The 144,179-nt window shown below is 33.6% G+C and overlaps 1 protein-coding gene and 1 long non-coding RNA gene across 9 annotated transcripts; one reads left to right on the plus strand and one right to left on the minus strand.

Annotated features, from left to right (window-relative positions):
• The first annotated feature begins 10,819 nt into the window (after positions 1–10,819).
• Positions 10,820–113,748, plus strand: LOC128221240 (hornerin-like). 8 transcript variants are annotated; one of them, XR_008258926.1, is made up of 24 exons: positions 21,573–21,638; positions 23,011–23,064; positions 40,577–40,707; positions 48,422–48,479; positions 48,791–48,836; positions 50,035–50,058; positions 53,969–53,992; positions 61,346–61,366; positions 68,246–68,269; positions 84,847–84,864; positions 91,185–91,283; positions 92,620–92,709; positions 93,013–93,075; positions 93,323–93,418; positions 94,796–94,837; positions 95,483–95,524; positions 102,902–102,946; positions 103,220–103,261; positions 103,435–103,473; positions 108,191–108,235; positions 108,603–108,653; positions 110,200–112,497; positions 112,759–112,860; positions 113,270–113,748. XR_008258926.1 is itself a non-coding variant. In XM_052929766.1 (23 exons), the coding sequence occupies exons 5-23, from the start codon at positions 48,811–48,813 to the stop codon at positions 113,358–113,360; spliced, it is 3,180 nt and encodes a 1,059-aa protein (XP_052785726.1). In that variant the 5' UTR covers positions 10,820–10,934; positions 23,011–23,064; positions 40,577–40,707; positions 48,422–48,479; positions 48,791–48,810; the 3' UTR covers positions 113,361–113,748. The 8 variants fall into 8 exon arrangements, 7 of the variants coding, with proteins under 7 accessions (XP_052785726.1, XP_052785727.1, XP_052785728.1 ...); XM_052929766.1 differs by lacking the exons at positions 21,573–21,638; positions 112,759–112,860 and adding an exon at positions 10,820–10,934; XM_052929765.1 differs by lacking the exon at positions 112,759–112,860.
• A 19,466-nt stretch (positions 113,749–133,214) lies between these two features.
• On the minus strand, positions 133,215–138,025 carry LOC128222231 (uncharacterized). Its single transcript, XR_008259101.1, has 4 exons — positions 137,981–138,025; positions 136,419–136,516; positions 136,090–136,166; positions 133,215–134,889 (listed from the first exon to the last, which is right to left on the minus strand). It is a non-coding gene; the product is annotated as an uncharacterized LOC128222231 (long non-coding RNA).
• Between the last annotated feature and the right edge of the window lie 6,154 nt (positions 138,026–144,179).

The raw sequence follows: 144,179 nt of genomic DNA on the forward strand, positions 1-144,179 counted from the left end.
CAGCATTACGTGAATGTCAAGTACATGTCTTCCTTATGTTAGCATGCCTTGCACTCGGTAGATATCTTCTATAACAAAAAATCAATATTCCCGAAGACTTTATCATCAGTGTGTTGTTAAGTGACAGGTAGACTTAGGCTAAGTGTTTGATTCAACTTTGGAAGTGTTCATATTACAGCACGCTCGATCTGTTTAATTTCAATCCGAGTTAATACCTAGCCATACAAAAGTTAAAATGGATGTTTTACATTGTTGAAATTCTAAATCAAGAGTTTAAAGCTAAAGTGATAATGTGTTCATGTGGGTGACAATATCATAGGTATTTAATAGAATGGTTTTGAAAGACGAGTAGTTTTGAATGACGGTATATTGAATAGGTGTATGGAGGCGACGATTAGTATCAGTATCGAATCTCGTCAATGTTTAACCCTATGTCTGATTTACGGTGCAGGGTTAATTGTTCATACAGTAGAACAATGTAACAACGACATTGTGAATACGGGCTTAATTGAGAAAATATTCTATATTGTCTTCAAATATAAATTATTGAAATGTGATATTGCCTATCGCGTAAACAGCTCAATGATCAATACTATTTCAGACGTGAGCCGTTCATAAATAATTCATTCCTGAATTTTTTTTTAGAAATGCAGGAATCCTTCATTTTATTCTACGTCATTTTCTTGTGAATCTTGTCTATGTTCGTTTTATTCTACGATATATTGATCTTGACACCATCCATTTTTCAAGTGCCTTTAGAGAGTGTTTGCTGATACAAATAATAATCCTTATTCATAATATGCTAACCTTCTTTCAGCCATGTTGGCTTCTTTTTCATCTTCGCAATCAGAAATCCAAAAGAAGAATGATGAATTGCTCGTGAATCGTTTTTTATCATAGTCTTATTCAGGCTGTCTGGAACGTGATTGGTCATTTAAGGTTGATTTTTATAACGCTTATAAGTGTGTGCGTTATATTTCAAATCTTATTTTGATTAGTCAAATTCTGCCGTAAAATGCTTAATGCCACAAGTGGATGTTATTAAGTGTATGGTCAGTTATCGAACATTAAGTCGTTATCATGGATAAGGTATTACCAAGTACTTAGTTATGTTGCAATGTGAACTACTAAACCCAAATGGGAACGTTCAAAATATGAAGAAAAAAAAACAAATAATATTATTAAATTTGATATTTTTACTTGATTAAGACCAAGAAATACACCCATAGACCGTTATCTACAATTTGCGTTAGAAATGTCACGCAAATGCATTTTTAACTCGCTTAATTATTTTAAGGACATATATAGTAATAAATTCATTTTTGTGAATAATAATATTTGTTCCGTCAATTTATATTAGGATTTATCGGGTCTTATCAAAGCCGTTTTTTGCGTTATGTCGTATATAAATTAACACATTTCGAAGCGTTTCGGTTGGGTGCTTTTCAACGCATGCAACATTTCTTACGGTGATAAGACAATAAAGCTTGTATATAAGGTTTCAGCAAAGTGCATCAATGATACAGATGAAAATTGACCAATGGAATTATCGGAAATGAAACGACCTTTACGGTTGCAAGTGATGTTTGAAAATAAGCCAACATTGATTGGCACATTTAATCGGTTAATTTAATTTGAATTGAGTCAAATTACTAATATTTAGAGATGCAAACGAATTTTCGAATATTCGATCAACGTTTGGTATTCGAATGTCAAAATCGGTATTCGAATATTCGAAAAAAAAGTGCAATAAAGAGAAAAAAGCCTTTTGCCTTCAACCCTGTTGTTGTTTATAAAGTTCGTTTGTCCTGTTTCTACAACGATGCCTGAGGTGTGAATGTGGTGACCAAACACTAAACACGCGTCATATGTCATTAAGAGACATATCGTCTCGTACTATAAAAAGTCACCCTAATGCAAAATAGCTGGCAAGGAATCAGCTTTAACACCAATGTGTTGTCTTGGCAGCAAATTAAGCTGTGCAACAAAGCGTGATGATATGAATGCCATGTGTTACAATAACGTTTTGACATATATGTGCTTTAAACTCTTTTCCATGATTCGATACAATGTTCTTTCTTACAAATGTAGATATATGTTATAGCGATTTAGAATATATTTTCTATATTGTTGTACAACAGATGAGTCAAATCCACATATGATTTCGTTTTATTATTTTATTACTTCCCGAGTTGGTTTGGGTTTTTCATAGTTATATGAAGTCATTTTAGAGGTCAATCTCAGAACGTGCCTGTTCGTCCTACGGAAAGACCCTCCATTTTGCGCAAAACTCTATTTGACTAGGAATCCATCTTATTTCACATTGTTTACATATATAATGGCAGCAAAATTGATATTATTCGATTTATTTTCTTCCTGAAAATAGAGAATTTCAAAGGCTCATTTGGGGAAATCAGGGTCCGCCGCGCATACTGGCTACGATATAGTAGTGTTAAAATGCTCCGGCTATTACTTTAGCGAGTAATAATAGTACCGGGGTAGTTTACTACATCTTCTAAAATATATATTTCGGTAATCGGATATTCGATCGAATGAATTAACGAATATTCGAAAATCAATTTTGCGCTTCGTTTGCATCCCTACTAATATAACATAACATTTTTCTCTTTTTAAATATGTTATAACCTATTTTTTTTTTGGCTAGTTAAACGAAGTCCGTTTTATAATTTCAAACCTGGATGCTTGTTCGAAACGCATCATCAGAAAAGAAAGTCACGCATACTTTGCGTTTTAAATTTAGCACGATAGAATGTAATTATTTGATTTTGAATTTGGTTTCTTGATAAGGCATACTTTAAATGTTGATAAAAATGTATACATATTTATGCTATATTTATGTTTTATTAATTGCATTTTCAAAAGAAATCTTGTTTCCATCAAATGTTCTCAAATTTCTGAGTTTGAACACGATTGTTATGGTATAACCCCATAATATCAGATGCATAAGTTGTGCAGCTGGATACCAGGGAATTTCACACAAATGGCATTGTAGAATCAGAATTGGTTGCGATATGTTTGCGTGATGAATATATGTTTGTTTGTACATAAATTGTCTTGCTAAAATAAATGAAAATTAGATACATACAACTATGTGGAGTTATACCTACTGGAACCATGCCCTTCTGTTACTTTAACCCAACACGTACTTTTCAAAAATTGAAGAAAATGTTATTTCTAATAAGTTGTTGTTAGACAAAGTATAACATTAAGTGACCGCTTGAATTATTTTCGATCATTAATTAAAATGTGTCCTACTGGGACTACTGCATGATACATTGCGGCTACTTTGCTTTTGTTTCTAGAAGCTTGAGCTTCTGGTCAGCTCACGTGTATATATTAGAATATGATTATGCCGCATGGAAGCTACATAGGAAATGCCGTGAACAATTTGTGGAAGAAACAGTTACACGTTATGAAGTAGGGGACATTATCCATGGATATGCAAAATAAGGCCGTTCATGAATATCCTTCAGCACATATATTAAAGAAGAACTAAAGCACATCATTTCGAAACCATGTGCTTGCTCCGTGCTATTAACAGGTCTTGCACAACAAAGCTAAGAGTGTTTTAAATGTAAAAATATGAGAAGGGATCCTTAGTCTTAAGATCTGGAAAAGTTTAAGTTATATAATTGTTTGCAAACAAATCACTTATTATGTATTTAATCACGAAACTACGATGATGAAAACGCGATAGTACGATTATCAAAACACGACAGTACGATGATGAAAACACGCCAGTTCGATGATGAAAACGCGAAATCACGATATTACGATGATGAAAAGACGAAAGTACGAGGGTGAAAACACGACAGTGTATCGCATTATCATCATCGTACTGTCGTATGATCGCGTTTTCGTTATCGTACTGTCGCGTTTATATCATCGTACTGTCGCGTTTTTACCATCGTAGTATCGTGATTTCGCGTTTTTATCATCGTACTATCGAGTATCGCGTTCAGATCAACACATTCACAGGCGATGGCAGTTATTAGAACACTTTTATGAGACACGTTGGCAGCTACAGCGTCAGCGTTGTCGCTACCCTTTAATGGTAATATATGACTGCTCGGTATCATCCATAGCATAAATATTGAGACACTGGCCAGAAGCAAGCATACTATCCGTGCATGTTTTGAATAAAAACGTGACCATGAAATCATTTTCAGTGGAGTTTCTGAGACAATTTTATAATTATCGTTTATAGTTATTGGAGATTATTGAAGATTCTCACTTAATTCCGTATTTGTTTAACCTATCAAAGTTAAACACTGGATTTGTTTTAAAAGTGCCTTTTAATTCAATATAATAAAATCCCTTTTTATACAGCACAATATGCATTTTAATTGAGATTTGTTTAAAATTCACGATTTTATTTAATCCCTACACGTGTTCTTTAACCACATTCTTAAGGAAATAACGATTTGTTTATACTTGTTAAAAAGTACCGTTTATGTTTATGTTATTTGATTGTGCATAAACATCAAATTTTTGTTTCGTATTAGCAATTTGTTTTTGATGAGTAATAAAGCATTTTCTTCTTATTTTGCACAAAAGCGTGAACTCTGTAACATCTGACTTTTTTAACTAGAGTAGCATCCCTTGACTTCAATACATACATGTACGTAAACTATTTATACGCACAGTTCAAATACATATTTCGACATTACAGATAGCGTTAAACTTAAAGTAAATTGAAACCGAAAAAATAAAAATAATAAAAAGTTAGGTATATAACAAATGGACTATTATTTAAGCACGTTGTTCTGGTGACCTTCATCATGTCTCGTACCAGTCACCACAAAAGCGCCTCATAACATCACCTTTACATTTAAGGATTAAAATTCGACATGTTGCATTTTATTGGGGTATGGTATGCAATGGGGCTGTTCAAAAGGACTCCACCAACTTCAATATTGCATACCATACCCCAATTAAACCCAACACGTCGAATTTTAATGCTTATATTTACATTTATTCAAATCTTCATTTTTGCTAAAATAAATAGATTATTCAAGAGCTTTTATTCTTTTTTCTTTCTCTCGTTGTTTTCGACGGTGGGTAAATTAGAACAGCTATCGTAACCTAATGTTATACAACAATGAATGCGCAGATAAAATAGTTCCTTATTTATATGTTTTTTTTCTATATTTTCAAGGTCAATATATATTATAAATACGTACTATAACTATAAATATACAACTTGAGTTATGAAAAATTAACATAAAAAGAAAAGAACAAAAATATCGCCACCTACAAAGTTCTCATTATATCTCGCGTGATTCGCGATACTAGCGTTTGTTAAACCACGAGTTTCAAATTTGAGAGAAATTCCAGTCAATTTACTTGTTGAGCGTTATTTTGAAGAATCAGTTGGTGTATGAATCATGTTGGAATACGGTGTTGGACAAATCAGCAAGTGCATTGTCATTTCTTTGGAAGTAAACATTTAATGAGGATGAAACGTCTCTGTGGAAACGACAGTGGCAGTGACAGTGGCTGTGGGTGGGGTAACGTGAACTTTCGCGGAAGGAAAGCCAGAAGACAGGAAAAGACCTAGTGTTGAACTGAGCTCTTTCTTCTAGACGTTGCTGGGTGTACTACAAAATGTTATTGTTTCATTTCCTCGATTTCATGTTATGTCTTTATTTTTTACCAAATGTCAATTCCAAAGTCCGAAATAAGTCGTCATCATTGTAATTTAATATTTCTTCAACTGTTCCATCCATCATGAAATCATCTACATTAAAATCAATCAAATTGTCGTTGCTTATTTTGTTTTAACTGCTTTACTGCAGATTACAGTTTTGCATGTTGTCAATAATTTTACTACAATTTCATTGAAAAAAATAATTCCATAGTAAATATGCCCCGCCCATTAGTATTATTGCACCCAATGACAGGACAGTAGTATCAAACAAACGCACGCGATTTCGATGGGAAATGCCATTGCAGTTTATATAGAAATAATGTGAAATTGATAAACAACAACCATCGTTAAAGAATGAAGCGTTACTGTAAATATACTTATATAATAAATGTTCTCAATCTATGACTGATAATGCCAGGTAGGGGTAACAGTCTTAATCAATACATGCTAATAACGTTTTATTTAAAAACATATTACATGAAGTAACACAATATACAAGAAATACACACAGACACATTTCAAAAAAAAATTCGGTTTAAATATAATAAAAAAAAATCACGAGTAATTTTATCAGAACTTTATGCACAAAAAGTGTGTATATTTAACATAGCGGGACTAGAATAATATATCTTCGATGACAGGCGTTCCTCGTTACCATGCATATTCGTTGTAGTTGTCAACATCGTTGGCAAACGGCGCTATATCACGCAGTCCTCTGAAATATACAGTTGTTCTATTTCAATACAGCGTATATATGTTGCTAAAGTTGCCCATGTGTATATTATGTGTGTTTGCCATGCCATTCAGGTTCACAATCTCGAACACACTTGAATTGTAATGTTTCGACTTTGTATGGCTGTAACGGATATAGATGTATTTCAAAGTTGTGTTTGCTCAATTTATTTGATTGTTTTTATGTATTTTATTCTTGTGGTAATGGACTGCATACATACTCACAGAATATTTTAATTCATGTTATTGCGTACGTAAATACTTGGCGAGGCCCAATCACAAACGTCACATTATGGATTCCTGTACCACTTCAAAGAACATATTTAATATATTTAAGACAATTTAAATTCATCTCGATAAAACAAGTGTCATTTATTCAACAGAATGAAAAATCAACAGAACTAGGACTCGAGACGTATTAAAGTAAATCTTATTGATATGAGCAGATTTTATTAACACGAAAGGATAGCAAAATGTACAATGTGGTTTTGTTAAGTGGCATTTAAGATAAAAAAGGATTACTATCGAAAATCGATCGTTTACGGCATTCTCGAAATATTTTTTTTTAGATGTACCCGTGTAAGTATCATTAGGTAAGATGGGATCCCGGAAATGAAATGTGTTTTAAGAAGTTTAATAAGTTTTCAACTCTATGCAGAATATGAAATAATGATTGCACCAAATGCCTTCATAACTTGTAATATCGTGCTTGTCAGCAAGCATCGAGTATTATAATACCCTAATCAGAATAAATTGATATAATTTTTACGCCGATAAATTAAAGTTGCCTTGAAGTCAAGATAATCGTATTACCCATGCAAAAACGTTTGATTGAAGTTCACAAATAACGCAATAATAAGTTAAGTATTTGATTTGTAATCATTTAAACTGGTTGAAATTTGTGTATATTTCTCTGCTTAAAATAATAAATATACTTATCAACAAAACAGCGACACTCGCATGGCACACCAGGAATACACAGAACGTACAAGTCGTATTTATCTAGGCTTGTATTGAAGGTAGCAATCACTAGGGTTCAGACTGTCACTTGGGCTGTATAGGATAACTGATTTCTGTGTGCAGTGAATACCTAGCGGTTTTGTGATATAGCTAGCATCACGTATCATACGAACATTCAGCACATATACCTAGTGATACCATCATAATGGTTTAGAGGCCATCTCCTCTGTTAGATGCTGAGACAAAGGGACCATGAAACGCTCCGGGCGTTAGCATTGATATTATTCATTAGTTGCAGCTTTGACGCAAAGTGATGACGGTAGATGCGGCTTGCTAAAGAAATTTCGATTTTTTGTAACTGGCACGAAGTTCTGCAACAAAGTCCTCCAATCACCAGCCATACGGCATAGATCCAGAAACAAACCCTTAACAAATTACGGGTTAGTCCGGGGTCCGGCTATAAGAGGTTTATGCCTTGTATGCTAAACATGAATAGCCTTGGGCACTTGTATTGGCATGAAGCACGTTTAGCGAAATACTAATGTAATCAAGCGAGTCCTAGTTAATGAAACAAGCAGCTTTTGGAGGAAAAAGTTGCTCTTTCGCCAGAAACGAGCCATCCGTTCAAGGTCCAGACGGTTTTCTGTACGCTAGAATGAGTTACAACTTATAAAATTTCTTAATATAACTGATGATCCGGATCTAGAGACAAGTTCGTAAACGATTATATTGAGCGGCTTGAAAGCTTTGCAAACAACAGGAGTTGCATAAACCCAATTGCCTGTAGACCTGAAATCACATTGCCGAGGTAAACATTAATGCTAATTTGCAAGAAAACACCAACAGAAACCAGCGTTTAAATAAGGCTGTGTTTATAGCAAAATCACCGATATGAGACATTCAAAACATTTCACTTAGTGTTGCAAGGTTTCCTGCTTACAGTATAAGAAAGATAACATTCGACGGTCCTTGATGAAAACCACTTACTTAACGGCGACAGTGGTGTACATGTAATGGGTGAGTGTCAATTTAAGATCAATATGAACATTAATAGTTAAGATAAGGGGAAATAATCGTGATTAGTTATTTACGCTTTGCTTGTATCGATTAATAACCCTTCCACAACTCATGCCTTTCTTGTATCTTATGTATTTTGGGCCACTGGCCTTTAATTACTGAATAAACTGTTGATTTGACTTTTGAATAGAAATCATATTGAATGGCGGTAAGATTGCTTATTGAGATTAATTTAGTTTATTTGTAAAAGAAGAAAAATATAATAGCTTATTCAAAATTTGATGTCTTTGTCAGTATATTCCAAGGCTTATTAAAAGTATTGATCAATGATATAAGTGTTTAAAACATCCAATTGATTGCGGCAATATTAGGAGTTGTTTAAATAGTCTATCATATTTGGTTTTAACCAATATTTAATTTATCATAACGATCAAGCTTTTCTACCGACTTTGTATTTGAATGCTTTATGATTTGAAAGAATATTATTCATATTCTTTCTTGCGGACTTGAATTTATTGATTTGAACGTGACAGATTATAACATTCCATTGTGAGAATGAACAATATCAATATTTCAATTCAGTTCGACATTACAAACAGTGTATATTCAAAATACGATACTCTACAAACTAGAAAAAAACAAAAATATAAATTAAGTCAAAAATAGATAGAAAATTAATTTATATTTGTTTCCCAAATATTGCATTCCACTGGTAATAAAACTGCATTATGGTTAATATACTCTCCCTACACATTAGTTTAGTATTTTTTCAAATGCATATTTTCTCAATTGCAATAATATTAAAGCTTCCAGAAAATTCCTAAGTGGCAAATTTACCCTCCTAGGTATTGGGAACAATATAACCCAACGGGTAAATGTTTAGCAAGTACACGATATTGTTAGAAGTTCTCTTAAAGAGATGAGGGTATTCAAAAGTGGCAGTTTATGGTTGGACTTCTACAAATTTATTGTTATAAGTTACCTAAAAAAAAAATAATCATTCATTTGTTTTATTTTTGTATCCCTTTTTCTTAAATAAGTCATTGTGTTTACTTCCGGCTCATTGATTTCTGGAATAACATCTGATATATGCATTTGAGGTTATTTACTGTTTGTAATGCTTCCAAAAGGAAATTCGTATTGTTTTATTTGAACATTGGAATTGAATGTTTGAGAATGACTGAAAATAACGAAAGGTCGGCGGGATGTATTAATCGATGCGGCTATTGCACGCAGTCTTTTTTCGACCCCGTTGCTCACTTGCCAAGAACGACAATACCAATACGAAGCCACCATCTACTCCAATGAAGTCAGCACAATTGGCATTTGTTCTAGGCAGCTACCAGTGACTTTGTCCATAAGGTGCTACGAGGAACAGCTGTGGTACAGGAAGATCAATAATTATGTTTAAATAAAAATGTGTTTACACTAGCCATCGCTATTTCCACCCTTATGACTATGGTTTCAGACGGTTGTAAGAACAAAATAAGTTAATGTATATTTTTAACAAACACAATAACTTTAAACAGCAATGACTCTTGACCCTTACTACACAGTTGTTGAAAAAAGAACCACTCGATTATTTTTTTCTGATTTAAATCCGCGGGGATTATTACTGATTGGTATAAAAGCTTTCAATAACGTAAACAATTCAGAGCTTTGTGCCAACCCCAGCTAATATTTTGGACACTGACCTATACTGAAATTCTGTTGCAAAGCAAGACATTGGTTCACAAATTTAGTTACACTATAAACACTTTAAACACTTAACAAAAAGCAGCAGTGTCTTCCAAATTCGTCAGACAACCTTGTTATAAATTCAAGTAATATTGTTTTCCGTTAATTTGCAAAATGTGTAAGACTTATCATTTTCAGGTTAATTGTTATTGCAAAGTCAAAATAATCTAAATGTTGATGAAGAGTGTGACTTCGCTGATGGTTCCCTACTCATGTAACATAGGGCATTTCTGAAATGGATATACTGCATATGAACAGATGTTTCCAGTGAATAGCCTGCTATAATGATTTTGAACTCCGTTTGAATTTTAATCATAACATCAAACGCATAACCTTACGGCTCATGCAAGTCTTAATATTATTACAGAAAAAAGAGTACTTTAAAAACCGAGCATATGACACTCAACATTCTCTCTCTACTTGTAAACCTCAAGCCGCCACTCCTTTAAATTTGGTGTCACTCATTATCTATACCGCAAGGCTTTTCAATGACTAATTGAGTCAGTAAAGTATTCATTCAGATATGACTACATTGACGATATGGAAATAATTGCTTAAACTTTTAATAGCGTTCAATCTTTACATTATCCATAAACTACTAAACATTTTCATTTTGACATTTCAATTCAAATACACCTTCTAATTATTTCACCACAAAGGAGTATGAACGAAACATGACACTTCCGTTACAAACGTGCGGTGCTCGGTGCCACGACAAAACTGCATTGTATTATAAAAAAGGAAATGTTTACGAATGACTTTTGAATTTGCATTAATGGGATATATTTCAAGTAACTAATCTCAACTACAGCTATTGGTATGTACTATATATATAGTTGATATGTTTAAATTTCGCTTGATGCTATTTTATGATTTAATTTTTGATTTGTAGTTTATAAAAGTTGAAATTTAAATCAAAGTGTATACAACTATTTCTTATATTTTTATAAAAGAAAGGAAGGGTTAACTGATTAAATCTTTTAAAGAAGCCTTAATTCTTTGCACATTGGATACACATCACTATGAAGAGTAAACAGGTGAAAATAAAGCGCATAACACAAACGTGTCTGACGCAAATCGATAGCGGTTATTTTAATGGGCATAACACAAACGTGTCAAAAGCAAATTGATAGCGGTTATTTTAATGGGCATAACACAAACGTGTCAAAACAAATTGATAGCGGACATTTTCATGGGCATAACACAAACGTGTCAAAGCAAATTGATAGCCGACATTTTCATGGGCATAACACAAACATGTCAAAAGCAAACTGACATCGGACATTTTAATGAGCATGTCATACAAGTGTCAAAAGCAAATTGATGGCGGGCAAATTAATGGGCATATCACAATCCTGTCGAAAGCAACTTGATAGCGGACATATGAGTTTTGAATATAACGAACGTGACAAAAGCAATTTGATAGCGGATATATTAATAGGCTACCACAAACGTGTCAACATCAAATTGATAGCGGATATTTAAATGGGCATAAGACAAACCTGTCTAAAACAAATTGATATCGGACATATAAATGGGATTATCGCAAACGTGTCAAAAGCGAATTGATAACGGACATATACATTTTATATATCACAAACGTGTCAAGAGCAACTTGATAGCGGACCAACTAATGGGCATATCACAAACATTTATAAAGCAAATTGATAGCGGACATATACATGGGCATAACACAAACATGTCAAAAGCAAATTAATAGCAGCCACATTCATGGGCATATCACAAACTAGTCAAAAGCAAATTGATAGCGAACGTATTCCTTTGGAATAACACTAACGTGTCAAAAGAAAATTGATAGCAGACATATTAGTAGGCATAATTATCAAAAACGTGTCAAAGCAAATTGATAGCGGACATGTTAATAGGCATATCACAAAAAAATCAAAAGCAAATTGATAGCGGACGTGTTAGTAGGCATATCACAAACGTGTCAAAAACAAATTGATAGCGGACAAATTTATGGGCATATCACAAAAATTTCAAAATCAAATTTATAGCGGACATACTGATTGGCATATCACAAACATGTCACAAGCAAAAAATGATAGCATATATATGAATTTGGATTATCACAAACGTGTCAAAAGCAATTTGAAAGCGGACATTACATTGGGCATAACACAAACGTGTCAAAAGCAACTTGATAGCGGACATATTAAAAGACATATCACAAACGTGATAAAAGCAAAGTGACAGCGGACATATTAACGGGTATATCACAAACATGTAACAAGCAAATTGATAGCGGACCTATTAATTTGAAATTTCACAAACGTGTCAAAAGCAACTTGATAGCGGACATAAAAATGGGCATATTACAAAAGTGTCAAAAGGAACTTGAAAGCGGACATATAATTGGGAATAACACAAACGTGTCAATAGCAACTTGATAGCGGACATATAATTAGGCATTATATAAACATATCAGAAGCAGCTTGATGACGAACATGTTAAAAGGGATAAAACAAACTTGGTTATAGCAAACTGATAGCGGGCAAAATAAAGGGCATAACACAAACGTGTCAAAAGCAAATTGATAGCGGACATATCAATTTGGAACATCACAAACGTGTCAAAAGCAAATTGATAGCGGACATATTCATAGGCATATCACAAATGTGTCAAAAGCGCATTGATAGCAGACATATGAATTTAGAATATCACAAACGTGTCAAAAGCAACTAGATAGCGGACATACTATTTGGCATATCACAAACGTGTCAAAAGCAACTTATTTTAATAGCGGGCATTTTACGAAGAGTAACACAACAGTGTCATAAGCATTTTGATAGCGAACATACTAATGGGCATAACACAAACGTGTCATAAGCAAACTGATAGTGAACATTTTAATAGGCATAACACAAACGTGTCATAAGCAAATTGATCGCGGGCGTTTCAATGGGCTTACCAAAAAACGTGTTAATAAATTAATAGCGTACACATTCATGGGTATAACACAAACGTTTCAAAAGCAGATCAAAAGCGGATATATTAATGGGCATAACACAAACCTATCAAAAACAAATTTATAGCAAACGTTTCAATGGGTATAACTAAAACGTTTCAAAATCAAATTGATAGCAGACATATAATTTGGCATAACAGAAACGTGTCAAAGTTAATTTGTAGTGGACATATACATAGGCATGACTTAACCGTGTCAAAGTAATTGTATAGTGAACATTTACATGGGCATTACATAACAGTGTCAAAAACATTTTAGCAGACATATTAATAGGCATAACAATTCAATTATATATTAAAGTTTATTAGCACAAACATGCAAGTTTATCGCATTTACATCTAGCAGTAACATTCACAAACATGAGAAATGAATGCTCATATAATGACATAGAGTATTTACTCTATTAACATATTGATTGATATTGCAAGAAAAATGCTAAATTATTAAAAAGGGCGGTCCTATTAAAAAAAAAAAACTAAAAACCATCTATAGCTGCAAGTACGGACCAGGTTCATACAACCTAGTGTATATTTTCACTGAACAAGCAAACAATAAGACCGTGGGCCTGGTATTGTATCTGAATATAATTTGGCTTTTTAAAATAGACACGACATTATCTTACAGTTCAAACATCTCTGTAAAGCTTAGTTCTTATCTAGTTCATACGAACACTTTTATCGATTATTCAATTTCAAAAAAGGGCAATTGTACTCGATCACAATATCATTAGAACTCTACAATTGAAATGGCAGTGGTTTTAAAACGTGCTAGATAATACGTATTTCGGCAAGAATATATGTCAATGTCTTGAACACTATTTGCATCTACCAAGGGTATAACTAGACACGTGTTTGAACCAGAGTGATGGACCTTGTTGTACATTTTTGTATGTTTCTCTTGAACCATGTTTGAATACCTTGAACTGTTGTTTGGTTAAATATTAACAAGGGTGAAGATGTTTACATTTATCAGATGTTTTTATTAATACCACTATGATGACGAAGTTGACACTAATTAATATATAATATCTATATTAGTAAAAGGTAATCCATGGCATGATGTTGGTCTCGCCTAACGACAGTTGTAGCCTGGAATTTGTTATTTATAACAATTGTACTTGTACATAAATGTATATTGCATTTTTTTATATGGCAGGGCTTAATTGGGAACTCGCCTCACGAGTTGTACAATGCAAGATATATGTCAACGTCGTCGTGTCCATGAAATATCTAGTTTGTACATTATCATATATTATAAAGATACGGCTGGTCATTAAACGGATATAAAACAAAAATAATGCAGTTGAAATTATAGCTTTTTGATATTATAATTTGTAATAATATGCCATACGCATATGCTGAAGGTTTAAACAAACAACATCAATTCTAATGCATTATAATTAAAGTGTTTTATGTGCAAATGACTTTCTTTTTAAATTTTTTTTCGACATACATGTTTTTCGCAATACATTCAATTTAATAGCCAGGGGGCGTGTCTGTTATGATTAAATATACGTTGGGTTAACCAAATTAAATAGTTTTATTTATCTCTACATATCTACAAAATAATGCGAATGTTTAAAGCTGATATTTTCATCAATATTTTTAATAAAATGCAGACAATCCTTTTTGTAAAATATCTTTGACGGTTATTAGAGTCATCAAATTACGAATTTACATTTTCAAATAGAGCTCTTCAAACAACCTTAATTTACGTAATTTGAAGCTTGCATACCGAGGCATTCAATATTGATCGTCAAGTGACACTCACCCATATCATGTTACCATTCTCTCTGTTTAAAAGATGCCCCCCTTTTATGAACATAGAATGTTAGCAATCTTATTCCAGTGCAGAAATATTACTTCAAAGGCTAGTACAAACTAAAAATTGTTAGCGCTTTATCAGCAGTTTATTATATTTATTAAATCTATCAATTATAACCAAATCATTACATTTCGATGAGTCAGATGAATAAGCGCAAGCTATCGACATTTAACAATATCGCTTATGGCTCGATAAAAGGGAATGCGTATTTAAAACATCTGATAAATTAACCAAAAATTCTGGTGTACACTATCAATGTTTGAGCCTAAAGTATACTTACCAATGACCAATACACCGTACAATCTCAATAAATAGACCACACATAAGTTAAAAGATTGATCTATTGATAATCGAATGTTCAGTGAAACAATATTTTACTGGAACACATGAATGTACTAGTGGCTAAAAGACCATATGTATTTAACCTGCAATTTGTCCTCATATTTAGCAATAACAAGACATTCAATTAAAAACATGAGCCCTATAGGAGCCAGCCTTAACGTTTAAACAATGAGGAATGAAGGTTTTGCAAACCTCACTATAAAAGTATTTGGTGATATTTTATTCAAACACTTGTCATCTTTTAGATGGATGAAATGTGTAAGAACTGCATATATGGGGGTTTGGTTTGATATAGTGCAAACTTTTTTAAAACATTTCTCAAACTCAATCTAAAAGGAAACTCATAATGTATCGCTTTTATTTCATGTTATAAATATTACATATATAGTTTTTGTTAAAACGCTTATATTTATAGTTCATAAATATATATGGATATCCTAGTTAAAACACTTGGCAATGATAAATTTTAAATCCATTGAACCCTTTCAAAATATAAGGATACATGTATTAAGCCCCGACCCTGCACCACAAGTTTTGAAACTTTACATTTAGTGTTTTCCTAACATTCATGTAAATATCATTGAGCACCTTGATACCGCAAATACAAGATCTCCGAGTATCGATTTACTTTTACGACCTTGCCTCTTTATAGGCAGATGTGTCATCAATTGGATATGCATATAAACGGCTGGTTAAAGTAAACACGAAAGCTGAGGTTTGTCCTTGAATTCAGTTCGCTTGCGGATCATTCATAATACTATAAAGTACTTATTTGTATGTAATGTATTGGATTTCGTTACGGTGAACAGTAGTATTCATGGAAAATACCTCAAATATATCAGAACTTTACATGAATGTAAATTAAACGCATTGATACCCCAAATACACAAATAACTAGAACCATTCCAACGAAATAAATTGACGAGTAGTGTTAGTAAACAAATGTACTGAACACTTTTCTGAATTTACAGCCAACAATTTGTACGTTGACCCAGTCAAAAGGGCAAGATCAAACACTTTTATGTAGTTAGACTCCAGACAGTATGCGATTGATTTGATGTATGATAATCGTGTAACCGTTGAAAGCTTTTGTTACTAAAACACTGCACAGTAGTGTAAAGAAAGACATTTATTCGGGGTTTGTATTATCAATACCTTAAATGACATTGATGAGATCATTGTGTGCATGTACATCAAATATGTCGAAGTTTATCGGTGTTGCAAAACAAATATGACACTCATTTTTATGAATCAATTGAAATAAACACAAATTGTCAACTGTTTAAGCATTTTAATCATATGTTTTGCATATATACAATCAGCAAGCAACACCATTTTAATCAATACTTATGTGAATAACTACTGAAACAAGCTCAGTAGCCAAAAGTTTAAACATAAACACCGTTTAATGACACAGGGTAAACGCCAACGACATAGAACACAAACACACAAAAAAATACAAACAAGAAACTTTGAAATACAGCACAAAACTACACAAACAGCACAGTGTATATATACTATATAAAAACTAGATATATTTATCAAGGATTGTTAGGTACCGCCTTAGAACGGTCAGTAAAATGTAAATTTACTGGGGGTTTTAACCGGTTTACGTGCACAAACTTCACTATTATCCCAACTATCCTGAATAAAGAAAAAAACGTACAGGTAATAAGGTACATCTTATCAAAGTATGCATTAACTTGAGGAAACTTAATAATAAGACAAATAAAAACAAACTAATAGGTAAACCCCAAGGACTAAGTAAACCATAATTTTATTTGTCATCAGCAATAAGAAAATAGCAGTATCGCCTACGTCTTTATGACAAGAATATTTTTACATCGGATTCCTCAATATTAATTTGATCTTTAGGTGCGAAATGATAGGCCTCAAAGAATACAGAAAGAGACAAGCAAAACACAACAAACATAAAAATACGTATTAACGAATGACCGCCGGCTTGCTTGTGTGTGTTTTTTTGCAATACGTGAAAATTAATAAGTTATAGGAATAACGATTTTAAGCCATAATTAACATATGTTAATATATGTAGTTCGTACACGAATATTTCCCCAAACCCCCTTGTTGTATGATTTCAAATATAATGTATAACTAGTTTCAATTAATGCAACTTGTAGGTATCACTCGATGCATCTTTCTCGTTGACTGACACTTAAATCACATAACGCCATCTTAATGCATCTTCGATCTGTATGAATTTAACTACCGCCACAATTGTCCGCGTGAAGAGTAGTCACTCGCACCCAGTGCCCAAACTCTGTCAGAGCGTAATCCACGAGCGAGATAACATCATCTAGCCTATGAATTCCACCTCCATCCTGCACTATAGTCTAGGATTTGTCGATTAGAAAATTGTACTGAATCGGAAGTGCGTCGTCCCGAAATCCGAATAAATGAACTTTCTATAAATACATTAACATATTGTTAAATAGTCAGAATTTTCTTTCGGAAAAAAAACTATTAAGAAGTAAGATAGTGTCACAAAAAAAACACGTGTGAAGGCACTTATTTTGGTGCAAAGGTCGAAGTCCTCCTAAACGAAAACATTTGACGTATAACTTAGAAGTGACAAAGTACAAAGGTCCCATCTGGCGACTGTGTTGTGGCAGGCATAAGTTCTGAGCAAAGATGAACGTGTAATGTGCATGCTGAAAGTCAGTTGAGCATGGCTGTTCGTCTAATTACAGCGACTGTTTTTATTGAAAATGCATCGAAGTACATTAGAAGGGCAAAAATAAGTAATGAAGGTAAACGGAGTTTTTATTTCAATATATTTCTTCTGATTCAGCAGCCAGCTTCTCGTCGTCTGTCGTGGCATCAGCAACTTCTTTCTGTGTCATCTCGCAAGTGACACACACGTCCTATTGGCTGATGAAATTAAAATGTGAATAACTTATGCAGCATGATATGCATAGTACTACATACCTTGATGTTTAGACACAGTTCATGCCACAATCTGCAGAACGTCCTATATTTAATACATCTTCAGGTTGCTTCAATGCACGACTTCTCATATAATTTATGCATTTTCGTCTTTGTGGTGGAGCTGTGGAGGAAAACTGGTGCGTCCTTGATTCTCCCTCTGGGTGCTGCATGCATGGGCATTCCTTCAACATCAACTGCAACATTCTTTGAAAATGATACATTTTCAATATCTTGAGAAGTTAACGCATGAATTTGCCTTAGTCTCCATGACAGCGGGGATAATTTCCATTCTCGTTGACATGTTTCAAGAGGGTTTTAAGATGTGTTGGGCCGATGCCATACACACACATGAATGTTTTCTTGCATACAAAATTACCCTCAAACTTATAGTCGTATCGCGTACGCTGACGAATACCATACTGGCTTCGTTTTATATCTAATTTAATCCGGTTTAATGCTCCCATTATTTATATGTCCTTTTCGTTCTTGGTATACTGCCTTATATTGTCAATATTGGCTTGGTTCAGTAGAGTCAGTGCACATAGCAGTACAATCGCATTCAGTCACTAATGTGTCGCATGATTCTACAATCGGTATGTCATCATCATGTTCCGAGATTATTTGTTCATTTACATTTTCTGATGCCGCTGGATTGTCATCATTTTCATCATCAGACGTCTTTGTAATGAAAGAGAGTATTCCTATTGGTGAGCTAAGCTTTATGTTTGCCAATAGCATACAAACTAAAATAATGTATTGCAACGTTATATATTGCGAATCAAAAAAATAAGATCCACACCTACACTTACTGCAAAATAATTGATTATTTAGTTAAATATTGTCCATTCTTACAATAAGAAATGATGATTTTGTTTAAAAAAATAAAATTGATCATAAAAAAATGCATTTCTGTTATTTAAACTTATTATTAAACAATAGTCATTAAGCGTCGATGAACAGTTAAGGATACCTCTAGGTAGTTCAATTTCTATTATATTGTTAAATTGTGTCCAAAGAATTCGTAATAGAATCGCTGTATAAGCTGAACAAAAAGGTTTCTAAAAATTTATTAAAAATATACGGACGTTTCTAAAATAGAACCGGGTACGCAAGGATACAAGTGTAGCGCTTATCCATCTGAACCATTTTCCCGCTAATTTATCTTCACTGCACTGTGGTATTGATTTCATCGATAAGCGCACATAACACTACCGTAAGGAGTTTACCGAACGCGTTTATTAAAAAAAATGTTGGTATTTTGTCCATTGTTTACTGAGAAATACACGATAATAATTCTACATGTTTACATTAATCATGATTTAAACAGTCAGTTTAATAATAAAATATTTTTTTTCTATGAACCATTAGCTTACCTTTCTGCAGTATTACTTCGAGTAAGCGACGTCAGTTTTCACTTGAAGACGATTGAAAGCAAAAGGAGAAAACAATCAATTTCAAATATATTTCATAAATGGGATTATACTTACTTCTTAATCGTCCGTCCATCTTCAAACTTCTGACACATCGGAATAACAAATATTATGCAGGTTTCGCCATAAAAATTGATTTTTTTCAAACCGTTACTATATTTTTATTTATGTATTTTCTTCCACATTTATTCGGAGTTTGTTTTCTCAGGCCGGAGATCAAATACTTTTGAATTGTACGTGTATCAAGAGCTTAGTGGAAGAAGATTGATCCGGGGTTTAAAATGGTTTAGGTTTATATACAACCTAAAACATTGCTGAATAAAGTAGAAGTAATTATATAAACTAACAAAGTTATTCTAAGTACTAATTAACCGGATACATACATCACCTGTATGCTAACCAAGGCAACTGGCACAGTGTGCCTCAGTGTGGCTACGAGACTGTATGTTAACCAAGGCAACTGGCACAGTGTGCCTCAGTGTGGCTACGAGCCGGTATGTTAACCAAGACAACGGCCTTGTTGCGCCTCAGTGTGGCTACGAGCCTGTATGTTAACCAAGGCAACTGCCATGTTGCGCCTCAGTGTGGCTACGAGCCTGTATGTTAACCAAGACAACGGCCTTGTTGCGCCTCAGTGTGGCTACGGACCTGCATGTTAACCAAGACAACGGCCTTGTTTAGCCTCAGTGTGGCTACGAGCCTGTATGTTAACCAAGACAACGACCTTGTTGTGCCTCAGTGTGGCTACGAGCCTATATGTTAATCAAGACAACGGCCTTGTTGCGCCTCAGTGTGGCTACGAGCCTGTATGTTAACCAAGGCAACTGGCACAGTGTGCCTCATTGTGGCTACGAGCCTTTATGTTAACCAAGACAACGGCCTTGTTGCGCCTCAGTGTGGCTACGAGCCTGTATGTTAACCAAGACAACGGCCTTGTTGCGCCTCAGTGTGGCTACGAGCCTGTATGTTAACCAAGGTAACTGCCCTGTTGCGCCTCAGTGTGGCTACGAGCCTGTATGTTAACCAAGACAACGGCCTTGTTGCGCCTCAGTGTGGCTACCGACATGCATGCTAACCAAGGCAACTGCCTCGGTGAGCCTCAGTTGGGCTACGGATCTACATGTTAATTAAAGCAGCAGTCTTGGTGAGCCTCAGTGGGGCTACTGACCTGCATGTTAATCAAGCCAACTGCCTCGGTGAGCCTAGGTGGGGCTACGGACCTGCATTTTAACTAAAGCAGCTGTCTCGGTGAGCCTCAGTGGGGCTGCGGACCTACATGTTAACTAAAGCAGCTGTCTCGGTGAGTCTCAGTGGGGCTACGGACCTGCATGTTAACTAAAGCAGCTGTCTCGGTGAGCCTCAGTGGGGCTACGGATCTGCATGCTAATCAAGCCAACTGCCTCGGTGAGCCTCAGTGGGGCAACGGACCTGCATGTTAACTAAAGCAGCTGTGTCGGTGAGCCTAGGTGGGGCTACGGACCTGCATGTAAATCAAGCCGACTGCCCCGGAGTGATGCTACGAATATTAATTGAACATAATAAAGTTTGAATTTCGAAAAGATTAGGAAGGAAACGGTTATTTCCCGATGACTAATAAATCATCGCGTGATTTTGCATCATGCGCGCAAACCAATGCGCATCAAATGACTATAATCTGTTTATGCTGACACGTTAATCATACTTAGAAGTAATCGAGAAATATGTCATTGATACAAACACTCATTGAGTACATTTATTTGTCTATTTAAATACATATTTAGTTCAAACACTTGCTTTGTTTTTTGTTAAACCTTTTAAAACTAATGACTTTTAACCTACGGAAGAGGACGGATCCATAATCACGTGATTTCAAGTCACGTACGAATACATACTAAAAGCCTCGCATTTAAACAGACACTTCTTTCGAAAGGCGGCCATTGAGCGACAGACTCTCAGCACGTTTAACATAATTTGTAATATTGGATCTGTAGTGTGATTCAAACAAACAGTGAGTATTTTCTATCATAGTGTTTTACAAAACTGTATACAAAACTTCCACATTTTAATGTTATAATATATACTATTGATGCAGTCCTGATAAACATATATATAGATATAACGCGTTTTATAATAATTATGTTTTTTTTTACGGAGGAACAATGAGTTAGATAATGTTTGCGTAATAAGTATTAAATGTATGTAATGTATAAACTATAATCATTTCTACAAGCCATTCACAATTTGCTGTATGATATGTAGAAATGTTTTAATAAAGTACATGCCTTTTAAGAATTGTCGGAATTAAATATATTTGTGGTGTAGTGTTATAAGGTTCTAACCTTCAGAAAATTAAAATATCAATTTTCTCCGTATTTGGTATTTGGTAAAGTCAATATTTTGGTGTTTTTTGGGGGGAATGTTTGAATATTGTATGTATTCTTCCTTATATATTAATATTGTAGTAGGCAATGATTTTTTTCTGATGTTTTGTAGATTTAAACAACTATCATATTTGGCGTTAAATGGCTCTGTATTAAAATATTACTTACTTTTTCATTCATTTTAATGACAACTTCTGACGTTTACAAGTCCGCAAATAAGTTGTAGAAAATGCAATAGTACTTTGTTGAGATCATATTGACTTACAATAAACAAATAAATGTAAATAACAGTTCCTTGCACAAATGCTCTTAGAACTCCTACATTAATAAATATGAGTAATAATAATATGCCTAACACTTCATACGATTTTATTATAAATCATAAAGTGTATTATTCGATTTTTCAGCATGTTTCATAGTAAAGCTTTTTGGTTATGGTGCATTACGACCCCTCTATCGCGAAATACTCGCCCCTGATTTTAATAAATAGTGATAATGTTATCAATTTTAATAAGTTGAAAGACCAGGTTTGATACATTTCTCTTATAAATGACATGACACTCTATATTATCAACACCTTTTGTTTTATTACACCATTTCATTGTGTAATCAACTATATCATCAATTTATAAGGAAATTAAATAATTATTATTATTATTATCATAATTATTATTTTTATAATTATTACTATTATTATTATTATTATTATTATTATTATTATTATTATTATTATTATTATTATTATTATTATTATTATTATTATTATTATTATGGCTAAACCAATTTAGCCAATTCTTACTTCCGTCGAAAAGGGTGGGAAAATATATATTATTTTAAATAAATAGAAAGCACAGTTAAATGATCACCAATTCATTGATTCTAAAGGCTGTAGCTTAAGCTTTTCAGTGAAAGAAAACATGTATCCCACTATGTTACACGTACATTTTCTATCAAATTTGAGGAATCTACTTTTAACATTGGTCTGTTTTTAATTTTCAGGAACTAAAGTTCGTTTACGACTGATTGGCTCTGCTCGTGAACAAGTTGCATTAGGTAAGAGTACACAATTTTAATTTTATAGTATTTTTGTGGTGCTGTTTCGTTGTTGTAGTTGTTGTTTTTGTTGTTGTTGTTGATGGTGTAGTTGTGGTTATTATGTTATGTTTAAAGTTTTGGCTACTGAGCTTGTGTCTGTAGTTTTTCACATACATATTTTGATGGTCTTAATATTTGAGCATTTACCAAATTGCAATACGTTGTTTATCCATGAAATTGCATCTTAATTATTCAAAATAAGAATAAGTTTACAAAACATTTAACATACACATATACCTGGCTATCAGCAAAATATCCGAACATATATCATATCAATATCTTAATCAGTACAAAATACAACTCTGACTATAATATATTTGCGTGCGTTTTCACATTGATTTAACAGATCACAGGATGTTTTAATAGTGTGTAAAAACAAACACAAGGTTCAAACAAGGGTCACATTAAATTGACAACATATCCATTCAGGTCATTAACGACTTAGGATTAATCTTAAAGGTGAAAGAGCCTTAATATTTTACCAGAAGTTGAAAACCGTAATAGTGTAATGTTGTGTTGAGTGTCAATCGACATCATTTTATTCCGATAGGATAATCGTCCAACAAAGACAGTTTTATTACCAGTCGTTTCTAATTCAGAAACAGTTGTAGGGAATCGTTGGTGACAAATAAGTCAAATCTCAAAATATTCCAAACTTACCAAAACTGTCAGCCATACGTGTCATGACGTGCCAATACAAGATAGGTAATAACACCATCCGGATTAAGTTTTCAAATCTGAAATAAGAGCAAGGTGATAATGAGATCATGGACTATTGTCATGTGGCTAGTGGATTAGTCCATTTATTATTAATAATGGTAATAAGATCATGGACTAGGGATGTCTCTATTGCCATGTGACAAGTGGATTTGTCCATTTATTAAGAATAGTGTTAATAAGATCATGTACTAGGGATGTCTATATTGCCATGTGACCAGTGGATTTGACCATTTATTTGGAATAGTGTTAATAAGATCATGGACTAGGGATGTCTAGACTGTCATGTGGCTAGTGGATGTATCCATTTATTCAGAAAAGTGTCAATAAGAGCATGGACTAGTAATGTCTATATTGTCATATGGCTAGTGGATGAATCCATTTATTCAGAATAGTGTTAATAAGATCATGGACTAGGAATGTCCCTATTGTCATATTGCCAGTGAATTTGTCCATTTATTTAGAATAGTGTTAATAAGATCATGGACTAGGAATGTCTATACTGTCATGTGGCTAGTGGATGTATCCATTTATTTAAAATAGTGTTAATAAGATCATGGACTTGGGATGTCTATACTGTCATGTGGCTGGTGGATTTATCCATTTATTATGAATAGTGTTAATAAGAGCATTGACTAGGGATGTCTATACTGTCATGTGGCTAGTGGATGTATCCATTTATTATGAATAGTGTTAATAAGATCATGGACTAGGAACGTCTATACTGTCATGTGGCTAGTGGATGTATCCATTTATTTAAAATAGTGTTAATAAGAGCATGGACTAGGGATGTCTATACTGTCATGTGGCTAGTGGATGTATCCATTTATTATGAATAGTGTTAATAAGAGCATGGACTAGGGATGTCTATACTGTCATGTGGCTAGTGGATTAATCCATTTATTATGAATAGTGGTAATAAGATCATGGACTAGGGATGTCTATACTGTCATGTGGCTAGTGGATTAATCCATTTACTATGAATAGTGTTAATAAGATCATGGACTAGGGATGTCTATACTGTCATGTGGCTAGTGGATTAATCCATTTATTATGAATAGTGTTATTATGATCATGGACTAGGGATGTCTATACTGTCATGTGGTTAGTGGATTAATCCATTTATTCAGAATAGTGTTAATAAGATCATGAACTAGGAATGTCTATACTGTCATGTGGCTAGTGGATGTATCCATTTATTTAAAATAGTGTTAATAAGAGCATGGACTAGGGATGACTATACTGTCATGTGGCTAGAGGATTAATCCATTTATTCAGAATAGTGTTAATATGATCATGGACTAGGGATGTCTATACTGTTATGTGGCTAGTGGATTAATCCATTTATTACTAATAATGGTAATAAGATCATGGACTAGGGATGGCTCTATTGCCATGTGACCAGTGGATTTGTTCATTTATTAAGAATAGTGTTGATAAGAGCATGGACTAGGGATGTCTATACTGTTATGTGGCTAGTGGATTAATCCATTTATTCAGAATAGTGTTAATAAGAGCATGGCCTAAGGATTTATATATTATCATGTGGCTAGTGAATTAATCCATTTATTCAGAATAGTGTTAATAAGATCATGGACTAGGGATGTCTATACTGTCATGTGGCTAGTTGACTAATCCATTTATTTAGAATAGTGTTAATAAGAGCATTGACTAGGGATGTCTATATTATCATGTGGCTAGTGGATTAATCCATTTATTCAGAATAGTGTTAATAAGAGCATGGACTAGGGATTTCATTGTGTCATGTGGCTAGTGGATGTATCCATTTATTCAGAATAGTGTTAATAAGATCATGGACAAGGAATGTCCCTATTGCCATACTGCCAGTGGATTTGTCCATTCATTATGAATTATGTTAATAAGATCATGGACTAGGAATGTCCCTATTGTCATATTGCCATTGGATTTGTCCATTTATTTAGAATAGTGTTAATAAGAGCATGGACTAGGAATAACCCTATTGTCATACTGCCAGTGGATTTGTCCATTTATTATGAAGAGTGTTAATAAGATCATGGACTAAGAATGTCCCTATTGTCATATTGCCAGTGGATTTGTCCATTTATTTAGAATAGTGTTAATGAGATCGTGAACTAGGGATGTCTCTATTGTCATGTGTCTAGTGGTTTTGTCCATTTATTATAAATGGTGTTAATGAGTTCATGGATAAGGGACATCTCAATTGTCGTATGTCTAGTGGAATTGTCAATTTATAATGAATGTTGTTAATAAGATCATTGACTAGGAATGTCTCTTTTGTCACATGTGTAGTGGATTTGTCCATTTATTATGAATGGTGGTCATAAGGTCATGCACTAGGAAAGTCTATATTTTCATATGTCTAGTGGTTTTGTCCATTTAAAATTAATGTTGAAAATAAGATCCTGGATTAGGAATTTCTTTATTGTCATTTGTCTGGTGGTTTTGTCCATTTATTATTGATAGTGTTAATACGTTCTTGGATTAGGGATGTCTTTTTTGTCATATGTTTAGTGGATTTGTCCATTTATTATGAATGGTGTAAATAAGATCACGGGCTAGGAATGTCCCTGTTTTTATATGTCTAATGGATTTGACCATTTACTATTAATGGTGAGATCAAGGACTACGGATATCTCAATTGGCATACGTCTAGCGGATTTGTCCATTCATTATGGATAGTGTTAATAAAATCATGGACTAGGGATGTCTATATTGTCTTATTTCTAGTGAATGTGCCCTTTTATTATGAATAGTGTTAATAAGGTCATGAACTAGGGATGTCTTTATTGTCGTATGTCTGGTTGATTTGTCCATTAATTTTAAATCGTGTTTATAAGTTCATGGTCTAGAAATGTCCCTATTGTCATATGTCTAGTGGATTTGCCCATTTATTATGAATGGTGTAAATATGATTATAGACTTTAAATTTCTTTAAAGTCATATTAATAGTGGATTTGTGCATTTAGTATGAATGGTGTTAATTAGATCACGGAATAGGAATGTCAATAGTGTGATATGTCTAGTGGATTTGTCCATTTATCATGAATGGTGTTAATACGATCATGGACTTGTGTTGTCTCTATTGTCTTATGTCTAGTGGATTTGTCCTTTTCTTATGAATGGTGTTAATAAGATCATGGACTTGTGTTGTCTCTATTGTCTTATGTCTAGTGGATTTGTCCATTTATGATAAATGATGTTTATAAGATCATAAGGTCTGAAGCACTAAAATTTACAACCAGCGAAGAGGTGAATGCATTTGTAAAATGTGCAAATAATGTTTAGTCCGTCATTGTATTCTTTCTTATCATCATTATAAAGTAAATTATATTTTAAGTGTACTTGAGATGCTGACAGAGCCTTACATTGACATATGTATAGGAGTGAATAATTCGACTGATATGTACTTTTTTTGTATAAATAAATACAATATTAGAATTAATTCATAAGTAAAACTCATGTGTGAAGCTTTTTGCATAGTCTTTAGATGAGCGAGTAGCCTGACTTCCCGAGATGTGGTACAGCAAGGTCAATATTTTCAAATAAAAAGTGATATTACCAGCCATTGGTATGTCCCTTCTAACGACTCAAGTTTCAGACAAAAGTAGGATAAGAATAAGTTAATTGATATATTTTAACAAACACAAAACCTAAAATTAACAGCATTGAATCTTGTCCCTAAAAAACACAGTTGTCCAAAAGAACCTCTCGATTAATACCTGGCTTACAGCTTTTGCACTGACACATATCTACATAGATACATACTGCACCTTTGGTATTAGGGCTGTAAATAGCTTTTGCGCAAAATCCAACTATTGATATGGGGACTGACCAATACTGAACTTTGGTTCCGAAGCATGACACTGGTTACAATTAAACTGTATAAAAACTAACACAAAAGTCAAGTCTGTTTCAAATTGATCAATCAATCTTTTTGTAGTTTTAAGTTTTATTGTTTTCCGCTTATTTGCAAACATTTTTATGACTTACCATCCTCAGGTTTATTGGAATGGCAACGTCAAAATAATTTAAAAGCTAATGAAGAATATGACATCGTTTATGGTACCCTACTCATGTAAAAACATGCATTTCTTAAATGGATATTCTGCTTCTGAACAGCTGTTTCTAGTAGATAGCCTTCTATGATGATTTTGAACTCCGTTTTTGTTTTAAAGATACCGTATCATAATATCAAAAGCATAATCTAACGGCTCATGCAAGTCATAAAGTTATTACAGAACAAAGAGGAACTTAAATACCGACCATATGAAACTCAACATTCTCTCTCTACTTGTAACCCGCAAGCCGCCTCTCCTTAAAATTTGGTCTCATGTATTATTCATACCGCGAAGCCTTTCAATGAACAATTGAGTCAGTAAAGTATTCATTCAGATATCATATTACTACATTGACGATATGGAATATAATTGCTAAAACTTTGAATAGTGTTTAAATCATTACATTATCCATAAAATACTAAACATTTTCATATTGACATTTCATTTCAAAGATATTTTCTTTTCATTTCACCACACTTGATCACGAACGTAAAACTTCCTTTACATACCTGCGGTGTACACCATGAATTAACCATTGCTAGGCTTGGTGCCGCGACAAATATGCAATTTATTTAAGAAAAATAAGACGTAATATGTTAACGAATACGTTTGTATTTATGGGATATAGCTCAAGCAACTAATCTCAACTAAAATATAAAGTTATTCAAGTATGAACTTTATCTATACTTGATATATTTGAATTTTGCGTTATGATCTTTTAAAGCAAAAGTAACTGAATTCGATTTTTATAATACTTGTGGTAAGATATTCTTCTAGAATCTGCTTTAAGTACGTCTTTGCACCATTCATATACATTTTTGCTAATGTACACTGTTAGAATGTAAATGCACTTTGTGTAGCCGTTCACTATTTAACCGCGTCCTATACACTAAGCCAAGTTAAAACAACCACGTCCAATGATACAAGTTTTATTGTAAGCAACTATCTATATCTAAATTGTAAAAAAAAAACGTTGTTCTATTAAACGCGAACAAGGCTGACTCTCTGATCTTAACCAGGTATACTATCAGAATCCTTACCAGAAGCAGACTACTCTCGAAATAAGGTTTTATACTCCCTAATTGACCCCAATTATAGTTGACCATTCAGAAGTATCTCTCAATTTACATACATTCCAATACATTTAATCTCACGTGACAATAACCACAGTATTTTACTGGCTGTTGCCACAGAAAAGAGCTTGCCCATCAATAGTTTCAGTGATGTCAGAATTACTAGTCCAAACCCCTTTAATATAATTCTAGTAAACAAGGTAATTAAAATTATTTCTGGACAGTACTTAAAATAACCATAAGCGGTTGACCTTAGCCGTAGCCGATTGACCTTCGATGGAACCAAGTGTCGTATGAGTTTAGCAAAAGGCAGATCCTTTGATAATTATTATTCAAGCCTTAAGGCCAGTCTTAACATATGCTAAAGTGATTGACTGTTCCATCTATTCTCAGAATATCGAATCGACACCTGCCGGTAACTGTAATAAAGCTTCAATGAAAATAAACGCTATGACATTTTGACCACTTAGTAGCTTAAGATTGGAATGATGACCTTAACAGCGATGAATTATTATTGACAGGGGCCTTTGTGTTAACGTTTTTTAACAATTATTTACCAAGCCCCTTGTGTACACAGGTATGAAACGACTGCTTTCAACTTAATACAACTTAACAGTCTAGTCCAGTATCACACTGGCGTCTGAAAACTCACCGTGTCTGAGATGAAGTTGTAAGTTCGATTGTTTATCCTAAAATTTTCAGTTTCAGACCAACTAATCAACTATTTGAATTGATATATATATATATACTTAAACTCTTGAAGAGAGACAGCGAGCAAAAGCCGCAACGATAAATAAATTGCATGCATCTTTCTGTTATTTCCGTCATCCTCAAACGTCCACATTTAGACGTTAACATTGTCGAGACTTAGCGATCATGAAATAAAAGAACTATATAAAACTAAGTTTAATTAAGTAGCCTAACAAACAACAATTAACCTACATTGCATTTGCTATCAACATTGGTTCGCAAAAACAGTAGCACTATAAACAATTTAAATACTATACAAAGTCAACAGTCTGTTTCAAATTCATCAGACAATCTTGTTATTGTTTCAAGTTATGTTGTTTTCCGTTTATTTGCAAAATAAAGAGTCGTTTTTTAAAGACTTTTCATCCACATGTTGTTTCATGGCAAAGTCAAAATAATCAGAATGTTAATGTTGAGTATATTTTTCGCTCCTGGCTATGCATTTGGTTCTCATGTAAGAAAAGGCATTTCCTTAATTGATAAAATGCTTCTGAACGGATGTTTCTAGTAAATATCCTTCAATAATGATTTTGATCTCCTTTTGTGTTTTTAAAACTGTCAAATCATAGTATCAAAAGCGTAATCGAACAGGGAATGCAAACCCTCAAAGTATTACAGAACAAATAGGGAACTTGAATACCGGCCATTAGAAACTCAACATTATCTCTCTACTCGTAAATCTCTAGCCGCCTCTTCTTATAATTTGGTCTCACTCATTATCCATACCGCAAGGTTTTTCAATTAATTGTGAAGTCAATAAGGTAATCATTCAAAACTCTTATGACTACATTTACAATATAGAAAATAATTGCTTACATTTTGAATAGTGTTTAATTAATTTCATTATCCATAAAATACCAAACATTTACATATTGACATTTCATTTCAAAGACACGTTCTTTTCAATTCACCAAAAAATGATTATGAACGTAACATAGCACTTCCTTTGACAATCGTGCGGTGTTCGCATTTCGAACACATAAATAAACCATTGCTGTGATCGGTGCCACGACAAATCTACATTGTACTTTAAGAAAAATAAAAAAATAGATGTTTACGAAAAACTCAAAGTTTGCATTAATGGGATATATCTCAAGCAACTTATCTCAACTACAGCTATTGATATGTACGATATATGCATTTGATGTATATATAATTTACTTTATCCTATCTAATGATAATTGTATGATGTTTGATTTGTAGTTTTTAAAAGTAAAATTTCAAATCAAAATGTACAAATATATTTGATATAAGGAACGAAATGGTTAACGATTTTTATCCGTAAAAAAGCCTTAATTATTAGCACATTTGATATACTTTACTATGAAGACTAAAACTGGTGAAAATCAAGCGCATAACACAGACGTGTCAGAAGCAAATCATAGAGAACATAGAACAGAATAGAACAGAAATTGTATTTGACTTAAGCATAACAAGCTCATCGTCACAACTATATGTATTGTAACAAAAAAACATGGCATGTGACAATTATAACATAGATTGTATTAATAAAGCAATCATAAATTTGATATAAATATTGTGAGAGTGTGTATAACAATTGCAATACTGTTATCGATATCGTGGTGTAATATGAGAAGGTTATGAATTCGGTGATTTATAGATCTATTTGTATTTCTCTCTCTATATATAAATTCTTTTCCACGTTGATTTATACTGACGCAAGGTTCATACTACGTGGTACTTACAACTTTGTGGCTAACTGTGTAAGGATATTAATATTACAAAACAAACAACAACAAAAAACAACACAAAAGAAACAAAAATATTTGTACATTTCGTATGTCCTAAGGATCTACAGATTTAAAATTGAACACTACATTTATAATACAATCAACATAACAAAGAGGGATAAAACATAGAAAATATTTACACAATATTAAGGAATCAAGTAATTTAAAAGACTTATCACAGTAAAGCGCTAACTTGGTTTGGTTATTACTTTGCATTAAAACAATATACTTCATCAAACTCGTATGAGTGTATTAATACTTTGGAATATATTGACGTCTACGGTTTAGCCTAGTCCCTAGAGGTATTTGTGTGCATTTTTTGTCCAGAGCGTTTCTTGGTATATTTGTGTCGGGGGATGTCTGAAGTTCATTTTTAGCGAGGGTGGACAGCTGGCATCCCCCAGGTTACCATGGTAACCAAGACAACAGCCAATATGGCCGCCGTTTTCTTAGCACATGACTAGTCTTACAATATTTATTATTATTATTTAACACAAACACATATTGACTTAAATGTTTGAAGTAACTAATGTACATATGCTAAACTTTCTATCACACTGACCATCAAGGTCAACAAAGGTCAAGGTCATTTCAAGGTCGTAATGTGAAAAAGTGCTATAAAATCAGTTATTTACCTCAAATTGTTTTTAATAATATACAAATTAATGAAATATTCCATTCAAAGTGAATAGTTCTGTAACATGTAAATAATTCCTATCATAATAATCCAAAAGAGAAACGCATAAGATATTCTGGTAAGATACACCAGACTATTACGTACCACCTCCCTATATCGACTTTTCTTAACAATTTCTAATTGATTTTTAATCAACAAACAATATTCATTTAAGTGTTTTTGGCAATTAAATGGTTTCGTTTGAAATGTATTCATTAGCACTTTAAATTCTTATAAATGAATGATCTGTGGCAATGTATCATGTATGAAGCATTTAACTTGAGAATAAATTACAGTTAAGGTCCTTTAAAGGTTATACACCACCTGTATTGGCATTAATAGTCTAGTAACAATCAGTGGATTTTGGTGATGACTGGAAACGAAAGTAAAACAAGCAATGGTATATGCCATAAATGTTTGGCAAAGTCTCAAGTATATGGAGCTGGTGTGTTTAATTGCAAACACGTGTTAAAGATCGAGAAATTCAAGATGGCGCCCAAGATGGCCGCCATAACTTGCAATTCTAGTTAAAACATTATATTGGAATGCGGCAGTAATTAATTAAATATACGGGTGAATATTCTCATCGATATATTATTTCTCCTATACTGAATTTCAAATTGACACGTACCATTGACCACTTCAAGGTCAAGGTCATTGCTTTCAAGGTTGAAGTATGAAAAATGCCTCAAATTTGAAAATAAGTTTCGTTTATTTTTTTTGTGGGAGAAATGTAAATTGTTCCCTCATTTTAAAAATATTTAAGGGTAAACTTTTCAGACTTAATACCAGTGAACAACATTATAAACCTAATCATTATTTACGTCTTGGTTTTGTTGTCCTAAAGCAAGGGAAAATTATGTCCCAGATGTTATTTTCTCGCGTTTTAGAAGATATTGTGTTGATTTTAATGGATAGTGTTAATTTAGGGCATACTTTAGAAGAAATATATTTGATATTAATGAAATTTGCAGATGACATTGTTATAATGGGGCATTCCCTCGAAACTTGTAAACATGTAAACAATGGTGATAAGAAATTCTGATAAAAGTAAGACTGTCGTGTTTAAAAGGTGCGGTCCTGAATACTGAACCCCATGTGTAGCTGCAAGTACGGACCAGGCTTATATAAACTAGTGTATATTTTCACTGAACAAGCAAACAATAAGACCTATCTGAATACAACTTGACACGAGATAATCTTACAGTTCAAACAATCCCTGAAGTACATACGAACGTTTCCAATTAAGGACAAAGACATTGTTATCGATGTTTCAATTTCATAAATAGGCAATTGTACTCGACACCATATCGTCATGAACTGAACAACTGAAATTGCAGTGTTTTATAGGTGCTAAATAATATGTCTTTAGGCAAGAACTCATGATAATGTCTGGAAAACTATTTGCATTTATACATTTTGCATGGTTATTGCGTTGGCGGGATGGGTGTCAGGTTCGCGCCAGGTTATAATTTTATCACCTTATCCACATCATTTTGTTTTAAAACCCAAGACCCTCACATGAACCTACGAAGATAATGTGTACGTGTAGCCGTCTTGACATTTTATATAAATCTACATACAAATAAAACCTATTGATAAAAGCGACCCGCAACAAATTCAATATGCTCGTTTGGTGTTATATTCTAGTCTCTATAGGGTCACAACTCGACACTTGTTTGAACCTGAGTAATGTACCTTGTTGTGTTCCAGTCTCTCTAAGGTCACAACTCGACACTTGTTTGAACCTAAGTTATATACCTTGTTGTGTACCAGTCTCTCTAGGGTCACAACTCGACCATTGTTTGAACCTTAGTTATGTACCTTGTTGTATTCCAGTCTCTCTAGGGTCACAACTCGACACTTGTTTGAACCTGAGTTATGTACCTTGTTGTGTTCCAGTCTCTCTTGGGTCACAACTCGACCATTGTTTGAACCTGAGTTATGGACCTTTTTGTGTTTCAGTCTCTCTAGGGGCATAATTGGACACTTGTTTGAACCTGAGCTAAGGACCTTGTGATATTTCAGTCTCTCTAGGGGCATAATTAAACATTTGTTTGAACCTGAGCTATGGACTTTGTTGTGTTCATGTCTCTCAAGGGGCGTAACTCGACAGTTGTTTTAACCTGAATTATGGACCTTGTTGTGTTCCAGTCTCTCAAGGGGAATAATTCGATACTTGTTTGAACCTGAGTTATATAACTGTGTTCCTGTCTCTCTAGGGGCATAGCTCGACACTTGTTTGAAGATGAGTTATGTACCTTGTTTTGTTCCTGTCTCTTTAGGGACATAAGTGGACACTTGCATGAACATGAGTTATGGACCTTGTTGTGTTCCAGTCTCTCTAGGGGCATAATTCGACACTTGTTTGAACCTGAGATATGGAAATATTGTTGTACATATGCCTATGTTTCTCTTGAAACATGTTTGAATACCTTGAACTGTTGTTTGGTAAAATATGAACAAGGGTACAGTTGTTGACATTTATCAGGTGTTTTTATTCATACTTCTATGATGACGAAGTTGACAATAAATCATACATCATTGCTGTAATGGTGAAAGAAAATCCATGGCTTGATTTTGGTTTCGCCTCACGAGAGTTGTTTCCTGAAATGTTTTATTTATAACAATTGTACTTGTTCATGAATGTATATTGCAATTGTATACATGAGTTTGACAATACGAGAAATATGTCATGGACTTTGGATATTTATTTAAAGAATATTTGTATATGAAAGCGTATTGATAGTTTAAACATGTCAGGGGTCTTTCACGGAGCGTTGTTTATAGATTATTGATTGTGCATGTGTCTTTATGTGAGTACCTTGTTAACAAGGAGACGTAGGTTTGTTCCCAAAAACTAAGATCTGCGCTAGCCTTATGCAGTTAACGTTACTGTGTCCCTGATAGTTCTAGTTTGTAGAGTATCATATATTATAAAACACTGCTGGTAGTCAAACGGATTTGAACATCAATTATGCATTTAAAAATATAGCTGTTTGATATTATCATTTGTAGTACGTTGTCATACGCATATGCTACAGTTTAAAAACAACAACATGAATGGCAATGCAATATATTTGTAATGTTTCATGTGCAAGTGACTTTCTTGTTTAACCTTCTTTTTCGACAAATTTCGCAATACACTAAATTGAATAGCCAGGGAGCTAGCGTGTCCGTAATGATTAAATGTACATTGGGTTTACCAAGTTTAACAGCATTACTGAACACTACATATCTAAAAAAACTATGTGAATGTTTAAAGATGACATCTTTGATCAATAATTTTAATATAATAGCATTCCGATGAATCAGCTGTATAGGCTCATTGACATTTAACATTATCGCTTATGGCTCTATAAAAGGGCATGCGTATTTAAAACATAAATTGACCAAATTTCCTGGTGTACAAAAACAATGTTTGAGCCTAAAGGACATTAAACAACATCCAATACACCGTACAACTACAACAAACATAATACACATGTAAAAGCATTATTGATCAATTACTTCTTGAATAACCGCCCTGGAATGATCAGTGAAACAACAGTTTTCTGGAAAACACAAGTGTATTGGGCGTTTAATGTTGATATGTACATAATCTACAACTTCTCCTTACAGTTATCAATAATTATTCATTCAATTAGAAACATAAGTCTTATCAGAGCCAGTTTTCACAATGATGTATGAAGTAAATGTACTTCATATATGCACTGATAAAGAAAGGATTAACAACCGGACACATGCATTACTTGCAAACGATTAAGTCCCATGTTTACATTTTATAGAAAAACCGCGAGTCTTGTTTTGTATCTGAACGTTAGAAATGAGAGGACAAATATATAATATCACACTATGTTGACACTGTCTCAGAATCAGTTACAAATACTGGCTGTCTAGTTAATAGCAACAGCTGTAATTTATATTCTGATCCCATATGTATGTGAAAAACTGCAGAACTTGCAATGCTCAGGTTAACAATTTGATTGCATATTTTTTTTTGCAAAAAGGAAACACAAAATGGTTATGTCAGTTATGAAATATACTTCATACGCTATAAGATTCAAAAAAAATATTTGGTGATCATTATTCATTTAAATTTAATCCTATATATGGATGAAATGTGTAAGAGCTTTATATAAATGGGCTTTTTGGATATTTCAGTTTCAATGAACCTTGTCAAATAATAAGGATACATGCATAAAGACCCCGTCCCAGCACCGCACATTTTGAAACTATATTGTTCGTGTTTTAATAACATCCATGTCGTATTAATTCTTAATTGAACAACTTTCTATACTATTACTGTTAATAGATCTGTCTGTTTGCAATCGAGACCTATATTGCTTATCTGTAAAAGGTCAATAACAAGTGTGCCATTATTATGGAACCCTGCAACGTAGGATATCGGCATATATCTAACAAAAAATGCTATTTTGTTTATGGTTTAATGAAAATAGTTAATACTTTGCTTATCAATGATAAGTATTCCTAATTGAGCCTTTTAATTTCAAATACATTGCATTTCTAAAATCCAAGAAAATTTACGGACATTATTTTTGTTTCATAAATTTAAGCGAGGAAAAATCTTCAAAAAGGGCAATTGTATTTACTGAGTTGTGCAATTCGCTCATGAAGTTGAAAGTCGTATACAAACGCGTGTAGAAGACGTCGGGACCCAGGAATAAACATAGAAATTTAGAACATTCAACATATGGGAATTATAAAATATATAGCGTAAAATCTAACTTCGAATTATGTCGGTTGTTTACATTCGTAGTTGAATCGGTCATGTGTTATAATTCCGTCGTGATTTTTTTTTACAAAAGAATATTTATGCCAATTTTGTTGGTATTTCTTGTTCTTAATCTAGTAAAAAATTATAATCTAATAATATTGATTGTTGTTGATTTGTTTTCTTCATATTTCGAACGTTTTGAATATGTTTCGATTTTGGTTTAATAATTTACTATTGTATCCAACTAAGCCCCTTGGTAATACCGTGATCGATGATAAAGAATTACTGTTAGGTAACTGCTCATACACAACAACAACAACAACAACAACAACAACAACTACAACAACAAATATCTTTATTACACTCAGGTCATACACACATGACACCATGAGGACAAAAAAGAAATATGTCTCTTATCATAGAAAAAGGGAGACTGTTATTTTAAATATCTTAACAGAATAAAAGGGTTAAAAGGGATATTCAATATAGGTCTGAACAACAAACATGACAGTATCTTTCAGCGTAGTCAACATTATCATTCATTTCTATTTCTATCGGAAATATGTGGTTTACTCCTACAGAGTTTCAGATTACGCGAAAGATTTAGAAAGTATTACCATAATAGCATCCGCTTGTATAATTAAGCCCTTTACACCAGAAGATGACAAATCAAACATTAAGTTTGAAATGAAACACACAGAGCATGATAAAAAAATCAAATTTAAATTGAACTGACCAAACACGTTCCATGAAGCCTGAAAAAGACTATGATAGAGAGTGAAAATAAAAGGATTCCTGCATTTCTGATCACACAGGAACAAATTATTTTGGTTAATGTCTGAAATAGTATTGAACGCTGGACGGTTTACACGATAGGTAATATCACATTTTAAAATAAAATGTGCTATCTATTTATGTTATAAATAATTATAGAATATTTTCTGAATTAAGACCGTAATCTCAATGACTTTGTTTTATTGTTTTACTATATAAACAATTAATCCTGGACCGTCAATCAGACAATTGGGCTAACACACTGACAAGATTCGATACTGATAATTATCGTCGCCTCAATACACCTATTCAAGATCGTGTCATTCAAAAACTAATCGTCTTTTAAACCAGAACTATTAAATATCTCTTTACATTTAGTCACCCACTTAAACACTTTATTACTTCTAGCTTTAAACTCCTATTATAGAATGTCAACAATGTAAAAGATTCATATAACTTTTAGATAGGCTGGATATTACCTCGGATTGAATCTACATCTGATCGAGCGTGTTGTTCTCTTACTTTTTAACTGATATGATTATGTTCACTTAACGAACTGAAATAAAACATTAGCCTGAATTTGCCTGTCAACATGACACTAAATTGAAACTAATTATGTTTGTAGTAATTACTGGTTGGGCGAATTTGATATCGCAAATACGGTGAAATAAAAGTTGATCACAATTTGTGATTATAGCCAAACAGCATATGGATAGTGTTATTGTACTAAACCTGGTTTGTTTGACCATTTGGTAACGGATTGAAAAGTGGACTGACTTCATATGTTGCAAAGCTATTCCAAACACCGTCATAAGTAATCCATACGTGTAATAAAACTCAATCACTTGATACATGCCAGAACATTATGTTAAATTTAATATTATAATATTGATTTTCAATTCGTTGACTTTCAACCCCGTTAATGAGTCGATTGAGATAAATAGAAGATCAAATTATTCGCGCATGCGCATGTCAAAATAAAAAAACACTGTCAATCATTGCATGTACCAATAATAAAGGCGCTCGCGCTAAATTTCAAATGAGTTTTCCGATCAGTGCTGGTTAAGTTTTTACACCGTATCTTGTTTAGCCCCTCCTAATGGTAAGGGGTCAACAGGCATAACACACAATATTGATTTGTGAAAATCTGACATAGTTTACATTTGTCCGAAATTCATAACTTGTCTAAGTACATGTTTTCTTATCGTGGTTAACGTCTTGTAAGCAAACTGTCATTTGGCTATCTTCTAATTAACATATTACAATATCACGGACACCGTATCGATTTTAGAGTCATTTTTAAATGACATAATACTCTTTGCTAGGCGCATTCTTCTTATACGTGTACATACATTCAATCAGATAAAGACCAAAGACCAGCATGATTGCTCAATATCAGTTACTTATACAATTAGAAAAAGAATTATGAAGTAATATGGTATGTCTGTTATTGACGCTTAATACCAAAGTCGTCTTATAAAAGAAAGTGGATAGCTTTGTTTAGGAGTTATTCAAAACTTTCTTTTATCTTAATAGCAATTCATACAAACAGGTAATGTTATGGTTTTCTTCTATATGTTGAACTAATTTATGTTATTGTTACAAAAATCAGTCTTATCATAGAGTGTATGAATAATTATGACCGAAACGGATTAATATATTTTGTTCTATATCCTGTGAATTTTTATCTTAAAAAAATGAATGACATATCGTCTGTGGCCAATGATCGGAATATAAAGTTTATTACAATAAATAGTAATTAATTCACAATAGTCATCGTCATCGTCATCATCATCATCATCATCCAACTGCTATTAAATGGAAAAAAGTGATATTGTTGATTTAAACGCCATTTAGTAACGCTTGAGTTTTCTTTCTATCTATGTTTTTAGCTAAAAAGCAATTAGTTAGAGAGAGCGTTTGAGCATTTTTTTCTGTAAATTGTAAACAAAAGGCATTTCTATAAGGCATTAATGATTTGTTATTTTGTATATTTGGAAAAAAATGTTTAATCACAACCTTCTATAAGATACTAAAGCTTGTTTGAAAACAATACAAACAGGGTCAAATAATTATACCAGGTGACGATATTAAGAAGAGCTGTTATGTAGTTTTTAAGGCCAAAGCTACTCGGTATATAAGTCAAGCGTAATGTCAGATTATCATTATTTTAGAAGCTATTTAGCTTTTTTGTTCCATTGAGGTTTACAATTATCTAATCGTATTCTTCCTTTGGTAGTCCAGATTGGGGTAATTGAGTATACAATTATTTTATACGATATTTTATAACACGGCACTGACAAGGGTGTCTTTTCAAATTTTCTTGCTAACACTCTGTATCACCCATTTACGAAGTTATTTAAACTATATATATTATTTTAGATAATAGAAAAGCAGACGTATTATTAAATAGTCATTTTATGGACATATTTATTGTGGAACAACAGTATGGAACTGACTGTAACTTTATAAGTATACAACGGAACTCTGCAAAAAACGTACTTTTGTTTGTATTCGAACATGCTGAATTGGATCCAATGCATTTTTTCTTGAAAAAATATTTTACGGCTGTTTGCTCTGTATGCCTTGATAACATTATTTCAGAGTAGACTGCCTATTGTTAATAGACGATTATGAACAGCGAGTAAATGGGGGAATGTCTTTATGTGTCCATTGATTATGAATGCCGTTAATCTGACGATTGATTGGGCACTATTGTTATACTGGGTTGTTAATGACAGGTGTATATAACGAATTGAATAGCTTGATATATTATACTGAAAGTGACTGAGCCTATAGTATAGTGGACTCCACGTAACTAAAGAAGTGAAATAATTGAACTTTAAGTTTCACGATTCCTCTGTTTGGATATAAAGTTACTTTTAATATAAAGGTCAGTATTCTTTTTTTACTATTTGTTTTTTTTTCAGTTGCTACAAGATCTTCGATATAGAAGATATTTTGTTCGTATCATGGAGATACAAATGATACCTATATAAGGAGCCGTACCATTGACTGCCTCTTGCTCTTGAAGATGACAGTGATATTTACACATAAAACGGTATCATTCTATATAAATGGATATATATGATGCTAGGAAACATATGTTTGACTAATGTACTCTCGTTCTTTGGAATAATTTTAACATCTTTAAATCTTGGTATCTCGTGAAAAACTCGCTTTACACAATATTATTGCCATGGAATATTTGATTCTGGATTTAAATAAACGCACACTAGATAATGTAAATAATCTTCGAAATATATTATATTATGCATATATTTTCAAATATATATGAATATTAACGTGTGTACTTAGCTAACCAAGCAGTACGCATTTCAGAAGAAGGGATCCCAATAACTTCTTTTGTTTAGTTTGGAAAACCATTGTGTTACTATTTTGAATAGCTGAGATGAAGTTACGGTTAATCATAGTATGCGTCATTGTTTTAAATTGCGAAAGTTTTGCAAGCGTATATGTAAAGCCACTCGATTTGCTTTAATTATTTATCAGTTGCCTTACACCTATGTGAACACTGTACGTTTGTTCATGTGCGAGATTAATTAAAAAATACAGTCTTTTTTATACCATTGCTATAATAGGGTTATTTTCATACATTTATTAGACATATCGTTTGGAGTAATTATTAAACTTTCCTTCTGTTTGGCAACCCAGCTGTAGAATGTTATCAGATTACTTTGACATATAAACAAATGCCTAATTAAAAACAAACCATATAACCGGTGTAAGTTTGTAATTATGTTGAAACATATATTTTTACTCTAAGATGCAGATTTGCCTATAAAACTTACGTCAACTGTGTCAAACTCTTATTTATAACGGAAATTAACACTTTATGAGATGGCAAAGCGACAACTATCGAATGTTTTTCTGTTTGTAATTTCGATTTTTCAGATAATAAATGTTTTGCCAGACAACGAGAGAGTCCCTTTAAAGGCTGGAATGTTTATATTTCATACACTTTTACACATATATGTTTTATGTTACTGATGTTTTATTATGTTGCAAAACAGTGTTAGCATTAATTTTATTATTTCCATGTTAGAGGATGACAAGGTCTGATATTAAAACATGTTTCACACTTAACGTAAAATTTCATCTATATAGGACCGACTCAAGCTAAAGTCACTACTTTTCCTTTGGTCATGCAATTTGCCGCCTGTAGGTCCTTGCCAACACGCATCTGGATCCTTATATTCGTTGATGCAGTTTGGCTTTATAACTGATTTGTAAGCACTTCACAGTAATTTGCTAATGAAACGAGGTATTTCGGAAAGGAAACTTAAAATTTACCGCCTATATTTCGTGTTTTAAACATAGCATGTATAGTTCTATAAAACGATGACATTTATAGATCATCAAACGATATTGATATCCTAGTTATAATTCATGACGATGAGATAATTTAGCTTTACTGAATCAAAAAATAGGGATACATGTATTAAGTCCACGACCATGCACAAAAAGTTTTGAAACTATATATCAGGTGTTTTAATAACATACATGCCGTCTAATTGAACGACAATTCGTAAACACTGTTGAACTTTATCAATATTATCGATTTCATTCTACGTCTAAGCTGTTTGTAGGTGTATGTGTCATTTATTAGAAATGCATTCATACGGCTGTTCAGAGTTAACTATGAAAAGTTGTATTTGACACAAATGCAATTAGTTTGTGGAGCAATAATTACTTGTTATTTACTTTTATGTAATGTACTGAATTTAATTACGGTGAATCTCAACTTCTTATAAAGAAATTTACAATTATATTATGTCATTTAATGTAAATGGGTACCTATAATACGCATTGTCCGAGTATTGACTTATGTTTACGGCTGTGCCTTTTCAAAGGCAGACATGTCATCAACTGGCAATTCAGACAGGCGGCTGATTGAAGAAATCTTGAAAAATATTTGTCATTTAATCAAAATTATTTTGCATGCGGAACATTCATTGTTAAGTATTTACTTTTATTTGGTTTGGTTTACCCTGTCACTTAATTATAACAATTATATTAGGACTTTAGATGAATGCAAATTGAAGTGATTGACCTACTCCCCCAATACCAAAGAAAATTCTGGTACCATTCCAACGAAAGATATAGACGAGTAGTGTACATTAAAGTTTTTTTTAAACTAAAATAATATTTACTGAACAGAAGCCAACAATTGTCACGATGCCACTGTTAAAAGGGCACATGTTTGAAAAATAACACTTTTATGTAGTTAGACTCCAGACAGTACGCGACTGATTAGATGTTAAAGAATCGTTTAATCGTTTAAAGTTGTTTTCTTTCTTTTGAACACTGCGTTATAGTGTGTAGAACGACATTTTGCTACTCTGTGTAAGGCTTGATATTAGGTCTTTAACTAATTAAAAGCCGTAATTTTGTTGTTATTTTTGCCATTTTCATCATTCATTTTTTGTTCGTAAAATCCTACAATCACACTGAATCTACGCAGACAATAGTTACGTGTATTCAAATCGATGTTTCAAAATACATGTCGGCTGGATACAGTTAATATATGGGCTTAAATACTTACAAATCTTTGTATATATGAATATCGTTTTATGTATTAAAAAAGGGATCAAAACAAAATCGAAAAAAAAAATCCTTGCAAAATGTCAAAATAAGGATTACAACTTATATCCCCACCGGAATGAGAGGACACACTTTGTGACGGGAGGAATTATACTTTCATGCTGGCATAGCTTGTCAACGATATTGTGGCGCATAAAAGTATAAGTCCCCCCGTCACAGAGAAATATTCCAACTTAGGGACTAGTTCATAAATTACAGAGCAATGCTTTCAATTGTGTTCACGTTGCATGATAAAATATGAAGTTTAGTTTGTTTTATAAAACTTTACACTTTAATTGATAATGAAACCTTAAATTATAATAGCCCTGCTTATCATTTTAAAAAATTGATTATTAATACCAACTCAATCATAACAACTCGGCCATCTCCGAGATAGATACAGGCCGAGGTGTTCCGATTGATATCAAATAGATGAAGGTTGCACGGTACTATTAAAATATCCTTTATGTTTGTTAACCTCCTACGCAGTAATCTCCCTTGGTGACAGCAAAAATGCCGAGTTTTGAAAAATTAACCTTAAGCTTTATTGTTTGTTTTGAAAATGTCATTCGAAAGAATGAACTCCAGATAATTCCCATTTGATGTATAGTATTTTTATCCCCGTTCTATATACTCATATGAGTAAAATGTGTTACAAAAACTGATACAAAATATAACGCAAGGAATTCACATAACATGCCGGTACAAATAAAAGGTGAATTTCATGCTATTGAAATCTATGTATTAGACCATTGACTCTATTTCATCCGAAGAAACGTATGTATGTTTATGTTATAATTTAGTTTTAACCGGAGGATTAGCTTAGGGAAAAAAACAGAATATCTATAATTCCGGGCTTAAACTATTGTAACAATATTATTAACCATAATGTCCTTCGAGCATATGTACACTAAACATAAAACAAAATATTATCATTGAAATAATAACCATTTTTGGTTATCTCCATGCACATTTTTCTTCTAATTACCTTGCGCCGACTTGATGCTATGCATCAACTGTTTTCTTGTTTTCATTTGTTTAGCATTTATATCATGTAATTTACATATTTATAATTTTTAAGCAACCGCCTTTTAAATGACATCATACTTGTATTTATAACCAGCAATAAAAACCCCAAACATAAGCAATATCGTCTACAGCTCAACGGGAGGTGCCTTAACAGCAGTTAGATAGTTATATCTGTTTATGTACTTAAACTATTTATAGTTGTTCCTAATTTATTTATAACAGCTTGGTTAATATATATTATGGTTATTTACATGTCTATATACAACATTTTGTATTAATCATGTTGATGACCTCAAATACATATTTGTGTGATGATGTGATGGGAGTAAAAAAACACACTGTGAAACTGCAATTTGATCTTTAAATGCACAATTAAAGGGCCTAAACGACACGGGATAAGCTAAACGAACGAGCATTCACAACAAACAGCCCACACAAAAAAGCACTTATACATAAATGATATGATGAATAGTTTTAAATTGTAAGTGAAACAGGAGTTCCGTGGAACAAGAGTTCACTGGGGTTTAATATTGTTTATGAATATAGACAACCCAAACCATTGATAAACAAAGAATAAAATTATTATGTAAACAAACAATGTAATATTAAGGTATTAGCCATGTACAACTCGGGTAACATCGACATATATCGCCACTCGCCGTAACAGATCGCGACGTATTCGGCTTGCACCGGATGTTGCTATTTATAGAAACAGAAGGTATATTCCCGCTTTACATAGGTCAATAATGAAACTTCTACATCGTAGTATTTGGACACTCGGTCATGTTTTTCACATGAATATACGTTTAAGATAAATATATTCTTAAAGTGCACGCTGACAGTTGATTACAATACATATAACAACTTGAGTCATTACAGTAGCACATGGATAATAAGTGAATTATACGCGTAAGAGACGATTTTCTGTCGAATAAAAACAACTGTCAACAAACATCATGGAACTGGTTATGCAGAATTATTGTCAACGGGTTTTGAATGTAGGTAGACCTTGAGCAGTTTTGTACGTGTTTGTGTTCAAAACTTTTGTGTTTTAATTTATCTTTGTAATTCTTAAAATATTTTTATTAGTTAAATGTACAGACATCATGTTCATATATTTTGTGACATATTTTACATGCACTTTTGTACATTTGGAACGTGACCAATTTCTAACATACTATATAACATGTACATAGCCGTTATTTGTTTACAAATATATTTTCAATGTTAACCTGTGAGCAAAAGTTGTGCATGTTTTGGGGCTCGAACCCACGACTGCTTGGACATTAGCGAAACTCATTTGCTTGGTGTATGTCTCATCAAAACCCCAGACTGTCGTATATCATTATCAACCATATGCACAACAACTGCATATTTGTGCCTACCACCCCTTACCCTTGGCTAAAACAGATATTAGTGTAGAATGTATAATACTTGTGGATTTGGATTTTAAGGTGGTAGTTTCTGCTGGTTGATAATCAGAAGTCTAATTTATTTTAGGCAGGAAAATGACTGAATATTACAAAGTCAAAAACACTGGGTTACGAAGAATTCCAGCCTGCATTAAATTCAATGTTGGAACCTTTAGAGCGGATTTGACAGCCATTTCTATCCACAAGGCAGTCGATTCTGATAGAGATGATGTGAGTATTTTAAATAAAAAATATTTGACTTGGTTATTGTTTTTATAAACACACTGTATTCAATAATCAAGTGGTGGTTGTTGTGGTTGTGGTGATGTTGGTGAAGGTGGTGGTGGTGGTGGTGGTGGTGGTGATGGTGCTGCTGCTGCTGCTGATGATGATGATGATGATGATTTCATAATTTTCATAATGTATATCAGCTTGTTTTTCAAAACAAAGTTGAGACATATTAAATTGTTTGTTGTGTATTTCGTATGATTATGCCATTACAATAATTTGCACTTATTAATTAGGCTATAAAGTACAACTTTTTCCCTTTACAGCACAAAACATTGTGATGGGTAAAGTACCTGAAGGGGCATGAACACCAAATCAGCATTGACTCTGCATTGATTAATTATAATCTGTGCACACTCTACAAGTACAATCCATGGGAACAGACCAAACTTCAAATGTTGAAGATTGAAGAATTAATGTGAATAAAATCTAAATGTTAGATTACAAATGACAAAATAAAACAGATGGACAAACATATAGACATCAAATTACCCAAAGTGATTGTTAACATGTTATTATATTGAAATAAGTTGAGAACTTTCACTTTGGAATTTCGGAGGGGCATTTCCGCTCGTTTAGTGTTCTTGTTTCTTCGCATATTTTGTGTTAAAAAGTATACTCATTTTTAAAACTCTTTATTCTGAGTATATATCATAAGTAAAATGCATTTATTTGAAATAGTACATTTTACGAATAAGTCAAACTGAGTTTTTTACAGAAGTCTAATTTATTTTAGGCATGAAAATGACTGAATATTACAAAGTCAAAATCACTGGGTTACGAAGAATTCCAGCCTGCATTAAGTTCAATGTTGGAACCATTAGAACGGATTTGACAGCCATTTCTATCCACAAGGCAGTCGATTCTGATAGAGATGATGTGAGTATTTTAAATAAAAATATTTGACTTGGTTATTGTTTTCATAAACACACTGTATTCAATAATCAAGTGGTGGTTGTTGTGGTTGTGGTGGTGTTGGTGTAGGTGGTGGTGATGATGGTGGTGCTGCTGCTGCTGCTGCTGATGATGATGATTTCATAATTTTCATAATGTATATCAGCTTGTTTTTCAAAACAAAGTTGAGAAATATTAAATTGTTTGTTGTGTATTTCGTATGATTATGCCATTACAATAATTTGCACTTATTAATTAGGCTATAAAGTACAACTTTTTCCCTTTACAGCACAAAACATTGTGATGGGTAAAGTACCTGAAGGGGCATGAACACCAAATCAGCATTGACTCTGCATTGATTAGTTATAATCTGTGCACACTCTACAAGTACAATCCATGGGAACAGACCAAACTTCAAATGTTGAAGATTGAAGAATTAATGTGAATAAAATCTAAATGTTAGATTACAAATGACAAAATAAAACAGATGGGCAAACATATAGACACCAAATTACCCACAGTGATTGCTAACATGTTATAATATTGAAATAAGTTGAGAACTTTCACTTTGAAATTTCGGAGGGGCATTTCCGCTCGTTTAGTGTTCTTGTTTCTTCACATATTTTGTGTTAAAAAGTATACTCATTTTTAAAACTCTGTATTCTGAGTATATATCATAAGTAAAATGCATTTATTTGAAATAGTACATTTTATGAATAAGTCAAACTGAGTTTTTTTACAAGAAAAAGGTCGATTTTTAAGCATTTTATTAGCTATAAAAATGTATGGTTACATGACATTATGTAAATGTTCTTCAAAACTTGACAGTAAACTATCAAAAAATGTCTTTTAAATTGTTCAATTGACATCATAGACAATACCTAAAATGATTATACCAGCTTGCTTTATATTTTACTGTTACTTATGAATTTTATATAAACACTTTTTATATAAAACTGCTATATATTTTCATGGAAAATGGAAACATGGAAAAACTGCTCCGTTCCGAAGAGTCACAAGATCAATCAAAATGATGTTTTTATCAATATTGTGTTCATTTGAACTTAAGTTTTCTGTTAACTGAAGTTTATTTTACCAGAAACTGTTTTGTTTATTTCATAATCTCTGACAATGCGAAAAAAAAATAGACAAAATATGTACTTGTCGCTCTTTGAAGCCTTTGAAGTCTGGGGCCTGGGTGTAATGAAACATAAAGAACTCTTTATTCTTACAATAAAAGATCTTCAAATGTGCATAAAAGTCCCATTTTGTACCATGATTATAACTATGTTGATTTTTAAAGCATGTATATGTCAAATCGGAATAATTTCTTACGAAAAGAGTCTTATGTATAAATTGTCATTGGCTGGCTTTGTTACTTTACTGGAAACAAAAAAGCATCGAAACGAGTGGGGAAATATATATTATCTAAAAGAAATAGTTGAAAAACAGTAAAATGATCCCAATGATTCAAAAGGCTGAAGCTTAAGCGTTTCAGCGAAAGTAAATCTTTATGTCACTATGTAGCACATACATTTTTATTTGCAGGAACCAACGTGTTTTACGATAAATTGGCTCTGCTCGTAAACAAGTTGCATTGGGACAGGTAAGGAACTTTATTGTTATTTATTTGTTTGTGTTGCTGTTTCGTTGTTGCTATTGTTGTTGTTGTTCATGATGTTTGATGCTGTTGTAGATAGTTTTGTTGTGGTTGCGATGGTCTTTAAATGTGAGCAGTGGCCCAAATGTTATACGTGCAGCTTAAATCCATGATATTGCCTTTCATTATTTAGAAAAAGAATAAGAAATAAAAACGTTTAACATACACATTGTCTTCACTACCAGCGATATATGAGAATTTATGTAACATCAATATTTAATTTATACGAAAAACGAGGTAACGCTTATTTATTTCAGGTCCAAATATGTGACTAAAAATGGCCAGCGGGGAGGATAATTCTGAGTATGTATATTTGCGTGCATTGAACATTTGAACTACCAGTATGCAGGCTGTTATAACAGTGTGTAAAAACCACACTTCAATCAAGGTTGGCATTAAATGCTTAGCATACTCAATCAGGTCATGCACCAATTTAGGTTAATTTTATAGGAGAAGGTGCCTTAATATTTCACTAGAAATCGAAAGCCGTGATAGTGTCTTGTTGTATACTATGACAATCAACATCCATTGGTATTTATTCAGGAATTGTTGAATAAAATCGTGTGTGGTGACTTCGCCTAACATGCCAATACAAGCTAGGTAAAATAACTCAAACCCGAAGGAAATGTTTATAATCCTAAATGCGCCATTCGCCTTTGAAACAGTTTTATGTTTACAATATCTTCAGTGGTATTTTTTTATTATTTTTATGAACGGTTTTCCAGACAAGTATGCGATCGAATGACCTTTACAATTACCATGTTCATGTTTATGTATAATACCTAAAGAAGTCACATTCAGCCAACTATTTTTACAAATCTTCAATTTGAAAAAAAAACAATCAGATTGTTATACGGCACCGTTCCGTAGCAGAGTGTTGACAAGTGTGAGTTTTTTCTATATCGTGCCCAAGACTAGGTCAAGTCCCACCAGTTCCTCGTGGCCACGAATTTCCTATCTGTTCCTCGTGGCAACCGATATCTTACCCGCTCCTCGTGGCCACGAATTTCCTACCCGTTACTCGTGGCCAAAAGTTTCTAACCCGTTCCTCGTGGCCACGAATTTCCTACCCATTCCTCGTGGCCACGAATTTTCTACCCGTTCCTCGTGGCCACGAATTTCCTACCCGTTCCTCGTGGCCACGAATTTCCTACCCGTTCCTCGTGGCCACGAATTTCCTACCCGTTCCTCGTGGCCACGAATTTCCTACCCGTTCCTCGTGGCCACGATTTACAATCATGTTCGCAAGACTTCGAATATGAGAGTTATATGTACATTTCGTTTATGTTGGTCGATAGACATAAAGCTTTGCTGAACACCTACTTCCGTTTATACGTCTCGTTAACACAATTGCTTTCCTTTAAAAACGGACCAGCTGTCTGATATCGATGCATGTTTATCACTTGATTCCAAACCCCGTTATTGTCTGTGTACACATATGCATATTACCAATAGATCGATCCTACATGACAACTGATGTTTGTTTATTTGATATTTTCAGGAGGACTTTTGAAGGACGTGTAAGGTAAGTTTCTCTCTTCATGTTACAAACTTGAAAAAAATATCGTAACGTATCTAATGTGAAACTGTATTATTTTCATGAACTTGAAACGACTTTGAAATAGATTCAAAGACCTGATGTAATTTAGGATTTGCTTTCACCCTGAATGTTTAAATGCAAGCTCGATATTTCGTACGTCAGTTGTCATTCATTATTGATTTGCTTTAAAATGTACTTCTTTGCTGTTTAAAGCTATGCTAAATAAGCTCATGATGCTTCGTTCATCGTGAGATGTTAATCATACTCAAAGTATGTTAATCAAACAAGACCTCAAAAAAATGTAAAACAAGTATGTAAATAACCTTTTCATCGGAACAAGCCACAGGAAATATATGAGGAAGTGCTGTTTCAAGATTAACTAAATAAGCTTTTTAATTTGTTTAAAATGAGTGAATGTATTACTTAGTATTGCAAACGGAGACCGGATAAATCAATGTTAAAATCAAGATGTATATCTGTATCAATTAGATGACATCTAACCCGCAAGTACTAAAACAAAACTTTAAATATATTATTTACGGCAATGATCGGAGATGTCATTTCATAATTGCAACCGTATCATAAACATATAACAAGTGATGTATAAAATGTAACAGTATTCTCTCGAATTGATTGGAATAAATAGATTTCGGAAATTTAATCTTGCCTATTTTGTAACAAAAATACATACAAAAGAATAAATTAATGGGCAAGATACAATATCGGTAATCGTCGTGAGCTAACCACTTCTTGCCAAAATTTTAATTTAAAATAACATATTATTGTCCCGACCACAGGTCAGGCGTTCTTTAATTGTACGTATTATTATCCTATACAGGCTTAAAGTTCACTAATTTTTCAAATGAATATTAACCTAGACTGACCTTTGGACATACAAGTCAAGCTTTTTGATGATACTATTGTTCCCATTCCATCTTACGGATGTGAAGTCTTTTGCTTTGAAAGCCTTGATTTGTTTGAGCAGCATCATTGTATTTTTTGTGCCGGATTACAAAAACTAGAAGGATTAATCCACGTTACATGTTCTTCTCAGAACTTGGAATATACCCTCTAAATAGTACAGTTAAACCAGAATTATAAGCTAGCAACCATAAACTTTATGTCGAAGTTGGTAGGTGGAAACGAAATGCGGTACTACAGGTCATTAGAAGAAAGTGTACTTTTCGTAATCTGAACGATATTGATGACGAACTGCACTATTTACTCAAATGACCACTTTTTAATCCTGTCAGGAAATATATAAACATTGCCATTTTTACTCAAGACCGAATGTACTAAAAATAAGTTTTAAACTATAAGAGCCCTGATAACTTAGGGAAAAAACATTGAATTTTGTTAAAACTTTATTTAATCACTTGAGACGAATTTGATTAGGTGTCAAATAGTGTTTTTTTTATCTCACTACTGTATCGATAATATTGTGCCTTAATTAAAATAATTGAATTTGATTAACTATTTAATGTTGTTGTTTTATATTTTAAAATGTATATTATTTGAACTAACCACATTCCCATACCTATTTTGTGTAAAATGATAAATTCCAAACCGTTCTGAAACCGCCATTAATTCACCTCTTTATACTTGTGTCTACATGTAGTTATATTGAGTTTTCACATGCTTTAACTTAAATGTAAGCTGTTAAATAGTAATTGAATAATGAGTTAGGATGCCTTGGCTAGTGTGCTAAAGTCAGATGAAATGACCTTTGATTGCTTACGAATGAAAATTTGAAGACTTTGCATAAGATATACAAGATCAAAATACATACGTTTTACTGAACAACCCATTTACGCTTAAGGAAGGGCACGCAACCTTTCTGCTCTTGTGTTTGTATATCACTAGTTATTATATCCACCCATCAATCATGAGATTATATTAATGTTTGCATGTTTGGTTTTCTTTTTGCCGAATATATCATGAGCATGTCATGCGGTCTTTATTGACTTTTAATAGTAAAAGGAGTGAGTACATCCGTTTATTCTAATTTGCCGCTATAGAAATTATAAAACATATCCGGTCGTTTTGCATGGCTGATTGAAAATAATTTCAGATAAGAAGCATTTGGGTATAGACAATCTTAATTGGTAAATATGTTAAAAAAGGCATATGCGTTAACGAAGTAGAGCACCAAACTGTTCAAGAGGGTTAAATTATCAGCCATTTACTATTGATGTACATATGGCTTTTATGGAAACCTTGCAGGCTAGACATTTTGATTCTTTTGATATAAACATAAATGTTTGAAATATTTACCATGACAGGGTTGTCATTGCAGTTGTTGAAGCTTCACTGGTGAGACGTTGTACAGGCTTACAAACGTGCAAATGAGTGCTTATTGACTCGAGTTTGCGAAACATTAAAGTTTGTTTGCGGCAGTGGTAGGGAAATGATCAATCGAAATTAGAACAACACAATTCAGATATATTTCAATAGATATGTTGAGGACTAACCATGTGTTTCCACGCAATTCATTCAACGTTTACGTAAACTAATACCTAATTATGAATACAGCATTTCAATCGCGTCGTAGACTTTTTGCACAGTTTGCAGTTACTTTATTAATTGATCTACTTTTTCTTTAAAAAAAGAAATCTTTTACAGAAAATATGACTTGCGCTGTACATATTTTTTTATTTCTCAATGTGCATTTGTAACAAACTATCAGACACACTACGCATCCTTGGAGCTGTCCACGGACGTATGAACAAGATAAATGCTGGTCAGCGGTCAATTTGATAATAATTCTAAAATCGAGCAAAGTGTTTTATTTAATATTTCCTTTCACAAATTATATTTTCATGACGTTTTACTTAGGTCGTCGTTGATAAATAATTTTTATCTAAACGTATCCTAAAATTATGAAGTCATCATGTTTGACGTTGTATCCGTTTAAAGCACAGTATACGTATCAATTGTTACTTGCTGAAAATGGCAAGAATCAAACTATTTCGCCAATTAAATAAAAAAAGACTAAAGTGATCATTGTATAAGAATGTTTAGATCTAGTCGATCACCGACATACTCGATAAATAACCGTGACACTTCACACCTTTATCTTGCCGGCTTTTTACTGAACTTATTTTAAATAATGCTACCCGTACAATATCAGTATTGGAAAATTCAAACGATGAAATATATATTTTCATGTTTTTATTTTGTACTCAATATGATCAAATCAGTCAGTCAGTCAGTCAGTCAGTCAGTCAGTCAGTCAGTCAGTCAGTCAGTCAGTCAGTCAGTCAGTCAGTCAGTCAGTCAGTCAGTCAGTCAGTCAGTCAGTCAGTCTGTCAGTCAGTCAGTCAGTCAGTCAGTCAGTCAGTCAGTCAGTCAGTCAGTCAGTCAGTCAGTCAGTCAGTCAGTCAGTCAGTCAGTCAGTCAGTCAGTCAGTCAGTCAGTCAGTCAGTCAGTCAGTCAGTCAGTCAGTCAGTCAGTCAGTCAGTCAGTGCATCCAACAGGTAGTAAGTCCTGTACCATATATTGAAAATATGCACCGAATATAAATATTGTTGTACCATGCAACATATTTAAGGAACCATAAATGCTTTTTATAACATTTTTAAGGCATGATTTAGTTGTATGCATGTCTGAAAAATGCAAACGCTATTAACAATAGATGAACGCTTATCGTGATAATTGAGTCATATGTAGACATATTTTATGATAATCTATGTAAACCGTTGATGAACACCTTCTTCCGTACATATACGTTTGTTTCCTTTAACAAAGGAATGCCGGTTGTTTGATTAGGATGCAAGTAAATCATGTGATAACACATAGCATCAAGAAAGTCAAAGAACCGTTATTTCCGGGAAACAAACACACAATATCAATTGATCAATCCCAAATGACAACTGATGTTGTTTTATCTTTACAGGGTGAGTGAAAAAAGAAAGCAAAAGTAAGTATTTTTCTTCATATAATTTTTGGAATTTATCATAACGTATTTAATGTAACAATGTATAATTTCAATTGACTTGAGACGACTGTGATATAAGACTGAAAAAAGTAATTAAGAATTGATTTGATCTTGACTGTTAAAATACAATCTCGATAGTGTGTGCTACAATTTTCATGCATTATATGTTTGCTTTGAAATACACTTCTTAAGAAATATTACACACCACTGAGGGTCATATGACATCATAAGGATCGGCAGTCAGTCACCGAAAGTGATTTTGGACCGAAGAGTTAGCCGAGGTCCATTTACATTCGATTTAATATTAACATTCAATATTTTAAAGCGTTTTAGTTGTGTTTTATTAAACAAAGCAAATAATGTTTAATTGCTACAAATGTTAAGCGTTGTAAAAATAGCAAGCCGCACAAACAAGTTGTATGACCAGCGGACCATATTACATATTTTGCGAGTCCGGACCCGTCTAAATATGATATTGACCGCTGACGTCATTTAAACGGATTTTTCTAAATCAAAATACAGTTATATACGGGCCGATTGACTTTATATATACCCAGCAGGACAAATTTATGTAATATATCATATTATATAATATCTAAGTATAGTACACATTCATTGTGGTTCGGAGTGATCAATTTATTCACACGAATACAGTTTAACCATGTGTTAAAAACGTTCATATGCATTGAATATTCCATCCGATATTTGTTATTCATGCATTAACTTATCATGCTTATGTAATAAACATGTAGTCATTCCATCTCCGGGAAGCTTCGTTCATCGTGGAAATTTTACTCAAAGTACATAAAGCAAACATGTATTCAGTCGGTCGGTCGGGCGATCGTTCGGTCAGTCAGTCATTCAGTTAATATACATTTAAAATTGTATAAAATTATCGTGTTACCTTTTGCACTTACCTTTATTTCTCTCTTGCTATTGCACCCCCCCCCCCCGGCAAAACCTTTCTTACCTGTCATTTTTGGTGTTTCAGTTATGTTTTTGGCGCGTGAATGTACTGTTTATTTCCTTGAAATACCACTATTTACGCAAACTGTTGAAGTATCAAAATGCAGCGTTTACGCCCATTCAAGGGATGCAAAGATATCACAAAATCGGTCTGAAACGGTTTACAACATGCGTATTTTGTTTTAAAGATTTATCTGATTAATATTAAGATACAGCCAATAATGTAGGCATAACATTGAAATAAAAAGTTATTCCATAAACACTTATATTTAATGACTAAATACCTTTCAGCGAATATTTCAAGCATCTTCTGATAAGATGCGAATCTGAGTTAATGACATAACAAATAAAACATATTAAAGTATCCGATGTAAAACCTTCATTATCATTTCATTGAGCAAGTATTAATTATGTTTATAGTTATGTCTTGTAGCCTAATATAGTTTTGATATCATTTCAAACGGTGTTGCCTTTTGATTAATGATATGTACATTAAATGACCGAGACACTATTATACGTTAAGTTATTGTTATTTGTAATTTATTATTAGTTTTATTTTGTATGTTTCGTACATATTCTTGATTTTCTCATGAAACTAATGAAGCCTTTTCAATTAATACCAACATAGTATGGGATCAAAAGGCCTCCATAATACATATTAATATATAGCGGATGAAATAATTCACTAAACAGGGAATTGTACTCCACATACATTTTTATTATGTATTTTGCGGCCATTTGAAGATGTTTGTTATGTTAAAAGTATGAGAAATATTATAAAACAATCTCAACCCTGTATCAGCCCTTTATTCATTAATCATATTTGTCCGAGACAGAACTCGGACACCATTAAAGGAATTGATTAAACTTTAATCAAAAGACCATATGATGTTGGAATGTAAACAATGTGGCACTCTTTTGCAAAGTTATCTCCCATTGTTCAATTTGCTATCATATAAAGTTGCGTATGAAACTTGTGAACCTTGAAGGGATCACAACGCTAGGGATCTTTTTTTAAAGTCATCTCAACTTGCTAAATCTTCATAGCAAAATGAGTCCAGGGCATGACAAAAAAAAACTACTAGAATAAATTGATTTAACTTTGTACATTTAAATATGGCAATATATAAAATTTATTTAAATATTTTCTTTATATATATATATATATATGTATATTGCCGCTTGCGCTTGATCGGCTAGTGTTGTTTTGCCTGCTTAAAATATGCTCTTGTTGTAAAAACTATTCACAAGTAAGTAAAATGATTGACAATTTTAATGGCTGTATCATCATATAAAATGTTTAATGCTCTTGGTCATCTTCCGCCTTTTCCGAAAATTAACACTTTTGTTTTATTTATATTGACCTAACGTTTTCATTGTTTACAGTAATCGCATATTATATCAATATTATATTCAAGTTCCTCTGCAGAATTTGCAAAAAATATAAAATCATCTGCGTACATAAGTAAGAAAATAATAATAACCTAGTATCGACTACTTTGGCTCCTTTCAGGTAAAATGCATTTTCTAGTTCATTAATATAAAGAAAAACCAAAATTGGTGAAAAGTATTCACCCTGCCTTAATCCAAGGTGACTTTCGAATATTGCACCTATATTATTTTGAAGCTCTACTCTTGTCTATTTAACTTAAACAAAAGGTGTGTCCTTACATTATTGTCTAATGCTTTAGTAAAATCAATAAAATCAATAAATGTGCAGAAGTGTTTATTTTGGTTAACAAAAAAAGTGTTATTAGTACATGCAAGGCGAATATATTGTCAGTCATTCCAATCTTAACCATAAAGCCTGCCTAAGCTATCAAAATGACATGATAACAAATTTTACAGTATACTTTTAATTAAATATGACAATAAATTATCAGTGACACTAAACATTAGTGCCTGTAAAATTGTTTGCATCATTGAGTCTTCGTTTTGTTATGAATTGGCACAGTAAGGCCGTTAGCCAATTTATCGTTCAGATCAGTTATAGCCCGAAAGTATTCTGTAAATGTGTCTATGCATATGTTTGGCGTTGTTTGCTTAGTACAGCCCACTTCCAATAATATTTTCTACCTCTATATTTCGCTGTCGTAAGTTTCATAGTGTTTTCTTTTAATTTCTCATACCTGAACGCTGTTATTTGTACAAGGTTTTTTGAGGAACCATATTTGTTATTATAATATATGGCATAATTATTGTGTATGATTTCAAACGTTGTAAATAATTTTCTTGTATCCGTTACAACAGACATACAGAACCTTCATTCAGATCAAAACTAGCTCAGTTATCGTAAAAATGTTTAAATTTACAGCTTGATAGCACCGTAATTGGGCAGTATTATTCGGCACTTAAATATGCAAAGGGAGTTTGCCCACATAGCACATTTAAAAAATAAGGGAAAAACGTTTTTATCATGTTGAATGCATTTTACATTTTTAAGTGGAACGTTGATAAAACAATTACCTGTTGCAACTTATTTATTAAACGACATTGGCATCGCAATGAGCTTGCGTTTGATTTTTTTTTGTTTTTTATTATAAACAAAAAACACTTCTATAATTAAATTGTTTTTAAAATGTACAATTCATTAGTTTTTTTTAAACTCAACCCAGTCTTTGCAAATGACAAATGCCAAGCATGTCATAACAAGAGATAATTCTATATTAGTAATCGGTCATACCAACTCTAAAATATAACATGTCAACAGGAAATTAAACCATGCTCATAAAATGCATCATGTGTTACTTTAAGTTGAATGAATTCGGTCTTATATCTGTTTTTGAAGCTATAGAGCCTTTATACCATGTCTCGGCTTTGGGTTGTTTTTTAACAATATGGTAAAATAAGTGTCAAATAAGGCGACATATTCAAACACCGATATGTATATAAAACAACATCATATATGTCAACTAAACCCTTTTTCCGGTGTACATGCTCATCACAAATTCATAACATACACTCCACTCGATTTACGAATGATGGATGTTTTTCAGGACTAAGGAAGAATTGCAACAGTATTTTTTGGAAATAGAACGTTGGATATATCGTAAACCATTTCATGTTGACATTCTTGCTGGCTTTGATAATGGAATTAAAATATTATGTTTTAATGTTGAATTCTATTTTAGTTTTACTGCGTCTTTAAATGTGTTAAGATGTATTTGACATATATGTTCATGTCGGAAAACCCATCCTTTCTTGTCTGTTAAATGTAGGCCAACTTGTCTAACATGACAGCTTATTAGTCATAGAGGTAGTGTTAGTAATTCTCAAATTTGAATCTAAGTCAATCGCAACATATTTCATGCATGCTAATGATCTTGGAATATATGAGAAACAATTTTCCAAAGGGAGGAAAACGATGTTGCACTCTAGTACTTGCTTTTATGTAAATGTACAGCAAGCCAACAATAGGATACTTAAGTAATATTATTTTGTTTTCTTGAACTATGCGTGAATATAGACATAAAATTAAAATTGGTCGAGGCAATACCAATTTTCTTTTATTATACACTTCAAAAAACGTTCGATTAATCTTATATGTGGAGTTTCGTGCTGTTGTTCCATGTTTCTTGTTTGTGTTTTGTTGTTTTTTGTGTTATATGTCTTTGGCGTATACCCTGTGCCATTAGACGGGGTTTATGTTTAAACGTTTGGCTACTGAGTTTGTTTCTGTAGTTTTTCAGTATTGTAGCAAATAAATTGATATTAACACGATCAATTTAGTCCCAAAGGGTTCTATCTGTAGTCAATAATCATTTTAACGATATTTTGAAGAAAATTAAAACTAAGTACTGAATGCTATATAAAATTAGGATCTGTCATGAGACGTCATAAAATACAGTAGGATTATTAGTTCTGCATTTTGATCCGGGAGGTTGTATTCCACTCGAGTGGATTTTTGCAGATTTATGCAAAAAATTGCAAAAATCCACGAGAGTCGAACACGCCATTTCGGATCAAAACGCAATACCAATATTGCCCCTATTGTTATATAAATTACTGGTTAGATCACTTAAAAGCCACATGATAATTAATGTTAATATATGTCCATAAATGACTTCTGTTAAATGTTTCCGCTACTTTTATCTTCTACATTGAAAGCTGAATTTATTAAGGTACCCATGCATATCCAGAAATACGTCATGAACGTAACCATGCTAATATTGAAAAGCAATTTTTTTGCTGTAGAAATGTATACGTAAATGTTGCATGAACAGTTTTTTTTTTCATACTGATTTTTTAACGGAAGTAAATAACAGCTTTCACATTATAATTAGTCTATGTTCAACTTATTTTGATTAATTGCATTTTTTTTCCTTAATAAAACAATTACTTGTTTTTTTAGTTAATATTTGGAATATCTTGATATTAAATGTCGGTAGATACATAGATCGGTCCATTACAAAAAATTTAGGTATGGCAAATTTAACTCTTTGGTTGATTAAGTGTTAGTCCGTAAATGTTTACATGTGTTTAAGTCACACAAAATAGTAACGACATGACAGCGACCAGATCCGTGCTCAACAAAAAAGTACACACATGTTAATATTAATTACAGATCATTCTTATCCTATCCGAGAAAGTGAAACTATGCTGAATTTCCAAACAATTACTTCCACTCTGGTCTAACAATAAAGAATACGTAGAAGTTTTACACATCATACACTAGCTTAGTTTATCATCTTTACAATTGTTTATCATGCTTAAATTTGAAGAAGCGCTGAAATATCTCGTCTTGTAAAATATACAAAGATATAGTGGATGAATATTCAATTGTATTTGTTTGTGTTCAAAAAATAACTGATTAAAATAATTTTATTAAGTACGATTTAGAAAACCTTACAAAGTATCCATTATTGAAAATGTCATACAGTCATTTCTTTTGAATTAAATTGTTTATAAGGAAACACATTTCTTGAACGAAGTCAAAACAATATGAAACCTTCATGAACTGTTTAACTGCAGCCAAAGTACACACACTATCAACGCATAACAATTGGGGTTTCTAAAACTAGTCCAGAAGAATTTGCAAAAAATAGTATTAGAGCAATCTCAAGCCAAGTGGTATGCTTATTAAAGCTTTTCTGTGTTTATCAAACTTTTCCTTTTCATGAAAATCATTCATTTCAGCGATATCATTGTAGCAGACATATGGCAAAATACTATCAGCATATAAATATATTTATATGAACAAGGTTTGGTCGGGAACTTCTTTGTTGGTAAAATTATGGTGCATGATTTCAAATGTTTTAAAAAAAAATTCTAGTATCCGTTACAACACTCATATATGCCCTTGATGCAGATCAATACTAGCTCAGTAATCGCCAAACAAATAACAGCATGATAGCACTATAATTTGGCAGGATTATTTGGCGCTTAAATAAGCGATGGAAGTGTGCCCTCATAGCACATTTCAACGCAAATTAATCAAGTGAAAAACGGATTTATCATGTTGAATACATTTAACATTTTTAAAGGAAACGTTAATAAAAGTTTGACCTAAGTCAAGTATGTCATTGATATCATAAATCTAGATATAGCGATTGATTGAATGCATACTATTTGTGTCTTTAAATGTGATTTATTAATATATTAATATAAACATTTTTATAATTTAACTTTTGTAAAAGGTGTGCAATATATTAGTGTCTCAACCCAGTCTTTGCAAATGCCAAATGTCAGGCTTACTTCACAATGTTATGCACCAGCAAGTGATAGTTCGATATTTGTAATCGGTCATGACATCTCTAAAATATAGCAAGCTGTTTAATGTCAACAGGGAATTAAACCATGCTCATAAGATATCAATTTGTGTTACTTTAAATAAGTTAAATTCGCTCCTCTATTTGTTTTCTAAGCTATAGAGCCTTTATGTCTCAGCTTTGAGTAGATTTTAAACGATATGGAAAAAATAATGTCAGATAAGGCAACATATTCGAACACTGATATGAATATAGCACAATGTCAAAGGATGCATTTAAGGTTACAAAGTAATACCGAAACAAGTTCACCAGAGAGCTAAAATCATCATCAAGTCGCTCTGAGTGACATCACTATCAATTGAGAATGTTTTATTGGACAAAAAACTGACCCGATCATATTTCATGTTTTCTAGAAGAATCAGATACGTGACTTTTATTTTTGTTTAATTTAAAGCGATACTAAATTTGTGTAACAATAATTTGTTGTAGCCGATGTCAGAGAAACAACTGATTGTCGACTATACAAAATCGTCGTTGTATCCCTGTTGTTATGCAAATTTTTAGATATATCATTATATATGTCAGCAAAACCCTCAAATTTATCACAAACCCTCCACTCGATAAACAGTTGATGGATTGATGGATGTTTTTCTACTTTCAGGACTTTGGAAAAGTTGCAACGGTATGTATGTTGTTGTTTTTTAAATAAAACGTTGGATATATCGTACACTATTTCATGTATACATTCTTTCTGCCTTGATGGAATGAAAATATTATATTTCAATGTTGAATTCTATTTTAGTTTTACTGCGTCTTTAAATGTGTTAAGATGTATTTGACATATATGTTCATGTCGGAAAACCCATCCTTTCTTGTCTGTTAAATGTAGGCCAACTTGTCTAACATGACAGCTTATTAGTCATAGAGGTAGTGTTAGTAATTCTCAAATATAAATCTTAGTGCATCGCAACGTATTTCGTGCATGCTAATTATCTTTGAATATTTGAGCAACAGCTTCTAACGGGAGGAAAAACGATGATACAATCTAGCGTTTGCTTTTATGTAAAAGTACAGCAAGCCAATCATGGTATACAATTGTTATATTATTTTGTTTTTTTTCTTTGCGTGAATATATACATAAAATCAAAGTCGGTCGAGGTAATATTGTTGTTTTTAATTGTACACCTTAAATTGCGTTCGATTATTATTTTATGACTTGTGTATTACGTTTCAAATTCTAAGTGTTCATTGTGTAACTTTTGAGAGGTTGCAGAAGGGCGACGGTTTAAGCTAATTACTTTTAAATACACTAGATCATTAATAACTTGAATTTGTACATGGTTAATTTAACACTGATATAGACAAAAAAAATTAAGATAAGGAAGCTTAATTGTAGCAGTCATATGTATATATTTAACAGAGTCGAAAGCTTTTGAGATCACAGATTTGCAATGACCTGTACACTGACAGCATTTGGATGGATCTACTTTCAAATATTTGCAATTACTGTAATGTACTTTGGATCATGTGTACAGCGTTTTAAACCTGAATCAAATTTGTTATGGTATGTCGTTAAACTTAAGCTTTTAGCAACCTGTTTAGTATTGTAGCGAATTAATTGATAATAACACGATCAAGTCCAAAGGCTTCTATTTATAGTCAATCATCATGCAAACGATATTATGTAGGAAATATATAAACGTAAAAACTAAGATTTTATATAAATAAATAGGATAATTATATACACAATTTTATTCATCGAGTTCAGGAAATATATAAGCAAGCAAACCGTTTGCGAGCATAGTTAAATGCTTTCAAGAAGAGTTGAATAAAAACTTAGTATTACATAAAGATATGTACCATATTATTTTCATCATATACTTTTCCCGTACAAACCAGCACAAATGGTTCAAATTAATATGTTGAATATGTCTAAGCCTATTTTTTACAATGTTTTATCATTTAAACGTAAATGCATGTGGAACGAACACATGCTGTTGCAATCGATGACTTTATTCATGTTTACTGTGTTTTAGGTTTTCTCTTATACCAGAAAAAACAACAACATTGTTTACACCGGCTACGTCTGTGAAACAAAAAGCGTCTAACTAACACGGATTTTCAACTATTCTTTTATAAGCATCATATGCGTCTCGCCGCTGAAGAAAGAAAGACATATATTATATTCGTACATAATTACCACAATATGTCACATATACAAAAGCACAATTCATCGTAGATCATTTACAAAAGTTGTTCGTTTTATTTTTAACGTTTGCAAACATCCCGAACAACCCATGTACGCTTAAGGAAGGTCACGCAACATTTCTTTTGTGTGTGTGTATATATATCACAAGTTACCGTTACCAGTCCACTCCAACATAATATTAAGTTAATGTTAGTATATGTTTGGATTTCAGTTTGCCGATATTTGAATTAAATGTTTTGATTGTTTCTTCAAATCAAAACTATGAATGTACTTAAATGTATTTGATGTATCTTAACTGCTCTATGTTACATGTGTATAACAATACTGAAGGAAGGGCAGTACGATGTTGTAATATAAAAAGTGCTATTATCCTTACGTTTACGATAGCAGCAATGTCGAAAGTTATTTCTATAAGAATGCATTATTTGTTGTTGTTTTTTTCAAAATAAACATTAATTTGGACTTTGTAAGGTGTCGTTACATTTTCACAAGATAATGAAACCATGAGCATGTCATGCGGTCTTCATTGACTTTTAAAGCAACATGATTGAGTACATTCATTATTTCTTATTTTCCGCTATAGAAATTATAAAACCAGTCAATTGTTATTGCATGGTTGTTTAAAACAAATGTAAGATAAAGAATATTTCGGTATGGTTAATATTAATTGCGGAACATGTAACAAGAGGCATAGGAAATTTAAAGTGAAGCATCAAACTGTTCTAGAACTGTTAAATTATCAGGTATTCACTATCGCAGTTCATTTGACTTTCCCGGAAGCAGTGAAGGCTATACATTTCAACGTTTTTCATGTTACAAAAGTGTATTGTCAAAACTTAAAAACATTGTCAAGAACATATTCACAGATCGCTGTACTTCTTCACTTGGCTTGACGCCAATATGAGTTACTTACTTAGAATGATCATATCTGGGAATACTTCCAACATACTTATGCCATTGTAAACGACTTTGTAATAATAATACTTTTACATCATCAATAAAGATTTAGTGAAAATGTTGTTGTATTTACTGTTGCCCAAACAACTATCGATGCTGTCTTTGAAAGACCGTTCGACTGTTATGTAATTAATGTCTTTCCATCAAAACTTCTTATAAATGAACCTAATACTTTTATCTACTGCATTGAAAGCTGATTTGTTTAAGATATTTAGAGCCTTTTTTTGAGGAATTATCACTTCGTTATATGTCATTTAAAAATGAAAATCTGCCAATCCTGCATATAGTATAAGCATTTGTTTGAACATAATTGTACATGATACATGTTCGTCTTTCACAAAAGGTTGAACTTTACAATGATTAATTCATCATTTTCAAAATATGTCAGCAATTTCACAATTATTAGATTCGCGAACACAGTCAAGTTCAGTCAGGGTTCACCTTTAATGTCTGACACTTTGTTTATGAAACAGTGAACGTTCGCAATTCATTTAACTCAAAATCTCAATAGAGTCCAATCAAGTGTGATATTTTCTGTTATATTATTTCACCAGGTTTTGCATAAGGCAGTTATCATACGATGTTTGTCGAAGGCATACACTCCCGAAAATTCACAATCCAAAATTGTTCACAGCAAATGAAAACATAGTTCGTAACCATGCTATAACGTTAAGAAATTAGCCCTGCTAATACAGGAATTCGTAATGAAAGTTGCTTTACTAGTACGGGAATACTTTATGAACGCAAACATGCTATACGGGAATACGTAATGACCGGAACCTTGGCTATACTTTAATAAGTAAAGACAATATCCATGCTCATACGGAAATTTATACTTAACGTAGCCATGTTAAACTGGAATATGTAATACACATTACAATGCTTATTCGATAAAATGTTATAAAACGTAACCATACAAATGCGGGAATACGTCATGAACGTAATCATGCTAATACGGGAAGACATAATAAACCGTACCATGCTAATACAGGAATACGTTACGAAAGTTACCATGTTTATACGATATTACAACGGCTTTAAACTTTGAATTTTATAAGGAACTCGTTGTTATATTCGTCGTTGCAACTTATTTTGCAAACTATTTAACGATAATGTCCTCACAATGAGCTTGCGTTTGATTTATTAATATAAACACGTCTATCAATTTATTTTTAAACGGTGTGCACTATATTATTGTTTTGAACTCAACCCTGTCCACAAGGCTATGCACTAGCAAGTGAATATTCGATATTTGTAATCGGTAATACTATCTCTAATATATAGCCGTCGTCGAGCGTTGCTCCATACTTCCTAGACGGGTTCAATAAAACACTGTATGATATCACGATGAGTCAAATACTATTTTCATCATGTACTTCTTCAGTAAATTAAAGCGAAACTGGTTAATATAAATACTTTGAATAACCAATTTAATGATAATACTAATACCGATAGCAAATGTAATAGCCAATACTAATTGTATGAAATATTAACTTTAACGTTAAAGAAGTTTTTTAAATAGTCACATGGTGTTCTATATGTGTAAGTTATATATGTCTACTTATTGTGCATGTATATGATTGAACATTAACAATAAAAACATTTTTTAAGATCACGATAACGATATTTTCTTTAATAATACTTCAAGATTATAATTTATTACCTCATTTGTTTTTAGTTTTAAGTATGACACGTCTTATATATGGCATATGGACATGACCATTATGTATGGATATTATTATTTATACGTCTTCAACGTAGCTGAATTCAACGCGTGGAATATAATGGAATATAAAAATACAATAAGAATACTTACTGCATTTGATTAATCTGAAAGTAAATCTAACAGGGAATAGAAACATAAATAAGAAAAGAAGCCCAAATGTGAAACTAAGTTTAAATCATTCTAAACATTATTGTTTTAAGTTATAAAACAAATGTTAAACTATAGCTTACATCTGAAAAAACTAAATGCTTTATTTGTAAACGAGTGAAATTTTGATATTTCTAGCCAAGTTGAATTATGGTGTAATTAAATGTCTTGCATACAGGTAACTGTTGAGTAAGGATCTATCAATCCGTGTCATCTGCAGATAATACTTAAAATACAAGTGGCTTTTGGTTTCACCAGACTTCAAATACCTTCATTGTGGTCATGTAGTTTTCGTTGAAATCAATGCCAACTTGGATTGGATTTTTGGTTTATGTTTTAATGTCAAATAGAGGCACTTTTTAATAGCCACATTTTTCTTTCCGATACAGCTAAACGAAACGTTTGCGGTAACGCAATTCAATATCAAATTGTTCGACAACAAGATAAAATAACCAGAAGAAGTCATCGCGTTCCTTCTGCATTTTCATGTTGCAAATGCTGATAAAGAGAGACAAATTTATAACAATTGTTCTGGCATCATATTGAAATGTATCTTTTGAGATTCAATGTTTATATCAATGCCAAACATTTGTAAACAATGAAAACAAACTAAAAGGTTGCTTTCGAATGTATCTGGTAATGTTAACCTAAAGTACATTTCTAAAGAATACAGGTAGCATTAAGAAAACAGTTATCCGTACACTTATTGCATCGATTTAATAACGTTTGTGAAAACCTTCTTCTGTTTGTACGTAATTATCTAAAAGAAAGGAACATCTACCATATATATGCCATTAGCTACAGTGACTTCTTAGAACAAAAATATCGACAATAAAATACCAGCACTGAATTATATCTGATCAGTGATGCCATTTCACGAACCTTTTGCTATTTTTTTTGAAGAATATTGAAGGCCAGCTGCATTTAGTCACAGGGGTACGATTGTCCATCCATTTAAATATATAGCGAACATTTAGTCTGAAATAGCAAGTATAATTTGACTAAAATATTTATATAGTTGCGTTTAAGTTGAAACTCAATGATCGTTACCATGTTAATATGGGAATACGTAATGACCGTAACCATATTACAACGATATACGTATTGAACGTCACCATGATTATACGGGAATAGGTAATAAACGAAACCATGCTTATACATTACACGTAAAAAAACGCAGTCATGCATAAACGGTAATACGTAACAGACACCAAAGAACACGTTAAAGTTTTCACGTTTTAAATAATCTTGGTTTATCGTCTCTGCATAACATATGAATATATGTTTAAATAAACCTTTTACAAGAAAGCGTAATACATAAAGGATGCATATTTATCTTTTTATATTCCTGTGTTCCAAACATTACTGACTACAACAACTTAATTTCGTAGGATTAAGCAAGCCTGAAAACGTATCCATATGAGAAAGTATTCAAATACACATTGGAAAATAGATTCCATGAACAAAGCCAAAACAATCACACATTCCAGCGGCATCATTGTAGCAGACATATGGCATTACACCCATCAGCACATTATGATTCTGATGACACAAGTGTGAATGTAAAAGGTGTGCAATACATTAGTGTTAAAAACTTAACCCAGTCATTTAAAGTGTCAAATGTCAGGCATACGTCACAAGTTATTCACTAGCAATTGATTCTTCTATATTTGTAATCGGTCATAACATCTCTAAAATATAACATGCTGTTAAGTTTCAACCGTCAATAAAACCATGCTCATAAAATGTCCCTTTGTCTTACTTTAAAAAAAATGAATTAGGTTCTATATTTGTTTTTGAACCTGTAGAGCCATGGTTCGGCTTTGGATTGATTTGATAGAATATCGTAAACTAATGTCACATAAGCCAACTATGAACAGTGAAATATATATAACAAAGTCAACGAAGTCCACTGAGATTATAAAATAACACCGACACAAATTCACCAGATATCTAAAATGATATGGTTTTGTTTGAGTTTCGTGCATGACATGGAAAAGCAAATGTTGTTTAATAGACAAATTAGATGAACAGTAAAATGTAAGGACAGAGTTGTCCATACACATATTGTATGCTGATCAATATAATAACGTTGGTGAATACCTTCTTTCGTATATACTAAATAATTTAAACAGAAGAACATGTACCACAAAAATGACTTAAACTAGAATTACTCCATAGAACATAAAATATATTGAAACTAACAGAAGAACATACATTTTTATCATATCAGTGACGCCTCGAACGTTTTGTCAGAAAATCAGATTGAGTGAATTAAAAAGCAAAAACATACAATAAGTAAGGTCAGAGTTCTTGAAATAAAAAGCAAAATCATGCATTAGTTGTACCATACGTTTTTTCTCTAACATATGTGTTTTCTTTAACAAAAACTGCATACCAGCTGTTTGTGAACGTTGAACGTTGAACACAGAATAATCAGCATGGTAAGATCATGCAACAGTTGTTTACTGTGTTCCCATATTATACCTGGCAATTAATGTTCATTTGTTATCTTTTTTCAGTATATATGCCAAGTCAGAGATACCGTAAGTATTGTTTTTGCTTTCTTCTTAAAACTTATATAAAAGAATATCGTAACGTTTTTTTTTCACACGTTTAAAATGCAGGACCGACAACACGATGTTACAGACAAGGATTCGCGAATGTTCGTACTCCAGGTTTTGTTCACCAAATTAAACAGATCAATTGATGGTCACATTTATGTGTATTCCAATATGTCATGTAAAATACGTACAAATCCATATTATCCGACTTCAGTAAGAGATCAACCAATTTATGAGATTGCCTTATCATCGTAGGAGTATACGTGAACATTACTTTTCAAAAATTAAATCCCTTCCTTGTAATTTCACTTTAAATCAAGGCATTCGTTTACACTTATATGCAGCTAAAACATGTGTACATGCTTTGTTTAACGTTTTTGCATGTATTTAAAACCTGTCAAAAATAACATACTGTCCGGTAAGAATTTATTGTAAATCAGCACTTGTTTGGTGAAAAAGTGAAATTTGTTAAAATTTTAAGCCAAGCCACATTAAACCATCGATTTACGACAGTCTTTTCCTGATCTTACATTATAAGCTGTGTACATAATGTTAATATATTGTCCATTTTCATAATTATGTCATAACACTCCGTTCAAACCAAATGAAGCCAATATATGAAAAAACTTATCATAAAAATTAGGAATAAAAATATGTTTGGAAAACCACGAGGAGGTCCTGACAATCAATTAAAACAGATACAACATTTTAAACACTATCTTATATATTACATTTGAGGCAACAAACCTATTTTCTATCAAAAACAAGGTCAGCTGTGACGAAAATCTATATGACATTATATAAGCTTTGTGTCCGGTAGTTAAAGAAACTACTTGTCAATTACCATAATTTTTTATTGTCACCTCCTTATTCACATGAAATGAACATAACAATGTTTCATACAGCTTTATTTTATGATTGTTAGTAAGGCAATAAGCAATGGTATTGTCAATTCCATGTTAAAAAAGTAAATTCATATGAATAATGTTACTGTGTGATTCTAGATACTTACTTGTATAAGTTTTAATAAATTTCATCAGTGTCCCTAGATATTGCCTGAAAGATTTTAAGTTGACATGATGATATATTCAGGTACTATTAAAATATAAACATCATGTACAATATAAGTAGTATGTGTGTTCAATAAGTTTTTTGTATTTAAATGTAAAGTACACACGAATGTGTTTCAGTAAATTGAAATGACATTTGATTGCTAAAGAATAAAAACGCGCATACTTTGCATACAATATAGAACATTATAGTCAAAATAACAAAAGTATGCAGGTGTTCTAAGCTTTCATGAACAACCTTTTTAGGACAATATGCATGTGTTCAAATGATTTAAGTGAACGATGGCAAAGTATCCATTATCACTGCAACCAAACTATGATCATGAGGTCATCCTTCTATTTAAGACTTTTTATTTCACCCTAAGAAAAGGTTATATTTGTTATATTATGTGTTAAAAGTAATTCATTCGAAGTAAAGAAGCCTTGAAAGAACACGATTAAAACACATGACGTAATCGGTGTAACTTCAAACCCAATGTATTTGCAATGTTTTTCATGTTACGTGTTACATTATATCCTTCCTTGAGTTAATCATATTGATGTTGTGTGGTTTTGTTTTGTTTAAGATATTGATCGTTTCACATTTACTTCATAACTACCGAATTTACTGATATATTTTATGATATAACTATTTAAGCTGCCCTCTCACATATTGAACAGTTAAATAAGAGTGCTGACAAAAAAAATAAATAACAGATTTGTATATGTAAGTTCGAAAATTGATGTTGTATGCATTTTTCTTAAACCGTTAGTTACGGTTTAAGTCATAAAACATTAATTTTCGAACGGAAATAAGAAAATCTACGATCTCATTTTTTGTCAGAAATCTTATATCACTTGTTTGCAGATATTTATGCAAAAAATGCTTTTTCCAAGTCAAAAAAGTTGTAAAAATGGTATATCTGTGAGAGTGCAGCTTTAAATATTTTGCGATGAATTATATGTATTTGAAACAAAGTGCATAAAGTTTAGTTTGTGTCTTCATTTCATCGGCGAAGAACAAATAAGATCCATCCAATTTATGGTATATACGAGCAATTTCATCTCTGGAATGTCTGTAATTTTTAACAGCATTTTGCATCCTATCTCATACTTTTATCAAGTACACATGACCATCACCTTAAGTCATCATTTATTGAAATGCAATTTGTTCCGATTAGTGGACAACCAAATAAGCGATGTATTCCCTTCCCTCAAGAGCCTTATATAATTTATTGCGTTGACTAGTGCCACTGAAAAACGTTTGATGAACAAAGTGCATGATTGCGCGTATCCTTATACCTATGTTTGATGTTTAGCTTGTGCTCGTCCGTTAGCTATTTCATTTTCCAATCAATATACTTGAATATTTATGCGCAAATGCCTTTTAAACTGCTCAAATTATTTGATTTCAAATATCTCTATCAGTGCTTATGTCTACCATCTCCAATAGCTGTTGATTGTGTATATCTGTTTAAATACATTTCTAGCATATAACACAATATCATAGGATAACAGCATGTTTTCTGAAAGTTCAAATAACATTTATCATATGACTATAACATTTAAATATTTGCATTTGATTCACTCTCAAAAGGAAAATTGCTGGTACGGGAATAAGTTATGAATGCAACCATTCTTATAAGAAAATACGTATCGAGCGTTAAGAATTGTGAAAAGACACAATGAACGTTACTATGCAAGTACGAGTAGACATAATGAACGTTACTTTGCTATTGCGACAATATTTAATGAACGTAACCATGCCATTGCGAAAAGACACAATAAACGGTACTATGCAAGTACGAGCAGACATAATGAACGTTACTTTGTTATTGCGACAAGACACAATTAACGTTATCATGTTATTGCGAGAATGCATAATGCGCAATACCATGCTTAAACAGAAAAAAACAACGTAATGAACATAACCATGCTAAAACGAGAATGCGTATAAAGTTATTGCATTAATAATATAAAACGTAATGAAAATAAACATGCTAATACAGGAATACGTTTTGAACTTTACCATGCTTTTACGGGAATACGCAAGAAACGAAACAATGCCAATATGTTAAAACGTAAAGAAAGAAGGCATGCTTAAAAGGTCATACGTAAGCAATAAAGAAAACGTTGACGTTCTAAATCATCACAGTTAATCGTCTTAGTTTATCATGCTACTTTCACTTTGGACCACATTTGAATGTTTTTCCAATTACGTCATTAAAACAAGGAAAGTCGATGGTAGCCGTCCAATGAAAACGCTTCGTGTATTTAAGTCATAGCCGAGTGCGCGGTCAAGGTCAAAATTGCAAGAAGGTGATTCGAAGTGAAAGTAGAAATACTTCAACAAAAAACGTTCGATTTGGATAAATACGCGTCTTACTCAACGAGTTTTTAACGGTAGGAATGCTATTTTAAGCTTTTCTTTGTAATGCATACGGAAAGTTTGCATGTCAGTCTGTTTTTAACGTGTTTTAGGGGGGAAAAATCAGTTGTTTTTCAACCTCCCGGTTCTTTCGTAATGGCAACTTTCAGCTTCTGGTCGGTGCATTTTGTTTGAATATGCGTAAAGGTCAATCTTACTAGCATAAAAGTTATATTTTTCTTGTAGATGGGAATCTTACCTTATCAGAACAGTAAAAATTATTAGATTATCTCAATTATTTTAGGAACTATGCTCTATTGAGAAGGTCCGTTTGGAATTGATGAATTTTTGCACATGTTTACCTTATATTTATTTATATATTATACTAATTTGCTTTCATGAAAAATTGTGGAATAATTTTTTAAATCACATGTATTCACTATCTTGACCGAAATAAATGAATTAAAAAAATATTAAAAATAAAAAATAAAAATAAAAAATGTATTACTGTATCCAGGCTATGTGACGAACACCTGTGATAACAACTAACTAATGCTGGGTTGTTGTACTATTTTCAGCTCAATGAGAGAAACAATTGATATTTTTGTAAAATTATTTTTGTACTTTGTTGTTTGTACGAGGTGTTCGGGAACTTCATTTGATGATAAAAAAATATGGTTCCCTTACACCATATTGCCAGTGCAGTTCTGAATATCCAACATTATTACTATAATATCGTCCTAAATTAAATCCATTGAAAATCTGGCGACTAATTACATACTCGTGATCTTTATGTAATTTTCGGAAACGTTCAACATTTTATGTTCACTCGAAAGCTTTTCTGCAGTGAATTGTTATTGCATTATTATAATATATTAACGTTGACGCTAATCGTATTGAATACATTTTGATGTTAATGTTTTGAACAGTTTCAAGGAAAAAAAATGCATATTTTAGTAATGTATCGGTAGTGTGCCGATGTCAATAGCGAAACAAAAACAACACTTGTCTCTGTTTCTTAAAGGTTCTCGTTAAAAATTCCCGATTTATTTCTCCGCTTTGCCAGATAAAGTGTTTCTATCCACGGCACTTACACAGTATTCTTTTTTTTTTACAACAATTCGTCGTTTATACAAATGTCCTCAAAAGCAGGCGTTGTTACAAAGTAAATATCAAATATAAATGTTATGCAAATAATTTTATTACTATTGACCCCTTAACCTAGTCAATGGGAATGCGCAGGCATTTTAATCAATATTATATATATTTAAATTGCTTTCTGCTTTATTATCATGTACAAAGTAAAGTTCATAAACTGTATTCATCAGAATGAAAACTAACTATTGTTTAAACTCTTTCCAGTTCATTCATGTCATTCATGTCACAACATCAACACAAATTAATTAATTTTTCGCCGATATATAGAGTATATTTGTTTATTTCAGTGTAAGATCGAATTTGTTTACACGAAGGTCGTAAAAAGCATATTTCGCAACTCGTGATATCATCTTACACTGAAATAATTTTTTTTCTGTCTCTATAATGCTTTTTTTCGGAGTTTTATTAGTATTAATTAATTTTCTTAATAACCACCCTTTTTTAAAAAGGGTGTTATTTACACCGCAAGCCGTGTGACGCCCCTCACGCATATTCTATACATATGATAGCAGATGACGTAGCTGTCAAATTTCCGGTTTGTTTTGAAAAAGTGTTCAGGATATTCTTTATTAAATTATTTTCTCGTTTTTTAGGTCAAATATTTTATGAACAGTAACCAAATCAATGAAATTTTATTAGTGCATCTTTGTTCCAAATTATTTATTTTTTATTTTAAGTGGGACATAGATACATAACCAAATTACTACGCCGTCATTTCTTGAATGGAAATTTGACAGGTCGACTGTGTTAGCAAAACAAATGAGGATAATCATTGAATATAAAACATTTTTTCTTAGTTTGAGAGTGTATTTCACTTACTGTCAGAAGTCTCTTTTGCTTGAAAACAGGTCGATTTCCAGGTAATGATGAGGACCACGCTAGGTTGTTGACAAATTTTGAGGCGTGGGTGGGGTGAAAATATATCATTAAATCTGTAAATTGTTGTGTGAATTTTGCGGAAAGTTTTTATTTCGTATAACAACGACAAACAGTTACATTTGAACGATAATATGACATTCTATTTATGTATTTTCGTCTGTTATTTGTTTAAGATGAAAGCAAATATTGAAAACACACATCTTTCCATGTCATCAGTATCATTCTACTCAACTCACATCACAAATTATTAACCATAGAGCTAGCGTTAGTATTTCCTCAAATATAGATCTGAAAACATCGCACCGTATTTTCCACATGCTAAATTGCCTTTATATGTATGAGAAACAATATTAAAAGAGAGGACAACGATGTTACAATCTATTGTTGGTTTTATATAATTGTTTGGCAACGTTAGTTATATTCGTTTGTTTTCTTGAAATACGTATGCGTCATTATGGGCAAAAATAACAGTCGGTCAAAATGTTTTTGAAAATTCTTGTATCTTTTATTTTAATTGTACACTTCAAAATGTGTTTGAATATGCTTGTTTATTTTACAAGTCCAGCTTCAAATATATATGTTTGCTTATTATGAGATATGTGATACATCTTCGATCGTCGTCTGTCATAAAAGCTTTAATCATCACGTGATGTTACAAGCATGCCAACTTATTTCAATGCACAAAAAGAAGACATTTCTAACTTAATGAAATTGTTCTCAGTATCTATGCTAAGTAATGAATATTCAGACAATCATAACACAATTCAAAACATTTCTACATTCCACGTCCATATTGTTTTTCGTGCAAATATCACGTTGTTAGTTGCCATCTAAAAATACCACTGACAGTAGTTTGATAATGGTCCACAATAGGAACTGTACGAATGGATCAAAAATAGAAAGAACAAATGTTTGATTTTGGCAACAAGCAGAGATGTCTTTACGATCAGTTCTTCATTTTATAATCGTGACCATCTCATATATAACGTTACAAATATTGTATGTAATAGGACATCTGTTTCACACGGATTGATTTGAAAGAGAAACATAATGTAAGACTAATTGGACAAATACAATATTGACAATCGTCGTGAGAGAACCATTAATATCAACTAATTTAAATACAAAATGTTAATTTACACGGAAGGTTTCTATAAGTATTAACGCATACAAAAATTGACCCAGAGTTTTGTTGAGCTTTTTAATAATTAATAGTTATTTACATAGAACATATATTTTCACATAACCTATCTAATGAAATTCCTGAAATATTTAGAGCAATACATAAACTATTCGGTGCATTACATTCCATTAACATTAATACAAATATAATACCAAAACTACTACTAATACCTCTACTATTAATACTACTACTATTACAGTTGAACACCATTAATCCGAAATCGTTGGGACCTGAAAAATATTTCGGAATAGCGATATTTCGGATTAACAATTTTCAGAAAATGACAGCGTTCGCGAATTATAGATAACATGAAATACCAAGTCTTGAATATTGCAATGTTGGTGACACGTTACCAATACGATATATTCGGTTTGAGTGATCTTGCGTTTACAAATTCGTTCTTATACTTCTTTATTAAAACAATATTAAACATTTAAAAATGAAAGCACATGTATGCATTCGGAACATAGGACGGATTGTTCGGTAGCGGGTCGAGTAAGCAAAGCGGCAATAATCGGCGAATCTGATGAGATAGACATTTTCGAATGATTTTCATGTTTTGTTAACCATCAATTATATACACACTTTATAACCCAAATGAAACGCTCATTTTCTGACATCGATGTTTGTAACATACGCTAGCTCAATTTCATTCTTTAACAAGCGCGTTATTATGATACATTGGCACCTCAAGCCGATGCCCGAGTGCATTCGTAGTATGTTGTGAAAATGTATGACATGATCGAGTCCGAAATAGGAGTTCATAAATAGGTGTGAAATACCAAATCGGGACCGTATTTTTTACTTCGGAATAGCGACTATTTCGGGCTAGCGATTTCGGATTAAAGATTAAACATTTAGTTAAACAAAGAAGGAGTAAAATCGGGACAGAAAAATAATTTCGTAATATCGATGATTTCGGGAAAACGGTGTTCGTAATAGCAGTGTTCAACTGTTCTTACAATACTACTGCTACTGCTACTGCTACTGCTACTGTTACAGCTACTGCTACTGCTACTGCTACTGCTACTACTACTGCTACTACTACTACTACTACTACTACTACTACTACTACTACTACTACTACTACTACTACTACTACTACTACTGCTACTGCTACTGCTACTATTACTACTACTACTGCTACTACCTATACTACTACTACTACTACTACTACTACTACAACAACTACTACTACTACTACTACTACTAGTAATACTACTACTACTACTACTACTACTACTACTTGTCGCGAATGAAAATGGTTCGTCTCTCAGGGCGACTGCAATTATCCAAATACACTTTTATAAAGAAATGGAACAATAGTTTCCAAATTAATCCAACGATGTTTACGTCTCCATCGACAAAATATGAGTGCGCTGTGCACGAGGAAAATACCGCCACCAGCTGTGCACGAGGCGAACTACTTTAATAAATATAGACAGTGAAAGCGAAAATGAAAGTGAAATTAGTATATGAATTAGTGAATGATAGGAATGACTGAAAGGAATGGAAGAATAGGAAAATGGATTATCACAAGAAAGATGGACTTGGAAAGAACGTGTACTGGATAAACATACATGTAGACTACTACTACTACTACTACTACTACTACTACTACTACTACTACTACTACTACTACTACTACTACTACTACTACTACTACTACTACTACTACTACTACTACTACTACTACTACTACTACTACTACTACTACTACTACTTCTACTACTACTACTGTTGCTACTGCTACTGCTACTGCTATTGCTATACTATACTACTACTACTACTACTACTACTACTACTACTACTACTACTACTACTACTACCACTACCACTACCACTACCACTACCACTACCACTACCACTACCACTACCACTACTACTACTACTACTACTACAACTGCTACTGCTACTGCTACTGCTACTGCTACTGCTAGTGCTACTGCTACTGCTACTGCTACTGCAACTCCTACTGCTACTGCTACTGCTACTGCTACTGCTACTGCTTCTGCCACTGCTACCACTGCTACCACTGCTACCACTGCTAACTCTACCGCTACCGCTACTACAACTACTACAACTACTACAACTACTACTACTACTACTACTACTACTACTACTACTACTACTACTACTACTACTACTACTACTACTACTACTACTACTACTACTACTACTACTACTACTACTACTACTTCTACTGTTATAAACCTAATAAAATAATCACAAGTCTTCTTGCACTGTTGTGCCATAGTGAACACATTATCACCGAATACAAATTCGGGCATCTTACATAAATTTGATTTGTAAAATATATGTTTTGAGGTAAATGGGATCAACGGCAAAACTTTTTTGCTTGTTAAGGCTGTACTATAGATAAATATGTTATTCTCTTCCTATTTATAAAATTTCGAAATTTTCGCAACATGAATCCTTTAACAAAAGTGTGAATTATGTATTAGATACATAAAAGGAAATTTTATCGGTTTGACACGAAGCTCAAATTGCTTATACATCCGTTTGCTTAAAAAATGCCAGATGCTATGGCGTATTAACAGACAATTTAAGAACGTTATTGCCCAACACCAGTTTTTTCCTCGTATATCTACAATACATAACAACTAACTTTTTGCTGTACTTGTTCACCAGATTTATTGATATAAAACAATGGCCATAAATGGTTATGCCGCGTTATTAAACACAGTAATTCTCAATAAGCCGGGTTTTTGTCACGAATATTCAGGTTCCAGAATCGAAAATGTATGCATGTAATGAGCTTAATGTTGGTTAAGAATGTGTGCAAATAAAATAATTTGAAGGTTAATAGCTAGTGATAAAATCATTTTATATGAGCTTAAATGACATGCTTTTTATTGTCGCCAGAGCAAAGGGCCAAACTTTCCTAAATATTAACTTCATACTATAAAAACACATAACGAAATAAAGTATTTATTCTCATATTATACATTGACAAAACCACATTGCTCGGTTAAATTACGTTAGCGTGCCAAAACAGAAGTCATGGGCTGCCCTTTGATTGTAGAAAAAACAATTTCACCAAATATACCGACATGTTCGTTACTTTAAATTTATAAGGTTAAAGTATCTTGGTAGCATATTACAGATACATGCTTTTCATATATTTGACTTAATCAAACATTGTTCAAATTATGTGCAACATATCAGTGTTTGTTACATGCTATTTTGCACAATGCTGACTGAAGAATTCCATATCAAACTGACATGTTCGTCATCGTACTTTACATAACAATACAGTCTAGCAGTACTGCTTTTTAACTCGTTGACGCGTAGCCTTGTGCATGTGGTTTTACATACTTAAAAGTTAACATGGCGAGATTTTCAACTATCTTAAACCTTTATATCATACAATCGTTTGAAATGTCAATGACCAAATATTCGTTACTCAGATATAAATAAATGGGTGTAGGATTTTTGTAACTTTGGGACGGTATGAATCAACAGGGCTTGTCTTGTCCTTTTACATCTACACTCCACAGACACTCTATCATTGAAACTGAATAATGTTTTCTTTTCTGTATGCTGCAGAAAAAAATATAAAAAATAGCATACATTTAAAAATGTATATAAGTGAATGTACAAGGCAAGTTCGGAAACATTTATCATGGAGTTTTAGAATAAAAAGGCGATATAACTTTCAAGATGTTTTTAAATTGGTATCAATGAAATTCAATGCAATCCACTTCCACACTAATGATAGGAAAGGAGTGTACATTTACAAACACTGAATATACATATTTCTGGTATCCATGACAACACACATATGTTCCTCTGATACAGTAAAAACACAATTATCGCAAAAACGATATGCATTTTACGGTATGTTACCACCATTAATTAAGAGTTTGATATGGTGTTGAAACAGTTAATTAGACATTTTAGCACAACACTAGCGCGTGTAAAAATGGTGAATTATATGTAATATGGTATTTTTTATTTAAATATTTGAAATAATCTTGACCTGAGTCAAGTCTGCATTTTGGCTTTGTCATGGATACCAAAAAAATCCTTATTTAACGTTTGATATAATGCACATTTTTTTTCTTATTTATGTTCATGTTCAAGTCGGAAAGGTCATATTTACATCATTGCTCAAATGATTCCATTTGAAATAAGTTTAAACATAAGCGCAAAACCATTGTTCATTTGGGTAATAGCTGCTTCATAAATTATATGCCTGTAGCACATTCTACCATAGTTTTCCTTTATTTAAAGAATTTAAGAATATAGATCCCTAATTATTGTCATTTACTAATATGTAGTATTAAACATATGTTTTCATTTTTACATGAAGGTTTACGATTGCAACACATCTGTTTTCAGTGTGTGTGATACGTCTAGGATGAAGTTAACGTAGATTGCCGATACCCCAAATCCTACAATACATAATGCTTTTCCTTTTATCATGCAATTTCTTGGCGTAAGAACACCAATGTCAATAAATGATGAATACGACTAATCAACATCATTGTACGTTTCTTAATAAACGAAATCCATATTTATGGTCAAAGAAGCCCTGACTACTGCTTAATTGTTCCGATGCAAAAAAGTCAATACTATGACTACTTTATTCGAATTCATCAAGCTGTCATCAAGCCCATTGCAACTTAACTGAAAATAAAGTGGCGTCCTACACAAACAATTGTGATCAAACAAATGAAAAAGTATCCATACTGGCCACTCTAGTGCCGAATAAGTTCCTCCTTAAAAATCATTTGAAATCTCTCTTTTTTGTGGTATTCGAAATAATATTAAACCGAATGAGCGTGGAATTGTGTTGTTTGACTTTAAATCAGGATGTTTATTTTTGTAACTATGAAAATAACCAGTAACCTTTAAAAAGTGAAGCAAAATGTTCTCTTATTTATCAAATCGATTTAATAATATGGTGCCGGGAGCATTTTGGTTTATTTGGTTTGTTGACCACATGATGTGTATCTTCAGTCGGTTGGGCATGTGACCGCGAAAACTCACTTCTTTTCTGTTCTGAAATGACAGCGGGAAACACAAACAGTGCTCCGAAATCTTACCAATAGTCCGCCTGCTAATAACCACGAGAATCACTCGCCCAGAAAATCCAAACACTATGCATGATAATGGCACTGATTAGAAATTTAGTACACTTATCCTACACGCAAAATGCTGAAACATAAGTAGCAATCAACGAGAGCTAATTCAATGTCTGTGGTAAATGACATATCTTACTAATAACACCATATTTGCCAGTGCAGTTCTGAACAATAATATCGTCATAAATTAAACCCGTGGAAAATGTTGCGATTAATTACATACTCGTGATCTTTAATCGTGACATGTAATTTGCGAAAAAAAAATATACATGAATTGATAATTGTGAATTGTCGTTCAACGTTTATGTACACTCACAAGCTCATTTAAGTACTGTGTCAGTAGTGTGAAAAAACAACAACACTTGTCTCTTTTTTTAAAGGCTCACATTAAATTTCCCGATTTATTTATCCGCCTTGCCAGATTAACTGTTTCTATCAGCGGCATTAACCTAGTATTCTGTATTTATACAACAATTGCAACATGTCTTGGTTTCGGCTATATATTCAACATGTATAAACTAATGAAGGACAGCTAAGGAAAATCGTTGAATCGTCATTATGGATTGATACAAAAGCACGATTTGTAACAAAGTAAATATCCAATATGAAATTTATGTAGAGAATCTTAACATTATTGAGCGAAGTCAATTGCAATGCGCAGGCATTTTAATCAAAATATTTAAATTATTTTCTGATTAAATAAGATGTACAAAGTAAATTTCATCAAGTGAAGTCATTAGATAAACACATTTTTCTACCACTAACTAATACTAAAACTCTCATTTTTTTTCTAAAAACCATTTTTATTATGTTAAAGGTATTTTAAAACATTCAGAAAATATATTCATTTCACCAAAAATAATCACTTTAATCGAACATATCAATATTGATTATACAGTTCATTCATATTATTCATGTCAAAACATCAACACTAATTATTTAACTATTCGCCGATAAACAACTATATCTTCAATGAGGGAGTGAATATGAAGATTATATTATGATTTGTAACTATTGATAACCGATTGCCAATGTGTGTTGACGTGTGCATTTTACCTAGTTTAAATGCCAGGTAATCTAATTCGACTGATGTCCTGTTTCACTGTCCGTTCAAAAGTGAATATACCCTCGTGCATTGGTGTTAATGTTGATGGGAGTGGTATATATGCGTTGATAGTATGTTTTAGTACATGTGTTTATCGTTCAATGTTGTTTTTGGTAATTTCCTTGTACCTTCTGAAATGGTTAATAGTTGACTATTATTATTACATATTTACACCTCAACTTCCATTCCTTAAATGAACTGCCTTTCGGCAATTGCGTTCATCAATCGATGAACGCAACATCTTCGGATATGTTCGGATCGCAATTCATTGCATAACAATATACATGAAAGCTATTGATCTTGTTATTGGTTGTATTGTGTCTGCAGGTCCCGTAAAATATAGATCAACATTTTTAAAAGTGTTAGTTTATTATATTTTAAATATATTGGTACCAGAAGTGTTTCAATTTTACGTTTTAAAGTGATTTCAATTGGTTGATCTTTTCCCGCGTTATTGTGACGTCATTTAAGAAAATGTTTCCGGTTATAGTCGTGTCGTTCTATTTACAGAATGGGTAAGAACGGATTACTGAAAGGTTTTCTTAAATGAAATAAAGGAAAAAAAAAACAATTCTTGAATGAAATAATGAACTATTGGTGTAAGTATAAGGAATGAATTGCGGGGTTGATGTCATTATCGGGGATATGAACGCAATTGGGTTGGTCAATGTGTGTGGAGTCCTTAAATATTTCAAATGAATTATTGACGCATTATTGACTACGTTGCAGCATATCATTCATATCGTGTGAATAACATCCTTTTTTATAATCAATTTTAAAATATAATAATACATAATTTCAAGATCGATTATGGCAATATTCGTTACAAAGCAAGGAAGATAGATTTTCAGAACAATCGCAACTAACATTATAGTTTATTAATTATTTACTGGGCCTCTATTAGGTGTAGGGTCTTAATAACTTATGAAGTGCCAACATTCGTCTTTATAAGCTGGCTAATATAACAAATAACGAACACTCCAGATAATAAGTATTCATATTGAACGACAATCTGACATGCATTAAGAGTAAATGAATAGAATATATAAAAATATACACATGGATATAAATCATAATTGATCTAAAAAAAAGACATTGTTACTTCAGCTGAAAATAAATATTATTTTTTTTGCGTTTGAGTGAAACGAATTAGAAGAAAATTTCTTTCCCTTGTAATGGAATGACCGCCAGGTGGCATTTTATATGCACGAGTGGTTAATAGGCACGAATATTTCGTGCGCATATGAATGTAAAGGCATTCAGCTCTAGGAGCCCGATACGCTAACATCGATACAAATGATTGTAAAATTTTACCAGCAAAATTCAGGACCGTGAACGCGCTTGACGAGAATTTCATCCGAAACAGTTGCTTATCTGAGGAGTTTACAAAGATCAAAGAAGGACAAAGAACTACAGTCCCACCGCCAAAACAATGCAAGAACAACATTTGCAACCATATGAAAAATGTCTTCCGTGATATGTGAGGTTTTTGTTTATCTCGTGCACAAGACTATGTTAAGTCGTGGCCACGACCTTTTTAGTAGTTCTTTGTGTGTTCGATTCACAATCGGTAAGTCAGTCGGTGAGTCAGTCAGAAAGTCAGTCGGTGAGTCAGTCGGTGAGTTAGTCGGTGAGATCGTAAGTTAATCTATTTGCATACAAATGTAAATGCGTTGTGTTGGATAAGATATTACATAATCAAAGACCGACAGTTCATATGTATATATTATAAACTGCGGTCAATAGGACCTACGGCTTGAAATGTTTAGTGTTCGAAACCGCACCTCGTAGATTGAGTGATTTCTAGATTCACAAATGCTCACTCTATAAGTCCAATGTTTGATATGTAAAAAGGTACATGGTCATGATTGAAATCAAATCGCACTACTGTTAAAAATATAGTTCGTTACAAAAAGGAATTCGTTTGAAACAGAGTATCACAACAAGCCTATTTGCGTGTATTTTACACACTTGCACCTCCAATGTTTATACATGGCACTTTCACATAGATTATCAAACCAGTTTGGTTTGTTTATATCACTTTAATCAGATCGTTTGTTTGACGTGGAATAAAAATTTTGCTTTAGAACTGAAAATATGCCATTTAAAGTGCTTTTACTTAAACTTAAGCATACATTGTATATATTCGCAAACTATAATAAAGTGCGAGTGGGGTAAACTTACACGTAATAGGTATATTTTTTATATGGGGGAATTCCAAATATATCTTTGGTATGTGTAGATATTTATTGTCGTTTTATCCTTGCATAGAAAAGAAGTGTGTTTGTATGAGTATTAATAAATTGATCTGCGAAAAAAATTCAAGCTGTGGGAAATTGGAATAATACAAAAGTAAATTCATGAAATCAGTTTTTAATGACCAAAATAAATAATGTTGTATTTACTCTAGCTAACGTTACGTATGTTTTTTAGAAAATCAAAAACGTCCTGAAAATAAAACAATTTTAAGATGCAACTTTTATGAATGTGATCATTTAAAAAATGTGAGCATTTTCTTAATCAAGTAATCTGAACCAATTTACCAAATTATACGGGAAATGACCTCTATCGGTGTTCCACCAACTTTGTTTTAATTGTTTAACTCATTTTATAGAGTACGTTTGTCTACGGAGAATCATCGAAAACATGTGTATAATAATTTATAATTATTCTCAACTGTTTCAAAACAATAGGTATTTAGTGTAGTTATTCTGTTAAGGTTACATTTTAACCAAACTGCAAGACACACTACAAACTGCATTTACCTTTTGGTATTACTATAATTCCTGTAACCGAGCCGAGGCATCGGTGCCTATTCTTTAAAAAAGCAATGCCGACGTTCAAGGATATATATCTGATGAATAGCAAATGTAAGTGTTATCCATGCCTCTAAACTAGTTCATGTATATTGTTGAATATACGATATCAATTCGGCAGGTTTATTTGGCGTTTACATTTGCGAAGTATGTGTGACCTACAGTACATATTTCAGCGCAAAAATGTCATATGATAACAGGGTGATTTATTTTGAATAAACTGCACAGTTTTCAAAAAATGTTTTATATAATTTTGACCTTAGTCAATTATTCCATTGATATGGTTGTTGCATATTTAACTTTACCCAATAGCATCAACTCTTGCTGATAAGTCACATCTCTGTGCAACTGCATACCACATGCTTTGACAGTAGTAGAGTTCTCAATGATTATTCTCTAGTAATCTACAGTTAAACTGTTATTATTATAAACATTTACGTAGGCAATAGGCTTTGCAATAGTATATATATTCCATTATAATTGATTGGAATTAATTTATTCTGAACAACCTTTTTTTGTACCGGCAACCATAATATTTGGTTAACGGACATATTGAATCTTGATAATCGTCTTTTGACGAACCGCTAATTTTAAAGATTTGTATACAACATATCTTACTGTCCCGATCATGTTTAATGCTTTCTAAATTATTAAATTATATACCTTTTATATTTATTTAACTGTTTGCGAAACTTAATTTTCGATAACAATAATTTATTATCTCCGATGTCAGAGAAACAACCAATCGTATTATCCCTTTTGTTATGCACGAGTTATCATATGACTTTATGTGCGTGAACAAACCCCTTCTTTCCGCGTGCATATACATGTCCAATTTATCACATACATTGTACTTGTTCAACTATTGATTGATGTATTTCTCCTTTCAGGCAAGACGAGAGACAATTGTAAGTATGTTTTTAAAATATAAATTTTGATGTATCGCAAACTCGTTTATGTATACATTCCTTTATTTAAATGGCGATGATGTTTATGAAACGAAAACATAATGTTTCAATGTCGGCTTCTATTTTAGTTTCAATGTATCTTAACATGTGTTAAGATGTATTTAACATAATTTATCAGGTCGGAAAACACAAATCATTTTTTGTATGTTTAATGTAGACCATCAGTATCAATTCTACTCGTCTTACATGGCAGCTTATTAATTATAAAGCTAGTTTTATACATCCTCATATATAAATTTGAATTAATCCCAACGTAGTTCGTGCATGCTAAATTATATGTGTATATATGAGCAACAATATCGAAAGGGATGAAAACAAAGTTACAATTTTGTGTTTGCTTTAATGAAAATGTACAGCAAGCCAACCATGGTATACGTAGTTATATTATTTTGTTTTAAATACAAATGCGTGAATATAAATAAAAAGTAATTGTATTTCTAGGCGAAAACTTGATTCAGGAATGTTCATGAAGTATTTAAAATGTGTTTCATAATTCTTCTATAACTTATGTAAACAACTTCAGTTTAAAATACGACATCCTTATATACATACTGTACGTACCTATGTTTGGATTTGAGATATAAGATACGTCTCCTTCTGTCGCAAAATGATTTCGTGATTGTACACGCGTGGAAAGTAGTTTCAAGGCCATGAAATAAATCACAAAAAGGAAGATATTACGAACTTAATTATATTGCAGAAACCGAATTTTAATCAAACAAGGGTCAGGAATAAAAATCAATAAGGAACTTACTTTTCTTGGTCACGATAATAACTGAAGTTTGTATTTACTAAGCAAAGTTCAAGCAAGTTTCACCTTTAAGACCTAACATTATTGGGGAGTGTTTATGAAATTCATAAGGATCGTACAAACACAAAACAATCAAGAGTCGCATTCTATGCCTGTCATATTCCAGTTTTTCAGAAGTAAATGATCATTCGATGCCAGTCTTGTGGTAAACAATCCCTAAAATTCACAATATCACAATATTTAAAATGTTACCAGCAAATGAAAACCAAGTTTGTTAACATGCTTATACGTTAATACGTAAGCTACGTAACCATGCATATAACGGGAACACGTTATTAACATTGCTACGCTAGTACCGGAATACGTTATGAACATAGCCATGCTACTACGGGAATGTAAATATTTCTTAGAATAAATTATAGCAACGTTAACCCTAGTGGCATGCTTGTTAATGCTGTACTATGTCTATTATCCTTTACCTATTTATAATCATCATTCATTTTAATAATATCGTTGTAGCAGACATATTGTAAAATGTAATCAGGACATTATGAAACCATTATTTTTATTCCTGACCCTTGTTATGAACCTTATGACTAGTGTACAAATGCAACATCACCTTCATAAAACTAAGTAAAACAAATATCACCTGATTTTCAAAACGTTCACAGACATCCTGACATAGCAACTAACTAATGATTGGTTGTTTTCACTTTTCAGCTCAATGAGAAAAACATTGATTATTTCAAAATAGTTCATGAACATTCCTGAATCAATAGATTTTCACGGAATATAAGAATATTAACTATAAATTCCATTCACAATGCTTTTGGATGAGGGGTAAGTAAAAACGCAGTAAGGTGCAGTCGAATACTACGTTGATGGTATAAAAAATGGTGAATGATTTCAAACGTTGTATATTAATTTCTAGTATCCATAACAACACGCATTTTCAGCACAAAATTTCAACTCTCGGCGATATAATTTTGATGAATTTTCGTTTCAAAATCGAAACCAAATCATAATCATTGTAACAGATAGTGTATTTAATAGGTAATTTACATATGTCAACTGGTTGATTTAATATATACCAATTTTTACATTTAAAATGAGGAATTGCAATAATGGGATCGAGATTTATCTTACATAATACTTCGAACCGAAAACACAATATGTGTTATCTGTGCTTTTCTTACCGCCAGTTTCTCACTCTTTTTACTTTACTCGTCAAATGTGATGACATATTAATCATCAAGTTTGTGTTATATTTTTCAACAAATGAGATATATATTAAGTTTTGCAACCAGCAGAAACAAATGCTTTTCAGAAATTAACATCGCAACTCAAATTGCTTCATATTTAATATTAATGTTTCTGGGAACAGAGTTTTGACAAATATTACAGGCTATTTGCCAGGCTGCTATAAACCTTCCCCCGTTGACTTTTTTTCTGAATAAAAAGTTTCAAATTTCGAAAACAATAAGTTCAAGCAATGCTCTATTATGTGTTTAGCTAACCAAATAAAGCTTACTCTATGTCAACCATGTTTAAAAACAAATTTTAGCATGGATCAGCAAATGCTGAAAAAGCAAAATTATCATCATTGTAAGTATAGATATGGATTTGGTTTATTTTGAAGTAGAAGTAGAAAAATAACGTTCTGTAAAATAGACCAGTGCCATAATGTGTTCATTTTTAACGTCCATGTTCAAGTGCCATGCCTATACATGCAAAGCCTCGTTTTTATCGTTTTTAAAATGAACTCGTTTAATAAATTCAATACAAAATAAACACTCTTTTGAGATCCTCTACTTAGATAATTATATGCATGATTTATAAACACGATTTCTTCAACAACACATGTACATGTATTGGAACTCGTATAACCTTCTTACTATGCAAAACGTTTAATTACATTTCCATGGATTCAGAGAAACTATATAAGCAATTATTTCGTTTCAATCAAATCAGCATGTTATATGCCAATGTTTATATGCATTTATTAAATTAATAACGTTTAAACATGTTATATAAAAGTGTTGGTAAGCCGTAGTGACGTCACCATTTCAAAAAAGAAAACTCCGTATAGTGTTTACATTTAATATATCTTTTCCTATTTCATCTATATTTTTATACAATTAAACATTTATGATAATCGAACTACAAAATAATGTTTTAATCTGGAACATTTTTATATGCACTGTATTTTACACATGCTTGACTTATATAGCATATATGTTCTGGACGGAAAGCAATTATTTCTGTGCACATCTTAGCCATCAGTTTATCAAATTCATTCAAACATCACAGATCTAGTGTAAGGTTTTTCTAAAAAAGAAAACTTTAATATGTCTTATGGTTGTAAACTTATGCTTAGTTATGTTTGTACATGTAAGACATTATTATAAAAGAAATAAAATATATTGATGTAATCACACATTTCATACGTTATTTATTATAAACCAATCTTCTTTGAAATATATATATCTAAATGATACAGTACCCTTACTTTTCACTAGATATTTAACAAACAAAAATAAGATTAAACAAACAAAAATAAGTTATTTAACAGTTCATGTAAATAACAGTTTAAACCTACATGCAGCTATAGAACATGTTTTGCTTATGGTGAATACATGTATATCACACCTATCAATCAAGTTCTGTACAATAAGGATTCTCAATCAACACTTGTCAACAATATCATCTTTGGTAAAAAGTAAACTATATAATATTGAAGCTCAGCCAAATTTAACCTTCAATATACGACTATCGGTTCTTGAAATAACATAACAAGCTAGGTACTTTAATGTTAATAAATACTCCGTTTCAACAATAACACTTGTTTAGAACCAAGAATAGGTGCTGAGCTTATATATATTTATGACAGATTGAAGGAAGGAAAGTGTCGAAATTCCAGTTTGGCAGATTTAAACCGTTTTCTGTTTATATCATGAATCTTCCTTTGACTTAGTTCCAATCAAAATCTCCTTATTCGTCTTGTCAATTGTTGTTTGATATATTTTTATGGGAGTTGGGCAGGTGGCGGTAAATAGGGCTTGCATCTTTGGTTACATCTAAGGTCAATGAACTGGCTGACACCGTTTAACAACCAAATGTATACATCACGTTGACACACGAGGGTCTATAATGACACGCAGTTTACATATGCCGTTGAGCATAGAGACAATTACCAGTTCCCTTATGTCCATAAGCATAGAGACAATAATTAGTTCCCATATGTTCATGAGCATATAGACAATTACCAGTTCTCTTATGTCCATAAGCATAGAGACAATTACCAGTTCCCTTAGGTCCACAAGCATCGATACAATTACCAGTTCCCTTATGTGCATAAGCCCATGAGCATGGAGACAATGACCAGGTCCCTTATGTTCATGAACATAGAGACAATTACCAGTTCCCATATGTCAATGAGCATTGAAACATTGAAACAATTACCAGTTTCCATATGTCCATGAGCATTGAGACAATAACTAGTTCCCATATGTCCATGAGCATCGAGACAATTACCAGTTGTTCCCTTATGTCCATAAGCATAGAGACAATTACCAGTTCTTTTATGTTCATGAACGTAGAGACAATTACCAGTTCCCTTATGTTCATGAGCATAGATACAATTGCCAGTTATCTTATGTTCATGAGCATAGAGACAAATACCAGTTCCCTTATGTAAATGAGCATCGAGACAATTACCAGGTCCCGTGTGTCCATGAGCACCGAGACAATTACAAGTTTCATTATGTTCATGTGCATAGAGACAATTACCAGTTCCCTTATGTTCATAAGCCCATGGGCATGGATACAATGACCAGGTCCCTTATGTTCATGAGCATATAGACCATTACTAGTTCCCTTATGTCCATGAGCATAGAGACAATTACCAGGTCCCGTGTGTCCATGAGCACCGAGACAATTACAAGTTTCATTATGTTCATGTGCATAGAGACACTTACTAGTTCCCATATGTCAATGAGCATTGAAGCAATTACCAGTTCCCATATGTCCATGAGCATAGAGACAATAACTAGTTCCATTATGTTCATGAACATAGAGACAATTACCAGTTCCCATATTCCAATCAGCATTGAAACATTGAAACAATTACCAGTTCCCATATGTCAATGAGTATTGAGACAATTACTAGCTCCCATATGTCCATGAGCATTGAGACAATAACTAGTTCCATTATGTCCATGAGTATTGAGACAATTACTAGTTCCATTATGTTCATAAGCATAGAGACAATTACTAGTTCCCTTATGTCCACAAGCATCGAGACAATTACCAATTTCCTTATGTTCATGAGCATCGAGACAATTACCAGTTCCCTTATGTACATGAGCATTGAGACAATTTCTAGTTCCATTATGTCCATGAGCTTTGAGACAATTAGTAGTTCCATTATGTCCATGAGCATAAAGACAATTACCAGTTCCCTTATGTCTATGAGCATTGAGACAATTACTTGTTCCATTATTTCCATGAACATTGATGCAATTACCAGTTCCCTTATGTTCATGAGCATATACAAAATTACCACTTCCCTTATGTCGATGAGCATAGAGAAAATGTCCAGGTCCCTTATATTCATGAGCATAGAGACAATTACTTGTTGCCTTATGTCCATGAGCATAGAAACAATCACCAGTTCCCTTATGTCCATGAGCATAGAGACAATTACCAGTTCCCATATGTCCATGGGCATAGAGACAATTACTAGTTCCCTTGTGTTTATATGCATAGAGTCAATTACCAGTTCCCATAGGTCCATGAGCATAGAGAAAATTACTAGTTCCCTTATGTCCACGAGCATGGAGACAATTACCAATTCCCTTATGTTAATGAGCATAGCGACAATTTCCAGTTCTCATAGATAATTACCAGTGCCCTTATGTTCATGAGCATAGAGAAAATAACTATTTCCCTTATGTCCATGAGCTACAGTTATTTACCAGTTCCCTTACGATCATGAGCATTGAGATAATTACGAGTTACCTTATGTCAATGAGCATAGAGACAATTACTAGTTCCATTATGTCCATGAGCATTGAGACAGTTACAAGTTCCCTTATGTCCATAAGCATAGAGATAATTACTAGTTCACTTATGTCCATGAGCATAGGGACAATTGCTAGAGACATTTACAAGATACCGTGTGTTAATGAGCATCGATACGAATACCAGTTTCCGTGTGTCAACGAGCATAGAGACAATTACCAGTACCCGTGTGCTTCAGTGATTATTATATAAATACATGTGAAAATAACTTCGTTTGTGTTTGACCTTTGATTATACAAATAAAAACATACTACTTGTTTTAAAGACAAGGCATATGTTGTTGTTTTTTTTCCAACTGATCCCAAAACTGGAATTGTTCATGCTTCAGAACGTGTTTTGTTATTTTCCATCATCATTGGTACTGCTCGATATTGAATGATTGTTGAGTAATTATACGTTTACATGAAAGTATTCAAAATATTCTTAGGCCACTGACATCTACCGCCTCAGAAGCAAGCGACCAACAGGTGTTTCTAGATGACGAATTTGCTGATCGAAATAGAACAAAGATTGATGATGCCCGGAGGTAGATATGTGTTATTCCATCGTTAAATGAACTAGTTTCATTTGATGATCTATTTATGCATTAAAACCATATTATTTACACTGTGCCTGACATGATTTGGGATCAGCTCAAAATGCAGTGGGAGACCGATACGAGACTGTATATCCAAATTAAGTACATGTCGTCTTAGCAATATACGAGAGCATCACTGTTGCTTCGACCGTAATCACAAATCACCTTTATATATATATGCTTTCCCCTAGGGATATATTTATGTATTGAATTATGTACGCATGCACTAATGTTAGTGAGAAATTCGTGGCCATTTATATATTGATTTTTTTAATAAATACTGTTTTTATCTTTTTGATTTTGTTTTTGTTATAGCATGAGCCTTTATTTATTGCTCTAAGCTTCATACATATTCAATTACAATAAAACAAATCTTAGTTTTGTCTAACCGATCAATCATAAGGTTTCCTTTGCTTGGTTAATTTGATTTTTCCCCACTGGCCCTAATTCTTCAAAAAATCTTAAACGCATTTCACTTAAATATCTTATTTCATCAAGCAAACCTACTTACTTAAATATGGTTTTATAAAACAAAAAGTAGTTCATATTTTTATCTCAATTAATTTTTCCTTTATAAGCCTCAAAACTCTTTAAAAGTTTAAAAATTGTCGATATATGTGGGCACGGGATTCTTAATCATCATTATATAAAGTTTCTGCGCTCAAATAAGACACAAGTACTAGAATAATATTTGAACGAAATGACACCCAAATCTGTCGTTCTTTCGAATGACCTTTTTTTCTGAGGTGGAAACACGAATAATGATTACATCTTTCATATTTTCGTGTTTCCCTCCGAATATGGCTATATCAGAGAAAATATGTTGTTATTTTTTTTGATGGTCATATATTTTTACCATACTAATAATACATTTGTATAATACATTTGTTTTATTAATTTTAGCAACGATTCAAATATTGCTATGTTTTAGGATTTATCAGCAGTAATATTTACTCAAAATTTAAACGAGCAGTCATGTCCTTATACTTTGTCAAAATAGTGTTATTTTCTTCTATCTTATTATCATAGCTTCAATTTCATTAACAAATGGATGAACCTGAAATTCTCCTTAATATCATTTATAAAATGTGCACGTCCTTTGATAATATAAAATTTAAACACAAAGGTTGATAAAATTTCTACACGAGTTCATGACATAAAATCCAATTTTAGAATAATTCGTTTTATTTTACTTATTGGTTCACAAAACCTGTGTTGGAGCAGCGTCTTGGATAAAATGCAAATTCATTAGTACACAAAATTACTAATTTAAAGAATATTTCAGTCGACTTAAGAAGATACAAAAAATGGCGAAGGAAAACGAAAAACTTGTAAAGACGATAGACGAACAAAGGGCAGTGATAAACAAATCCCGGTAAAGTGTATGAGTTCATATAATTATTTTCATTTTGCTATAAAAAACTAATTAAGATAAGCCTCAACACATCATTAAACAATGCATATTAAAAAAACACTTTGAAAATCTTACAATTGTATGCATATCTGTAAATGTTCTGTGCCGATGTAGCTGAAAATAAGGGTCTGCAATGTTATTATTGGCCCTGCCTTTACTTAGTAATGATTAACTAATAGCTCGCGTTTGCTAAGCCATGATGAATTTAACTAATAAATTCAATGTAAAAAAAATGTTTCATACTCATAGCTCTTTCTATTTCAGGGACAAAGAAAAATCTCTGTCAATAGAAATTGAAAAACTGGAGAAAGAATGTTCCGGTTTGAGGTAGGCCTTTGTTTCATAGATTAAACAAATAACGGCAGCTACTTTAAACAAACAGTTTCGTATAACCCAGAACGATTGTGTTGCACGTCAAAATCTTCATACCAATTGTGTTTTGCATAATTAGAACAGTTTTAAAGATAATAATTCAGTAATACAATATAGTATCAGATATTTTTCGCGGAAGATATTCTTAATATTACTTAAATTTGAGGCGAAAATAAATATATCAATAGTTTCTTATTTACAGAACATGCAACCATAAGAGGAGTGCTGCCTTAAGGCAAAAACAAAAGGAATTAGACAAAAAAAGAAAGGAGCTTCAAGCACTGCAGAATACAATAAAGTACGGTATACGTCAAAACATCATGAATATCTGGGACTTTGGAAAGCATTTCACTTTTCCTGCATTACGGGACCTGTACCATTAAAAATACATAAAAGCATTTTCATTTAAGGATTGTTTTTTACTTTTTGTGCGTGCATGCAGTATATACGCTCGGCCGCGATTTTGCAAATCCATAAATCGCGCTAGTGATTTTTGGTAAATTTACATAGTCGCAGCCGAGCGTTCGAACTGCACGAACGAATAAACAATAAAATCAATGATTCTGTATACATTCTCTATTTTTATTTGATTATTTTTTCAACCTAAAAAGTTCCGATAACAAGTTTTTAATAACAAGAAAGGGAAAAAAAAAACGCAAGGGCAGATGTAAATGGTAAGAGCACTTGTCTCATGAACATAAGGGCACTTGTCGCCCTTGGTTTTTATTCTTGGCGTTCTTTTTATTTTCAGCATAATAAAATGTAGAAATAATTTGCAGAAGAAAATAAATAATCCAATATTATTTTTAATCATTTGGTATTTACTGTAATACATATGGTGGTAATAATGATTTCCTTTGTAATATTTTTGATTTCATCACAAAAAAAAAATATCGATATATTTTAACTCCTGTATAACATATGCATGACCAATGTGAGTTGGCATAATAAATGTTGTCACGATGATTTTATGGATAACGTTCATTTTAACAGGTAAACAAGTGTCAAAATACTTTCATTTTGTTGTCTTTTAATGTTTTCGATCAAATTGTGGTTTAATGATGTGCAAGTTATCTCGAATTGACACTTTAAGACGATTGTTCTTACATGACGATTTGACAGGTTCCATTCATTTCATGTATTTAAATGTTGTTTTGTAATACGTAATGACATTTTAAGATATTCTTCTTTAATATGAGGGATACCATTATATCATTATTATGATGAAAAACGCATTTCGACAATTTACGTGTCAACATTTTCAAAATTTGAGACATTTACAGTTTCATTTTATCAGTTTTTTGTGTACAAGTGCCATACTATAATTATCAAAATTTGATCGTAGTAAGATCTCTATATACGGTGATTCACCAGCGCCCAATCAGAGCGTTGCTTTCTTGCAAAACTCCGCCTTCATAGGTAACGTAGGGTCGAGCGATTCATGCACAATGAACACAAGTTTAATCGTTCAGAAAATCAAGTACGAATGTAAATATTTTATATTGAATCAAATTACGTGATTTGCTTGCACTGATGCAATTAATTAAAATTGATGATACTGGGTCTTTGAACAAACGGGTATTTTTGATACATTTCCAATTAAAAACGAAGCTTGAGATTACGTGTTTTGTATTTTCCAAGTGAATGCTTATTATATGTCAACTTATTATTTCAGATCAAAAGATGAATGCTTTAGAAAGTATAATGACACACTTAGGTAAGAACTAGGGATACAAGATTAGGCATCAACAACGAAATATTTTCTGACCCCTTAAACATATTTAGGACCAATGTCATGTCCAAAATTGCCCAATCAAAAGCAATAAAGATTAAGATATCATACTAGAATGATAAAAGTGTATACAAAGAGCATGGTACATTAGTAAACAGTTTAGTATGAACAATGGCGCGAACCTTAAAACTGTTAAAAATCAAACACATTTAATGTTCATTGTATACGGGAATACCACATTTTAGCATATCTGCTATTAATATTACATAGTACAGTTAATTAAGAAAACGGACTCAATTTCAAGTCCTGTTAAGAAATCAATTATCCGAATACATTGTTAAACAGGTTCCTTGAGCTCGGTAGCATAATGGTGATTCGACATAATTTTCTCGAATGCATGATGACATCTAACTGTTCATTCTAGTGGCTGAAGAGTTATTTTTATCTCGGTCAGACGCAATCATTTTATATCCTTAAATTCTCTGTATAACCAAAACTTATATTTCGCTGACTTATAATTGCCAATTGTTTTAGGGTAATATTCAAAATAGTTAAAACAAACACGTATTTTAATGAAAATAAACTTCAAATATAACATGTAATTATCAATATGTTTTTTAACTATTGTAGACAAAACGAGATATTGATATCGGACATGGAACAAGAAAAATCGTAGGTATTATTTTCTTTAATTTTTGAAAAACCTGTATATAGGGCACTCTTTTGAACACAAATTTATTATAAGTTTATACGGTTCTCTTTTGATCACAAATCTGAAGCGTACATCAGTATAAGTGTGCGAACGTCAGTTGCATGGAGCTCCATGGTTCGGATCTGAATATTCGTAGGTCTTCAAACCTTTATAAACTATATGGACGATTGAATTTATATTTTAAGAAACAATTGCAGTAGTAGTAGTAGTAGTAGTAGTAGTAGTAGTAGTAGTAGTAGTAGTAGTAGTAGAAGTAGTAGTAGTAGTAGTAATAGTAGTAGTAGTAGAAGTAGTAGTAGTAGTAGTAGTAGTAGTAGTAGTAGTAGTAGTAGTAGTAGTAGTAGTAGTAGTAGTAGTAGTAGTAGTAGTAGTAGTAGTAGTAGTAGTACTAGTAGTAGTAGTAGTAGTAGTAGTAGTAGTACCACTTACGATACATTCGGAACAGATAAATTATCGGAAACTATAATTATATTGTGATGCCTACCACTAAGCAGTTACAGACTATCTATCACACAGCAAAACTTGATAAGCCATCACATGCTATATATAACAAAGCATTAAGGCAAAATATTCAAGGCTTACTAGAATATTGTCAAAGCCGTTAAGCCAACAAACGCCGTTTAGAATAATGAATTTCGAAGAACAATTACAGAGGCTTATTATCATAGAGCCATAACGGGTAAACTATCACACGCTATGTATTACGATCCCTATCGGCAAGCATTTGAAGACTCACTATCATACTTCCAAACTTGGTAAGCCAGTACACGCTATATATCATAATGTCTACCAGCAATCAATCTAAGACTAACTACCATACTGCCAAACCAGGTAACACATCACAAGCTATGTATCACAATGTATACCAGCAATCAATCAAAGACTAACTATCATACTGCCAAACCAGGTAAGCCATCACACGCTATGTATCATAATGTATACCAGCATTCAATCTAAGACTAACTATCATACTGCCAAACCCGGTAAGCCATCACACGCTATGTATCATAATGTATACCAGCATTCAATCTAAGACTAACTATCATACTGCCAAACCCGGTAAGCCATCACACGCTATATATCACAATGTCTACGAGCAATCAAATAAGACTAACTAGCATACTGCCAAACCCGGTAAGCCACCACACGCTATGTGTCACAATGTCTACCAGCAATCAATCTAAGACTAACTATCATACTGCCAAACCCAGTAAGCCATCACACGCTATGTATCATAATGTATACCAGCAATCAATCTAAGACTAACTATCATACTGCCAAACACGGTAAGCCACCACACGCTGTATACCACAATGTCTACCAGCAATCAATCTAAGACTAACTATCATACTGCCAAACCCGGTAAGCCATCACACGCTATGTATCATAATGTATACCAGCAATCAATCTAAGACTAACTATCATACTGCCAAACACGGTAAGCCACCACACGCTATGTATCACATTGTCTACCAGCAATCATTCTAAGACTAACTATCATACTGCCAAACCCGGTAAGCCACAATGCTATGTATCATAATGTATACCAGCAATCAATTTAAGACTAACTATCATACTGCCAAACACGGTAAGCCACAACAAGCTATATATCACAATGTCTACCAGCAATCAATCTAAGACTAACTATCATACTGCCAAACCCGGAAAGCCATCACACGGTATGTATCATAATGTACACCAGCAATCAATCTAAGACTAACTATCATACTGCCAAAACCGGTAAGCCATCACTCGCTATGTATCACAATGTATACCAGCAATCAATCTAACACTAACTAACATACTGCCAAACCAGGTAAGCCATCACACGCTATGTATCATAATGTATACCAGCAATCAATCTAAGACTAACTATCATACTGCCAAACCCGGTTAGCCATCACACCCTATGTATCATAATGCACACCAGCAATCAATATAAGACTAACTATCATACTGCCAAACCAGGTAAGCCATCACACGCTACGTATCATAGTGTATACCAGCAATCAATCTAAGACTAACTATCATACTGTCAAACCCGGTAAGATATCACACGCTATGTATCATAATATATACCAGCAATCAATCTAAGACTAACTATCATACTGTCAAACCCGGTAAGCCATCACACGCTATATATCATAATGTATACCAGCATTCAATCTAAGACTAACCATCATACTGCCAAACCCGGTAAGCCACCACACGCTGTATACCACAATGTCTACCAGCAATCAATCTAAGACTAACTATCATACTGCCAAACCCGGTAGGCCATCACACGCTATATATCATAATGTCTACCAGCAATCAATCTAAGACTAACTATCATACTGTCAAACCCGGTAAGCCATCACACGCTATATATCATAATATCTACCAGCAATCAATCTAAGACTAACTATCATACTGCCAAACCCGGTAAGCCATCACATGCTATATATCATAATGTCTACCAGCAATCAATCTAAGACTAAATATCATACTGCCACACCCGGTAAGCCATCACACGCTATGTATCATAATGTCTACCAGCAATCAATCTAAGACTAATTATCATACTGCCAAACCCGGTAAGCCATCACACGCTATATATATCATAATGTCTACCAGCAATCAATCTAAAACTAACTATCATACTGCCAAAAACCGGTAAGCCAACATACGCTATATATATCATAATGTCTACCAGCAATCAATCTAAGACTAACTTTAAAACTGCCAAACCAGGTAAGCCATCACACGCTATATATAACAATGTCTACCAGCAATCAATCTAAGACTAACTGTCATACTGCCAAACCCGGAAAGCCACCTTACGCTTTATATCATATGTATACCAGCAATCAAAATAAGACTAACTGTCTTGCTGCCAGACCCGGTAAGACACCACAAGCTATATATCACAATGTATACCAGCAGTCAATCTAAGACTAACTGTCATACTGCCAAACCCAGTAAGCCATCACACGCTATGTATCATAATGTATAACAGCAATCAATCTAAGACTAACTATCATACTGCCAAACACGGTAAGCCACCACACGCTATGTATCACAATGTCTACCAGCAATCAATCTAAGACTAACTATCATACTGCCAAACCCGGTAAGCCACAACGCTATATATATCATAATGTCTACCAGCAATCAATCTAAAACTAACTATCATACTGCCAAAAACCGATAAGCCAACATAAGCTATATATATCATAATGTCTACCAGCAATCAATCTAAGACTAACTTTAAAACTGCCAAACCAGGTAAGCCATCACACGCTATATATAACAATGTCTACCAGCAATCAATCTAAGACTAACTGTCATACTGCCAAACCCGGAAAGCCACCTTACGCTTTATATCATATGTATACCAGCAATCAAAATAAGACTAACTATCTTACTGCCAGACCCGGTAAGACACCACAAGCTATATATCACAATGTATACCAGCAATCAATCTAAGACTAACTGTCATACTGCCAAACCCAGTAAGCCATCACACGCTATGTATCATAATGTATAACAGCAATCAATCTAAGACTAACTATCATACTGCCAAACACGGTAAGCCACCACACGCTATGTATCACAATGTCTACCAGCAATCAATCTAAGACTAACTATCATACTGCCAAACCCGGTAAGCCACAACGCTATGTATTACAATGTATACCAACAATCAATCTAAGACTAACTATCATACTGCCAAACACGGTAAGCCACAACAAGCTATATATCACAATGTCTACCAGCAATCAATCTAACACTAACTATCATACTGCCAAACCCGGTAAGCCACAACGCTATGTATCACAATGTCTCCCAGCAATCAATCTAAGACTAACTATCATACTGCCAAACACGGTAAGCCACCACACGCTATGTATCACAATGTTTACCAGCAATCAATCTAAGACTAACTATCATACTGCCAAACCCAGTAAGCCACAAAGCTATGAATCACAATGTCTTCCAGCAATCAATCTAAGACTAACTATCATACTGCCAAACCCGGTAAGCCATCACACGCTATGTATCATAATGTACACCAGCAATCAATCTAAGACTAACTATCATACTGCCAAACCCGGTAAGCCATCACTCGCTATGTATCACAATGTATACCAGCAATCAATCTAAGACTAACTAACATACTGCCAAACCAGGTAAGCCATCACACGCTATGTATCATAATGTATACCAGCAATCAATCTAAGACTAAATATCATACTGCCAAACCCAGTAAGCCATCACATGCTATGTATCATAATGTCTACCAGCAATTAATCTAAGACTAATTATCATACTGCCAAACCCGGTAGGCCATCACACGCTATATATATCATAATGTCTACCAGCAATCAATCTAAAACTAACTATCATACTGCCAAAAACCGGTAAGCCAACATACGCTATATATATCATAATGTCTACCAGCAATCAATCTAAGACTAACTTTAAAACTGCCAAACCAGGTAAGCCATCACACGCTATATATAACAATGTCTACCAGCAATCAATCTAAGACTAACTGTCATACTGCCAAACCCGGTAAGCCACCTTACGCTTTATATCATATGTATACCAGCTATCAAAATAAGACTAACTGTCTTACTGCCAGACCCGGTAAGCCACCACAAGCTATATATCACAATGTATACCAGCAATCAATCTAAGACTAACTGTCATACTGCCAAACCCAGTAAGCCACCACACGCAATATATCACAATGTATACCAGCAATCAATCTAAGACTAACTATCATGCTGTCAAACCAGGTAAGACATCACACGCTATGTATCACAATGTATACCAGCAATCAATCTAAGACTATATATCATACTGCAAAACCAGGTAAGCCATCACACGCTATGTATCACAATGTATACCAGCAATCAATCTAAGACTAACTAACATACTGCCAAACCCGGGAAGCCATCACACTCTATATATCACAATGTATACCAGCAATCAATCAAAGACTAACTGTCATACTGCCAAACCATGTAAGCCATCACTCGCTATGTATCACAATGTATACCAGCAATCAATCTAAGACTAACTATCATACTGCCAAACCCGGTAAGCCACCACACGCTGTATATCACAATGTCTACCAGCAATCAATCTAAGACTAACTCTCATACTGCCAAACCCGGTAATCCATCACACGCTCTATATCGCAATGTATACCAGCAATAAATCTAAGACTAACTATCATACTGCCAAACCAGGTAAGCCATCACACGCTATGTATCCCAATGTATACCAGCAATCAATCTAAGACTAACTGTCATAGTGCCAAACCCGGTAAGCCATCACACGCTATATATCACATTGTCTACCAGCAATCAATCTAAGACTAACTATCATACTGCCAAACCCGGTAAGCCACCACACGCTATATATATCATAATGTCTACCAGCAACCAATTTAAGACTAACTATCATACTGCCAAACCCGGTAAGCCATCACACGCTATATATCATAATGTCTACCAGCAATCAATCAACGACTAACTGTCATACTGCCAAAATCGGTAAGCCACCATACGCTATATATCATCATGTATACCAGCAATCAATCTAAGACTAACTGTCATACTGCCAAACCCGGTAAGCCATCATACGCTATATATCACAATGTCTCCCAGCAATCAATCTAAGATTAACTATCATACTGCCAAACCCGGAAAGCCATCACATGCTATATATCACAATGTATACCAGCAATCAATGTAAGACTAACTGTCATACTGCCAAACCAGGTAAGCCATCACACGCTATATATCACAATGTATACCAGCAATCAATCTAAGACTAACTCTCATACTGCCAAACCAGGTAAGCCATCACACGCTATGTATCATAATGTACACCAGCAATCAATCTTACACTAACTATCATACTGCCAAACCCGGTAAGCCACCACACGCTATATATCACAATGTATACCAGCAATCAATCTAAGACTAACTCTCATACTGCCAAACCCGGTAAGCCATCACACGCTATGTATCATAATGTACACCAGCAATCAATCTTAGACTAAATATCATACTGCCAAACCCGGTAAGCCATCACATGCTATATATCACAATGTATACCAGCAATCAATCTAAGACTAACTGTCATACTGCCAAACCCGGTAAGCCATCACACGCTTAATATCATAATGTGTAAGCAGCAAGTATTTACTGGCTTACTTTTATAATGCCATATTTTGAAAACCATAACAGATAAAATATTCATATTTAAAATAACCAGGTGTAAAAAGATACATTGAACAGTCCATAGCCTCAGAAATAATTGTAACCATGACATTTCACTTGTTAACTCCAAAGATCAATTATAATATATTGGTGGCACTTTCAATATTTCAAGGATCATATAACGCCCCGTTTTCTGAAATGCCACATGCTATCACAGACAACCAGTAAATCTTTGCTTTTTCACGTTCATAGCATACCAGCATGTGTTCTTAAGTATGCAGTCGCGTAAGCTTTTTCTTGTAGTGTGGGTTACCCATTTAATTTCATACATAAATGCCGTCAAACCCAATAACTCTCATCCAATAACCTTAATTCGATTCGTCTAAAATATGCTTAATATCAAAACACACACGTAATTTGAACATATGAGGTAGCACTGGATCTAGGTTAGACAAAATAGTAAAGTATTTTACGCGTATCTCAATGCATATCTTCCTTTTCAGCGTTAAGATTATGTGTATATGATCAAAGACGATATATTGCAGACGAATGCGTTTGTTGATTAACGGATTGTGTCTCGTAGGGGATTAATTAACCTTGATATATTTGCTAAGCATTAGGTTCTCCGAGTATTGCCCTAGAACGATTGCATTTCTACTTTCACCGAGGCAGCTCTGACTCTGATAAATGATTTGTATATGTATTATTTGTTCCAAAATTGTGCATGGAGTTGTCAAAGTAACTAAATGAGTCCAATTTTATATGATATGTTTTCTTGCTTTTAATTTCAAAGAGTTAGAATTTATGGTGCCCGTTTAAGACCAGACGAAAACATATCTGTCTATAGTCAGCATTAATTCATCACGTGACATAACATGCATCAGGAAATATAAAAATTGTACCGCAAATTTAAAACACCTGATATTGATCGAATACAAACACTTAAGAAAATTTTATCAGCCGCAGATGAATAATTATTTTATGTTTAAAACTTAATAGTTCGTATGAAGGAATTGGATTATTGTAAAGCAATTAAATTTGAAAAATACGTACATTATGTCTTACAAAAACTTGTTTAGAACATTTCGTTTGCAAATACGTTTTTTTGTCTATTTTCAGGCATTTGTATGCAGAACTGGAGCAGCAATTAAAAAGACATTACGAGTAAAAGTCTTTACTAATAAAGTCATAATTACGAAAAATTGTTTATATCCTTGTAGTGAAGCGTTAGAGTGCAATAATACAATATAAAGTATTGTTTGAATGACGTACTTTTTTATTACCACTATTGACAGGGTTAATCAACTAAAGTAAAAATAAATAAAAATTAGAATGAAAAAAATGTGAATATCATATTTTTAGCCTCGGCCAAACTCGATTTCTTTTATACCTACCACCCGTTGTTCAGATTTTATAACGAGCATATCTCTGTTTCAGAGAAAAGTACAAAATTGTAAATTTGGAGATAGGGAAGGAAAAGTAAGTTTTAATTTATTATAGATTGCCTTTTGTTATGCAAGCGGTAAAAGTAAGTTGTAATATATAGATATTTATTTGTTGATTTCAGTTGTTTTTCTTGATAATATTGAACATTTCATGAATCATGGCTATAAGTGTTCTTGTATATATCAACACCAATGACAACTACATAGAAGTTTAGATCAGATGACGACAACAACATCATTGCTATGGTAATAACTTGCTTATATATCGATTCCTTCACAACGGCAATGAAAACACCTCGATAATCACACCACGGCAATAATAATATATCGATACATTTCAACGGCTATGACACTGCCACGACAGTTTCACCGCGGCTACAAAAATACCTCGAAAACTACACCACGGCTATAACAATACCTCGACAACTAAACCAAGGATATGACAAAACCATGACTGTTAAACTACGGCCGTGACAATAGCTCGACAGCTACACAACGGCTATAGCAAAACCACGACAGTAACACCACGACTATGGCAATACATCGACAAATACACAACGGCTATGATAATTCAACGACAGTTACACCACGGCTATGACAATACCTCGACAACTATAAAACGGCTTTGACAATACCACGAAAACTACACCATGGCTATGACAATACCTCGACATATACACCAAGGCCATACCAATAACACGACAACTACACCACGGCTATGACAATACCTCGACAACAACACAACGGCTATGACAATACATCGACAACTACACCATGGCTATGACGATACCTCTACAACTACACCACGGCTAAGACAATTCGTCGACAACTATACCACGGCTATAACAATACAACGACCACAACACTAAGGCTATGACAATACCTCGACAACTATACTACTGCCATGCCAATACCATGCCATTTGCGCCATGGCTATAACAATACCTCGACAATTACTCAACGGCTGTGACAATACCTCGTTAACTACACCACGGTTATGCCGATACCACGACATCTACACCACGGCTATACCAATACTACGACATCTTCACCACGGGTATGACAATTCCTTGACAACTACATCATGGTTATGACAATAACTCGAAAAATACAACATGGCCATAACAATACCACGACAACTACCCCACGGCTGTGACAATACCTCGACAAATACACTACGGCTATGCCAATACCACGACATCTACACCACGGCTATGCCAAAACATCGACAACCTAACAACGGTTATGACAATATCTTGGCAACTACACCACGGCTATGACAATATCTCGACAACTACACCACGGCCATGCCAATTCCACGACATATACACAACGGCTATGACAATACCTCAAGACAAGTACACCACGGCCCTGCCTTTACCTCGACAACTTCAAACGGCTATGGCAATACCTCGGCTACTACACAACGGCTATGACAATACCTCGGCAACTACAACACGGCTATGAAAATACCCCGACAACTCCCAACGGTTATGACAATACCACAAAAACTACACCACGGCTATGATAATACCACGACAACTACATAACGGCTATGACAATAACAGGACAACTACACCACGGCTATGACAATACCATGACAACTTCAAAACGCCCATGACAATAGCATTGAAACTTCACTACGGCTATGACAATACCACGACAACTTCACATCGGCTAAGACAAAACCATGACAACTAAACTACATGTATGACAATACCAAGATAACTTGACAATAGCTATAACAATACCTCTTCATTTTCACAACGGCCATGCCAAAACCACGACAACAACAACACGGCTTTGACAATACCACGACAACTACACAATGGCTTTGACAATATTATTACAACTATACCACAACTAGTACAATAACACGACAACTACACAACGTCCATGACAATACCAGGACAACTACACAACTGCCATGACAATACCACGACAACTACACAACGGCTATGACAATACCACGACACTATCAAAACGGCTTTGACAATATCAAGACAACTACCACACGGCCAGGACAATACCACACACAAAAAATACACAACAGCCATGACAATACCACGACACCTACACCCTAGCTTTGACAATACCATGAAAACTACAGCACAGTTAAGAAATACCTCGACAACTTCCCAACGGCTATGACAATACCACGAAAACTACACCACGGCTTTGACAATACCACTACAACAACACCACGGCTATGACAATACCACGACAACTTCAAAACGGCTATGACAATATTACGCCAACTTCACAACGGCTAAGACAAAACCATGAAAACTAAACCACATGTATGCCAAAAACACGACAACTACACCACGGCTTTGACAATACCAAGACAACTACAACACGGCTTTGACAATACCTCGACAACTACAACACGGCTTTGACAATACCACGACAACTACACCACGGCTTTGACAATACCACGACAACTACAACACGGCTCTGACAATACCACGACAACTACACCACGGCTTTGACAATACCACGACAACTACACCATGGCTTTGACAATACCACGACAACTACACCACGGCTTTGACAATACCACGACAACTACAACACGGCTTTGACAATACCACGACAACTACAACACGGCTATGACAATACCACGACAAATACACCACGGCTTTGACAACACCACGACAACTACACCACGGCATTGACAATACCACGAAAACTACACCACGGCTTTGACAATACCACGACAACTACAACACGGCTTTGACAATACCTCGACAACTACAACACGGCATTGACAATACCACGACAACTACAACACGGCTTTGACAATACCACGACAACTACAACACGGCTTTGACAATACCACCACAACTACACCACGGCTTTGACAATGCCACGACAACTACAACACGGCTTTGACAATACCACGACAACTACACCATGGCTTTGACAATACCACGAAAACTACACCACGGCTTTGACAATACCACGACAACTACAACACGGCTATGACAATACCACGACAACTACACCACGGCTTTGACAATACCACGACAACTACACCATGGCTTTGACAATACTACGGCAACTACACCATGGCTTTGACAATATTATTACAACTATACCACAGCTAGTACAATAACACGACAACTACGCAACATCCATGACAATACCACGACAACTACGCAACTGCCATAACAATACCACGACAACTACACAACGGCTATGACAATACCACAACACTTTCACAACTGCTTTGACAATATTAAGACAACTACCACACGGCCAGTACAATACTACCAAAAAATACACAACAGCCATGATAATACCACGACACCTACACCCTGGCTATGACAATACCATGAAAACTACAGCACAGCTAAGACAATAACTCGACAACGTCCCAACGGCTATGACAATACCACGAAAACTACACCACAGCTATGACAAGACCACGACAAATACACAACGGCTATGATAATACCACGACAACTACATAACGGCTGTGTCAATACCACGACAACTACACCACGGCTATTACAATACCACGACAACTTCAAAACGGCTATGACAATATCACGACAACTTCACTACGGCTCAGACAATACAACGACAACTACACCACTTCTATGACAATAACAAGACAACTTCCAAACGGCTATGACAATACCTCTTCAGCTTCACAACGGTCATTCCAAAACTACGACAACTACAACACGGCTATGACAATACCTCGACAACTATACAACGGCTATTACAATACCTCGACAACTACACCACGGCTATAACAATACCTCCACAACAATACAACGGCTATGATAATACAACGACGACTAAACCACGGTTATGACAATACCACGAGAACTTTGCAACGGCCATGCCATTACCTCGACAATTACACAACAGCTATGTTATTACCTTTAAATCTTCTAAACGGCTATGACAATACCTCGAAAACAACACCACGGCAATGCTCCTACCACGACAACTACCCTAGGGCTATGAAAATACCACTACAACTACGCCAAAAGTATGATAATACCTCTACAACTACGACAACGCTATGCCAATACCAAAAAACTTGCTGGGGTCCAAAATTGGCGTGTCAATATGACAGACTTCCAAAATCATTTCGCAAACAAAAAACATTAAAATCATACCTAAATGGCACTTAAGACAGTTGGTGATCCAGGCAGGCGGGTTTTATTATTTACCAAGGATTAAATCCTCACCATGAACATGAGCTGTTGCTATTTTTAAACTGTAGGTCGATGCTAGCAAACACTCCGGTATCAATTATTTAATTTTAATCATGTTTTATATTTGGAAATATACAATCTTGCTAAAGCACTCGTGTGTTATTTTAAACAAAAGTTGTGGGTGACGTACCTTCTAGAGTTTTAAATTTTGCTCCTAATAACAAGGATATTTTGTATGCGAATATAAAAGTGATTGTTCGGTTGTCTCTTTCTCATTTATAACCCAAAATATATATTCTTAACAAAACAATTGTTAAGAAGCTGAGATGAGAACATTTTGAATAGTCCAGGTTTTCTGGAGTTTCTAATATATGAAGAGCGAAAAGAACTGTTAAAATATATACGTACACGCGTATACATGCATTGAATAAACATTCAAACACTACGGATGTATACTAGATTTTATAATGAATGTGTGTTTAACGATACCAAGTGCTTTATTGCAAAATGAAAGTTGAAAACAAACAAAGACAATGTGTGTTAGGGTATTCCAAACCGAATATTATTAACGAGCGATTTAACGCAAGTAAATGAGCTCAGTCACGATGTTTACGGGTGACTAATTGTAATGAAGCATCTCTACTGTGAACATTTTTTCTATACTATACTAATAATATACCTATTTAACTGAAAACAATTGTAAATGCGCCCATCGAACTGCTAGAAATGTAGCCATTACAACATGAAACTCTTGATATGTATTTTATTTCGTTTCTTTGTTGTTTCAGGCTGGAAAATTTGGTTAGACAGCTTAAAGAGGAGAAAATATCACGGTAATGGCTATAATAAATGATACACTATTTATGAAGTTTTTATATGATAATAAAAAATCAGTTAAATTAACTTTTTACGGCGTTTGTGCAGTATGATATTGAGATACGAAATTGCAGACCAAATAGTAGACACACACCATGCTCGCGTTGTTTTCACTTTTTCAATAAATTAAAAAAATCTTAAAGTTGATACAAGCACAAACAGGCAATTGTCATATACGTTGTATGCACGGTATACTAAATAGATAATTACAACTTGAGTTTATAATACAAAGAAGAGTTTCAATAATAGATTAAGAAACCAACTTTGACCTATAATCATGAGTAAGTAGCGAATCAAGTATACCATGTAATTGCTTTTTTATAGGTTGGGCAAGCTCACTGGAAAACAACGCAGAACGGACGTTTCTACAACAAGGTTCATCCAATCTTGCTCTCCGTTTTTTAGAAATCTAGTCCAACTGTTCAAATTAGCCTAATTAAAGATAGGAGCAGTGAATTGTTGGTATGAGATTTTATTTCATGAAGATCGATGAAATAATGAAAAATATTGGTTAATGATAACATGGTTATTTCACTCTGGCTCGAGTGAAACAATAATATTATATAATTTCACTGCAGACAACTCGGGATTTCTTTTTCAACCTTTCAAAAGATTTGCTTCCCTTGACTTGAAAAAGTACATGTATGTAACAAGATAAGAATACATGTGTGTTGTCGTCTGTAGTGCAATAATAGACACAATCAAAAAGAAGTGTCAATATAAAAAATGCACTATTTTAAATCAAACAAACAATTTGTTATCGATTGAAAATAACTATTACAAGCTTACCATTTCATGTATGAACTATTTCATGGAACATACGGTTAGCCCGATTTGTAAGTATCATTTGAATATGTACTTGGCGAAATGTGCTCGTAACAGAGTTGTAAATCATTTCTACCTTTGACTTATTTCCTTCCGCTGTTTACCTTTATCAGTTCATCAATTCAGTTTTCTTTTTAAAACTATAACAATTCCCAGAAGAGGCTTGCCCAAGAGCTGAACGATAAAGGAGTCCCCACGAATCATATAACTCAGATCATCGGCCTTAAAAATTTGAACAATTATAGCAGATTAAAAACCAACCAGGCCATGGTGATTTCCGACATAATGTCTAGAAAATGCCGATGTCGCCGCTCCATCCTTCTCAACAGCATCTTTGGGTACACTCTCGACATTTCCTCTGGGGTTTTCGTAAACCATAAACTTTACGAAAACGTTACCTTCAACTTATATAGTTAAAACTAAATCTCTATCTCAACATTTGAAAAAAGAAAATATACTGTAAATTCCAGATTCTGAGAGCGACAGTGAACTACTTTTAATTATATACTTGTTTTATGCTTCAGGTAAATAATGTTAAAAACCAAACGTGTCGTTAATGGTAGTGGCGTTTCATCTAATTAATTTCAATTGCAACAACTATTTCCATAAAGTAGGAAATTTTTTTTTAGTAGACGTAGTGCTTCCTCGAACAGGAGTTACCTTAACACAACGGTAATGCCACAGGTTTTCCCCTTCTCAACGCGGCAACCGAAAGGGACTGCTGTAAAACAAAATTTGCTCCAGCGGGAAATAATAAATTAAAAAAAAAAACGATCAAAGCATGAAGTAAAAATAAAATTTGTTGAATTATGTGTTATTTTCTTTTAAACGTATTAACAATTATTGAATTTCGAAATTAACAATATTAAGATGTGATTTTATTAAACAAGAAATAAGAAATTGTAAACTATCTCTGATACAGATTATATTATTCATCGAATTTGCGTTTTTCATTTGTATTACGTTCAAATAATATATCTTCTAGAATTCAGTTGAGCGTATCGATTGCGTAGTCATTAAAACATACCTCTGAATTGCATCATCAATCTATGTTATTCCATGATAAACATGATGACAAACACTTCTCTAATTTCAGTCGCACATCATCAGTGACAGGCCATCGCTTAGCAACCAGCCAACAAGGATTACCAACTAGCCAACAAAAGTTATTAAATAGCCGAAAAGGGTTTTCAACCAGCCGACAAGAGTTTTCCACCAGCCAACAAGAGTTATCAATAAACCAACAAGGGTTATCACCTAGCCAACTAGGGTTATTAACCAGCCAACAAGGGTTATCAACAAGTCAACAAGGGTTATCAACCAGCCAACAAGGGTTATCAACTAGCCAACAAGGGTTATCGACAAGCCAGCAAGGACTATCAACTACACTACAAGGGTTATCAAGTAGCAAACAAGGGTTATTAAGCAGTCAACAAGGGTTATCAACCAGCCGCCAAGGGTTATCAGCCAGCCAAAAAGGATTTTCAATCAGACAGCAGGAGTTATCAACTAACCAACGAGGATTATCAACCAGCCACCAAGGGTTATCAGCCAGCCGAGAAGGGCTATTAGCCAGCCGACAAGAGTTATCGACCAGCCAACAAGGATTTTCAACCAGCCAACAAGGGTTATTAACCAGCCTACAAGGGTTATCAACAAGCCAAGAAGGGTTATCAACCTGCCAAAAAGGGATATCAACGAGCCAACATTGGTTATCAACCAGCCTACAAGGGTTATCAACTGGCAAACAAGAGTTATCAACCAGCCAACAGGGATTATCAACAAGCCACCAAGGGTTATCAACCAGCCAACAAGGGTTATCAACAAGCCAACAAAGGTTATCGAATAGCCAACAAGGACTATCAACTAGTCTACAGGGGTTATCAACTAGCCAACATGGGTTATCAACCAGTCAACAAGGGTTATCAACCAACCGCCAAGGGTTATCAGCCAGCCAAAAAGGATTTTTATCCAACCAGCAGGAGTTATCAACAAGCCAACAAAGATTATCAGACAGCCAAGTAATGTCATCAACCAGCCTTCAAGGGTTATCATCCAGCCAAGAAGGGTTATCAGCCAGCCTACAAGAGTTATCGTCCAGCATACAAGGGTTATCTATTAGCAAACAAGGATTATCAATAAGCCAACAAGAGTTATCAACAAGCCAACACTGGTTATCAACCAGCCAACAAGACTTTTCAAAAAGCCAACAAGGGTTATCAACTGGCCAAAAAGACTTATCAACTAGTCTACAAGGGTTATTAACCAGCCAACCAGGGTTAACAACCAGCCTTAAAGGGTTATCAACTAGCCAACAGGGGTTATCAACAAGCCAACGAGGGTTATCAACCCGTCAACAAGGATTATCTACCAGCCTACAAGGGTTATCAACTGGCCAACAAGGGTTATCAAAACGCCTACAAGGGTTTTCAACTAGGCTACAAGGGTCATCAACCAGCCAACAAGGGTTATCAAATGGCCAACAAGGGTTTTCAGCAAGCCAACAAGGGTTATCAACCCACCAACAAGGACTATCAACCAGACTACAAGAATCATCAACTGGCCAACAAGAATTATCAACCAGCCAACAGGGGTTATCAACAAGCCAACAAGGGTTATCAACCAGCCAACTAGGACCATCAACCAGCCTACAAGGGTTATCAACCAAGCTACAAGGGTCATCGACCAGCCGACAAGAGTTATCAGCCAGCGAACAAGCATTATTAACCAGACAACAAGTGTTATCAACTTGCCAACCCAGATTATCAGCCAGCCAAGTAGGGTTATCAGCCAGCCGACAAGGGTTATCAACCGGCCGTCAGGGGTTATCAACCAGCCAAAGAGGGTTATCAGCCAGCCGAGAAGGGTTATCAAGCAGCCAACAAGGATTGTCAACCAGCCAACAGGGTTTTTTAACCAGCCTACAAGGGTTATCAACAAGCCAAGAAGGGATATCATCCAGCCAACAAGGATTATCAACCAGAAGAGAAGGGTTATCATCCAGGCAACAGGGCATATCAACTAGCCAACAAGGGTTATCAGCCAGCCAACAGGGGTTGCAAACTAGCCAGCAAGGGATATCAACCTGCAAACAAGGGTTATCAATAAACCCACAATGGTTATCAACCAGACAACAAGGGATATCAACCAGCCAACACGGGTTATTGACTAGCCAACAATTGTTATCTCTAAGCCCACAATTGTTATCATCAAGCCAACAAGGGTTTTCAACAAGTCAACAATCGGTATCAATAAACCCACAAGGGTTATCAACCAGGTTACAAGGGCTATCAACCGGCCGACCTAGGTTCTCAACCAGCCGTCAAGGGTTCTCAACCAGGCAAAACGAGTTATCACCAACCCAGCAAGGATTACCATCCATAATAATAAATGAGTAAGAGAGTTTGGAAATTGCATTTCTCATTGTTCCATTTAAGCGTATTGTTTTAATTCAAAAAGATGAAATTGAATATAATCATTTTCATATCATAACTTAAAATTACAGTTTATATATATGGAATTTAAAAAGCGTTAATCATCAGCTTTGGTAAATTTATATAAAGACAATTTTGGGAAGTGGTTAGAATGTTTTGTCATAATATATGTTGGTCGGACAAGTGATTTGAATTGTGGTTATGTTATATTATGATTTAAGCTAGACACCAGATGGTCCACAATCGGCAAATAAAGCTTTCCACAAAACAAGCCTAGATTTTCATTGCGAGCAAGTATGAGGCCTAATACATCACTTTACATGGTATATATATATATATATATAACAAACGCAATATTAATGTTTTTGTTTCATCCGTATTTCCCTTAAAATAGCGCATACTGGTTTCTCAGTTTGAATCATATATTTTTAAGAGTACAGTACAAAATACCGACGCTATTTTCAAACTTACTGCGAGTGACGTGGTAGACAGCCCTAGTACATTTCAAATTGGAAAAATGCGCAAAAATGCGTAAGATACATATGTTACAAGCGAAATGATTAGTAAAACATAAGGCGTTGCTCACAAGAATGTCAATTTTATGTAAGTTTGTTTTCATCTTTTTTTCTTGCACTTGTATCATCTGGTGTCCAAGCCCCTTTAAAACCACACATACAAATGTTTTCCGAAAGAAAACATAATTTACACCAATTCATTAATTTAACCTTTCAGTCCACAGCGAAGACACACAGAAGGGGACAAGAGTGAAAATGACACTGCAACACCAAACTTTGAAAATGATACATGTATGAATTATATATAGAACATAGAATAACTAGCCTGTCAGAAGTGTGGACTAAATCATTTTACAGACCTTTCATATTCAAGTGTTTGTTAGGACTGTCTATTATGTCTTTACGTTCTTAAACTGAGAAAATGGAAACACGAGCTGGGTGTATTTTTATTGGAAGACAATCAAAATCATTTCTAATTTCATTTTTTTTTAAATTTGTAGTGATCTTCATCAAATTATATACAATCTTTTCGGAGGTCAAAGTTTGTGATTAATAAGTCGAAAATCATCCCATATAACTCTTAAGAAATAAAAACATTTATATATTGTATGTTTCAAATGACACAATCTTATATGGTGGATTTCTTATTGCAATGTAAATGCTATTTTCTCAAGCATTAAAAACCAACGAAATGCTTTCGTCGAGTACTTTATTGAAAATTAAAAAAAAAATATATTATAATGATTATGCTTTCATCATGGTTATTTCGGCAGGCAGCGCACCAAATCTTCTCATCAGCTACCTGATTGATTTTATTTTCTTTCAGGACCTTGTTCTCTGTTGACATTTGTCAAAGCAATTATGCATAGTGAAATTAATCTCTAATCAATCTGTAGCAAAATACATTTGTAGCAAAATCTGTTAAATTTTGTACTGTTTCTCAACGACTGGTAAACAATAGTAATTTGCTTTAAGATTCAAGACAACTGAAAATGTTGCCATTGAATGTAAATTGAAAATATTGATGACCGTCTTTAGATTAATGTTATGTGGGTTAACAATAGCTTATTACTGCTTTATTGGCATGTGCTTCCTTTCCTAATTGATGACACTGTGATTATTTGCGTGATGATACTAACATGTTCTCCCCGTATCTCCGACCATCTCAGTTTTGCGGGACCTCTGGGATAAGTTCATCCAGCAGACGCATAAACACACCCACGCACAGGGTACAGAAGGTAGAAATTCAGTTCTCTAAATGACTATCAAATATTGCTCTCTCACTGAGCCAACTTTTCACCACTGCGTAAGAGTATGAACTGTAGGCAGTGGCCTCAGAGTGAAATGTACAGAAGTCACCTCAGTTTCCAACTCAGAGAGAATGATCTCCACCAGAAAAATGAACCAATGGTGGTTACCTCAGCATCCACTGAAAATACATCTGAGTAGAAATGTACAAAGGCCATTTTTGCAATTGTGGGATTACATTCTCCATCAGGTACCTTAACCGAGCAAGGCTACCTTTGAAAAGATAAACGCGGAGCAATGCAAACATACCACCTCGGTGTCCGGTTATTCGGAGGGGATGTTCTCTATCAGGCACCTCAATGGAGGGTAATGGTGTCAGTTTTCAATGAAACGATATACAATGATCAATACATACAGACAATCTGAGTTTCTAGCAATTCCGAAAAAGGTGTATTTTCATTACCAGAAACTAACAATTACTAAAAGATGTTCTCTTACTCCCAGATTAGATTTACCCCAATTAATGATTTTGTTTTAATATTCCAAGAAGGATGAATAAATGTCGAAAACAACAGTTCTTTTGAAGAATACCGAGTTTAATCTGAAAGAAATGAGCATAAAACACCTTCTCTTAAAGCAGCTATACCTTTTTAAAGCAAAATTCCTCATGGCATGCCTAAGAGTAAAATACACATATAAACAGTTTAAACAATCACAATAAGGATGTAACTTACGACTAAAAAGGTTTTTTATATGCTTACTGGTTGCAATTTTTAGTCATGATATACACTGAGGTTAACAAACAACGTGGATATTACGTCGCATTAAACAGTATACGGTTATACGTAGGCATATAAAAATAAACTGGTTTTACTTACTCTTATAAACAATGTAGGAAAATACACAGGCTTATAAACAATAAAGAGTTATATGTAGGCTTTTAAACTTGATAGGGTTTCATGTTGGCTTAAAAAACAATACAAGATTAAACAAAGGCTTGTACATATTCAATGTAAAACTAAGTGTAGGATAATAAACCACATCGAGCGTTGCGTAGGCTTATAGACAACATGGAGGCTATCAGTAGGTAAATGAACGACATTGTGACTATACATGGCCTGATAATTAATATATAGGTTATACGTACAGATGTTTGCATGTTCTTCCATTGTGATTACAGTGACCTTTACACACGGTTTGTGTCCTATGTCTTTGTCACATGAAACACTGATAATGCTTTTATAGAACATTGACCTGTTCTCATTTCAGCTATATAACCTATTTCACCAAGTTTAGGGTCAGTCATTAGTGGATCGCATAACGATCAAGATGACAACAACGAATGCAGTTGTGGTTTTAGTAAGACAATTTGCATTATTTATCGTAAAACGCGTATCAATTGGGGGAATTTTTCTTCTTTTCTATTATTTGAATCAATGTTTGTTCGTTACCTTTCCCTTAGTATTAATTTCCAAACTGTTAATATAAATAAAATAAAATAATTGTTGATTTGCATTACCGATATTCTTCAATACATTTTATAAATTAAGTTAAAAGTTTAAAGTTATTTGTTTAAATATTTTTTATGCACACGTTTGTTTTTTTGCAAATGCAATGTCTAAATATCCTTATTATTATATCTTAAAATATAAAAGACCTTTCGTGAAGATGAAAATGAAATATTTGTTATTGAACTGGTTATTATTTTATTTGTAAGAATTAAAGTGATGACTGGCTAATACTTTTATTAATAGGGATGGGTTCAATGCATTCTTGCAAATGTTCATAACATTTGAATGGAAATAAATATTTCATAACCGAATGCCTTTGTTCGAAGGTATGTGAAACACACAGACACTAATAAATGTATTTTTTACAGACTCTGTTGTTTATATCGGTTTGGCCAATCAGAAGCCAGGACGAGTGTCACGTGATTTGTAAGACCGTTTTTTGTATTTTATAGCACTTATTATTACAGTTTATAAATCAACATTTAGGAACCGGAATGCATTAACCTTCTTCTAAAACTAATTGAATGAAAGCATACTCACTGTTTAGAAACAATAAACTCTTGTCGACTGTTCATTGTTGACACAATTTGGGGGAAATCTAAGACCGCGCATTTGCAGCTGTCAGTCCTGAATTACAGTCAATATAATCACCTGACAGTAATGAATGTAAAATGGTAAATTAAAAGCAGGTTTTCTGTTCAGTTAAGTTATTTACTTCTTTTTTGTTGGTAGATTAGTACATTATGGTCAAGATGAACTGTAATCCGTGTAAAATATCGGGAAATATATAACCGTTATATTGTATTATTTAACGGTCAATACATAATCATCCGACAGGTTTTAATCAACATTTGATTTTACCGACTTTTCATTACGATTAAAAATATCATGAGACTAGAGCTTTTGGCTACTAGGCTTGTTTTTGTAGTTGTTCATATAAATATTGGAATTGAAGATAAGGAATGAACTTCCATAAAAGCTGCATTTTTTCACTTACAATTACATTTGTATTAATTTTATTTTAGGGTTAATACAATGTTTTGAGGTCGTTACCATCTGCTAAAGCCCGCAAAATGGTTTGCATCCCGAGTGCGTCGCACGAGGGTTGTAAACTATTTTAAGGGCATTTGTAGTTATCGCTATGTTTGCATAAAATACACACCATAAGTAACGTTTGTGTTTAAAAAAGCTGCTAAATGTCACGAAAATGCAAAAAGAGTTAGTTCAAAATAACCTCCAGAACAGGTGCTTGTGTGACGTCCTGAGTGATGTCATTGAAAAAGTTTTACAATAAGCTCGATAAGGGCCGCAACATAACTCGGCAGTTGCATTTTTGTTTCGATGCCATTTTTTGCATTCGTTTGAAAGTGTGTGTTTTTTGGAAATTGACAGGATTAATGCGATTATTTGCACATTGGGTAATCGGTTATTTACCGATATAGTCATAATTTAACTTTTATTTGTTTTGACAACTAATTTAAGCCTGAAAAAAATTGATGGCATGCTCTTGATAAAATGTACAGCATCTTCAGCATCAGAGATAAAATATTGAAATTTCTTTGTTCATTGCATACGCTAAATGGACTCATGTCCATGTAAGTCGTTTGTGCTGTATAAAATCGACAGAAATAAGTCCGGAGGAGTTGAACGTTTTAGACTTAATTTAGTGCTTTTAAAGCAAACAAATAGTCAACACAACTGCAGAAAGTACCATCTAGAAAACACACATCAGCTTGCCAGAAAAAGACAACTCAGAAGACAATATGTAAGTTAGATGCGGTATATTTAATTTGTTGATATTTGTATACAGCTATATATGCTGAAATTTGTTTTTGTGCAAAAGTTGGCATCGTTGACCCACTTTCGGTCAGAAACCAGGTCGCTCAGCTGCCATTGTTACGATGCAAGCCCTGAAAGCGCTTTTGTAAAACAAAAAGCCGGTCGTTAACGGCACGTGAATTTACTGAACAATGCATGTTTCAACACACCACGATAACAGACCTAATACACGAATTTTATGCAATAATGTATAATAATGCATATACATTTATATTTGATCCCGATTTGTTCTTGAATATGCATAAGGAATTAAACATAGGGGTGCACAGCAAACCTTATTGTAAATAAGGTTGCACAACAGCCCCAAATGTTAACAAGGGTGTTTAATAGAAAGATATGCTTTCAAATGTATTTGGGAATGTGAAATATTTGATATGGATAATCGGGAAAACATGTTCGATCTTGATTTTCTTCGCAACGGGCCCTTTTCCAATAAAAAACATATTTGAATAACAATAATCTTAGTGTCAAATATACCTAATTTTGCTGTAAATTTGGGCAAATTAAAATGCATTGAACCTTAAACTTGAATGAGACGCTGCGGAAATGCAATCAAAGTCGCCTTTTCTCAAATGTGATGCTCCTACAGACTTAAGAGTGTTTTCAATTATGACTTAAATCCTTTATTTGGACGGGAGATAAACTTCAAATAGCTGGTTCTAGCAGCAGCTGGTGGTCCTATACCAAACAGATCGGACTCTGATGTCAGGAATGTTTCCATGTTAACATGTGTATGCATCTTAACAGGTCAAAGACATGTTTTGTCTAAAATCAAAAGCCATTGAACTCAGTCAAAGTAGTCCCATATAGCACGTTCTTCTCCTCATTATGTTAATGGGGCACACTATAGGTTTACACTTAATTGTTTTGGTTTTGTTTTTAATGCATTTTTATGTTCAACTTATTTTACTTTAATGATCAACAAAAATTCATGATTTGTCTACATACAAATTTAATGGCTTTTTTAATCAATTCATATTTACGTTGCGATTTAAAAAGGTAGAAAGGCGCCAAAATATCGCAAATGTTTTATAAATTTACACAAAAAATCTGCTTATTTTGCTTTGATAAGTATCGTCAAATCAGTAAATCGTTACAATGAATTAATATCGAAATTTTAACCTTGAGTGTGCCCCTTTTCAATTGATACATCTTATTGCACAGAAATTATTTTTATAGAAACATGTCTATAAATTTAAACATACCTATGTTTTTAAGTGTATTCAATTAATTAGAGTTAGAACAGTCATCACAGTTGAAAGCTAGTTTATGATTTTATGACGGTTGTTAATGTATTATGAACATATTCATTCAGTAGAGGAATTGTAATTACACCAGTAACTTCTGCTTTCATGTACATTTTATTAATAGTGAATTCAAGAACGTTTTAAATATATTTACTTACAGAGATTGTTAAGATTATTATACATGCTCGTTAAAACATACATTTTATTGACGTAAATACCTTAGACATTTGTGTTCAAGTGTTGTTAAATATCTTCCACTTTGATGAGCTTTCAAATCATTATAATGATGACACTAACAATCTTAGTTACAGCCTAAATAATTACAATTTTTAAACTTAATATATATCTTTTAAAATGCGATCATAAAGGTTTGTTGTGGTTTTTTGCTTTAAAAAACCTGCTAGCATACATAATTACTTTCAGCTTAACTACACAAACAAATGCGATCCTAAGGATCTACTACTTATAATTATTATCTTTTTCAGCAAGCTAAGGTACATACTTTATTTTCGGTGTCCCCAGTTCATACAGCGCATTTTCGACTATTGAACTGCACATGACAACTCAGAGTAGCGCAGATGTACGAGTTACCGTTCATTTCCTGAATTTCAACAAGCATTATGTCTTTACAAAACACACATCAGTAAACATCGGTACTACTGTGGCGCTCACGGCCAATGGAACCCAGTTTAAAGGTAAAGTTTCGGGAAAAAAAATCTTCAAGTTAGTTCAAAGCGATAAAACCTACAAAGCCGAATACCACCCAGATACGTTGCAATTAAATTCAACTGAATACATTTTTATTTATATACAGTTTTTTCAACCCAATTTCGGAAAGCGAGATACGCCCTTTGATAATTAAACCAAGTTTACAAAATTCAACATGCCCAGTTCATTAGATCAGGTTACACACCATATTTTTAGAAGCAATAAAATGTGGTCATATCATTACCAGTAGGAGCAGCATATGTAGCCATAGCAGCAGAAATTGGAACTTCCCTTTATATAAAACGTGCATCAAATTTTAACGACGATGGAGAAAAGTCTTTGAACGTAAACTTGTTAGCCCTCTGTTATCGAGAAGACCACCTTCTTTCGTGCTTTTTAGAGAGTCATCGTATGTATATATGACACATTTAACGTCAATTGCACAAGCCTTGGATTCAAACCTGTTGATAACACAGGTCAAAAACTAATTATATGTCATTTATATGCATTTTTGTTCATTACAAGCTATCGAAATCCATTCAAATAGACCAATCTGGGCTGCGATTGTGACTACCGCAAGTCGATATATAATGGTATTTCTGCTTCTTCCGGTGAACGCATTATCAACCGAATACTTCATTCCGTCGTACCACCCATTCAGAGAGCGTTCCAATGAATATAGGTCCCAATTCTTAATCGTTGCAACCGAAGCTGACACGACAGTGTCTATTGAATTCCCCTCTACATTTTCACAATGGGCAAAAGAACGTTTTCAGATTGAATTGCAAAAGTACGAAACGTATCTGTTTCAAACTCAAAGAGACACCACTGGAACCCTTCACTAGTGATAAACCAGTATCAGTCGTAGCCGGTGATAATTATGGTACAGTACCTAAAAACGGCACTGACTATGGATATATGGTTGAGCAAGTCCTACCAACCAGGTTTTATGACTTCAAGTTTATAGTTCCTGCAATTAGCCCTCGCGATGACTACTACATTCGTATTTTCTCCGTTTATGACGATACCGAGGTGAACATGTACAATTCAACAACTCATGACTCGTACTTCCTGAAAAGACTCGAGCCATTTGAGCGCCGTTTCATGGCAGAGTCAACACAACTGTTAGCTGATAAACCCATTTATGTGATGATTTACTCAACTAACATTTTTATGATGACTGCGCAAGCCATGTCACAGTTTAAGTCCGAGTATGAATTTACCCTCCAAAGCTATACTAGTGCTAATATCATTACTGTCACTATAAAGACAGCTGACATGAGTGAACTTTACCTTGACGGCAACAAAATTGGCATTAACAACACGAAAGCTATCCAGGTCGCATCCCCTCTGCAGGACTACAGTGTTCTCTATATCCCAATCACTGGGGCAACAATTCACCGAATCCATCACTCTAGGCAGCAAAGGTTCGGGGCGGTACTATACGAATCCGGCAATAGCTATGCTTACGGAATGCCTCTGCAGATGACACTTACAGATATTGGTAAGTACAAGACAAAAGGTTGTTAATGCCACTATGTTAAGTAGCAAAACTGTGTACCACTTTGCAATTGTTCATAAAATGTAATAGTTAATTCACAGACCGAAGTTAATTAAGAAGATTCAAATTCGTTTGTTTTGCGGTTTATGTTTCAGCCAGTCATGCCTGGTTACACCAAAAACAAAACAGTTATCCTCTAATTATTGGTAAATTGAAGTGTATATGGCGATATTAGAATGAAAACGCGACTGGTACCTAGTTTAGTATTGTTTTCAGAATGTAAGAACAAAAAGGGAGCCCGCGAGTGTTAGGTAATATATGCACACAGGTTTTAATTTCTATTTCTTCGATCAGGATGTTACCTGACCGATGGCACGAACAGTACGCTCACCCCAGGACAAGGGTCTCATCTGGGGTTTCAAATCAACTACCAAGCTTCAGGTATGAACATCTTGATTTTAAAAGGAGATATTTAAATCAATATTGACGACAAATGGGTCGATTCTCAGAATTTGTTTAAGGTTTACAACGTTGTGAACAGAATCGTTGTAATCCTTGAATGATGAAATAGGTTATGATTTGATCATATATTCGTTTAAAACAAGAACATTTAATACAATATCTTTATTCTTGGTAAAAATACTGCAGATCACTAGTGTATTTATTACAGAGCTGTAACGATTTGAAAGTTAACAAAGATGGTGTTGACAACGTAGTTATCTTGAACAAAGATCTGAACAATCGGCGCACAACGACAGATTTTATGTCTCTCCCATTTACATTCCTATTTCAAACACAAGCTATATATGAATGTGAATGTATCGAATTTGAATGCTGACGTCACATGACATGGTTTAGCTTTCAGGCATTCACTGACTAACAAGCTGCAGGTTATTATATGTTTTGTGAGGGTTGTTAGAGATGTGCTTTTGCAATCAAACTGAATTTTCTCCGCACTACGTCAAAATTTAAAGTCAGGTCACTTAGGCCCGGTACACAATTTCATGAGGAAGTCTCAGAAATTAAGTTACGTTCAAATACGATATGAGGTTTCAGTGTATATTAAGTTGGCAATTTATTTCACCTCGCTAACTCAAAAATTGAAAATCGTGGCTAAGCCACTCGTAAAATATATCATTTGATGCTCACTCGGTAAAATATCTTGCAATCTTACACTGAAACAAACAACTAAACTCTATGTATCAGTTAATTCACATTTCAATACAAGAACAGTATTTATTGATTTATGACGTCAAATGACAGTGGTCTTACTTAGGCACACATATCAACTGCCGGTCATCCTAAAAATCCACATAACTCACAAAGATGTATCAAATAAATTAACTGACCACCACCAGTGAGACCTAGCACCTCACACCAATTAGCATGGTTCCGGAATGTTAGAACATTCACTTTTCGAGTAATGAGATGTAATAATGAAGTTTTTGATATCAAGGTTCTTTCCTCAGGCTACATTTAATAATAGTCTGGTATAGTTATAATAGTCATAACCTGCAAAAGCCTGACTATACGAGTATTTATAGGTAAGAGTTTATTTAAGTAATTTTTCAGTGTTATTACCTCCCAAATTTTATCTGCTTTAAAATTCAGGCGCAACTGTCAAAAAAACCTGTCAACAACTGCAGGATGTTGTGGCGTCATTTAAATCACCGCTGACACTAAAATTGTGTCATTGCATTTGCAAAAGTAGGCGTGGTTGTAAACGTATGCTTAGTTATATAGCAATTTACTTAAACATGATGTTTCGTCTTAAGCAATTGTTAATGACGCTTTACAAATAAGAAACTAAACACTTTAATAGTCTAGCGCTATTGAATGGCTGAAAATGTAGGGCAAACTCTAAATTGATAAATCTATGAATTCATCCAAATAAATAGATAGATAATTAAAATGCTTAGTATGAATACTTGATATTTAAAATTTATAAAGCATCAGTCGACAGTGTTGCCTCGAGTTCACAAGGAAGGGCACTATATTCGCGTTATTAAAGCGAAGAAAACTTGCTTTATTTTAAGGAATTGTTGCACACCTTGCCATTGTCGTCTGATACAATAATTATAAACAAAGCGTCTACACGGTACAGAGGAAATGGTAGAAGGTAATCCCCGTATCGCATCGTATCTGTGACGTCGGGATGGTAACAGCGTACAATCGGATGATAATAAGGGTCACATTGAAAATTTGTATAAGTAAATTGTATAAAGGAATGAAAGGAGTGAGGTATAATAATCTGAAATAATTCAACTAGACTGTACTAATTGTGGCAATCCTTACAAACAACCGAGTAGTCCTTGTTTACATAAAATGTAGTATGCAATTGTCTCCAAATATTGTACCTATTACATTTAGGTAAGGATGTTCACTGCTTCAATTGTGAGGATATGACACATCTCAAGTATTGTGACCAGGTGACAACATGTAGGGAAAACGAGGTGAGTGGTTTGATTTATGATACACGTGTCCTTTGTTGCATGAGTTCATATTTTATTATTGTGCCCGTATGTGTTGTTTAATTATATCAAGCACCTTAATTATCATGGTCATATATGCGTTCATGTTATGTGCTAGTATACGCGTTTATTTTGTTATAAGACATGACACATCACGAGTATCGCGACAGTATGAAATGAGGTCATGTAATGTGTTTTGCGTAAAATTTTGTCGTCGAAAGACATTAACATACAGTTATAATAACGTTTTTGAAATTCGTTGTGAATGAGTTTAAACTGAACGAAAGAAAAACATGAACCGTATAGCATTAGTATCAGACATTTTTGCTCGGTTGAAATGATCGTTCGCCCGATATTATCTCGCTTGTCCCGACATGTTCGAGCCACAAACTATACAATTTAATCTTCAGGTATGCTACGTCCAGAGCTACTCCAAGAGTCTCAACACCGTTCGCTAAAAGTCAGGCTGCACCAGTAAACTGGTAATTGTATTCATAAATACCCATTAATAGTTACGTTATGCAAAATCAATAATATGCAAGGTCTTTTTGAGATTGTTATGTTTTAAACGTTTATCGGGCGTAAGGTTGAGCTTTCACGTTACTGCATTTATGTATTGCTCAACGTCAAGGTACTAAGTGACAGGCCGGGTCGAACTCGTATGGATGAAGGGAAAACGTAACACAAGCTTTGAATGAAAATAGGGCATTTATTAATGCCATAAAAGTGTTTTTACGAAATATCGTAAAATAAAACATAAGTGTCACTAGCATGTGTATAATAACATTTCCCGAAATACATATCTGGGTGGAAAAACCGCCAAGAAAATAGGGCATTTATTAATTGCATAAAAGTGTTTTTACAAAATATCGTAAAATAAAACATAAGTGTCAATAGCATGTCCCTGACAAAATTGGTGAAGGGAAACAAATAACTAACAATACATATGGTAAGAAAATATGAAGAAAAACATGGGGTTAAACGATGTGTTCACAACTAAGTGTGACATGAAAAACAGTTAGATAAGCTCATTTCTCGACCTTGTAAAACTGACAGATATTTAAACAGAAGGTGGTGGGGATGGTGGTGGTGTATTATATGAAAACTAAAATAAAATGCCGAGGCTTTCGCCCACGCTAAAATTATATTAGTAATGGCTACAACGTATCGCGATTGGCTGTTCAGAGCCACATGAGATAAAACTCAAAGATGATTGGCTGAGGCAATAATTTATGCAGGATGCTGACGTGGTTAAATACCACTAAATTAATGTAACAATTCCATAAATAATTTTATGTTTGCATAAAATTTCATATATAAAACATTTGAATTGAAACATTCGTTACAGTATTTATGTTATGTAACACGATCTCTTACGTTCGAGATCTTGTTCTAGATTCTTTTCTTTTAACATCGGCAAAAAGCTTACTATTCCTGCGCAAGCAAAATTAATGACAATGGTTTTAACCGTTTGATGATTGAATGCTTTTGAAGTAATCTCGTTCAATAATCACAGAGTTTATACTATTTTCAACTGCTTAGCTTGTAGCTGTAGTTTTCATTTAGGATGGAAACCACTGCAAATAATCATCGAAGCAATGTTCGTTAAGGCGGACAATTGCAAAACTTCTCCCCCAACACCCCCTTCCCCCAACACCCCCTTCCCCAAACACACATATTTTTAACATTTTGAATGTATTTTTAAACCAAATTGATGAATAATGGCCTTTATCGACTAATTCAATCAGGATGCATATTTTCTCCCTTGCAGAATTGCCGGAGTCATGGTTCATCCGGATGCTTTGAATGTTGCGATGGAAGTTACTGCAACTTCCACGGGTGTAGTGATAATGGTAAGTGTTGATTCAACATTTTCCACTTACGTCTATTTATTACAAGTCTTATTTCTGATCATGACGGTTCCGGCGAGAAGGTGATATTATTATTTTGCGTAGTTGATTTTTAAGAAATTTAGATTAAATAATATTATAAGTATTAATTCATGTCAAATGTACTGCCTTCTTTGCTTTTCAATTGGTGTTTAATATTTGGGCAAATATTCTCGTTCATCGTCTTAAGGGTATATCTTACACGTAATTGGACGATAACATTTGAAAATACGCATAAGACTGTTCCAGATGTTGCAGGGAATGCTGAACAAGATTGTAGAGATTTAACTAGCTGCTAACAGTATAAGAATAAAAAAGCAAAATCATTCTCCTTTAAAACATATCTTGGAAAATAAGCTTTCATAAGTTATGAACCATCTTCCAGTCCAACACTATTATTTGATATTGTATATATAACCTTGCATACGTTGTCTGTTGTTGTTTTTTAAATAAAAAAAACAACAAAACATATGTTTTACCCAAAACAGGTGTGTTGGACCAATCTTGTTGGATCTGCTCTTACTGTCATCACCCAAGTAGATAATGAGATCGTGTCTGTTTCATGTTCACTGGAATACCATCTATACGTTTTGTTCGTTAAGTGTTTTGATTGATTACAGGTCTGGTTGGGATTTCTCAGAGAGGTCCGTTCTGTTTCGAATGTCGCCACATCGGGGCAAGCGAAGTATGTGAAACTGTGCAGCTGTGTTCCGTGACTGAGGTAATTTAACCCTTGCAAACTGCATTAAAACTCCTAGAGGGAAACGATGGAGTCTTTGAGTTATTAAGATTTTAACGACTGAGTCTTTGAATTAGTAAGTAAGATTTAAACATGATAACTATGTTGAAAGGCAAAGTTTAGTATATTACTGAAAAATCGGTCAAATCGATTAAAAAGTAATTGTACGTAATTGTACGTGTATTTCAATACCAAATAAACATTTCTAATCCAGCGTTTAAACAAAATGATTCTTCTCCTTTTCAAATTTTATACACCAAACTAAATGGTATAATAATAAAGTTAAAACATGAATACATTATCTATAATGTCATTCCCAAATAAATAATTGTAAACTAATGCATTTTATGGTTTCTGATTGAATTCATAATGTTTGATGAAGAACGGTTTTTAGATGATCATAATTGATTTTCGCCGATGTTCGGCATTAATTGACCATTGCACAATCAATAATGTTAATACCTTTTTATATCAACTTTAAAAACAAAATAAAATCACGTCTTAATTATTTTCCTCAGACAGTATTTGTGTCCACTTTAATGACAATGAGAATGGTCGTCGACTATTCTGTCCGTTGCACGAACGAATGGTGTGCAACGTTCAGGTTCGTAAAAGAAGAAAGTAACGATATTTTCCAGGCATGCATGGTTGAAGAGTATAAATGGGGCGAAAATGACAGACACTACATCAAGGGATGCACCGACGCTCAGGTGTGTATCATATACCCAAGATCTTCCAGAATATAACATGCTTAATAAGTATACCTCAATAGACCTGCCCATGTTAAATTCACATATATCGATTATTGACAATTTTATACTTCAACACAGTGACAGTACGGTTTTGACCATTTGGCATGATACTGTCATAGCATGCGCATCTCAAAATATACATTTTGGTTTCCCACGTGTGAGGTGGAAAACACTTATTGAAATATGTTGTAATTCTGTAACTTCAGATGTTTGCAACCTTTCCAAACGAAATAATTACAGAATAAATTGATTAAACCTGAAAGTTGTAAATTAGTGAAAGGACTTACTTATGGTGTAATTGTGTACGGTATCGTAAAATAAATATCGCATGGCATCCCGTGTGAAATAACATATTGTATTGTCCACATTCAGGTGAATGCCATATCTCACGTTTTGACAATATGACCGTTCCAATGAGGGACCTAACAATCTTTGATAAACATACGTAGTATTATATATATAGTATGTATGCAGTGTGCTGTTTGTGGAGTTTTGTGTTGTTCTTTGTGATTTTATATTCTATGTCTTTGGCGTTTACCCCGTGTAATTAATATGTATGCAAAAAGATACAAAACAAGCACAGTATCAAAAAGCTTAAACATTAAACCGGGTTTATGTTCATTTTTTTTCTACTGAGCTTGTTTCTGTAGCATTTCGCATACACATATGTATACTATTTCACCACTCAACTTGTGTCTGAGTGTGAATTAAAACTTAGTTGTCTTCATTCAAAACAGTGCAATAATATGCAGTTATCTAATTTTACAGCATTAATATCTACCTTTCCGTTGTCCGTGACACATTGTTTTTGTCTGATATGCAATTGATGTAATAACTTACGCAAAAAAGTTTACCAGTTTAGATCAAAGACACATATGAATGTTATATTGGAAGATCCATTTATTGTTTTGTATGTTTTGAATGGTTGATACTTATAACTGTCTGTGAAATGTGTAATGAGAAATGTGTAAATGTTCACTTGACTTTGATTGTTATGTTGCACTATGTGGGCAGGTAATCTATGTGTACGTATATTAACACCTTTTCTATGATGTGAACGTTCACCTTTCGAAGTTCACGTTGTCTTTAATCAAGTCAGTCTTTATCTGTAATACTTTTGCTTAAAAACATTCGAATAGCTCGTATCTAAAAAAGGTCCTTATGCTGTACTTGAAATGTCATTTGTTAAGGTTAATTTGTGTATTTTGTTTTTCTCATGTGGCTTAATAAACCTGTATTCAAAATAAACTATCTATCTATAAGTATGGTCCTAGCTCAAACTGTGCGTGCTCGGGAAGTTTCATTTCTGAATCATTGTTTGGGCAATGCAGTGACAAAATTAAACGCGCAGCTAGACAGAGAATGTAGAGAAATGTGCTTCTTAATCTAAACTGGCTTCAGAAGCTTATTTCACTTAGCCAAACTACTTACTCAAATTTGATTTCGATAATGAAAATTTGTTTATACAATATTACAATAAACATTTTTTTTTCTTTTAAGCCTACAATCTCTAGAAATGAAAATATTACAAAAAATCCTAGGAAAAGAATAATAGTAAGATTAGCTAAACCCTGTTATAAGAAACATAAGAATATTTGGGAAATTGGGCCCAGACTATATTGATATTGATAAATATGTTTCCTTAAAGTTTGGTTTGGTTCTGATACATACCACAATTAAAGAACCGGACAAGAAAGAAAGGATTGTGTCGGTCTGTTTACACGTCTGCACCTTTCTGCAACTAAAACTGAATCAGGCACAGCCATTATCATTCCCTTTGTTTTGTTCTAGCTCTGCAGTAGTACAAGAAAACGAGCCGTTGCTGAGCTTGACAGAGATTGGAGGAATGTGCCCGGCTGCTCTCACTGTTGTACAACAGATTTCTGCAACTCAAATTGCACAGCTTCCAGCATCAGCCCAGGAATAATTGGTAAGAATTGTTGATATCCATCAGATATTTCAGCAAAGTATTACCAAAATATAACATGAAACATTGGATATATCAGTTCCCGTTTTTGCAATTACAGGTTATGAAACTGCCAATAACATTGGATATACCAGTTCCCGTTGTTGCTATTACAGGTTATGAAACTGCCTATATATCTAACAATGAATTATACAAAAAATGAAGTGCATCATGGGAGTATTTGTTGATACCGAATCAAATCAAAACATTTGATAAGCCTATCAAGAGGTTTGTATTGTTAAAGATTAATTTAAATCTGAAGATTTATGTTGCAGGTTGAAGGCTGTTCGACATCGCAACAGATTTTGTGAGCTTAAACATATTTATTAAACAAACTGAATATGTACGCATTCATTTTAATAAACAACGAAATTAAGAACACCACATTTGTCGTCTCAATAGTTTCGAGATTCTAGCCACTGGCCCTCGGTTGACCGATGATGTGTATGCTATGCCACTGGCCGTTTTTGCGACGTGTATCGGCTGTATGCCAGTGCATCAGTATGCGTGGTTCGTAAAATCATAATGGCGACAATGTCTACCAATATGGTGTCTGACTGTGCTTTATGTTTAGGGTCGGACATGATGAAAATAACAAAGAAGCACAGAGCCAGTTATATTTTCAAACCGAATGACTTCACGATCTACTAGCAGCAAATGTAGTTGCTGATATATTGAAATATACACCAAAACTTGAACCTGAATTTCTAAGTCGAATAATAAACTATAAGGGTAACATTTTGCCTAATATGCAAAATTGAGTTATTGTTCCTGCAAAACGTTGGATGAATTGAAACACTTATCTACAGATTCGATGCAATATGCGATGTGTTTGCTGAGAATATTGACTTAGATGAGATTAAATGCGATACGTTAACCAAGATGTGATGCCAACGCGGACGCCATGATGAGCAATAATGGCTCTCATATTTTTTTAAGAATAAAAACACATGAGCTGACAAATTGACAATACAAGAGGGACAACGGACAAACTAGTGTCATTACAAAATACAATTGTCAGAATAGAGCTTAAACTTATACTCGTATTTGAAATCAGTATAACAAACATAAATCTTGAGTGATGAACCTTTAACCACTTACTGAATATTGCATTTATGGAAAATATCAATTACTGATAACAAGATTGAAACCATGTACTAAAAAGCTGAAAACGCACAAATATCAAATGATTGGTGGGTCCTAAAAGATGAAACGGCGATCAACAATGTATCATAAGGTAGAAGTATCGTGGTGCATGCACCTTTCTTTCAATATGAACATAGTATCTTCCATAAAACCCATTGTTTTCGATATGTTTTCAAACTTTTCGGTAAATTAAAACTTATATAATTGTGGTTCTCCTTATTGGGGAATAAGAGTGCATCTTAAAATAGTGTAGATTGTTCAACACAAATGTAATAGATAAAGTAATAAATGCTTACAGTTTTATTTGCAATACACATAAGGCATTATGATATGAAATGTGTTAACTGCAGTATTTCGAATTTTGCAAGGATACACCATAACTATAACCATTCAACAACATGGAAAATTATGTCATCTTTGATAATGAGTCCAGTTGAGAAAAATGTTGTTTTTTTATTATTTCTTAAAGATGCACTCTTACTCCAAAATAACATTTACCACGATTAATGAAATTGTTTTATTATACTCAAAAGGATGAATAAATGTCGAAAACAATGGTTCTTATGAAGGATGATGAGAAATAATGGTGCAGAAAACACAGTATTTCTACCTTATGAGATGGTAGTAGATCACACTATATATCTTTTAGCACTCAATACTCATTTAATATTTTTGGGTATCAAGCTATTTAATATACAGTTACAATCTTGTCATCAGTAATAACAAGAGATGTTTGTCAAACATTATGCCCCCTTGAGCGCCATGTTGTCAGGATTATATGGACAATTGAATAAAATATGCATGGACCGAAATGGCAGCTGATTTGTTGCCGTTAAGGCAGTTTTAAGATTATGACCATTAAAGTGTGAGGATAGAGTGTGTTATGACCATGACCTTTGACTCTATGAACTCAAAATCCAGAGTCATCAGCTGGTCACCAGAAACCTAAATGTCAAGTTCGAGGGCCATGGGTGCAGGCATTGTCAAGTTATCACACAGACAAGTTTTTCTCGTTCAAGGTCACTGTGACCTTGACCTTTGACCCAATGACCCCTTAAATCATAAGGGGTCATCTACAAGTCAGATGCAACTCCAAGTCAAGTTTGAAGGCCATGGGTTCAGGCATTGTTGAGTTATCACTCGGACAACCTTTTACCATTCAAGATCACTGTGACCTTGACCTTTGGCTCTATGAATCCTAAAATAAATAAGGGTGATCTACTGGTCAGGCTTAACATCCATGTCAAGTTTAATGATCATAGGTTCAGGCTTTGTTGAGATATCAGTGGGAGAAGATTTGTTAACTTTTTTGCGTTAAAGGTTACTGTGACATTGACCTTGGCCTGATGACCCCCAAAGTCGATAGGGGTCATCTACTGGGCAGGCCCAACCTTCATGTCAAGTTTGATGACCATAGGTGCAGGAATTGTCGAGTTCGCTTTCAAGGTCACTGTGACCTTGACCTTTGACCCCTAAAATCAATAGGGGTCATCTACTGGTCAGGCCCAACCTCCATGTCAAGTTTGAGGGCCATGGGTGCAGGCATTGTTGAGTTATCACTCGGACAACTTTTTATCATTCAAGGTCACTGTGACCTTGACCTTTGGCCCAATGACCCCTAAAATCAATAGGGACCATCTTCTGGCCAGGCCCAACTTCCAAGTCAAGTTTGAGGGCCATGGGTGCAGGCATTGTCGAGTTATCACTCGGACAACCTTTTACCATTCCAGGTCACTGTGACCTTGACCTTTAGCCCAATGACCCCTAAAATCAATAGGGACCATCTTCTGGCAAGGCCCAACTTCCAAGTCAAGTTTGAGGGCCATGGGTGCAGGCATTGTCGAGTTATCACTCGGACAACCTTTTACCATTCCAGGTCACTGTGACCTTGACCTTTAGCCAGATGACCCCCAAAAACCATAGGTGTCATCTCCTGGTCAGGCCAATTCTCCAAGTCAAGTTTGAGGGCCATGGGTGCAGGCATTGTTGAGTTATCACTCGGACAACCTTTTACCATTCAAGGTGACTGTGACCTTGACCATTGGCCAGATGACCCCCAAAAACAAAAGGGGTCATGTACTGGTCAGGCCCAATTCCAAGTCAAGTTTGAGGGCCATGGGTGCAGGCATTGTCAAGTTACCACACGGAAAACCTTTAACCATTCAAGGTGACTGTGACCTTGACCTTTGGCCAGAAGACCCCCAAAAACAATAGGGGTCTTCTACTGGTAAGGCCCAACCTCCAATTCAATTATGAGGGCCATGGGTGCAGGCATTGTCGAATTATATCTCGGACAACCTTTTACCATTCAAGGTCACTGTGACCTTGACCTTTGGCCGATGACCCCCCAAAACAATAGGGGTCATCTACTGGTCAGGACCAACCTCCAATTCAATTATGAGGGCCATGGGTGCCAGCATTGTTGAGTTATCACTCGGACAACTTTTTACCATTCAAGGTCACTCTGACCTTGACATTTGACCCGATGAGCCCCAAAAACAATAGGGGTCAGCTACTGGTCAGGCCCAACCTCCAAGTCAAGTTTGAGAGCCATGGGTGCAGGCATTGTTGAGTTATCACTCGGACAAGCTTTAAATTTTTTTTACCATTAAAGGTCACTGTGACCTTGACCTTTGGCCTGATGACCCCCCAAAACAATAGGGGTCATCTACTGGTCAGACCCAACCTCCATGTCAAGTTTGAGGGCCATTGGTGCAGGCATTGTTGAGTTATCACTCGGACAAGATTTAAAATTATTTTACCATTAAAGGTCACTGTGACCTTGACCTTTGACTCGATGACCCCCAAAATCAATAGGGGTCATCTACTGGTCAGGCCAACCTTCATGTGAAGTTTGATGACCATACGTCCAGGAATTGTTGAGTTATCACTCGGACAAGCTTTGGTCTACCAACGGACCGACCGACATGCCTGTGCAAAGCAATATACCCCTCTTCTTCGAAAGGGGGCATAATAATTATCATAAATGCATTATTAAGTAAGAGGGTAAAGGTTCATCACACACAATTTTGTTTGTTATACATGTGTATGTATTGATTTTGAAAAATAGTGTAACTTTAAGTTTCTTGTCTCTTCGGCTAGAAATCGTTAATTATTTGAAATATTTTTGAAACTATTTCGAATATATAATTATACGTTTATTTGTAATCCATAGTTTTGCACAATGCGGGGAAGGCTAGCCTAATTTTAGGCCCAAATTGCTAAATGCAAGTGTTTGTTCATGATAAGTGGTCAACGTTATATTTTGTCCAATTAGAAGGCATCATTTCTTATGTTTACCTGAACATTTATTTTAAAAAATCAGCTGTCAGCAGTTATTGATTTTAATCAGGTGATGCGGTAAATATAAATAGTGACTGACCCCATTTGAGGGAACATGTAGTTTACACAATATAATATAGACCACTAAAAAATAATGTTGGTTTGAAAATCATTACAAATTATCTAAAACAACTTAATACATGCATGGTCGAATTTCGAAATAGAAACACGTGCCAACATGAACCCTTTGTGTGAGACCGACCCTTCAACGGCAAGAACACTTTTACTGATTAAATATTTAGCAATTACAGTAATTTATCAAAACAGTTATTTTTCATATTGAATCAATCTTTGAAAAACCTCAATATTTATATGAAAAACTACAGAAACAATCCTTGAAGTAGAAAGTTTCAACAGACACCCGTTTAATTGCACAGAAATGTTTGAGAATGATAAATCATAAATCTTTTCTCTTTACATTTGATTTTCTTACATAAAACATTTATTAAATGCAACTTTGATAGTTATACATCATTTTTAAACACATCATAATAACAAATATCAAAAATAATATATTAATATTGAATCAAACCAGAAAAGGTGGTCTATAAAGAAAAGGAATTTACAATAATAAGGTATGAAACCATATATGTATAATTATTGAAGACAAAATATATACATGTATTTGAATGTATATGAACAACACAATGTAATTGCAACATGAACGTATATATCTTCTGTATAATAAAAATACTTTAAAAAAGGAAATATTGGAATCCCTGACAATCACTCAAATACTAACATCAAAAATATTTATCAAAAATATTAATCAGAAAAATAGCTTCAATTGTTTAGCTAAGTTTCCTCATGCGCTTGTGTAGTATTTAACTGAAAATCTGGATTTGAAATATCCCTTACACACTTACAAGGCCTGTAAAAAGGAGAAACACATCATCTCAAGAACACAACAGTTATTTAACACAATTTATGTGGTACTAAAATGAATCTATTTGTGGAAAATAAAATTGACAATGGCAGTCACAGGATACTGTCAAATGACTCCGATTTTGTCTTGTCTGATGAGAAGCAAATGGCTTATAATTGTAATCTTGACCTTTAGGGTGAGCGCTTGAATGATACGGGCAACAGTAACACACAAATGTTGTGGGAAACACAGGTCCCCATGCTGATGTATATTAATCTGGAGTTTGATGTAATTCAAATAAGTACAAATGTATGTTATAAAGTATTTCTGTACACAACATTCCATACATTTATTAAAACTTCCTCTTACATCACTAGTTTATTCAAAATTCATTTAAAACATCAAAAAGGTATTTTCATGTTATGTCTTTTTCCCATGCATTAGCATGCTTCAATTTACTTGATTGATATTTTAATAAACAATTAATGCTGATTTTTGTTTGTGTCCAACCATCCTCCTTGTAGTTTGTCATCTAAACCACTGGTATATTTCAGTGTTCATGTGTTTCTGTTTATTTCTCCCCTTGTGAAGCCCGCTGGATTTCCTTAATAATCTGAAAATAAAGAATATATATCTATAATTAAGGTTAATAGTTATGACTTTAATTCAACTATTTCCTAGCAGTTCTCCCATTGGGCAGCCCTCTGGATTTAATTTATTTTCTGAAAGTAAAGACAAATGACTGATTATAGTTAAAACCCCTGACTTTGCATCAACTATTTCCTGGCATTTCCTCCCTTGGGCAGCCCTATGAATTTATTTTATTATCTGAAAATTAAGATCAAATGACTGATTATGGTTAATACCTCTGACTTTGCATCAACTATTTCCTGGCATTTCTCCCCTTGGGCAGCCCTTTGAATATCTTTTATTATCAGAAAATTAAGATCAAATAACTGATTATGGTTACTACCCCTGACTTTGAATCAACTATTTCCTGGCATTTCTCCCATTGTGCTGCACTCTGGATTCCCCTTATTATCTAAAAATATAAAACACATATCACTTATTATGCTGTATACCCCTGACTTTGAATCTGTAATTTCCAGACATTTCCAAATATAGAAACCAACTTCAACTCAGCACTTTTGGATGCCTTGATAATCTAAAAATAAATAATACATTTCACTATTTGTGATTATTTCTATTGGCTTCCAATTAAACACTTTTTGGCAGGGGTTTGGGCCCTTGTGTTGTTGTTCTTAGTATCCTAAATAACCTGAAAATACATAACAGGTACCACTGAACACTGAAGTTGGTTTATACCCAGATGACTTTAATTTGGTGGCATTTTCCATTGCTTGGATATTTGTTGAATAATTATACAAACAGAGAGTATACCTGTTATCCTGGCTTGTAAGCTCAGTAAATAGAGTGTCATTGTATTACTAAATGCAAATTCTCAGTGTATTATTGCATAATTAAATAAAGATTCCTTGAAGTAAAGTTTTTAGGTTTAACTGCTAATTTGATATTAGTATGTGATCTACTTGCAGCGTTGTTAAATGTGAAAATTTCTGACATTGTAAACCATCCATATGCATATTTGGTTGTTTTCGAAGGAAAATGCCTGAGGAGTTCTGTCAGCTGACTTGAAAGCTTTGATGAGTGTGTGGTCTGTTGATGGTGTTTATACATTTAGTTCATCTGAGCTTGTCCCTGAAGTTTTCATTGACGACTGAACATAACTATTTCTGTTTATTCTATATCTGTGAGATTTTATTATTATTATTATCATTATTTATGAACTTACATCTTGTGCTTTGGGGAACCCATATGTCTTGAGTTTTGAGAACACCAGCTGTCCATTAATTGAGACCTCAAATGACTCTGAAAACATAAACAAAGCATTTTTTGAATTTCTCAACTGAGTTTTGCAGCCAAAACATTAACTAAGTTGTTAATTACGAGATACAAGTTGAAAATGGTTTTATTGAGTAACTATATAAAAAAAATATTCTACTACGGTCAATTGAATGACATATTGCTTTGAAAATGACAAGTTAATTTGTACATTAACTCCTTCGACTTTACTCTGGCATTCATACATGAAACTGTAAAACAATGCTCAAAGACACTTACGGTTTCTCCCGACATCTCCAACCACCTTGGTTTCTGGCAACTCTGAGAGGATGTCCTCCATCAGACGCCTAAACCGAGGGAAGTGACCTCAGCTTCCACTGAAAAAAAACAAACAATACAGCCTTTAATATTTTCGAATGAAATGTTTCAGGCTTGTGCTTTTTTGACAACAAACTTATCTAACATCTTACAAGCTTATCTTTCAAAATTAAGTGTAAGTAAGAATATATGACTGAACCCTATACGCAATTAATACCATGTTGCTATAAAAGCTAGCTTAACAGCAAGACTGTTTAAAGTGCAATATATATATATATGGTCGACACTACAAACATATAATTATTTAATCTGAGTATTTTTTTGTCTGAGTCTTTAAACTAATGGTGAAGTAAATCTACCCAAAGTTTAGGCTTCATTGTCATACATAATAATGTACATAAAGGAAGAAAAGACCAATTCCGTTGTAATTATAAAAAAAACTTAATTTAAAATCTTAAATATTTGATTTATAGGGTCACGGACACTACGGACCATGGACATTACGGACCAGACATTACGGACCAGATTTAGGGACACTACGGACCAGATATAGGGACATTACGGACCATCTTCAGAAACTTACTAACCATCATTTATAATGTTTTTAAAACATTTGTTGTTGTTTTTTAATTTATTCACTCATTGGTCTTAAATTTGTTAATAAATACTTGAATATGAGTGCTCTGTATGACAATTACCTTTAATGTAACTGAAAAATCCAATGAAATTCCAATGTTAAACATCGATGTATTTTTAATTAAATATTATAATAATGTGAATACTAATGAACGAAATATGTGTTTATCTTATAATTGTAAATGTGAATATTAATGTTTTCATATGTGATCGATTGCTTTCTGAAATAAACTTTGGATCGTCATATTTGTTTGTTTTCCGTTTCATCTGTTTTAATTAAAAGGTTCAGTGAAAGTGCGCCGTTACAATGGGTTTTCACACTTTTATGATTGTCAGAATAATGTTTGTTTCTTTTGTAATATACCGCCGATAATTACGGGTACAATTATAACTCAACTCAACTCAATATTATTTGATTATATCAACAACAACAACAACAACAACAACAACAACAGCAACTTTTAATGCATTCAGGCAATAATGCCTATAGCATACAAACAGTTTATGAGCAAACAGGTAGAACTTAGCGAGAAGCATAAAAATAAAATGTGAACATAAAGATAAATGATTGTTAGTCAGTAGTAGTAAATTATTTTGCAATTAAAGGTAAATCTAGAATGCTTAAATAAAACATTTTGTTATTAACAATTTGATAGAACAAAAATTAATTCACCAAAGTCCGAGTTCTGTGTTTGTTTAACAGAAGTTAGATGTAGTAGTATTTATAGCCCGAACATTTCTAAAATAACTTAAATTTAAAAGCTTTCATGCGTAGAAATCTTAATGAAGCAGACTTTTTTAATTGTATGAAATAAAAGAAACACATACAACATCGTCAAACATTGCTTCGAAGATAAAAATACAGATAAATTATGTGTTTTGTTTACCAGTATTCAACCTGAACTTTAACAGCCGCCATTTTGTTTGTTTTTGGTCAGTCTCGTTTCAGCGGCAGTCAATGGTTTTGTGACTCCTGCAAGTTTTCTTCTATAGACGCAGTTGCCTCCCCTTAAATATATCGAAAACAAATACATTTTACATACGGATATATACCGATGCCTAGCTAGATTTACTTGTATGTGTGAGCAGACATTTAAGGTAGTCCATGTAAATGGTATTGACAAACTCGTATAACAAGTAAACATGTATAGAAATGTCCAAATACAAAAGAGATACCCCTTTGTTGTTAACATTTTAAGATGGACATCGCCAGACTCCCAATTTAAATAAGTGTTACCTAGCTTGCAACTGCTACATTATGGGGCACAATTTGTTCCTAATTTTTCAATTATGTCAAAACTGTTCGTCTTTTGCTGTTTTCGTTTAGTAAGCGCTTTTCATTTGATTTACAATGGTACATTTGTTTGAGAAAATACATGATCCACGATCAAACAATAAGTGCTCGGTAACCTTTAAATCTAAATCTCAACCGTTTGGCAAGATAACCTTAAGGTAACTGTGGGTTGAGATCGTAACATAGTTCCCCAAATGCGCAACGAACGTAAGGCTAAGAAAAAATATTTTTTATCGCTGTTTGGTCATACATGTATCTAAAACTAAGGGAGGAGGGAAAGATGTTTTTTTTTTTATTTTCACTTATTTTTTGTGTACTGTTTTTCGGCAACAATTGTCAATTATTGATAAACTGTCATCTTCATAAGACGTTAAAACATTTCAAATGATTAAACCTACTTTTGTTGTTTAGTTTTTTGTTTGAAAAAAATGTCAATTATGTGCCGGAAATCGATGGTTTGAGCCCCGCAAATAGTTTGATTGATTGATGCGGCCGGTTCTTCGCTCAGCAGGTCATCAAATAATTGGCACCGACTGACTACTTCCGATTGGCTTGTATGTATGATAGAATCCTGGAATAAAATGTTCATAAATCAATGGGTTACAAAAGTCAGCTTTCAATTGAGAAGGGTGGCACTATAAACAATACCATATTTTTCTTTACATATGATAGAAATATGTAAGTAACACATTTGTATGTACCTAACAGGATTCGTATTTGCTTACAATTTAATAGTCAATGAACACAAACACAAACACAAGTACAATCCTCAAACAGAACGTCTTCGATTTCCTGTTTTTATATATGATTCTATGACTGACCTCCCTTGTTCTCGTCCCTCCATCATGCGTTTCTTTCGCTTTGATTGAAACTGTTCGAAAACGATAGTAACATTTGCAACACTGCTAACAAAGCAACAAATGGACGTTATCACGTTTTACAAGGCAAGATTGTGATATAAATAATTAATGTGGAATTTAACAAAATGGCGCTTCTTTAACAGATAGGCCGTCGTAAGAAGTACTAGTTTTGCTGCTTATACCTCTGACAGAAATACGCAGAAACGCGTGGTAGACGCTATTACATTAGTCTTACTGGATTTACACAAGCATGAACTGACCATATCTGATCAAATAAGTAGTTGAATAATTTCCGGTGTTTCATCATTATGATTAAAACAATATCCAATATCTCAATTAGAACATTTAAAAACATATTGCAGCTAAATCATAAAGAGAGTCCCTTTAAAGCATGAACATTCGTTGTTTGCGGTACATGATACGGGTGTATGGTTATGGCCAAAAAATGTATACTCAGCAAGTAGTTTTGGGGCATAATTCAATGATAGTCTTATCCTTTGTCTTATATATGCCATAATTTCATATAATATATGAACCGTGTTGTTTTGGAGTTTTGTTTCCAGTTTCTCGTTTGTGATTGTTTGATTTAGTGTTTTATGTCTTTGCCATTTAACAGGGTTTAAGTTTAAACTGTTGGCTATTGAGTTTGTTGATGTAGTTGTTCATATTAATATTGCTAACAGTCCAATCGGAATACTCAGATTCTATTCTTAAACCTAAGCTTGGTGGACAAGTAGGTTTTCCCCACACCTAAAAACCGAACTCTCGCATCAAAGTGCGAATGAGAGTGATTAAGTATACGTGTATATTAACTTTCTTCACACTTATTGTTAACTTAATAAAGTCTAAACTTATCTTCAGTTAGATCTAAATTATTATTGAATATGGTCTTAGGAGTCAAAGTACAAATAGTTGAAAAATAAAACACAAATAAATGTGTATAGAAGTTTTATTTTATATAATTTTAAGCGATGAAATAAAATATTGTATGCAAGGGACTCGCTCATGTGAAATGCATTTGTATTACGGCATTAAGTGTGGTTAATCTTAACACTATGATAATGAAAGCTGGTAACCTTCAGCAAATATTAATATTTGCTCAAATATTGTCTTTAAAGACCCCGATTTCATTAGCGTTAAAAAAGGCTTTGAGCCATTCGTTGTTGCATTATTTGGGTTGTTTACGTGATGGTATAAATGTATTGTTAAAGGTCAACATATCCGTCTCAATCGTATGTCCTGGTGGCCTAGTATAATTAAAACTTATTTATTTTACAACGATTGTGAAACAAGTTATAACATTTTTTTAAATAACTATTAATTATTAGCCCTTAAACACAGCATTTTCCTCGTCCACTAACACAAAAGCCTTCTCTATAACAGTGCTAATATCTATATCAGTTAGCGGCCAGAGGCCGAAAAAATATTAAGCCCGCATTTTTAAGAATTTGATTGGCTAATTAAAAAGAGCCAAACATGAGTTAGATTTGCAGCTTGAAATTCGGAAACGGCAGCCATTTTATTTTAAACTCAGTATTTAAACGTTCGCCGACAATTTGAGCACGAAACTTATTCAAAGTTTAAGCGAATACAGACAAAAACACGATTAAGTGGTAGCTTCTTAGAACGTTAAATTTACAAGCGTTTATATTCAATCGGATCAATGCGAAAAAATGTCGTCTTGCGAGGAAATGTTAGAGCTGCTAGCTAATGATTTATTATCCATGGTATACATGAATGAAACCGAAGAAATTGATTTACTCTTAGTGTTTAAGATGTGTCTGTGGTTGTGTCCCACCCAATGACGGAATCAAATTCTGGGGAGCAATGTTTTCATGCAGTCTCTGAAGAAGACTGCGAAGACAGCTTAATGAAATCGACTTCGTGCAGATACGACTGCCCTCAGAAAAAAATAACAAGGCCAATATCAAATCACTTATTTATTAACTTTTCCGTGAAGACCAAGTTTTGGTCCAAAAAACCTAAGCGAGACGCTCTACAAATGCGTTTTTTAATAACGAGATGATTTGATTAACATGTCCATTATTGGACTGACTCTTATATATATTTTTGAAATGGAACATTCAAAATATACATGTTTAATATGTAAATATTTTAACAATTTAGTAAAGATAACTACTTCTTTTTGCAGCAATAGTCTCTTTAAATACAAACAAAGGTTTAACTAGTATTCTTTTCAAAAAGAAATATATTAAACTTTAGCATTCAATCTGATAAGTAATAAAAGAAATATATAAACTTAAATTAAATGATATACATTCTTTATAATATAGGCTGATCAAAAACATATTTTTTCGTTGTCCCTCTTCTGGAATATAGAAATGAATCTGATATTCTGTACCCAACCAAGCCTTCACTGAAAAAAACCAATGATTGGTGTATAAATTTACGTTCGCCTAAATGAAATAATGTGTTTTTTTTCTACAAAATTACGTTTTAGAAATAAGAAATGTTTTCTTATTAACGCCGTCAAGAAAATCGGTGCATGCAAACAAAACGAAAAGAAACTCTTGTGAAAAGGTATTTCTTATCGATTACTAGAAATTGAAATTAATAACCAAAAGCTTTGTTTTACAAATAATTATAGTAGTTCGATGTTTTCCTTATTTGTTTAACATGAAATCAGACCTGACACGACCTAATTACTGTTTTTCGATGCCAAAACAAATGCGTTTATTATATTACTTTCTGACTTATCAATACACTTTATTTTGTGAACACATTGCATCCTTTCTAATGATACCAAAGTTCGAACCATCGATGTTCGAGTGTATCAGTTCATTGCTCTGTGCCATTTTCAAATAGGATCAACTCGAACATTTTCCTTGAAACAACCTCGGATATATATATATATAAAGATACAGGCGGTTAACGATGTAAGCTATTTTTATATTTATCTTCGCGGGTAGTAGATCGCGTAATAATTTCAGTCTAGCATTTACGGTTAATGACATTTCTCTTAGGAATCTTAATTATAATAAAATTCAATGGGAATGCTTTTGAACTTTATAATGAGAAGTACACATTATAACGCTATAATTATTTAACATTAATAGTGTTAATAAACGATATTCTTATACTAAAGTACCGGCATACACTCAGGGCTCGTCGCATGGCGGGGACGGTAGACGTGTTTCTATTTTTCCAGCCATATTCATTGTATTAATTTAAAATCATACATTAACGCGACTGTTCGGGTCCATCTTCTGCAACAGTCTCATCACGTGACGTTTGTACCACATCACTCCACCAATCATAAACAGTTATATCAATGAGATGGCGCCAAGTCCAGCGATGGATAACCAAAAGTTGTTGTCTTTTTCACACGAGTGCTCCTCGTCTTTGACTCAAGAAAAAAATATGGTGCAAAATTTAAATAAAAGATGCATGTTGTTTACTGATGATAATTTGGCGTTTACAAAATGTTGTTACTTACAATGATCAGTCTATTTCAACGCAGCAACTTGGGAGATTTCAAAAAAACTTAACTGATTTATTTTCATCATATTAGTACCAATCACTTTTTTCCTGTTGTATTGTGTAGACTATTATGTATCATATTGTTGACGATCAACCCTTTCTCATATCTATAGTTTCGGTATCTTTAGTGTTTCTTTTAAATGTGTGGCAAAAGTACCTGATCGATAACTTTGAATAACTTTAAAGTTAATGTGAAACTAATAATAATATCTTAAACACTAAAAGTATAATTACATTTTTAATATGCAATTATTTTTTACGTGTCTCCACATCTTCCATTTGCACAAAATGCATGGCCACCTTGAATGGTTTCGGCTGTTGAACTATGCACAATAAAACGTCCAGTAGTTAAAAGTTTCGACCTAAACCCCGTTCTATGCCAACAATTTTTATCTCTTGAAATACGTTGATAATTTCAGTATATTTTTTTCATTTGATTAATTGCTTGTAAAGCATGACATAAGAATGCTGAAACTATAGTGTAAATAAATTTATTACCCAAAGCACACCATTAACTGTACTATTTTCACTACAAGTATCTTTGGAGTCATCGTACTGCATTCTATATTGCTCCCTCTGATGTATAGCACTTTCATGTTCATCAAAAAGTATCATTTTATCATCTTCGGAAAGGGCACCAGTTTTTGAAATATTATAAGAATAAGTTTGGTACATGTCTGTTTTTAGTTCAGCTAAGACAATATGTTGGCACAACTCACGCTTTACTCTGGTAAAAGTACTAATACTAACACTTCTATCACCATCCATATTTCATACTATAAATGTCTGCTTGTGACTTATCAGATGGCAACAACAACACTTTATTATTGCGGTGGTTTGGAAGCCTTCCGGGAAGGGGCATTGCACTGTCAGATGCATAGCAGATGAGGACCTTTCTAATGTTTTCTCTTTCCTCGAATATGATTGCATTATGAGGTAGTCTTTTGGTATTATTATGAGTCCTAGCAATCAATCTGTCTTTGTCAAGATAGCGACCAATTATTTTTAGTTTTTCCTTACCAATATTGTATGCAAAACAGAATTATTCACGGCAAACTTCAACCCCTTAATGTAAAAGTTCTGACAGGACCTACCATCCGGCCGTTTGTGTTTCCTACTGTCTGTTTGTTGGCCACAACATGGCAAATTTGATTACAAAATCAAGCATATATGTCTACAAACCAGCTGAAAACATCCATGTAAATGTATGTAATGTCATGACCATCAACAACTTGACTGCATGGTTTGCCATTAAGTTTTGTATACTTGCAGGGCTGAGCAATGAAATCATCATTTTTCTTTCGTTTGTTAAATCCTTTGCAGAAGGTTCTAAATCATGGAGGAAACTTCTGAACATTCTCTGTATTACATATATCATCATCTAATTCTTCATATACAGAACTACTTTCATGGCTCGAATGATTTTCTGAA

Source organism: Mya arenaria, chromosome 16, assembly GCF_026914265.1.
Source record: "Mya arenaria isolate MELC-2E11 chromosome 16, ASM2691426v1".
In the NCBI taxonomy this organism is placed as follows: Eukaryota; Metazoa; Mollusca; class Bivalvia; order Myida; family Myidae; genus Mya; species Mya arenaria.

Coding starts and splice junctions, on each gene's coding strand:
- LOC128221240 (XM_052929766.1), top strand. CDS start 48,811: ATGGCCAGCGGGGAGGATAATTCTGA. Junction 93,076..93,322: donor AAAGAATGTTCCGGTTTGAG/GTAGGCCTTTGT, acceptor TCTTATTTACAG/AACATGCAACCATAAGAGGA. Junction 108,236..108,602: donor AAAGAGGAGAAAATATCACG/GTAATGGCTATA, acceptor GCTTTTTTATAG/GTTGGGCAAGCTCACTGGAA.